The 124,347-nt window shown below is 26.2% G+C and overlaps 1 protein-coding gene across 1 annotated transcript; it reads left to right on the forward strand.

The window, feature by feature from the left end:
- Positions 1-24,535: 24,535 nt before the first annotated feature.
- On the forward strand, positions 24,536-118,373 carry LOC136973947 (orexin/Hypocretin receptor type 1-like). The gene is made up of 6 exons (XM_067268719.1): positions 24,536-24,761; positions 41,052-41,547; positions 90,611-91,007; positions 92,219-92,384; positions 93,060-93,172; positions 118,035-118,373. The coding sequence occupies exons 2-6, from the start codon at positions 41,110-41,112 to the stop codon at positions 118,196-118,198; spliced, it is 1,278 nt and encodes a 425-aa protein (XP_067124820.1). The 5' UTR covers positions 24,536-24,761; positions 41,052-41,109; the 3' UTR covers positions 118,199-118,373.
- The last annotated feature ends 5,974 nt before the right edge of the window (positions 118,374-124,347 follow it).

The following is a 124,347-nucleotide window of genomic DNA, read 5'->3' on the forward strand; positions in this document are numbered from 1 at the left end:
CGCGATGTACTGTAAACATCGCCAAATTGTAAACATGTACTGTACATGTATTCGTAAATTTAGATTACTTTTTTCCTGTACTGTATTAAAAAGTAAAATTTATTTGTCTGTAAGCTTAAAATAGATTCTTATTAACCATATATTATTAAAAATACATTTATAAATAAAATACAGAACTGGGAATGGTTATTTGTAGTTTAGCCTAGTGACAAGTGAATTCGGAGACAAGTAAATTCGACTTAAGTCGCCTCTCCTGGAACCAATTACCGATGTATGGTGAGGTAGGTATACCTGTACTCTACTTTTTAAATATTTTGATAAATGGTTTTTATATTTCCAAGAATTTATGTATTTTAAAAAATTCTTCCATTATCTTTATGTATATACCTTCAAGAGTCTTTAAAAGCTTATGTAGCTAGTTTAATAGCATTCTTTTGTAAAATGTTTACAAGAACTTCTGAACAGATTTTTCTCTATAAAATATACATATATATATAGAATGAGATGTTTCCAAACATTTTAGATTATATTCAATTTTAATGTAAAGTAACTAATACTATTTATTGTTAATATAGTTATTTAAATAAATGACAAACAACGGTGATTAATAACAGACAACCAGATGCAAATTTCGTAAGACCCGCATCATTTGTTAAATATTTGTTGAGAATTAAATAGTAAAATTAACATTTGTAATTATGAAGACCTCGTTTCAGAAACTTGTCCCTTTTACGGTAAATGCTGTTATTTCCAAATATTAATGAACTTATGAAATAAACACAAGATATTCCAACTAGTTGACCATTTATACAATAAAATTAATATGTGAAAATGTATATAATAATGATTATCACTACATTATGTGATTATAAACAATATACTTTCCAAATGAAATCATTTTAAAATGATATATATATACACGGGCTTCATTTGATTGTAGACGTATATTAATGTTATTACATCATTTTATAATCATTAACGTTGACATTATTTGATCTCATATCTTATCAATAACGTATTCAAATAACTGATATTTAAATCAGTAATAAAATCTCGAAGAAAATCTTTGTATAGATTTATCTTTTATTTTATAACTTAATAAATTTATTTATACTTTCAGTCGATCATCATAATGTTATACTTCATAATCAAATGTAATATGTGTAATTAATTCAAATTTTTCTTATAAATTTTATTTAATCTGAAGAATAACTTAATTAGAATTCTGAAGGAGCCAATTAAAATAACTAAATTCGTCTCACATCACCTCCAATAATTTAAACGTTATTATCATAACATTATGGCAAACAATTTAAATAATTAACTTTTTCTTTTGAGTCAGTTTATCTATTTTTAATATAATAGAAAGAAAGTATGACGATAGGTGAAAATATGCCTCCTCAAGATTTTTACATTTTTGGACTCAGGAGACATTGAGACGTCAAGAAATGCAAAAAACCCAGGGATTTTTCTATACGTGTGGATGTAAGTGTGTGTGTCGGAGGCACGATTTTGTTCATCCTCTTTGAAGCTTAATAACTCCTGTGGTTTTTGTCGAAAATTTTTGAAATTTTGCATTGAAGTTTGTGTATTAAGAGGGGTTGATGATATTAAATTTTAGTGGTTAATGGTCGACGGGGTGGGGAGATGAGATATGACACACAATCCTTCTTTGAGTAGGGTCAGAGTTAATGACGATTTTACTCGTTATTAACATTTACAATTTTTTTTTTTTTTAATATAAAACTCAAACTTATATCTACCCTCAAAATTAAGCTTTCTACTATTTTATAATAATTAAAAATATAAAAGTTTCTAAAACAAAATATCATAACAGATGAAAAGAGTAAAGAACTCTTTGCTAGATTTTTTATATAAATTATTTTGTAATGAATATTTATTAATTTTAACTAATATTGAATCACAAGCATTCTGTGATATTAGAAGCTACTAAAGTAATATTTTACATAAAGGTGGATGGATGGCCGTCCATAAATTAAAAAAATTATTAATATTGTAAAAAATTTTATTGTACAGTATTAAACTTATTACAATGACTTAAAGATGGTTTCGACATAATGGAATACGGCAATGCAACACATGGGCGATCTATCAAGAGGGGATGATTCCCGGGAGTACTTTTTGCGGCATAAGATATTGAAGAAAAACCGGTAAACTCCACGTGGCAGTCCATTGGTAAAATCAGAACCCACGACCACCAACTAGTTTATCTACTCGGCCACCGATGAGCCGACAGATGAGTATTTTGAAGTGAATCGATATATGAATAATAAAGGATGCAAGCGATTACATTTGCATCTATATTATTTAAATATATTTTACATTTAAAAACTGTTGTTAATATAAAGCAATATTTTAAAAAATATAAAAATATCACGAATATAAAAGAAAATCCTTGTTTTCGTTTTCCTCTTCTGTCGTTTCAATACACCAGTGACAGGCGAAGCCACCAATAAAAGAATCGTCTCCGTATATGGAAATTGTTTTCATCTGTCACTGGTGTGTTGAAACGACGGTAGAGGAAAACGATAACAAGGATTTTTGTATACTCGTGATATTTTTATATTTTCTAAAATGTAAATATCGTCGGCCAAGCTTTAATTTTTACGTAAAAATATAATTTAGTATAATTTTTTTTTTGTGTTTTGCGATCGTTTTACAAAACTAGAACTAATATTTCCTTATTTCTCCATTTTTTTAAAAATTTCTTTCCTTTATTTATTTTAATTTGTTTACTTCTCGATGATTCTTGTCATAGAACAGTGGACATGTGGAGCAGATTCTGTAGATCGCTGCTTAACTTTTTAAATAAAATGAAAGATTATCATAAACAGCAGTTTCTGGATCAAGAAACTCGTGTAGTACTCGTACGTTTAATGAAATAAATTATTTGTGTTCCTAAATTATTGCTAAAAAGTTTTGAGTTTCTGAAGATTTCTAGCAATAAAAAATTGAACATTTAAAAATATTACATTTTATATTAAAAAATAAAATGTTTTTCCTGTTAATATTTCCAGATAATTTTAACTAACTGATTACTCTTGATTAAGGTCACAGAGTGTAAGTTACACTGCGTCAAGGTATTAGTTATTTTCCTCTCTAAATTCAAATAAATAAATGAATAATTGTAAAAAGTTTAAAAATGGCAAAAAATAAATTGCAAAATCGACTTTGTCGTCCCTAATTCCAAGGATTTAATAAATTGTAAAAGTATTTCATTAAAATATAAACTTGTATTTTTACAGCTTACTAAATCCCCAGAAGAAATATAGAAAATTTTCACAGCTTTCGAAATCTTCGAGAAAAATGAAAGTTTGTGATAATCATTATGTATACGATAAATAATGCCTTGTATATTAAATTGTTTATTTATATTGTTAATTTATTTTAAAAACTTTATCCTTAAAACATTGACATGAACATTGTATAACTTGTGTAATAAAAAGTTTTTAAGAGAAGGATAGAATTAAACATACGTAAAATGTGTGTTTACTAACAAAGATAGTACATTTTTCTCCCGTTATCTAATGCCATTTTTATAGTTTTTTTTTGTTAATACAAATGAATGATACTAAATAGACCATATGAGCAATAAAAAATAAAATTTTACTCTTTTAAAACATAATAACATAAACAACACTAACGAAACACCAAAAAATTATTAAAATTTTTTTAATTGTGTGGTAGATACACAGAAATCTTTTTGTGGTGTGGTAGATTATTATTCAATTCATAAAAAACCATAATCGTAAAACTTTTAATTCATAAAAGATTTTATTAATTACGCAATTCATAAAACGAGCCTGATAATAGGTTGGCTACGTCGAATTTATCGGGTTTTCTTCGTGTTTCTAATGTCTAAACAGAGCCAGTTTTCCATAGAAAGTCCTCCCGGAAAGCACTATCCTTGACATTACGCCAAGTTTTTACATTGCTATAATCCATTAATCTAATCCAAATGATAAAAATGTTAATTTTTCAAAGATTATTCAACAAGTAATAAAAAGGAAACATGGAAAAAATGAGTAAACATTATTATACTATGTTTAATTATAAATTCAACAACTATGTACAGATTTAACGAATTAGTCGGAAAAAATAGCTGTTAATTATAGTTATTAACGTCATTAACAAATAATCCAAATTTTCTCTGAAAAGAACATTTGTTAAAAATTATTTTTCGATAAACAAAAGGTTTGTTGTTTGAACGGACACTTTTACCTTAATTTGACGTCATTTTTAAACTCCTGTTATAAAAATAAAATAGTGACGTCAAAATGACGCAAAAGTGTACAATTTCAAATTCAAAAATCTCAAAATTTTATTTAGTTATAAATATTTTTAAAAATAACTTTGTTAAATTTTAAAACTTTCATTTAATTGTTCGCATGTATTAATTTTTTTTTTTTTTTTAGTTTTTGAAACTTACTAAATATACATATTTTTTGTTAATTTTCGTACATTTAGAAAAGGATTTTTAATAAATTTCGTAATTCTTCCAAAAGAAAAAAAAAATAACTATACAAAATGACTTTAGTCAACATCCGAGTTAGCCATTTTTATGTTATAATTTTAGAAAATAAATTTTTTCCTCTAGGCTACAATTTTCCTGAGTTTTGCAAATAAAATTAGTTAACTTTAAAATATGAATCTTAATTCAAGGATAAAGAAAACTTTTTAAATAAATCTAATCTTACCTACTTCAAATTTAAATCCCGAAATCATTTACGAAAGTTAATATATACATATTAACTTTAATATTCATTAAAATCATTACGTGTTTAAAACAAAAATTAAAATTAAAAATAAAATTTAAAAGTTATATATAATTAAATTGTTTGGTACATTCTGAATCGATTTTAATTAAATTTCTTTTTATATGATTTATTTTTTCTTACGTCTAATGCAGAAAAATTCGAAAAGTTTTTCCCAATTTACGTTTTAATCATAAGATGTGCAAGAATTGCAGAATGATAATTTTTGTCTTTTGTTCCGAATTTCATCAAAATTTATTTAGCAATTTCGATGTCATGCATACAAATGAACACATATCGATCAACGTTAATAAGAGTAGATGCATCAGGAATTAATGTTTAAAAAAATTGAAAATAATTTATCCGGCAAAAAATTGATTTATTCTATATCTTTACAAATAATAATTGTTAATAATATCTATGTTAAAATCATGTTAATAGTTAAATTTATATCTGTCAATCAATTTTTGTCGTTATCAAAACATGTATTGTTGTACTTAAAACATTAATATTCATTATAAATTCATATCCAGAAGAATATTAATGAAGCAGAACTCGGTTTAATGTCTGATTTTGCGATATTGATTAAGATAAATTTACTTTTAGAAGTAAAACACGCAGCAAAAATTTTTAAAAAATTCAGAAAATGTGTCTTAATGTTAAATAAACGAAAAAAATAAATGATATTTATTTTTGTCGAAATTAAATATATATATTTAAGAAATTATATAACTGACTTTTTGACGTTTCAAAAGAAATTATATATATATATATATTATATATATATAATTTCTTTTGAAACGTCAAAAAGTCAGTTAATAAAGATAATTATATTGGAGTAATATTGATTTTGATAGGAAATTTGAACGAATTATTTTAAATTTGAACGATTAATTCTTAATTAAATTAAGTTAACTTTATAAATTTTCTCGGTTCTGCACTAAATATTATTTAAACTTCATTTGTCTTGTAAAATCCATTCTTCAAGATAATGAAGTTTATTTTAGAAAGCGCGAAGGCGTTAATAAAATGGATAACATTCATTAACCACTTCATTAAAGCATTTTATTAAAGTAGTACTTTATCATTCTTACTTTACTTGATAATTTATACTTATAAATTTACAATCTTAATTATAATTTCTTTTTTATTTATCTAATAATACGTAATATAAATTTCTTCAAAATTATTAATTACATTTCTATTAATATAGTAAATAATTTTTATGTTTCGACAAGATCGTATTAGTGAGATTAAAACTTTTCAGAAAAGTTATGAGCACGGATTAAACGTTAATGTATTTTTAATGAAACAATACTTAAATTTTGAAAGAATTTTTTATAAAATAAAAGAAAAATGTATATTAAATGAGTCCAAGATATTTAGCTGTATTTAAAACTAACAAATATTTTAAAGAAATTAATTCTAGTACGATTAAAAATTCGAATTTAAATCGGCAGTTAACATGATTTAATTAGTCTACGAATCACTTTTCCAAATAATTACAGTCGATTCCGTTTAATTGGGCCACCGGTTAATCGGAGCAGCCGCTTTATTGGGCCAAATCCCAAAGAACGGAAACCAAACAAATAAATTAATATAACAAATAATAATAAACAAATAAATTAATTTAATCGCTTAATTGGGACAATAGCAGAAAAGGAATATATTTTAGGGATCTTCCGAAAATATGTAGACACTACGTACACTAATGTCGTGTAGGCCTAACGAACGACAAAGCGGTTTTGTCTTTCGCTCGGGAGGTTCAGTTTTTCCGGAGAGGGACACCATAGCGGGACGTGTCACACTGGGATCCCTTCTGAGATGGACCAGAATGCGAGCTATCTGCATCCTTTTAAAAGCGAAAGGACAAGGATCCCCGGACAATTTTCAAGATCTCTCGACTGAGTTGGAAGATAGCTAGAGTTTTCTTGGAAGGTATTGTGTGCATAATTACGTCTAAATTCGAACAGCAGCCATCCGATCGTTGAGACCAGCATCCGGAGCTGGCGGATTCTCGTGCCGAAGTGATTCATCTCCAAGTAAAGGAAACTGTGTTCAAAGGAAGACCGTAAGGTGACTTTTGGACGAATCCTTTCCTTTCTCACTTTTTAGTTAGAACATGTCCTAACTAAAAAGTGAGAAAGGAAAAATCGTTCGATCAAGAACGAATCGAACGGTCAACCGTCGTGTACGTCACTACTAATACTGTATTTGGCAACACTAGCGTGATGCGAATCAGTTATCTATCGTTGTGAGCCTGGCTAATTTATAGTACAAATATTTTCTGTATTTTGGTTTAATAAAGCATTAAAATAGGTATCTAATTATTATTTTTACCTACTTATTTATTTACCTACGTATTACATATTTTATTTTAGAATTTATTTGTAGTTATTAGTAGAATTTATTAGTAGTTAATTGGGAGAGCCGCTTAATTGGACCAAAATGGATTAGTCTCAACGTATTCCAATTAAACAGAATTGACTGTATTTACAAATATTTCATTTCAATGATAAGATCATTTTATATTAAAATAAAAGTAAAAAGTTGAATAGATTATAACTTTTTATACGCGGTTTAAAATGGGAAGTGAGTAGTTTATCTCTTTATTGAACAAAATAAAGGAATAAATCACATTTTTCCAGTATGTTAATTCTTTGGTTAGGTCAGCCGAATACCTGCTGATGAGGGACCAACAGGGCCCTCATCAGCAGGTATTCGGCATGTATCAACAGGTCCGAAACACAAAGATATCGTGTATATGTTGACTTGTTTTTCTGACTTTGTTTACTTAATTTGCAAGTCCTATAATAATAGTTAAGTCCTATTTGACGATTTAAATTAAAATTATAGGTTTTTCTTATAATCGAATGATTGGCTTTTTCTTGCTTAATAACGTAGCAAATACCATAATTGTTCTTGTTATACTTGCTAAATTTGTGTAATGACTTAAAAAAAGTTTTAGCCAATTTCAAAACTACAGCAAATTTTTAAACTTTTACCTTTCATTTTAAACTTCTGAATACAAGCGTATATGAATATTCTATGCCAAAAATATTTTAAAAATCTTAACAAATTTTGATAGAAATGTAAATTTGAGTTATAACTCGTTATTTCTCCAAAAATTCTTATTCTTAACAACTCTACTTCTGATTACATTCCTATTCTTCTGCAAAATAAATAATGACATTTTTATTGAAAAACAAATTATGCAAAAAATTTATTGATAAACTATAAATTATTTTGGGATATTTAATAAGAATTTATAAAAAAAACATTTCGATTGATCAATATAGCTCTGCACCAATGAACAATATAGAATTACGCTAAATAAACTTTAATGAGATTATAAATTGGATTTATTGACAAGAAATTATTTTCAAATTTCTTCACATTGAACAACTAAATTCGTTTTATATTTTATAACAATTTTTAAAAATAAATCTATTAAAAATGTAAAATAATTTAGAAAATTTTATTTTTTAATTTAAAAAAAAACAAATCAATAAGTAATGGTTTTTAACAAGGAATTTTTAAGTATAAGTCAATTATGCTTTACATAAAAATTTTTGTTTATACATAGAAAAATTAGTTATTATTTTCAAAATTTATTTAATAGTTAAAGTGATTTTTGTTTTCAGTAATCAATATCGAGAAGAATATCTCTGTCTCTGCATCCTATCAATCAGAATGTTTTGCTATATTAAATTATGTATAATGAATTATATCAAGCTAAATAAATATTTATAGGTAAGTTAAATAATGTTTATCTGGTCCAGTTAGATTTATCTAAGGAATAAACTTAATATAAATATGTACTGTACATATATACAAATATATAATTGATAAATTTCAATAGAAATTCACGTTTTAAAAAAGTTTTATAAATATTTAGTGAGATTTTTATACAAATCATACTTGTTAAATCCAGTATATTTTCTGTGTTCAAATACAGTATAAAGTTATGAAAGAAACTATTCTATTATATACGAACATTACGTATGTAAATGATTTGTTTGTGTAATATGTAAGATTTTCTGTAAGTTAAAGCTGAAACAAATGTTTTATTGCTATTTACTTATGTCTATTTATTTCAAATAATTTATTTCCTCTCTAAAATATGAAGTTTAAAACTAATTTCTCATTAAAATCATCATCAGATATGATCAATTATTAAGTTTTTCCACAAGAATTTATTTCGTAAACAACTTTTTCCTAACGAGCATTGTCTTGATTTTCGATGAAATTTTGCCTTTAAGCCAGTTTTCGACTAAGAATGTTATTTTATTCGCTGCTCAATCTTAGTTTTGTTTTTAAAATAATATCAATTTTACAGCAAGGAAAATTCGAAACTTTATTAAATATTTTTAGTCTTGTGAGTGTATTCGTTAAATATCTTAAAAGTATTTTGATACTAAAGTAAGAAATTTTGGGTTAATCTTGTTGAATATTAATATTTTATTAATAGTAAATAATAATAATAATAATAAACATTTATTAGTCATAATAGGCCATAGCCTGTTATTACAGGGAGTTATAACATAGAATGTATGTTCATTGATCATAATCATGCTTATAACACATTTGGTTTTATCTGATATCTTATTACATACATTAATTGGATCGATTCAAATACTTTAATCCTTAGAGGATTGTTTACAAAAGGTTTTTGTATAATTATATAATTTGTAAATTATCACAGTATTTGCATCATGGAAAAAACGATACATTTGGTTTTCTTCTGTAATGAAATTTAATTGATTTAAATCCGCATTATCTCTTAGCTCATAACCTTTTTTACATTCACAGAAAACGTGGTACTTAGTGAATAATTCTTGACATCTTGGGCAGATACTTTTGGAAATTTCGTGGATTCTATTATTAACTATAAACATATTGCTATTTAATCTCAGTTGAATGAAAAACTTCTTGACTGTAAACGACATATTGGATAACATATAGTTATTATTGAAGGGGTAGTTTAGCAATATTTTATACAATTTAGGTTCTCTTCTCCTATATATTTCTTCAATATCTTGAGCTAGTGTGATTTCCAATGCATTTTGTATTAGTTGCTTCCTTATAAAATCGCTAATTTCTAAATTTTCTAATAATGGAGCTATAGAAACTCCGTTTTCATTAACTATATTCTTCATTTGACTAATCCAGGTACTATTTTGAGGTTTTTGACTCATTTTTTTATACAGCAAATATAATAATTTTGTTGGTAGGTTGCCATTGTCTCTAATCTTATATAGAAAATTAACAAATCTTTTGACAAAGAAAGGAGCTAATCTAAATCTATTGAGTTCAATTCTAAAAGCATAACCAGCAATATTGTAGTTCAGAGTAAAAATTTTTCGAATAAATTTATTTTGAATTGATTCAAGTTTCTTAATTAATAGTAAAATACTAATAATGTTATTAAAATATTAGACAAATGAAGAAATCATTAGTAAATTTTAAGACTAATTTCAGTTTTAAACTACACTGTTTTTTAATAATTTAAATTAGAAATTAGTAATTCAATCATAGTGTTTCAGATAAAGATATTATTTTCTAGAATAATTATCTGAAGTGATACATTAATCGTTATTCTAAATGCCCGATTAACATTCTCCGATTGGATTATAATATTCAAGTAATATGATAAGTAAAAGAAATAAAAACTATATTGAGAAGATAAAGAAAGATATGAAGATAAATAACACGAGAGGGTTGGATTGAGTTGAATTGATGTGATAAGGCAACGCAATTCCTGGGCGATCTTCCAAGGTGGGTGCCTCCCGGAAGGATTTTCTAAGGGAAGCTGGACGCTATTTAGGTATATTAGACCCCGAAAATCTCCACGTGGCCATCTTGAATTTGACTAGTTGGTCAGACGCGAAGCCATGACCAAGCAGTGTTCAGTGGTTTTATCCTCTAGGATTCAGGAACGACATTCTATACTATTTATAGATTAAATAAAGAGATTATTTAGAAAATGAATATACGCATCTTGTTAAATATAAAGTTATAAGAAAAAAATTGTTAATATAAAATATGGATTTTTTAAACTTGGAACGAATTAATTCGCCAACTAGGGAACTTTGGGGAGAATTTTCCTTCCAAAGATTAAAATTCTCTCAAAGCAAGCATTCAAAAAATTAAACGAACATATGTTTACAAGTACAAAAAGTCCCGCTAAGCTGAATGATGTTGAAGCTTTAAATATTGAATGCTATTGAATTATACAGGGGCTGATTTAGGATGGTGGGCAATGCAACCCCCTTCTAGATATTGTTCCCGAGTGAAGCTTCAGGTAGTAAAACAGTTAAAGCATATTGTTTCTTTTCTCCATCCTCATCTAAAAATTTCTGAATCCACTGTTGTGGGTATATATAGTATAACATGAATCTAAAGAAAATTAATCTGCCAAAAAAAAACACAATCCAATGCAAACATCATGGTCGTTTTACATATCTTTTTATTTGACTTTAACAAGCAAACATTAGAGTTTCTGTCCTCAATGTGTGCTGGCTGTAATTAAAACTTACAAATAGGTTTCTAAAATAAATTATTAGTGAAGTCATCTATAAATCCTTAAAATATCCATTTATGTAACTTTTATATAGAGCCTGCAGTAAAGTGTTTAGTTTCTTTAGAAACCAATGTTATATTGTTTACAAAACAATTAAGAATTTTCTCTTGTACAAGACCTCTACCCTTTTTCCATCCCACCTTCAATTTAAGCAGATCTCTTATATCTTGGTTTCTAGATAATTAACTGTTCAGAATATATTAAGTTGTTTTTCAAAATGCTGGAAAATGATTATTAAATCAATAAAATTGTTTGAAATAAAGATGTTCTCGTTTAAGATGATAATTTATTATTTTTAAAATATTCATTATTATCTTTTAAGAGTAACAATTTTTAGAATAATTATTAAAATAAAGAAATTAATATTTTAAAATCATTTTTCCTAATTAAATATTAATTTTATCAAAAATAGAAAACAATAAATCTCTCATATTTCATTTCTAAAATTAAATATTTTTATTATTAATCTTTGTTAAGACACGAATTTTCGATTGTTATGAATTCACGCGATTTTAAACGTCTGAAAAGCAAAATATAAATAATTACATAATTTATTTAATAGCGTAAGGCGTTATATAACTTGTTTAGCTCTTTACGTTATTATTATATAATATTCAAGTCTTCCAATTAAATATTAAGTAACTAAAATATTTAAATAGCTACTTTAAATAGCGTAAAGACATTTAAATTTCTAATTATCAAAGAATATAAATATAATCGTCGTTTGTTATAATGTGTACCAGTGAAAATATCTCAAGTAGTTTTTAAGTGTTGGAGTTGTGACAAAAGATACTTTGGTCATTTATCCATAAATCGGTTTTCCTGACTGCTTCTACAAAATACGCATTAAGTGCCATAAATTTCTAAAATACTGTATTTGAAAAATCGTCGCTATGGTTACCTCACGTATCTGGCAGCTAAAGTACAAGGAAAGTTTGCATAAAGCTTTATTTGAAAGACACTTATTTAAAGTTGTTATTAACAATATAAAATTTCAAATAACTTACACGGAAAAAATTTAAAGGTGTTTTTTTTCGCTTCCTACCTATTGCCAAATGCAAGATTTAAAGATAGTTTTCAGTTTAATCTATGTTGTGTAATTACGTTGAACTAAAGAGGAAAACAAAAAGAAAAACGAAGGTGTTTCAAGAAATAATCTATCTTTTTTGCAATGTTCAAGCGGTTGATAACAAGATCTTGATTAGAAGAGAAACAAAATAAAAAATTTATTTGTATCTAAGACTTTCTCTTTTACACATCTTTGGCTTGCCACCTGGCAGAGAAGAACAGAAAATATATCGCGAGATATAAATCTTTTAGGCGCATCTGAGGAAACATTTTATAAAAATAACAATATATAGCGAGGTAATACGTTCATTAATATAGGAAAAGCTTCCTAATTTAATTCTCCTTTATAAGTTAATATATTTAAAAAAAAACTTTTCATAAATGTAAACTATTTTTGGAAAAATCATTGATTCTATTTAAAATTTTTTTTCTATTTTTACATAATAATATCATAAAACCCGAATTAACTTTTACTTCTATTTAATTTTGGACTTAATCTAAACTAGTTATAATTGGTGCAAACCTTAAATTTTGTTAATAAATTAACAAGATCTGCGAGATCAAAATGCTCTGTAAAATCTGAACTTAAAATTTAATCTTAGACTTCTTATATAAATAATACAAAAACAATTCAAAAAATAAATTAAAAGCACTTTATATTTAGAATGTTTTATTTTTTTCCTATCACAGATTTAATGTGTTGAAAAAATCAACATTCTCTCTAATAACATTATTTATTTAGTAGTTTTTAAATATTTCTATATTATTCACTAAGCTAAAATCAATTATTATAGAAAATCTTATAATTATTTTTAAAAAAAGACATTTATTTATAACGAAAATTTTAATAATTATAAATAGTTTTTCGTCGTGAAATAAATTAATTTAAAATATATTAAGGGGTTAACAAATATAAAAGCATTAAATTTTGATTTTTCCCCCATTTATATAAATAAAGAAATGAAGAATGTTTGTGTTTAGGAATTATTTCTTAATTTAAAATTAAAAATATGGAAGATAAGAGAAAATTGATTATAATGTAAAATGCTAGTTTTGTACTTTTGTATATGTATACGTGTACATTTATATTGTTTTGACCAAATAGTTTAGAACTCATTTGGTTGTCACGCAATATTTTTTTTAACTTTGCCTGTGGCATTTTTAACGAAATTGGTTATCCTTGCATTAAAATACGCCAATGAGAAATGAAACAAGAAAAATAAACTCGAGAATCAAAAATGCTTCAATAATTTCAATTTATAATGGAATATAACTGATTTTATGGTTAAAATGTCAGATAAGTACAGAAATTTATGCCAGTTATAAAACTTTCAGACGTCTGTCTGTTACGCCTTGTAGAACAAAAAGTATTCATTATATAATAACGTGAGTTGGAAAAATTTTGTTTATGTATTAAAAATTTCGCTTACAATTATATTTATATTCAATAATAATATACATTTTTATAAGAAATAGAGAAAAAATTTTGTATTTATATAATATTACTACTCAGACACCTTATACCTCTGAGAAATTATTAATTTAATAATGCAAACGTTTTCCACCTGTTCCACAGGTCATCTTCAAGCAATTATTTTACTTCTGGAATGTTATCTCGTGCAGGTTCGAATATATATGCGCACGATATTTCAAATTTTAAAAAACCGTTGGAACATTCCATGTAAAATATAAAATATAAACAATAATAAAAACATTAATAAAATTGATTAAATAAACATATTGATCCGCTAAATAATAATTTAAGGGACGTAAGCTAACATAATATATATCTATATTTTATACGGGATGAGGATATGCTGTATGCTTGATTAAATGGGGTGTTTATATAATACTTATAAAACTATCAAATAATAGAGGAACTGTGTTTAGAACGAAACAAAATGCAATGAATATTAATTTAATTACAATTTTTACTTCAACGTAACTGAATAAAACAAAATTCTATTTATTTAGACTTTGTATTTTAAAAACTAATAAGAATATTTTCAAATAAAACTTGATAAATAGGGATCAAGAAATAGATAGATTTATTTGATTTGGATTTTTAAAGAAATAGTGAGAGAAGTAGAAATTTCGATAACGAACACGAACATTTAGAAAAAGATAGTTGCTATTTCTATCACTCATCTTTTTCTATTTATTAGCTCTTGATCTGTTCATATTACCACTTCTTACCATCATAATAGACTTCTCCATTTTACTCATGTCAAAGAACTATCCATTTCATTCATATCTTATCAAAACTTTGCTCATATCCACGATTTATCAAAGTAAATCTCTAGATCTTTAAGTTTATACCTAAATCTAATTAAAAATACTTAAATCTAATTTATTATTATGAATTATAACATTCATAATAATGAATTAGATTTATGAAGATGATGAATCTTAAAACGTTGTTCAGAGATTAATCAAGCTATATTTTTCACTACTTTCAATTAATTTATCCGAAACCAACTACATTTTAATGAATTGGTAAAGCTTAAATTGTGTGTAGTTTATACACTAAGATATATTTTGAAATTAATTAATAATTTTGTTAAAATATTAAATAATTGTTGAAATGTTATATTAAAGAACATTTCGTCTTTCCAACTTCCTTCAAAACTAAAGACATTTTACATAAATTAATAATAATGTGAAAAAGAAGTTAACAAGTTTAAGTTTTTATATTCTAGAATGAACTTTTTAGTTACTTTAACTTAAAAAAACGAACAAATTCTCTTCTGAAGTTACACGGATTTAAAAATAACAAAAAATAAAAAATAAATTTTTAATAAGCATTTTATAATTAACTTTCTCAAGATTAGCCATCAGATGCTCAAAACAGAATAAAAATTTTATATATTTCTATTGTTACTTTATATATTTAACAATCGCGTTAAGTAATAAACTGGAGTGGCTGGTGACTGAACAAGTATCATCTATGTAGTACCATTTTCTAAGCTAACAATTTATAAAGAAACACGGTAAATGCATTAAAAAATAATAACAACAACATATTTTTCACCTTGTATTCTATATTTAATAGCTTGGTTGATAATTAATTTATAAATAATTAAATTTCTTTTTAAAATTGATGTGTCTACTTCATTACTAACAGAAAAGAACGTGTTGTATTATTTAAAATAAAATTGACCAAAGAAAAACCTTTAAAAGTTTCTAAGAAGTGTCCGACTTTATTTAAAATGTATAAAATAAAAATCAGTAAAATTTTCTTTGTACTTAAACAGTTTCTTCTCACAGATTCACAATGATATATGGAACAATAATAATTTATATAATTACATAATTAAATTGAAAAAAAGTAAATTAGAAGCTTTTGTACAATTAAAACAATCATATTTCTCTTTTTATATTTTTGTATATATTTCTGCATGAAGTAATGATATTTTCTTCGGGTTAACGAAGTAATCAGGTTCTCTTCAGGTTCAGTTAAAGTTAATAACTTGTCAATATCGCATCTGTACTGTATATTTCTTTGGAAATGGTGTGATATCTCCACACCAATTACTTTATAATAAATTTAAAAACTATAATGAAAAACATTATCAGTCTAGAGTAAATTTTACAATTTACTGAAAGATGTAATGTATAAAACTCGATATTATTAAGACATTCTTTAACATATATTTAAAGATGTATTTCGAAAAATATTAAGATTTTATGGCGTTTAACAACACTCATTTTAACTTTCAAGAGTCTCTTAAGTCTAGAATACATAAATAATAACAGTACAATAAAGACTAGAAGATAATACTTATATGAAAGCTTACTGATGTTATTAGAATTATTTCTTCAGAGCATTACTCAAGAACTTTTTTTAAAGCGAATAAATTTTTAAAAATTAATTTAATTTATAATAAATTAATACTTTGAATTTGAATGTAATATATCATAAATTCGCATTCCTTTAAAAGATTTTATATATTTTAAATATATTTGTTTATAAAAGAGAGACTGCAATGTAATAATATTTTCATGTATATATTAGCTAATAATCTTTGTAAGAAAACTTATTGTATTCTAATCTGAAGAGGATCTTCAAGTACGAAAAATATGTTGGTGACTACAATAAAATCTTAAAATTTTGTAGAGTTTATTTCCTTCTTTGGAGTGGTTAATAAGAAAAAGTGACTTTTAATATATGCAATGTAAGAATTCATAATTTTTTCTCAAATTAGTTCAAGAAAACAAACATTTATATAGTCAAGAAATGAAAAGAAAATTTATATTCAGCTCGAACTTTTACTGTCCAAATTTATGCTACTATTGTAAAGTTTATTTATAAGCTATGTCTTTGTTGACTTTTGATAGGCACAGTTTAATTTATTTTTTTATAAATAATTATAAGTAATATACAATAAAGATATAGCCTTTAACATCTTGTTATTTTTAATATATTTATATTCAATATTTTTATATACAGTATTTATATTTAGATCTAATTGTCGTTCTATATACTATATCATCAGCATGCAAAACAGAAATATATTAGTAAGTGCAATGATAAAACTTATTAAGTAGTTATATTAAAGGATCTTGGATCGATGAACTTTGCTCTATTATTATAGTTTTTTTAGAATGACTGTTAACGATCGTATAAATTTTCTTGACACATAAAGATTTTGTCGTTTGAGTTAGATTTTACGAGAAAAACATTAAAACAGTTGATCACATCCCATCTCGTTTATATAAAATGACATAAAAATGGGGTATGTCGTTAAAAACTTGTGCTTTATCTTGTAAAAAAAGATAATTAAAGCACAGGATATTGTCAATTAATAAATTACTATTAATTGTAATATAATAACATTCGCTGAAGATATGCATAAATTAAAGAAAAACAATATACAATAAATGTTAGAGTAACAATGTAACTGTTATCAATTTTGCAGGATAAGTTTGATAAATTGTATTTGAAATTTCTAGGAATTCCTCTACATAATATGAGTTAATACTGCAATATATATCCCATAGCTTATGCATATTATGTAATGAGTCTTAACTACAGATTGTGTTTTATTTCTATATCTGACACCTGAAAAATAGAAATGTTCGTAATTACATTTTTGTATCATTCCAATACTACTGTTTCGCTATTCTTTCTGATTATTTGTAAACCGAATGCGATGTCGTCAGAATTTATTAGTTTTTTCCTCGTAAACTATGGCTTTAACGGCTAGACACCTTTACGCGTTTATCTTCATCCGCCTACAAGGATTTAGCTTGTGGACAGTTTATGGAGTCGTTACGGACCATCCTATATAAAAAATGAGTTTCTCCTGATTTGTTAAGTCTGTTCTTTATATTTGTAATATTCCAAAATAGAATTTTTTTTCTGACTCCATTCAATTTTCTATTTTTGTTGTATTGATTTTAATCAAAGCTAACTTTGTAGGAAGTCAATTTAGTATTAATAATTTCTATTTGTTGAAATAAAAACGAAAATTTCAGATATACTTTGCATAAAAGATTAGAAAAGTAAATTAATTTTAATATTTAATTTATTAAAATTTAAAGATATATTCTATTATATAATAAAATAAGCGTGTGATTTCCAAATATAAATCAAAATTGAAATATAATAAATAGCAAAATCAGTAAATATAAGCTTTTAAATTATGTATATAAATTTTTTAACATAAAACCTTTACTGTCAAAATTTTAAATATTGTTTTTTTTTTATTATTCGATAAATACGTCTATTTCTATTATTTAAATATAATTATCGTTATTAAATAAATATTCAATGTAAACTGTTTTTAGAAAAATATTTGCAGTTCTGTATAGAACTTTCAAACATTAAAAAGCAAATATTAAGATCTCGTGATAGCATATTTTTATTGTAAAAGCTTGACTCGCATACATTTACTGAGGCAAACAAGATTATTCAATAATCATTTTTTTTGAATTGGCCACATACTGTACATAAAAGTCTAAATATAGTTACTTGGCAATTACAGATATAATTCTTCAAGATAAGTTTTTATAAACTGTTTTATTAATATATACAAAACACATTTTAATTCTATATATTTTTTGTCATTCTATAAAACAATATCATGCAAATTAAAAGTATAAAATTCATATTCATTTCATATTCATTATATTCATATAAAACAACAAAAATATTTTTATTGGAAAAACTTGGCATATGCCTACCCTGGACAATTATTTTGTAACATTGAAAGATAAGGGTTGCGATGAAAAGTAGCGTACATACTTAAATCTGTAAATATATTTATTTAGCTTATACTAGTTGAGTAAAATATATTTATTTTCCAATAGTGTACGAGAGAGTTTATATGATACCTGATTTAACAAATGGTCGGATGTCTGAAGGTGGATCGTCTCAATCTTTCTGTCCAACCGCAAAGTGTTGATTAAGTGAAAGATGGATGGCAACTAAAAATCCGGTTAGCAGCCGGTGGGTGATGGATTGTCGAACTCTCCCACACAATTTGGGTTCATTCCGTTCTTAGTTCTACTTGCAATGTCGCGCTATCTCTGTTCTTTCTCTTCTTTTTACGAGGAACTCGCGTCTAGTGATGACATGTTGTAATAGCCCAAATTTGGGAAGAGGTTTCTTCCTCTTCCATCAGAGAATCAGCTCTTGATTCTTTATAGTAGTATGTGTCATGCCTCATCAATGTGTGCCATTAAAATGTCTTGAACGGAGGTATTCTTTCTTCTTGTGACGTACAGTACGTCCTGATATAGTTTTAGTTTGATTAATAAAATTAAAGGCAAAAACAAATCGTACAATAGACAAATGTTTCGGACCCTCACATAAATATTAATTGAAATTTAGCTAATAACGTATGAAAATATCAAGAAATAAAAATCCATATATTAATATGAAAAATAAAGAATTCAGAATAGGCCAAATATCAGGAAATTGAATTGAAGTTTCACGAAAATCAATAAATCCAAACAAAAATATTTGGTTATTTCATTTTTATGTCAATTTTATACTATTTAAATGTGCATAATTTGCTGCATTTAACTTCCATATTTTCCAATAAGAAACTGGTACATAGGTTTTTTTTAACCTTAGTAACACCTAAATTGAGGCCAATTTCGCATAGAAAGTCTTCCCGGGAGACATTTTCCTCGACAAATCGCGCTTGTGTTGCCGTAAACAAATAGAGTAAAACAAAACTAAACAAGAGAAATTATAGAATAACCAGTAAGTTAACTTTAAAACAACAAATAAAAAAAATTCATAATTATCAGCTAACGTGATTTCTGTTCAGAAACTAAGATTAAAATATTTTAAATTATTTTTATTTTAAATATTTAAAAATCATGAAGTTAATTATAATAATTCCGTGTTAAAAATTTTGTTATAAAATTACTAAGTAAATTCTTTTAAATATATATACTTTAATTTTTCGAACAAAATATTCATAAATATAAATCAAACTTTTTATTCATAATAAGCAATATTTTAAAATCTTATTTAAACTTGTTTAATATGTAAATATTCTTTAAATATACTTAACGTACTAAAATATAATTTTATTTTTATTATTAAAAGTAAATTCTTTTAAAATATTCAAAAGATAAGCTTAAGTATGATAATTTCTAACTGAACATAATAACAGTAATAAAAAACTCAAGAATTTTAATAGTATAAGACTAACAATATTACTAATATTGGCTAACTAAATTAACTTTGAAACATTTTATTCTATAGAGTAATTTGAAATAAAGATTCTTCGAAGTTATTTTCTACATACTTCATGCGAATCATTCGTGACTATTTTTTAGATAGACTGTAAATTTCGCAATACACTCTTCATCGTGATAGGCATTGGAATTGTGTTAGAAATGGGTAAAATCTGTATCCTATATCTTATAAACCACATGATGAATCTCAAAACTGTTTTTCCAGATGAGTCGGAAATTTCTCAATATGATTTGGCATCGTGCCACACATTAAAACTCCTATACTATGATATACGATGATAAACAAATTCTGATTTCTTTTTATTTTTCGTTAAGAAAAAGAATAGTATAAATATAAGAATAAACATATTCTTAAATATTTTATTTTTATCCTTTTTTATCGTATAAATTACGCGTTTTCTCCAATTTGATTGCAATGTGTAGATTGTAATACTTCTTTTCAACTTTGAACAACCTGAGTTAAAATATAGGACACATTTAGAAAAGAAGTAAACAAATATGTTCTTAAAGCGAAACTGAAGTCAATATAAGCTTTAGAACGGATTTTAAACGTGAGATTACTTTTAATAAGATACCTGTTGCAGGCTTCAACATCATCTGTAGCAAATAAATGTTCTAGTTTTCTAATAAATACAGAAAAGTTTTATATTTTTAATAAGGTGTAAAAGTTTTTTTTATTTAAATAAAAATATTGCTTTAAAATTATAGTTTAAATAATTTTTTTTATTAATTTTCAACATTTAATAGTTTTTTTTTAAAGTAACACTGTAGGATTTTTCTACATAATAATGATAAACAAATTTAAAATATAAAAATATAAAGTTTTAAAAAATAATTATAATTTCGGTAAAATAATTTTTGATACAAAAGTTTTTACAAACTACTTTTCTTATCAATATATATATTATTATTATTATTTTTATTAAAAATTAAAACCAAAGAATTTTTTAATTTTTATATAATGTAAATCAATATCAATAATGTTAACTATATTAAAAAATAAAATAATAATAAAAATTCTTGTAAATTAAATTATTCTCAATTCTACAACACTTCAGTTGACTTTGGTTTTCCTGTTGCTTTCATTTTCCTTCACAAAGTTTAACCTCTGGGGAAGAATAAAAAAAAAACAAGAAAAAAGAAAATAATATGATTAAGATGCTCAGAAGCGAATCATTGCAAATAAAAAAATATTTTAAAGAAATGTTATAAAAAAATCTAATTTTTGTCTTATTTTAAACATTTTATATATATACACACATTAAAAAATTTACAAATTAAAAAGCTGATTTATATCTAATTTTTATATGTTGAAAATTAAATATTTTCAACATAAAAAATTACGTAGTATTTAAACCAATTCTAATTATCAATTTAATTTATTTCAAAATAAGCTTATTATAAATTGTTTTAACGTGTTTAAATAAATCAAATTTTATTTAATATTTAGTTTTTCTCGTGTTTATAAATTAATTATATAAATTATGATTAAATAAGAATGATTTTAATATCTTTTTAAAATCATTTTTATTTAATCATAATTTATTCTAATATATTTAAAAACGCTTTTGAAACATTAAAACTCAAAGAAAAGACAAGAACGAGAAATTTTTAAATAAATGTAAGTATTAAAATTAAGCTTACTGGATTTTGTTTTCTAATAAAATTTACATTATAAATCAAAACTTAAGTACTTAATTCTGAAATTTTCTGTAAATAAAAAGAATTTTATAGTAAAACCTTTTATGTAGATTATGTGTTTATATAATTTTATTTTAAATAAATCTTAAAAAATTTTTATTTATAAATTTTACGTTTTACATTATAACATAAACTTTAAATAAATTTACAAATTTCTTTAATATCAAATTTATCAAATACAAAATTTATAAAAGTGAATTTTAATATTTTATTTAAAAATATGATTTATTATTAAGTAATATTATAAAATTATGATATTTTTAAATATGTTATCTACATTTGTTTTAAACATATTTAAAAAGAATAATATTAAAATTTTTCTATAAAATAAAAATATAAGATAGTAAAAACATTTAAAATTAAAAAGTCAGCATTTAAATACTTATTTAAACATATTTTAAATATTCTCGATTTTAGTTTAACAAATTTTATAATAAAAATGTAAATAAAGTTTTAGAAAATGTGGCCAAAAGTTTTCACTCTTTAATTTAGAAATTATCCAGCAAACCGCTTGAGTTTCTAAATGTGGTTTTAATTCGTAATTTAAAATTTCCACGAATATACAAATATAAATATTTGGAATAATAATATTTGAGAAGGAAGAAGATTCTTCTCAAACAAACAGTTTCTACAAATATCTGAATTAAAATAAATATTTCAATCAGATTAATTAAATAATTTAAAGCTTGTTGGTATAAAATTTTCAATCTTATTTATTAAAAGATTTAAAACTTTATAAATTTTTCTAATCTTATAGTTCTTGTAACATTAAAAATTAATAATAAATAATAAATAAATCATTTAAAAATAAGGAATTTAACTTAAAATTTTATTACTTTTATAGTAATAGTAATATTGTTTAAAGTTAAAGAAAAATAGAAAATAAGATAAAAAAAAATTTAGATTACATTTTACGAACAAATTTTATATAAGGTTGATTCCGTGTATTGAGCTCTAGAGACAAATTATATATAGCAGTGAAAAAGAAAATGTCACACAATAACTGTACAAAACACTGTCAATGTCAATAGATATATCTTTCATATCAGCCATAAGGTATCATTCAATTTGGCATTTTTCTTATTTTGTCGACGACAATGTAAACAAAAATCTCCATAATGTCTTTTTATAAAGGAACATATTCGAGTTTTATTATGTTATACTAAACATATGATTTTAAAGTAAAAGAGGCATTTAGAAAGATTTGCAAAAAATCCACTATAAATATATAATAATAATAATAAGCTATATATATCTTTTTATTTTTTTTTAATATTCTGAACGACATTCACTTGTAGCTCTGAGAATTTCCTTAAGAATCAACCAATCGATTGATTTTTCTATTATGCCTGTATATGACTACAAAAAACTATATGTGTATAAAATGGCATTGATAAAGAAACTGAATTAAATACGAAATGTAAAACATGTTTACATTTAAAACAAGATTGAATTTTTATTCGAAAACATATTGTTTAATTATATAATAGTAATAATAATGTATTGTGATTTATTTAACAAAGAAAATTTACATAAATATATTTTTAAAAGTTCTATTTGTTTAAGACATTCAAATTTACTTTTTATATATTTTAAATTAAAAATTTTATTAATATTATTACTTATATTTCCTTTGGAAATTCCCCTAAAGGAAGTTAAACAACGCAAAATAATAAAAGAAATATTAATAATTTATTTGTTTATCAACATTAGCTAATTGTAATAGATTTAAACAAATTTCTAAAAATCCACTCATTTAAAAAAGTTTATTGTAATATTCTTATTTCTAATAAATAATAAAATTTAAAATGAATTTCTATTAACAAATTGAAAACATTTAGATAAAACAATTAAAAAGCTTTAATTACTCGTGCCTTTAATTGTATTAATAACTATTTCAAAATGCTTAAATTAAAAAACAATTACATTACTTTATTTTATTTTAATTTTTATTTCTAAAAATATTTAAATTTTTTATAAATAAGAATGTTTTAAACGTTTAATTTTGTTTAATTCTTATTTACTCTTATTTATTTTAAATAAATGAATTAAATATCAGTCTTTATTAAATAAAGATATTAAAATTTAAACTTTGTATAATTATAAAACTTTATACAAATATATTTCAAACAATTTTACTTATATAAAATTTAATTCTGATATTTTTATTTATTTTAACTAAAAAAAAATTAAGTCATAAGAATTTTTATAAATTATATTACATACTTTTAATAAAACTTATCTTAAGTCTTAAAACAAGGATTGAACTTTAAAAATTTTTAGACAGAAAAAGTTTTTATTAAAAAATGTCTAAAAATAAATATTCAAAATTTACTTAATCATTATATTTATTTAATTATAAATTATTTATTAGAATTAGTTTAATTTTTTTTAATAATTTAGATTTATAAAATAATTTTTGAGGATTAGCAATAAAAAATTCAAAAAATTGTTTAAATAAATTAAAATAAAAAAATTATGTTTATTTAATTATAATTTATTTCTTATTATTTATTAGAACTAATAATTTTTCGAAAGAATATTTTAAAATTTAACTATTAAAAACATATTTTAAAAATTATTTTTGTACGTGTAAATTAACTTAAAAGATTCTTATTATAGATTAACAACGGTGGCGCTGTTGTTTACAATAGATAGCGCCACCAATGATTATCATTTGTGCGCAGGACAAACTAGAAATCGTATAGAGATACAACGGGATGCGTGTAACAAATCCACATGTGATGTCAACGTGAACAAGTCTCCAAAGTAATAAAAAAATAGAAATAAAATTAGAAAAGAAGAAAATATTAAATAACAAAACAGGAAAACAGGAAAAAGTTTAATTTATATATACATATATCTATTAATATATATATATACCTATTTGTGTGCGTATATATAATTTTTAATTAAAGGTAAGTATATTAAAATACTTATATTATAATTATAATTTAATTTTACTTAAAATAATATTTTTAGTACTGTATTTTGAGCAATATATATGTATATATTTTGTCTAAAAATTAATGTTATTAAAATAAAGTTTTAATAATTTTGTTTTAATTTCTAAATCCATTCCAAATCGAAGGTTAAATACTGTGCAAAAAAAAAGTTAATAAAATCTATATAAAATTTTTCCATGATATAATTTAATTAAAAATAACGGGGATATAACAAAAATATTATTTTTTTATTATTATTTTGCGATTTTTATAAAACTTTTCAACTATTTCATTTTTTATAATGCTGTTATTTGAAATAATAATTCTAGTATAGAAAATAAAAAAATAATAAATATATAGAAAAATCTTATTATTTTTCGTTAAAACTTTTTCTTTAATTTTATTTCCTCTTTGTTCTTCGTAATCCGATATGATGTACTATTGAGGTTATAGTACAATTATTTATGTTACATATACTGTCAAATAAACATATATTTTAGCATTAGTGATTCATAAATTAAAATTTTGTAAAGACAATATATTTTATATGAATTTTCATAATTTTTCGTAAAATATACGTTTTTTAAATTCACAATACTTTAAAAATAATAATATCCTTTATCCTATTATTAGTTTATCGAAACCAACAAGTTAATTTAAATGTTCTAAAATAGAAATCATTTATTAAGAATCTGGATATCAAATAATATAAGCATAAGGAAAGTGTTTTACTTAATTTTTTTATTCTTCCTACAGTTTACCAGTTTCTTATGTAATAAATGATTTTTAAATTAATGATTTTATATGATTCAATAACTTATAAAACAACTCAAAAGGTTCTCAACTATTAAAAAAATAAATTAAATGATATAATAGTTTGGAATAACAGTTCAGAACTTTATCTTTCAATCACCGTGATGTCATATAACAGCGATCCATTATCTTGCTATTATCTTCAATTTTCTTTAACCATTGTCTTACGGGTGAGATACAAATGTACAGTACCTCAGGCTTATTAAAAACATTAATCATTTTTTCGTCTTGCAGTTTTAATTTATGCTTAAAAAATCATTCAAGTATTAAGGATATAAGTATTAGCATTTTATATGTTTTATTATAAAATATCTCTAATTTATGTTTGTTTACAATTTATATGCGGATATTTATTAACCTTTTCAAACTTAATATCTTACAAATGAAAATAATTTCACAACTCATTACATTTCGCAATACTTTTAAATGCACAAATTCCATAAATAACCTATTAAATGTCTGGTGGACTCATGAATGTCTGTTAAATTCTTGTTCAGATAGGTTCTTTTTATATTTATTTAAAACTGGAATTTATGGACAATTTTTAAAAATAAAATAATTTTATTATAGCAGAATCTAAATATTTTTATAAACTGTGTATAATTTTATTGATAAAGGTTTAAGCAACTCTCCAAATTCCATAAATATGTATGTGAAAATCACTAAGTTCGTACAGCTTGTCACTCTTCTCTTAAAAAATTCATCTTATTTGATTGTTTTCGTTTAAATGATCGAATTAAAAATTTAAATATAATATTTATGTTTCTGTTTATTTCAAAAATTCCCAAGAAAGTATCCAGCTATATACTTTTTCAGTAGCCAGAGTTTATAAAACGTGGAAAATTGAAATATTTTATTTTCGAATTATACATAAAAGTATGTAAATTATTATATAAATAAATAATTAATTAAATTTTTACAGTATATAATTTAAATTTTTCATAACGAAACGTTTGTATAAATTAAATTTTCAATAAATTTTCGGATTTGTTAGCATGTTATATTAAAAACATCCGAAAAAATTGAAATTTATAGACATTAGTCTGGCATTACTCAGACATGTTATCATTAACTAAACCGAGTAATAAAAATGTCTTAAAGGAAATTAATTAAACTTACACATTATTTAATTTGACAAAGACTTAATTACTAATGTATAAATAATGTAAATAGTATTTAAAAAAAAATATTATCAGAATAATTTGTAAAACATTGACATAATATAGACAAGGGCATTGTTATATAGGGTTATCAATATATTCGACATTTGAAGGAATGTTTCATTTCACTCGGGAAATGATCAAATGATATAGCTATGAACCGTTGCAGATCAGTCAAACTTATGAGTATATAACTGTAAATAAATAACTTATAATATTTATTTAATCAGTTTTTAAACCTTTGAAGTGTATTATTAATTTATAAATTCATATTAAAGTTTAAACTAATAACTCATTAGCTTTTATAGGTTTGTAGCCATATTCTATTTAAAATTTCTAAACCCTTTGTTACTATTACTTTAAATACAGAATAAAGTGCGCAAATAGTCGGGAATTTTGGTTATTGAATCGGCTATTTTTGTCATACATCCCTCCAAAACTAACGACGCCGCTGAATATAGAGCACCTGTTTCAATTAAGAATTTTATCAGAAAGATTTAGAAATATTTAAAAACTTATATAATCAAATAAATTATTATTATTATTTTCTTAAAATTCTAAACTTTCTAAATTTAAATAACTTCTTTCAAGACACCATCTGGATAAACAACTTTGGAACATAAGTTTTCACATATTCACTAGTCTTTAAATAGCAATCTTTTATAGAGGAAATGTAATTTTCACTTTATTATGTAACTTTATCCGTGCTTATAAATCCGAGGTGAGTTTTGTATAATATTCTCATTATACTTGGAAGTATTCTAATATATATATATATATACTATTTATTTATTGATTTAAAAAATACTTGATTTTATTTTATTTTTAACTATAAATTTCTCTAGAGAATCAAGCTAATGAGTTGAAGAAAAAATAAAGTGCTAAATAGTTAATTACGAGTATTACTTAATGGAAAAATTGTGTTGTGTTGTAAAAACTGGTTAATTTTTTTCTAAGCTACTTAAATTATTATAATAATCATTTTTATTTTAAAATTATAAAATATAATAAACAATATTTTAATAATTTTTGTTAAATATTTTACTTGTTTATTTTTTTTTCATATCCTTGTTTTGGTTATAGTTCTATACTTTATATCAGAAGCAATATGCCCAGTGGAGTGCCTATAGAATGATAAAATCGAATTGTTTTTTTTTTGTTTTTTCTATTTTTATCTGCAGATAAAATATAGGAAAAAAATAGAAATTTATTTATTTATTTTTTATTCATATTCTTTGCAATTCAAAACAACAGTTTTTGCCAGCCACATTCGTTATATTTTAATATTATTTATTTTCTGTCACAATTTCATATTTTAAATTCCAGTTTCCGTTAGAAATATTTTTATTATTTTTTATTTTTTCTGGGTTTAACTTTTCATATAAGGACATGCGTTCTTTGTCTTGTGTCGGTAAGGATTTCAATGTGTTAATATCATGGTTTGAAGGCTACAAATGTTATGATTGTCGCTTTCTTGTATGTGGGTGTCAAGTTCTTTGTCATAAATATGTTGAATTCTAAAAAATACGCACTGAAATATCACACACGTTATAGAAACATTCGATAGTATAACTTAGCTTTTAATAATGTTTAAATTTATCCTTTCTTTAGGCAAGTCCTTATTTTATATTATTACCATTCTTTGCTTTCAAGTTAAATTTATCTTATTTAATTGTTTAAAAACACTATACTTATTATGATTTTTTTATATTTGAATATAATTATAAAAATAACAAATTAATTTAATATCATTTTTCCAATTTTTATTCAATAAAAGCCGACACATGATAGATTACATACACAAACCTCTGAACAACGGCCATTGACGGGAACATAAAAAATGGCCGTTGTTAGAAAGTGGCAACTGTTTGAAGGTTATTTTGTATGCATTTTTGTTAAAAGTTTCTGAAAAAAATGCCACTGATTATAGGTGGCCGCTATTGGCAATTCGCTTTTGGCACTCGGCACCACTTTTTTATTGTATTCTGGTTTTAAAAAAGTAAAATTAGAATTCATACTTTTATTGATTAGTGAAAACCAGGAATTTAAAAGAAGTCATTTACCATAAAAATATTCTACATAACACATGCAAAAACAGCTTAGTTCTAACAAAATAAGAATAATTTTAATTAAACTTCAACATTTTTATTCAAGAGTTGGATTAGGTAGACGTCACCTGTAGCCCACTGAAGGCAGTTTAGGAAATTCATTAGTTTATGGGGGATCACAACTTCACATTTACGAAGCAAAGCGACTTTTTAAGCCTTTTTTAAACAAAAGTTGCGTGTTATATGCCGTAAAATACATTAATAGTTGTGTTCATCTGATTTATAATTAATAAATTCATTTTAGTTCACAAAGGAAAATATTTGTATCTCAAATTTTGTGTCCTTTTATTAGAGAATTTAAGATTTCCTTTGTTTTTTCATGAATTTTTAAGAATAATTTGTAGTTCATGACTTTTCAACATTTTGAATTTTTTAATGTTATAAAATAAACTTCTTTGCTTGAAAACGTTAGAAAATTATAATTTCGATAATGATACTTGATGAATTTGTTTAATATCATTTATCTTTAGATAGAAAACGTATAGCAAATACAAATTATTTAAATAAAAAGGTTTCAAGCTTAAAAATTTATTTTAGTAACAAAGAAAATATTAAAAAGATATTTTAACATAACCAATACTATGTGAATACGAACATACACGCATTAATTTTTATTTTAATCGTTTTCTTAAAATTAACATAAATTTTCATTTCTTAATTTGTATTTTTTAATACAAAAAATTGTTTTTTACGTTACATATTTTTATTTTTTTATAGATTTTTTTACTTCTTTTTATTACATGATTTCGTTAATTAATTTTATATATTTTTAATTTTATTATTTTAAAAAGTATGTTTTTGAAACTTCATTACTTTAACCCATTTTTCACGTTCATAAATTTAAAATATTTCTAAAAATTTTAAATATACAAACATTTATCTGATATGATAAATATTCTTATTTATGAAATACCACTTTTTAAAATTCTTTACACATCTAATTTTTCATCTATTTATTATTATTATTTAATAAATAATATAAAATTTTCAAATAAGAATTTATAAGACTTTTTTCAGTAATAAAAATAAAACTTTAAAGTTTAAAATTTATACAATAAAAAAATGTATTGGGTTATAGTATAGTAAATAGCAATTTTAAAAATGTCTAGCTTGATAAATGGCTTCAAATATGTGCAAATAATTGTTAGGTATAAATCATCAGGGTTGAGATCAATACAATCTTCTGATGTGTCTATAGAACTTAACAGATGCTTGGTTTCATTTAATGGAAAGTCCATCGCACTAGCAAATGAATGTAATGGTTGTTGCGGTTGCACCTGCTTCATAGCAGCAAGAAGCGATTATTTATTCATTAAATAGCCCACAAATTGATTATTTAACTACTTTAAAATTTGTTCTTCTTTCTTACAATCTGTTTTAAAAATTACGTGTATTTAAATAAAAGATCGAACGCAAAAATTATGTATTTCCATCATATATATCGATCGATTTCTGTTCTTTTCTGTTTTCTTATAAAAATTAATCTCTAAATAAATAATTAATTTTTATTACTTTATCGATTTTAAATAATTTTGTTTGTGTCTTGTTTAAATTTGGAATGGATATAAATATTTTTAAAGTTTAATTTAAAAGTTTTTTTTATATATAAGATTGTCATTATATATTTTAAAATTTTCAATATATAAAAATTAAATTAATAATTATTTTATAATAGTTGTAATATATTTATAATTAGGAGAATTATTTGTAAAATTCATTCATATAAATGTATTTATGATGAAATATTTTTAGTTTAGTTTATTATTCTAAGAAATAAATAATTATTTTATTCTCAAAATCAATAAAAATGAAAATTAAGACAAATGCTCGTCTTGTAATATAACTTTAATGCTGTAATTGATGCCGGATTAAGATTTCCGTGAAAAATTATTTATTGTTAAAAAATTCATTTGCGCTTTGACAAAAATTGAACATGCACATATTTTTTTTATAAGAAAAATCCTTATAAATCGTTTTATATAATAACATATAATTATATACAAAAGCTCGAAAGATTAATTACTGAACCTATAATAAACATTTTTTACATTCTTTATAAGATCTCTATCATGTTTAATGAACGAAAAATCTGGGAAGCATAAATGCAAAATATCTGTGATTAAAAGTTTGCATTTTGTACATGAATATTACGATATTAGGCGTGATGTACAACATTCACTGAACTATAAGTAAAATATTCTTCTATAGAACAATTTCATGGAACTCTATAATAACTACTTCACGTGTATAATAATTAACTTGATAATGATAATGCCATTAGGTATAAATGATAAATATTTGTGCCTCACGAAATCCAAATTTAGACGCTCGTATATAAACTATAATACTCCAGTCACATATAAAATTGGCTCAAAACCAGTTCTGATATTGGGTTAATTTTATGTACAGAATGTTTGAAAGATATAACTAGAAATATGTGATTTATTCTTTTAATGAATTAATATAATAAATAATAAATTAAAGTATGGTAATATTTAGTTATTATAGCATTATTAAGTGTGATCTTAAGATCATTAAAATATTGTTACGCTACTATTGTATTACTTTTGTACTATTACTTTTGTACTATTGTACTACTAAATACTTTTGACAACATTACTCAAATAATAATAGTTTAAACTTATAATTCTATTGTATACGTAGAAGCCCAGGATTATTTTGACGAAATTTCATTATAATTCTATTATTTTGTTATGTATTTCCAAGATTTTAGTTACGTATTTATGGAATTATTTTGCTAGTAAGGATAAAACGATTTAGTTTACATGTAAAATTTCTTAATTTATAAATAATAGAAATACTTTTTCAAATGGATAAAGTGATTTTATTAAACTTCTAATCACGATTGTAATATAAAAATTTCAATTTTGTAAGTGTAACTATTTTGATTTAGGAATTCCTGTTTCTATAAACACAACTGATCCTGTTTTATGGTAAAAAGTAGGCTATTTCATTTGAAATATTTAAATTCTTCTGAACATAATAATGCTCAACAAACATTAAAATAGCACAAATGTAATTTAAATTTAACTTCTGTGCTGACTGTCGCTATTGATAAATAAAGAAGTAAATTTTTGTACTATCAAAAACCTTAACCAGTAGCAATAAAATTAAATTTCCTCTAATAAATAAAATACTCGTCATTAAAACAAGGACGTTTCGATTAAATTTATCATTATTATACTACATTTTAAATTGCATTAAGTTTTATTTAATATTCTGACATGCATTTCTGATTTTTTAAATATATTAATTATTATTATATTTTTAAGCGTGTTTTAGTATATTGACATATTAAAATATACTAAAAATACTTTTATAACATTCCTTTGTTTATTAATTTAACTTATTAAGTTATCGAATAAACTCCAATTTTCAGATACACAATTATGTATAAAAATATTTTTAATATTACCCTAACAATTTAAATTAAGGTAAATTTTCTTTGAAGTATATTTCTTATTAAATTTTTATATAATTATAATTTAAAAGTAAATTTAAAAAGTAATTATAATTAAAAGTATAATTTTAAGCTGTATTTTAAGTTAAAAACAGGTAAAAATGCAGATATAATGAATTATTTTCTGTAAATATAATAAATAAGACAAAAATAATTTTTATATATGATTCTTTACAGATCTTAACTGTGGCATTGACTGCACTCGATTATATAGCTAATATTTGAAGTAGTAATAATGCTGAGTGTTAAAATTATAGCAATATTATATTAAATAAATTATTTAAAATTATGTAAAAAGTTAATTAATAATTTAAAGATGATTTTTTAAATGACGAAATTGATATTTTGAGTTAAACTTTAAAATTTTCTTTTGTATATTTTATGAATAAATAAGTATAAATTATATTCGATTCATCTTTTGTTGAGCAATTTGCCCAATATAACGAAAAGTATAAATAAAGTAATAATACAGATTAATTCGCAATCTTAAATAATAAATTTAATTGCTGATAAATCACAAATAAAATTATATGTATTTATATACTTATAATTTTTACCTTTTTATAGATCCTACCTTTAAAAAATTTTAATAATTTTTAAAATATTCTCGTATTTTATCTATTTTGATTTTTATTTATCTTTCTCCCTTTTCTGTCGGAGAAAACATTAAATATAAATATAACTTATTCCGGATTTCTCTTCTGAAAATTCTCTAATGTAATAGGAGACGATGTTTTAAAATTTTAAATTGTTTACAAAATTATATTTCATCGCTAATATTTTTCTAATCATATTATTTTTTGAATTAATATGAATATTTGTAAGACTTTAAATTATTTAAGAGTAATATGCAAAAAGTCGATGAAATATATTAAATCTTTTTGTATATAATAAAAAATAACATAGTATATTACCATTTATAAATTGATTTAGAAGTAGAAAGATGCTGTAATTTTATTTATTTATAAAGAATAGAAGAAATTTTCTGTAAGTAATGAAACATTCAGAACCAATACACTAAACTTAAATATAATTTGACTATTTAATAGAAAATTTTAAATTAAAAATACATTTATATTAATAGTATATTAATCACTTTAATCCAAATTTACTTCAATAAATTTTGATTAAATAAACATACAATCAATACATATCAATCATGTAGTGATGATTATAAATATACGTATTTAATTATTTTGATTATAGTTATTTATTATGTTAACTATATACATAAAAATTTTCTTATATTTGTATACTTGACAGAAATAAATTCATTTTTTAATTATCAATAACAAATTTCAAATTACTCCGTATAATCCAAGCAAATCATTAAATTTGACTCCTTGATTAATGGTTTTTTTCAATTTGTGCGATTCAAATTATTTATTCTTTCTTATAAACTATTATTTTTTCGTATTGTATTTGTTCATTTCTTATTGAAAGTTTAAAAGCAACTTGCAGAAAGAATTAACATAGAAATAAAAAGTAGAAAACATTAACAACTATAAAGCAATTGATATATTACTTTTAAAGTACTATTACATAATATACAATAAATATTTTTAAAATATAGTAGACAAATATTTGTCAAAAAGTAAATTCGAATAAATAATAATAATAATAGAATATAACGATTTGTATTATCATTTTTTTCAACACTTTTTACTTTCTACAGGGGAAAAGTATGGCAATCGGCCAAAAAATGACCCCCCCAAGATTTTTACATTTCTGAACTTAAGGGACCTTGAAACGTCGATAAATGCAAAGAAAAAAAATTAGGGAGTTTTTCTGTGTGTGTGGATGTTTGTGTATGTAGAGGACACTATTTTGTTCATCCAGTTTGAAGCTTAATAAATCCTGTGCCATTTGTCGAAAATTTCTAAAAGTTTACAGGAAGTTTGTGTATTAGGGGCTTAATGTTATTAAATTTTGGTGATTAAAAGTCAAGAGGGAGAGAAGATAGAGGGAGTCGTGTCATATCTCGAGTGTGGTGGACTTAATGAAGATTTTACATGTTATTAGCATTTATAATTTTTTATAAAACTTATCTCTACCCTCAAAATTAAGCTTTTTGCCATTTTTTAAATATTAAGTATATAAAATGGTTTTAAAGAAAATATAATAACAAATGGCGTCACACGCAATCACAAATGTCGCCAGGAAAGTTACGCAACTCTTAGCTGGATTTTTTAAAATATGTACTTATAATAGCCTACTTTATGAAAAACATTATTTGATAAATAACTGTCATACATAGGCTTATTTAATTTTTAAAATTAAATATTGTAAATTAGATCACGTGCTTTCAAAAATTCGGAATTAAGAAAAAGCAAAATGTATAAATATATATATATTTTTTATTTATCCTTAATTTTCGGACAAAAATTGTCCTTTATCTCAAAACAATTGAAATTACTACTTTTAATAAGAGATATGAATTTATAGCTATTGCATATGTTGCACAATAATTGTAAAATCGGCCTTTTTGTAAAAAGATGCCCCAAGTTGATTTGATTGACCTGTAGTCATCCGCCGATGGTCAGTTCAAATGGCTTTTGAATTATCAAGAAAATGCTAAAAAGTTTGTTCATTTAAGGCTATTACGTTCTAAAAGAGCAGCAGAGGTAGCCTTAGAACTCCTTAAAATATTTCTTGAATTTGAAACTCCACACATCGTTCAAAGTGACAACGGTCGTGAATTTGTGTCAAATATCATTCAGGAATTAATACCGCTCTGGCCAAGATGCATGACTCATCCACAGACTCAAGGGAGTACAAAGAGAAACAATCAAGATATTGAAAACCTGTTACGTAGTTAGATGCAGGACAACAATTCAACAAAGTGGAACATTGACTGATACTTCGTACAATGGCAGAATTACTCTTTATATAGGATGATCGGGAGATCACCGTACCGAGTTCTTTTTGGTTGCAATCCCAAAATTGGATTCAATAGCACAGGACTTCCAAAGGCAGTTCTTGAAAAAATAGTCACTGAAGAAGAATTAGAGGATATTACCAATGCTTAAAATGATACTATTAAAACAGGACAAGGTTTGAGACCTACAAGCACGTCAGAAAATGTTTCACTAGCTAACATAAGTAGACCCTCAGAGAAGTGTTGGTGAAATGTTCTTGCAGCCAGCAGATAATGAAAATGAACTCAAATCACGCTAAAGTGGAAGTGCGATCTTCAAGTTGTCAAAATGAACTTAATATTTCCATCGTTTCGATATAGCGTTTAAAAAATAAACGTGCAACAGAAAAAAAATGATAGAGTAAGCCGCCAAAAAAAACTCCCTACTGTGAATGTTGGTCGCTCAATGACAGTAGCGGTTCCAAAAATTAATCGGGGACTTGACACTAAAAATGCTGAAGGAAGATAGTAGAGTGTAGAAATGAAGTGTACAACATCGAAACTGAAGAGGGGATAATTATAAATTGGTTTCCATAAAATGAAATTCAGCCCTCGAGTCTTCGTTTATAAGGACAATTCCACATAAAACCATTTCACTACGAGAAGCAGTAGCTGCTCAGTCACCATTTGGAGGGCAAGGCTTCAGAGATGACTTAGGTTAGGTTAATATGCCATCGAAAACACAGTATTACACAAAGAGATACGCTTGCTACAAAAATGAACTAAAGTGCAATTCAAAGAGTCATTCAAGTCTGATATGTGCCAATAAATAACGAGGATAAGTAAATAGCTTTTATTAAAATAATCGTTGATAAGTATACTCAATAACGGAATTGTTCTTTTCATTTTATAATCTAAAACAAATAGTATGTATATATATATATATATATATATACTATGTTACTTTTTTACTTTTAAAATGTCGTTTTATTATACTATAAGTGTTTTCTTCATCAAAAAACTTTTTAATGACTAGTTTTGTAAATGTTCTTGTTTTTTTCTGACAATAAATGTCTTTTTTGTTTTTAAAACAATTGCAAATTTCCTTGATTTGGTGGTAATTACCAGATACGACTATAACAAGGCTGGGAGTGAGTCTTTTTACGAAACGACTAGAATTAGTAAGCCATTTTGTAATCGATTGTAACTATTACACAAAGGCTGCAGGTTTCTAACCGTATTACAAAATGGCTGTGATTCGTCAGCCTAATTGTGATAAAAATATTTTTTCGACAAAAAGGCGGTTTTGAAAAAATAGTCCTTTCTACAAAACGAAGCAGGATAATTGTAAAATCAGCCTTTTATAATACTCATAATATATTATGCGTATAATAAATGCGTTTAATACTTCAATTATATTATATTTATATTAAATAAAATATTAAATCCATAAAAAATTTAAAGAAATGTTTTTTTCTATAATTCGTGACTAATTATTTTTTTAAAAATAACAATTAGACTTTGAGAATTTAATTTTTATGCAATTAAAAATTGTCGTTATTTTGAAAATATATTTTTTTTTTCAAGTATTATGCGAATACTTCAATTATTAAAATATAAAAGTTTATTAAATATTGTAAATATTATTAGTCTTTAAAACTAACAACAGGACATTTTTAAACGTAAATTATAATATCAATAGATTTTACTTATATTTAATTCTTTCAAGGTCTTGTATAAACATTAAAATGCACACGTACTTGTGAAAAATTGATATTTTTGCCAAGATATTAAGTCAATAGCATTTTATTATTATTTTCATTATTATCCTGAAAAGATTTCATATGCACTGAATAATATTCACAACAAAAGATTAAAAAATTATTTTATGTACTTTATTACTTGTTAGAAATTCAACTCCAGAACTCTCATTCCAGTAAATTGAATGCTAAAGTCCTTTATTCATGTATATTTGCAAGCTTTACGAATAAACATTTCTTACATTCCCAACTCTAACTTTAATTATTTTTTTGTTTTATTGCTATTAAACCACTTTATAAATGATAATTATACGGAAAAAGAGAAGAGGAAAATCATTTTATAAACTCCCTTTTGTATCATATATAGACATTTTTAAAAAATCTACTTTTCCTTCAAACTTTTATTTTAATGAATACCTTACAGGGACTTTAATTGTAAGTTATCTGTATATATTTTTCTCTATTTTAATGTAATAAAATGAGAATTATATTTGACAAATTTATAAAAATATGTTTCATTTTAGTTTCCTTAAATACCAAAGATTTGTCTTATTGCTTCAATAACTAACATCACCTATCCATTAGTTGGCAATGATCACTTTCATGCCTGGGAGTGTTACAAATACCGCACGAGATACCCATAGAAGTTTGACATGTTATTGTCAGTTGTCAGATTATATTACAGTCATCAACGACTGTGAAAATGTCACGCGAAAGTTGTTATATCGAATTTTCATAAAAGTACTGTCAATTGTTCACACTTTAATATTCAAATGCCATAATGGAAGTATTAAATAAGTTAGATTATCTGAAAGACTTTGGGCATAAAAGTTCGAAAATTTAATTCTTTATAAGTATTTTTAAATTAGTTTCTGTTACTTTTAAACTGTTTTTCTCTTAACTTATTTATTCAATCTTTGTTAAATGTGTATAGTAGTTCAGAATTGTTTAAAAATAAACATTTTTAATTATCCAGTAATAAGATAGTTTAAATATAAATTTTAATTTTTACATTTTTATTCCATGTTTAAACATTTCATATTTAAATTAATTTTTTCTCCAATAATTAATGTAATTTTAGTTATAAATATAAGGAAAGCAATAAATAATTCTATTAATATTAATTAGTTTTATTTTTTGATTACTTAACAGCCAAATAAATATGTCAATTCGTCATTTAAATGTTTATTTTGTAGGGATTTTAACATTTATCACGTAGTGTATAGCATTAAATTTTGTTATTTTTAATATTAATAAATTAAATAACAGCGTAATTTTGACGAAGTTGGTGATGATAATATACATTAGAATCAGAGAATTCAACTTTGTTTTGGAAGTTAAGTTATATACGAAGATTTATGTCATTCAATATGAGAATGTTCTTGTTTATAAGTTAATAAGAAACGAATGGATAGATCATCTGATCGAAATGAATTAGCACGGCTGTAAGTCTGGTTGTTAATTTACTGTATATATCTCATTTATAGTAGTAAAAATGTTTCATAAATATAGGTAACCAAAAATACACACTATTACAAAATAAAGATTAAGAATAATTAGGATTACCAACTTTCGTGTGTATTAAAAAAGAGGACATTACACAGATATTGTATAATAAAGGACATTTAAAACAGAGTAGTTTGACTAGCTGTGAATTATAGACAACAAATAGAGTTTTAAACTCAATGTTAAAACTATTACCAACTGTTGCACAACACCATCCTAATTAACTGATTAAATTTTGTCAGTCTGATTAATAGGTGACTTTTTCTGTTTATTGTCTCCCGAAACTATTAATTTAGAATAAGAAAATGAAATATTGGAATGTCGCGTCGTCGGCCGATAATACAATATTTTACAGATAATAAAGTAAAATAAAAACAAACGCAATTACCATTTTACTCTAAACAAAGACAGGAGGATAGTGCAGTTCAATGGAGGACGGTTGGCAGCAACACTAGGAATAATCTATTGTTTATTTGTAGATGTAATTCTGCAAAAATAGAGAAATATCCTAGGTTTATAAATTATATTTTATATATTGTAATTTTCATTTCTGTTTACTTTAATACTGAGTTAGAATAGTCGTTGCCAAGATATCTACAAGGTAAAATTTTATTCATTTATTGTGTAAAAGGTAATAAATTATTATTTCTAGGTATTACTTTCCCGGCTGTTGTATATAACAGAGAGAAAGTACGGCGATCGGTTAAATAATGACCGCCAATATTTGTACTCAGGAACCTTGAAACTTCGAGAAATACAAAAAAATGGTTTTTTTCTGTATGTGTGATGTTTGTGTGGGGGTCACGATTTTGTTCACCTACTTTAAAGCTGAATAACTCTCGTGCGTTTTCTCGACAATTTCTGAAATTTTGCAGGTAGTTTTGGGTATTAAGGAAAGTGATGCAAATGAATTTTGATGGTTATAGGTTAAGGGGCTGGGGGAGATAGAGGGCCATGTGTCATATCTCGAGTGGTCGGACTTAATGAAGGTTTTACTCGTTATTAGCATTTACATTTATTTATTTTTTTAAAATAAACTCTTATCAGAAGGCGCCATACACAACTTTAACTTTTTTGCTGGAAAGTTATACAACTGGTTGCTGGATTTTTATACATTTAATATCTGTTTTTCGTATTGATGTGAAGGGTTTATATTAATTTTTGTGCTACATATAAAGACAAAATTCAAACAAATTCATCTAAATAAACCTTATTCTGTGTTATTTCATAATGAAAATTGAAATAACGTAAACGTTTGAGTGAATTTTTTCAAAATTTTAGAATAATCATTGTTTGCACAACAAAACTTTCTCCAAAAATGTAACTAAAAGAATATTTTTGCATTTTACAGCTTTTTCAGAGAGATTAATAATGCTATTATTAAATCTATTTAATCTTATAAAAGAGGCTTATAGAAAAATTAAGATTTAAAATAAGCATTATAATTAATATTCTTTAGAGTTTCTAAGAATATAACAATGTAATTCAGAAAAATAAATTCTAAATATAAAGATTTCATGGAAAAAAGTGTTATGTCGAAACGTCATTGGCATAAATCTTTCTCCTTGGAGATCAACATGACATTATTCAAGCAAAATTCCAAATATGTTACTCTATTATAACTTTAGTAATTAACGGATTGTAGAATTAACATTTTAGCTAAATGAATCATTGCATAGTAAACTCTAATGTATATATATATAGTGATTGATACAGAAGTTGATGACATAAAGAATTTTACCAGTCAGACAAACTGACTGTTAAAAACGACCAGGTCAAAAATTTCATTCTTATCGTAATTTTTCTTATTAATAAATTATTTTATATAACAATAACAAATATTTAGAATATTTTTTCGTGTAAAATTTCTAATTTAGTTTTAATAAAATTTTTAAATAAAAAAAACAATTTGTCTTAATTATAATAATTATATTTAACGATTGGTTAATTATACTCAAAGAAAGCTTAAATATCTAGAAAAACTCTTAAATTTTTCAATACTTTTTTGAATAGTAAACTTTTTTTATTGTGATTTTAAATATTTTGATAATCTATTTATTTAAAAAGTACTAATTAAACAAATCAGTCAAACTTCTGAACAACAGCCACAGATAAGAACGTAAAAAATGGTCGTTGTTAGAAGGTGGCCGTCGTTTCGAGGATACTTCGCATGCATTTTTGTTTAAAAAGTTCCTGACAAAATGGCTGCTGTTTAGTGGTTCGACTGTACATATATGTACAACTTATATATTATATATAATAAGTTGTACATATATGTACAATAAATAAATAAATAAATATATATTTATTTATTTATTTATTTATTTATTACCATACATTAACCACATATATTACATACAACATTATTAAAATTACTTTTAGCATGCAATGTCATTACTACATTATCAGAATTATTTATTAATTTTTACCAAAATTACTTTTTTAATTCATATTTTATTCATAAATATAAAATAAAAAATTACTTACATTGATAACTAGATTTTTATTTTTTTAAATTAAAAATGTTTTTTTATTATATAAATTATTAAAATGTTTAAATAAACTTATTTATTCATAGGAAAGGTGTGTTTGTAATTTCCTGTATAAGAATATACAATCAAACAAAGGAGAAGAAAATGGAGGATTTTTCAATAGGAAATTTCTACGATACTAATTTGACGGGATTTGATAACTATATTAGTGACAATCTTACAATCGGATCAACACCAGATAATATCAGTAAAACAACCGAATTATGTACAAATGAATACTGTGTTTCTGATGAAGAATATATAAGTATGATTGAAGATTACATATTTCCAAATCCTTATGAATGGGTGCTGGTAGCCTTTCATATAACAGTGTTCTTCGTGGGATTGATAGGAAATGCTTTAGTCTGCATATCCGTTTACAGAAATCACAGCATGAGAACTGTTACCAACTACTTTATTGTCAATTTGGCAGTTGCTGATTTTTTGGTCATACTGGTTTGTTTACCACCGACCGTTCTTTGGGACGTGACAGAAACGTGGTTTTTCGGTAAAATTATGTGCAAGCTTGTTCTCTACTTACAGGTAACATCTTTAAACTTATTTCTATCTGTTTTAAAGCTTAAATTGTATTAAAACATTTTGCATAAATTACACTTGTAATACTAGATAATTTAATTTCAGATATTAAATTATCTAGCATTACAAATAATTATAGTTTTAAATTTAAAAATTTTATTATTCTTTATTATTTTAAGATTGTTTTAATCTTAAAATTTTTAGGAAAATGTTGAACTGAATTTTCTTTTAAAAATTTTTGCGCTATTAATAGTTCAAAAACAATACGTAAACAACTTCAAGAAGCAAATTTTAATATTCATTTTCTGCTTGTTTGTGAACCTTATCATTAGCGATGATGCATAATTCAAGTAAAAATTTGTCTAGGAATTACATTTAAATATTAATAGGGTTGATTTCTATCTTGCACTATCTTATTACCGTGTTTGTTCAGCAGATATCTTTCTAAAGGTTTAACTTCATTACATAAGAAGCATACATTTCGATGCTTCAAAAATTTTATCTTAAAACTGATCTTAACTCGATAATTTCAGAGTTTTGTTTTCTTTTCGAAATGTATTTGAAGTTCTTATAAAATGAATAAATTAATATAAAATAAGATTATTTAAGTTCCTTTTGAGTAAGTTTTTCTCTCCATTTTTTGAGAGTGTACTTAACCCTCTGCCAAATGAATTCTATAATTTTATATTATATAATTATATACTGTATATCATATATTTAAATTATTCTATATGTAGATTAAGTCAACGTTAACATAATTTAATAATATAATTTAATAACTGTCTTGTTAAAACACTTCTTCGATCAGAAGTGTTTTAATAAACTAAAGATACATGAAAGTTTTCACAAAGTTTCACGGATAAATTGCATTATTATTAATTTTAATTTTATTTTATTAAAATTTGTGTGTGTTAGAGAAGTTTATTCCTGAAAAAATAATGTTTTTTAAATGAAAGTTTAGTTTATCTGGCGTAAAATATATTGACGAACTATTTTTCAGAATAAGATGTGTTGAACCTTAAAGGAATTATTGTATAAAACTCGAGATCTGATAATATTTTTAAGGGCTCAAGTTCGTTTCTTTCTACTCTTATTGTTTGGAAATAATATTTTTTCTAACTTCTGTACACTGAAACAAAATACTCCTTTTAGTTTTTATCCCGGAAAAATTTATCTTTTTCGATTTTTTTCAATGAATTAACGTTTTTCCAGTTTTTCCCCCACAAGAAAAAAATTATTTCTTTTTTCAGTTTTTTGATATAAAAATCTATGACCCGGTTTTTCGTTTATGATGACTTCGATATAACCAATTTCATCATAGAGTTTGAACTCTCGAAAAAATACGTTTGATAAAACGGATAAACTATATATCAAGAATGGCAAGAAAATTGGGATAATGCCATTGGGAGATATACCCACAAATTTCTATCAAATATTAAGAAATGAGGATAAATGGTTCATTTTATTCCATGTTTTCAACTCACTCAATTAGTTATCGAATCACGGAAATTTAGGCGTATTTACATAGATTGGTATAGAAGAAAATCCTAATTGTAACTGTAAAATATATGAAACTTATTAAATATAACCACCGCAGGGATATACTAATTAATAAAATTCTAACTGTCGGATATAATTAACTCTGCTCATTAAATGTGCAGTATAGTATTTTTCTCCAACTGATTGTTACAAGACACTACACAAATTCCTAAAAGATGATCAAGGTATTATAAGGCATAAGTCAAATATTGCTAAAATCTCCGTGGAAGATAAATTAAAAACGCTTTATCATAGACTTGACAATAAAATAAAACAAATAGAATTATAGAAGATGAAGATGAAAAACACCTAATAAATGGTTCCACATTAATAGAACAAATAAGAGATAAGTACAATTTAATTACAAATTAAACAGTAAGAGTTATCTGCTATTGTACGTTATTATAATTTTCATGTTAATATTTTGTAAAGTTATTTATATTTGTGAACACTTGTATACGTAAAATGAGAGGTCAGAAGGTTACCGACACAAGATGCCTCATGGATCTCTTACTGTTCCTCCATTTTTTTCACTTTCTCCTTCTATTTTCTATTTCTATTCTTCCCCGATTTTTTTTCTTTTTGTTTTTTTAAGGCTATACTTGTCAATGCGGCTTTTATTATTGTTTGCGCTAATTGTATTAGTACAAACAATAATAGTTTGTAATTAACTAATTATAGTAGTTGTAGTAGTATTGTTATTAATACAACTACTATAATTACTACAACTACCCGACGAGTAGACAAGTTATTTCACTGTGATGTGAGATATTAAATCTCTACATTTAACTGTCTGTTATCACTACTATTTATTTTAATTAATTTATTATGAAATTTGTTATCTATATTTAAATAATTTATCAAATATTAATTTGTATTTTATGAAATTATACAAACATCAATGAATCAAGTTATAATTCCTTAAGATATATATATATATATATATATATATATAATATATATATATATATCTTATATATAAAATTCTCGTGTCACAATGTTAGTTACCTTACTCCTCCGGAACGGCTCTTACCGATTTTTACCAAATTTCATATGCATATTCAGTAGGTCTGAGAATCGGCTACTATCTATTTTTCATACCCCTACACCATTTCCCCCCTTTCAAAAATATATTTATATATGGATTAAGGCTTTTATGTCCAACAGATGGTGCTAACTTCCGACGACCTAAGTTTGCTTTTCTGTGAGGCATTATGCTTTTCTGTGAGAATGGACTGAAGCAGATCATTTTCTATCTATCTATATAAATAAAATATAACGTTCGTTTGTTCCTACCGATTCCTTTGAAATTTTGACACAACGTTGCATTCGAATACGCAAGTGTTTTTATATAATATACATGTCGAAATTCCCCCCAGTGGGGGGAGATGGACGGGATTAAGGCTTACCGTGAAGAACTCGGCTTCTATTATACTATTTTACATGCGGTTTTTTGCGTTTTTAATTGCGTTTTAATAGGTTACGTCAACAGAATATACACTAAAAAGGGATTTTTCGATATTCCCCAGCGGGAAAAGTGACGGGATTAAGGCTTACTGTGAAGAACTCGGCTTTTATTATACTATTTTAGATGCGTTTTTGATTGCGTTTTAATAGGGTATGTCAAGAGAATGTACACTAAGAAGGATTTTTTGAAATTTTCCCCACGGGGAAGTGTTATACATTTATAATAGATACATTTTGAGCCACAACAACGTGTGGCCGGGTCAGCTAGTATTATATATATATATATATATATAAATATATATAAATGAGAATCTTTGTTTGTTTGTTCGCTATACACTCCCAGGCCATTCGACCAATTGCTACGAAACTCGGCAGTTAGGTTCAAATACTTTTAATTCAGATAATGTCGTGCACTCCACTCTAAAATATCTATTGAATTTTATAAATCAATTAATTTCTTTCTACATTCGATTTACTAATTTACACGTAGCTCCATCTATTGATAAAAACTTTAACAAAATAATAAACTAAATATAATTCTTATAAAAAATAATATAGCTTTAAAAATATATATTATATTCACTTAATTACTGCGACAGTGCTATAACGCGAAATAGACACGCTATATCATTACTGCGACAGGTAGCATATAACACTTTTGCCTGCGTGGAATTGAAAGTGTTTAAGCTTATGAAAGCCTATGAAAAGTCTATAAGTATTTAATTTTTCACATCTAACAACTCGGGTTTTTTCATTTTTGAACATGAACGACACTTTCTTAATTCTAATAAGTGCCCTTCAGTAGTCGAGTGCATAAACCAACGAACATCGGTAGTTAGTTAGTCGTGGGTTTAAGCATTGCCAATGGGCTGGACAACGGATGGAGTATTCCGGGTTTTCTTCGCGTTAGTAACATCTAAAAGGGTCCAGCTTCCCGTAAAAGTCTTTCTGGGATGCATCCCCTCGGCAGATCGCTCACGTGTTGCGTTGCCGTAACCAAATAAGCCAAACTAATTCTAACGAGCGATCATTTATTGTGACATTGTCACAAAGCCGGGTTGCAATTTTTCGTCGCAATGTTCTCAATTCTTTTAGCGGTGTTTTGCCCCTGTACATGATGTTTTTCCTGTTAGCAATAGAGTCGTGCCGGTTATCTAACTAACTCCTTTCAGGAAAAATTTTGAATTCAAGTAACGTGACTTCTGGTCCAAACCGGAAGGATGTATATAATTAATCTGGATCTCCTATTCTAAGCTTCCGTATGTGGTCTCGACTTTTACGTATCTGACTCATTTCTTGAGATTAAAGAAAGACAAACAGGCGGCGATAGTCGGAAATTATAGGCTACAATTTTTTCAAATTGCAGAATCTAATGATTAATCTAATCATTTTCCTGTAAACGCAATATTTACGAAAACATAGTTCCCACGTAGTTTATACAATCTGTTGCAAAAAATAAACATTTTATTATTACATAAAATCAATTAATCACGCATTTTTACAAGATTTTTTTTTATTTAAACAAGTCTTATATGAAGTCTTACAGGCGTTAAGATTAGCAACTTCGATCACATGCGGGGCCATCGCAAGCTATCCAACACGGATCACTTTTCAAATATTAATAGTAGACCAGTATTAATTAGTTGACCTCCTCCCGGGAGAGAGGACGGCCAACTACTACTTTTGGTTGAATTACTTCAACCTCCTTCCACAACAGTCCCTTTTTTCTATCAAACCATCGGTATGGCGGCATTCGAACAAAAAAATTGCATAGTATGAGGTTACCGGGCAGCACAAAATATGTTTTAAGTAGTTTTCGAGGGTGCCGAGCTTAAATATTTGGTCTATTTTTAGCGAAATTTAATTCGTTGGCAGATTACCGTTTGATATTCGGCTGTGAATGGTACAGTTTCTTACAGTTAACATTAAGAAAAAATATGACATCTGAAAACATTTAAGATATATTTTCAATTGGTGTCTACTTGACCAATGAAACTGCCATTTCGTACCATCCGAGTATCGCGATAAACGTGTTAATGGTAGGCTGAAATAACCAAACTATGTGATTTTAATGTTTGTTATATTATACTATTTTATTTATATAACTACAAAGGTTATTTTACGTAAAGGTTTATCACACCAAACGACCAATCTAACACATTTAAAAAATTCTTTATTCCTCTACTGTACACAATTTATAAAATTTTTTAAATGTGTTAGATTGGTCACTTGGTTTGATAACCCCTTGCCTAAGATAACCTTTATAGTTATATGAATCAAATACTATAATATAATATAATAGAATGGTTAGAAGTATGAAATTAGCTAATAGATTATTTCGTACTTTTAATCTTAATCTTTTGTGTTGTTATTTTTTGCCCGGGCAACTCCGGGTTCATCTGCTAGTTATGTTTATATTCCAGATAGTAAAATTCAATTCGGAACTACATTTTGTATATTTTATATCATTAAAACGCAAACAAATTTTCCAAACTCAATAAATTAAATATAAAGTTTCATTAGAGATAAGTGAAAAAGTAAACTTTAACTTAAGGTTTCAAGGAAGTTATTTGAAATCACTGCTAAGTTTATCCTAAAGCAAGAATCATTTGTTATGATTTATCAATATTTTAATATAGTAGTAATATTTATTGATCGTATTTGATAAATGGCTTCATATATACGATGAACAGTTTACTGTAAATAAATAAATTTTCCATTTAGAAATTAATTGCCTTGAACATTTCGAGTTTACAATTTAATAACATGGAAGTACAGAATCTAACGATTAAATGTTTATCATAAATAGTTAATTCTTGTATCAGTTTATTAACGTAACTTTAGTGGTGTGTTTACTGTCAAAAATATGGAAATAATTTTAAAATAAAATAGCGATAAAACCCATATCAACAGGTTATTCCGTCTTATCTCTTGAAAAATGGTTCATAAGATTTATTTGCAATAAAACAAGTGTCATGTTTTCTGTCAAACTGGGTTATTGTAATTTTAAAGTATTTCAATTTGTTTCGGTTTTTTTTTATTTTTATATCTATTTTCCTCTGCTTTCGTCAATACACGACAGAAAGAATTGAAAGTGACTATTCGGTTATTTGTTATATGTGTAGCGTTATTATGTTTTGTACTGCTTTGACCCAAAAATAGAAATAAAAAGTAGCAGCTATTTTAAATACACTATCATCCTACGTCAAAATTCAATCCTGAAACTGCATCTGACACTGCTGTTTTTCTTGTGAAAGATGTTGTCAACAAATATATTTTTTTAGTAGAATACAGTAGTTATTTCCTTTTTCTGTCAATATTTTAATATTATTTATTTTAAAAAATTTTACAAGTTTGCGTAAAAGTGTTGATTATTCTGATCTAATTATTATGATAACTTTAATCGTTTTTAAATTATTAATATATTTAACTTATAATCTTCAACTAATATATTTCAACTTAAAATGTGTTAGATACGCTCAAAAAAATTTGATTTTATTTTTGCCGTTCGTTGTAAAAAAGTTGAGTACATAAAATTACTTTTTTTCCAGAAATCATGTTATATATATAGAAGTGAAAAGTTGAATCCATGAAGATAAAATCTTTATTCTAGATTTAAGTCATTTGATACTTTGAAGAGATGTTAAAGAAGTTAGCAGCAGTTATTATGCGAGAAATTTACTCCAGTATTAAATAACACTTTAATAATATTTAATTATTATGCTTAATTCTTAATTTTATAAAATAAATAGTATTATAAGACTAATAATACTGCATTCTCTCAGAAATATATATAAATAAAGAAATTGGAACTTTAATCCTCTAACAGTTTTATCAAAATTAGTACTGCAGTTGACATTTAATTTTCTCGTAGAAAATCTTGTCAACAAATTTATTTTCCTGTAAAACGTAATTGTTGTAGAAAAATTTCTATACGGTATTGTTTCTTTCATTTTTATATAAATTACTATCTACAGATTTATTTAATAATTATAATTTGATTAATATAAATGAAAATTTCTCTTCATAGGAAGAATACTTTACATAATTTCTGATAATGTACAATTTTTAAATTGTTTAAATACGTACAAAATATAATCTATTAGTCGTTCTAATTAAATTTTAAACGTAGCGCTTTCTGCACTTAGTTGCTATGCAATTATAGATTCTCATGTCTGGTTTGAAGCGATATCAGGGGAGTTACTGATAGCGATTATAGAAGAGATTTGTTTCAATATTAAATAATATTCAAATAACATTTAATTACTACAAAGTTTGTTTTGAAAACAGGAAAAGATAGTACGGGAAGTTTGTTTATATACATTTTTCTGATTTTTTTTTATAACTTTTCAGTAGTTTGATGGAATATGGCAACGCGATATATGAGAGATACGCCAATAGGAGATGTCTCTCGGGAACCTTTCTATCAAAAACTGGCTCCTATTTTGGTATTAGGCACGCGAAGAAAACTCAGAAAACTCCACGTAGTTGGTCTTGTGTTATCACCTGACTCACAACCAGTGTTTCAATGGTTTTATCCACACGAACATTGATTTCGTCTTCTTCTTTTCTTGGTGGATGGGCCAATCCACCAAAAGAATTTATATAGCGTATTTTATATACATTATGGATTTATATTACGTGAGGTCTACTATATGATAAATTTTATCCTTTTTTATAATAATTATACTTCGATACAGATTTTATTTATTTTATACATATTTAGTCTATAACATTTTATATTTTTCAAAATATAATTTATAAATTGTCTACTTGATTAATTTTTTTACGAGTCTTATTTTCATAATGTTAATAATTACATTTGTTGTTAATCAGAATATCTTAAAATATTTTTTTCAATTACAAATAATTAATTTTCATTCAAAAATATTTTAAGTGTATTACAAAGTACGAATTTTTATAGTAATTTCGCCTTTCTTTTATAATAAATAACAAAATAATTTATATGATATATATTTATAAAACCATTTAGAAAATTATAAACGTAAATATTATTAAATTAAGAATATTTTTAATTTTAATTAATTATTCATAAAAATATATTTACTATTTTCTATTTTTTAAAATAAATTATATATAAAGTTGAGCTATTTTTTAACATTGTAATAAGAAAATTGTTTTTAGTTATTGACTGTTGACTTGTCAATCATGCCCTACAGAAAAATATCTGATAAATTTATTGCTTTAATTTCTGAAATAATAATAGTAAAAATTTGGGGGGAAAATATTATTCTGAATTTTTATATTATTTTTCTTCGACTTGCCAATATTAAAAAAATACTCAATATTTGGAAATTGTTAAATAATATTATCAATGATTAATGAACTAATTTGTTGATTAAGAATTTTCTCAAAGGTTAATCTGATAAAATTTAGTTAATTTTTTAAAATAAAAGTTTCATTATTATTATTACATCATTTTTATAACGATCTTTTTAAATTTGCAAGGATTTAAGGATTTTGAAAACTGATTCTTTTACTTAAGAAAATTATTTTTATTGAAGTTTCGTAAATAGCTGCTGTAAGACTTACTAGCAATTAAAATGTACTATTTTTGGATTTCTGAAAATATTTCTTAGTAAATAAATTAAATAAACATATTTTTACGATAGATTATATAGTTTGAATAGGGTATAGACTTATTGAAGAATTCAAGATCCGATTTAAAAATTTGTTATAAGGCTTTGGAATAATGCTTTGTGATATAATAAATCCGAGTCAAAATCGATTTATTTCAGTCTGTTTGGAAGATATCGAAGAGTAAACATCAAGTTTATATCAATTTTCGAGAAGATTTATGTGTAAAATTATTATTTTACTTACATTACAAAGAGAAGACTTGCATCACTCTGTTATCTTAAAATCGATTTTATCACAGCTCTACGTAATTGAGTTAAAGGATCATTACTTAAAACATTTTTAATAATTGTTCCTGTGCTTTAATTTTTTTAAGCATTCGAGAAAAAAGTCATTTATATACATTTCAAATTCAAACTCATACGTAATATAGTTTCAAAATATATACATTTCAGCTTGAATAGTTTGGTATTTATCATAATGCTTAAATTGGATAAGTTAATTCTTTTAAATTTCTTAAATGAATTTTTATTTAAGAAATATTTAAATCAATATAAAATTTTATAATGACAAAAACTGAATAAATAAGATGTGTATAATTATATAAATTTGTTTTAAACAATAAAAAAGTATTTTTTAAATTTTTAAATGTTTAAGTCGCGTTGAAAAATAAACTAATATTTATTTTTAAATCTTGTTTTTTGTTTATTTTTGATAATTTTTATGATGATATTTTATAAATTTGCATAGTTATGAATTTATTTTTTGTAAGAAAAATAACTTAACAACAAAAATAAACGTGATATATCTAATTGAATTTTCTTCGTTCGAATTAAAACATCGTTCGAATCGATATAAATCATTTTAAGCAGTTTATATTAAATGATTTTTTATGAACCGAAAAATATAATAAAATTAGCTAGAAATATTTAAATATTTATAATATTAGTGTTTGTAAATTATGGGATGTACTTACAAGAATTTGTGCCTGGTTTTAATGCTCCCTTATCACTTTTGGTTTGTGTCGAGTATGATAGCAGCTGTTGTAACAATAAATATATATTAACTGCTTCAATTATTTCCGGGTTGACAGCGTCAAGTTTTGAATTCTGATTCCTCTTTACATTTTAAAATTGTTGATGGAGTAGGTAAGATGAATTCAGAAGTTGGATATCATTAAATATGCTTGTGAAATCGCTTTCAAGCGCCTCTGGGTTCTTAAATAGAGAACTTAAATCGATTTTTTTTTTTTGTATGTGTGTTAAAAGTTATTTCAGAAAATATATTGATAAAAATATATATAAAGTAATATAAATCGCGTGTTTTTATGCTATTGAATCAAACTGATATTTAATTAAAACTTCTATTCAACTAATTATGTAATAAATAATTTAAAATTTACTTAGATTTTGATTTTTTGATTGAGGAGATGATTGACAAGGAAACAAAACTAGATAAAAAAAATTTAACAAATACTTCAAAATTAATTTTGTTTTAAAGATTTTATATCAAAACTCTCCACTATTTATATGATATAACGAAATGAAACTGTTTAGCTTGTAGTTTTTTCTGTATAATATCACATTCTTATTAGAATAAAATTATCAAACACGTGTTTCAGTGTTACATTATAGAATATATTTAATTTTTCAGTTTTCACGAGAAACTTAATTTGCTAAAACTAATAAAAGTTTATAATTTGATAGTTCTTCGGTTCAGTTGTGCGTGTTTTAATTATCGTATTTTTGAATAGAAAATGTTTTTTTATTTCTCAATTTTTAAGCGGTAGAAAACTGATCTTATAGAATATTTTAATTTGTTCTCGCCATGCAAAACCAAGCACGAGCGAGAATAGAATCTCTCTCTCGCGTGCGCGGGACGTAAAATCGCACTTTCGCTGATATTTTTTTTTATCACGGTTTGAAATTCTCACTTTATACTGCGATTGCGCATTTATAGTTCCTTTCTTCGTGCGTGCACGATTCAAACGCGACTTCTTCAGTGTATATGGGCGAGAAGAAAATAATCAGTTTTCATAAAAGAGAAATTAATTAATTCAGTTATGGTTTATCCCGAAATATAATGGAATTGACTATTAAAAAAATCATCGAATTGATGATTCGTTTAGAGTTAGTAAACGCCATCGTCCATCAGTTTTTCTTTCTATATTCTCGAACGAAAAGTAAAAACTTAATGCTATTTCATAACTACTTAGCGAGAGCGAGAAACGAGTAAGCGAGAGATGCCATAATTTGACATCGTCACATTCGCTGGCTCGTTAACATTTCGCGCCGAAAAAGCCCCTCGCTCGCATTTGCACGGTCGTAGCTTAAGTTGTACAGTATCTGCCGCAAACATTACAAATAATTTAGTAAATTTGCGATAGTTTTCTGTTTGTATCTTTGGATTTAGAGTTTGATTGATAATTGACATCGCTCTAACTTCTTAACAACTGAAGATAAAAAAAATTTAAATTGAATTTTTTCTATCTTCAGTTGTTAAGAAGTTAGTGTGTTTATTAGTTAACAATTTTGCCACTGAATTGCAAAATGTGCTTAAATAATTATACAAAAGCAATTAAATTAGAGCACGATTTCTACGTATATATTACATACTTTTAAACAAGAACTGTTATGGATATAACTTAACAGTTGTTATTGCCATATATCGATACTGTTAATAGAATATCATAGCATTGAAATATATGTCATCGATTCTGCATAGATATCGTGAACTATATCATCCATTCTTTGAACTTCAATGTTATTCACATTTTAAACATAAAGATAGTTTAGATGGAACTATATTTAATCTATATTGAAATGTAAATTTAGTTGATTGTTATGTTTCTTTATTTACATTTGATATTTATTGTTTAAACGTAAGGAATACAGCAATTTTTGATTGTTAAGTATAATAAAAATAATATAAAAGACTGTTAAACTTAATTATATTGTTTAAAAATAATTTACTCGATTTAAAAATTGCTTATAGAAATATAATTTAAATGTAATTTAACCGTGCAGATAAAATATTTATAATGATATGCGTTATAATATGTTAAAATAAACAAAATTAAATGAGAAATTCTTACAGACGGTCTTCTATCGATTTCTTCTTCCTCCAAATTATCAATCAGTATTTATTTCATTAATTTTCAATGAGATTAATGTTTTCTATGATTGATTTATATTGAAAAAGCATTATTCTGTATGAAACAAAGTTGGAATTTTCAATTATTTGTGTGTTTCAAAATAAATATTTGAGGAATGTGATATAAACAGGGAAAAATTTTATATACTTTAAACTATTTAAACTCTTTGTAAGATACTAGATGTTTCGATTTTTGAATCTATCGTAAGAGAAAATAGCGGCAAATCATGTATCTTATAAATAATATATTCGATATTTATATATATATATTCTCTCTATAGTATTTGTATATTCTAACGCTTTTTGGTGAATGAATGAAGCTCATGTGTATGCGTTTAAGCAGTTCAGATAGGTATATTTGCGTAATAAATTTAAAAAGAGTAAAAGTTGCAGGAATTAAATAAAATATTGATTTATAAAGCTTTTTAAAAGTAATTTCTCTTGATAATAGTTATAATCAAGATGTAACAAGAACAAAGATGTTCGTAAAGTCAGATCATGTGTTACGATTTTCATCATGCGAATTCAAATCTAAACGTAAAAATTATTTATTCATAAGAATTAAACCATAGAAGTTTGTATTATTGCTCATATTCAGAATTTAAAATATTACAGAATATTTTTAATATGAAAATAACTATTTTTACAACTGAGTGATTGAGAAAAAATACTATTTATATTTATTAATTAAAGAACGAATTATGAAAAGACTTTTATGTTTCAGTGTTTCTTCTGAACTTATGTAATATTTTATTTCTTTTTATTATTATAATATTTTATTTAGTACAGTTTACTATACGATATTATGATACTCATTCATAACAGTTGATTTGTATAATTTATTTTAAATTAAATTCGTACTTTAACGTTTAATTCTAATGTCGAACTAATTATAAATTTTTAATGGCGATATATTTAGAGTTTATAAATTTGAGAAATTAAACAAATTGTAATAATAATGAAAATTTTTACGCAAAAAAAAAATTGGATAAAAATTCAATCAGAGATTTTAAATCTTTAATAAAATATACTCAAAATTATTTTGCATAAAAGGAAATTTTAACGTTCCTTTTTTTCCTTGTAAATTTAGTAAAATTTTATTTTTAACTCCATTATTCTTCAATATAAATTCAGAAAAATAATTAATTCTAAACAAAATTTTTAAAGCTAAGAAAATTTCAATAAATAAAATTAATTTCTAAAATAATTTTAAAGTTTACCCGTTGGAATTTATATATAATTTAACGTGATTATTTTTAAAGGTTATTTTTCAAACAATTTAATTTATTACATTTTTCTACGCGATAAACATATTGTTTATTTGCTTAGATCTAATGGACTAGAAATTTAATTTAATTTTAATTTATGAAAGTCGAGCATTCGTAAAATTTCAGTTTCATTGAATTTATTATTAGTTTTTAATAATAACTATTTTAATTAGTATATATTTAGCATAAATTTTGGAAATTTTGAACAAAACTAAAATAATGTGCTTTATCATATATTTTACAACACCATTTTAAGTATAATTTTAAATAACTTATGTAGAATTAGGCATAATTTACATAAACTTTATTGCGTTATTTTTAATAAGAAAGCTGTTTAATAATGCATGATGCGCTTATTTATTCCAAAATTCATTTTAAAAAATAATAAAAATATATTCATGTAAATAATTGAAGTATTATTTTCAAAATTTTTGTATATATATTCTTTAAATTTTTAATTATACAATGCATTGTTAAATAATAAAGTATCGTATATATTTTCTTTTAATTAAACGAAAATTTGGATGTTTTCGTCTCATTATAAATAAGTGTAGCCTATATTTTGAAATTATATTTTAATATTGAAAATCAATATAATTTTTATTCAATTATTTTTCGGATAAAAACACTTCAAACTTATTTTTAATATAAAAAATAATAATAATTTTTTAAATTTCTTATCTAAAAATATTTATTTTATAATTGAGTTTTCGAAGCTATCTCCCCTGTTTAAAATTGACGAATGGTAACGATGCTGGTAAAATAATATTTATATATTTTTAGTTATAATTTATTGCTACAGAAATGTATTTGTTTACAAAAATTTTAAATAAAATAAATTATTGTAAAATATATTTTATTCTCGTTTAAAAATATTGTTAAGTTGATAAAATTGTAAGCAGTTGCATTCGATACTTTTATGTTAAAGAAATTATGATTCTTGAAAAGAACAGAAGGTTATATTAATTTCAGTGTCAAACAAACAAACATAGACAGATATTTACGTTCAATTGTTTTAATAATTAGAAATAAGACATGTAGGCTTATACGTACATAATTTATACCTTTTTTTAAAGAAGATAATGAGATCACAAAGTTTAAGATGTTTTTCAATCTATAAATTTTATATTCATTATAAAATTTCAGGAAAGAGTTTATGAGTAAATCTACATAACAACTTTTTAAGTGGTTTGATGTACTTTTTTGTCAGTTTATTAAACGAGTAACGGTTATTATACTAGGCAATAAACTTATAATTGCTTTTCCTTACTTATTTTACTGATAATTAGTCGGCTGTTGCCATCATTTTAACAACATTTATATTGCTCAAGAAGTAGTATACTTCGTTGAATTCGCGAAAAGTTTATTATTATTTCTTTGTAACAGGTAATTCTTAATCCTTTGAGAAAATTCAGTGTCAAAATTTTAAAAGAAATGCCTATAATTTAAAGGGCTTTTACATGGTATATTTTAAATTAGTGACACTTTCGTAATTAATCTAAAAAATTAATTTAATTTTGAAAATAATATAAGTAACGTGATTTATCTGTGTATGTTTGTTTGTTTGACACTGTGTTTGTACTAGTGTGTCTCATTTCCCGGTTTTTTGCTTGTCTCGGGATAGAATTATTTTTAAAATATACAAAATATCTTGAAATCAAATGATATAATTATTTCTTATTTTTTAAAGTAATTTAATACGTTCTCAACCTGCAAAACCATATTAATAATGCTGTGTAAGATATATATTAAAAATTACCATTGAATTATGTAGAAATTTTCACAAATAGAAAAAATTTATTAAAGTTTGCTGGAAACTGCATACGACGACGACGACAACAACAAAAAAATGCTTTGAATTGAGTTGAAAATTTTAAAAAAAAAGTAAACTTAGATCAAACTTAAAAAGTAATTTACGTTTTTAAATAAAACATAATACGAAATATTGTTGTAAATTTTTATAATAAAATTTTAAAAAGCAAAGATGGTCAATACGCCGATCACTCGAACTGGTTCTTATATAACTACAGGTAATTAAAAGCCTACTACCAAAGAATGCCCTTACCGATTCAATTCATGTGGGTGGAATCGTCTTTAATGCATTTAAGAGAAGGCAGATGTGTTTTTCACCTGTAGCCTGAAAGATTTCTAGTTCGTTTTCGAGATTGTAGTACTTCTTTTGCTCTTTAGTATTCTTAATTTGTCTACCTCGGCTGCTTTAATAGAAACATCAAGCATATAGTCCAATAATTCGGCAGTTCGTTTGTCTTTAATAATCAGGTTTATGAAGAAAAGCTTCATACTTGCAGACTTCGTACTCGTTTGTATCCTTGCCCAATTTGTACAACCTGGCATAAAGCAATTATTGAAGCTATTGGGCATGGTTAAAAATTAAGACAGCGTGAGCCCAATTACTCCAGATATTACAGGTTCTGACAAGTAAAGAATTTTCAGAGTCCTGCCACAAATAAGCTGCATATTGATTATTGACCATTTGTGGCATGCCATAATGAGCAAAAATTTAAAAAACTAATAAGTAGGTTTAAAATTAATAAATACAAATGAATTCTGACAGTTTATGAGTTAATTATACTTTCTATTTGCAAAATTTCCTCAACCTTAACACAAACTAAGAAAAAAAGTGAATTTTTAAGAAATTTGCGGGATTTCCCGGGATGAGGAAAATTTTCCGGGTGATAAAAACAACCGGGATCCTGGAATCCCGTTTGAGAAACCCTAGTTTGTATTATATATTTACATTTGTGTTGTGTATTGCATATCCCAAAATCGCTTATATAGGAATAGATTTACATTATATATGTATGCATTGATATCCTTAGAGAAATTTCTTGAGAGATAATATATATTCGAAAGTTTTATGTTATTTATTTAAAATTATTCTTCAGAATCACCTCTGAATGAATTATTTCTTACACTTCAGTGAGTATTTTTCTGTTCATACCTTTGTTTCTATAGTTAATTTAATATTTTAATAATAGCTAAAAAATTACGGTAATTATAAAAAACATTCAATATTTTCATGCAGTGGTATATGTTTGTTTTCACAAAAATACCAACAATCGGAAATGGAAGTTATTAAAATCCGTCTAGCTCCCTGCTTCCGGATAAAGAATTAACTTTAATTTTGTAGAAAAATATTTTTTAACGAAAATAGAGTATTTACAAAGTAGAATATTTGTTTTAGAAAGAAAAATTTAAGTCTTAGTTTTAACGATATTGCATAACCAGAAATAAATCGGCTCAATTTATGTAACTTTAAGATGAATATGGATACATTTTTCTTCATATTTTGATAAGAACTTGGAAATCGTAACGAATGATGAAAGCAATATAAAATTATAGAGCTAAGCTTGTATACTACTTAAATAAAATATCTAAATTTTTCATTTTAATAGATAGAAGAATGAGATAAGATATCATCAAAAAGCATTGATCCGTACTCTCCTAGAAATTATGTTTATAACTGAGCTTAACGGACAGAAGCATTCGTCATGTATGTTTTTCTGTAATCTCGAAAAATCTGAATTTATTTCATCTTTTCATAGCTTACAAAAAGTTCATATAACCGATAATCTAAATATGTTCTGAACGAATACAACGCTTTCCCAAGAGAGAAATTTTATTCATATCTTCACAACCTTTCCAAACCTGGTTTATACAAGTATAAAATACACAACTGATATTAAAAAATATATATAAAAAGTACAAAATATAAAACTGTTATTTTTAAAATTCTTTAACTTGTCTTTATATTTCTTCTTATTACATTTTTTTATATATTGAATTTTTATTTTGACATAATTATTTATATTTTTAAAATGTTTAACTTGACATTTTTCGCTGATATGTATTTATTCTATTGCAATTATTATATTAATTTTATTTATTTACATCGATACATAAAACATATAATTTATAAATATATTGCTTTTATGTAATAAGATTTATGTGTATGTATTATTTCATATAAATTATATAATTTTATTTTTTATTATACAGTCGAACCTCCAATAACAGCTACCTCGAAACAATAGCCATTTTTTATGTTGTCGTCAGAGGTTTGACTGTAGTAAGCTAGTTTAAGTATTGCCTTACATTTAAAAAATATGAGATTAAAAATAAATAATAAATAAAGGAATTAGAAAAGTGTGATAAAGAGGAGCATTAGTTAATATTATCAAGTGTAATAACAAGTTTATATAAAATTAATTAACATCATTCTAATAAGGTTTTAAATATTAAATATAACCTGTATTGACATAATAGAATTGCTTTAATTTCTGCACTCCTTCGCATTCAGTAATTCGATAGAATCTCGTGTTATCTCTATGTAGTATTTTAGAAATATTGCATATAGCATGTTTACTTAAAATTTTCTGAATAATTATAAATGTATTTAGTTTTAGAATATTATTAAATTATTTTTAGAGTTGAAGTTTTATGAACGTATAGAAATCAATTGTCTTCTGGTAGTAATGCTTTAAATTATTCTTTTATAGAAATTTTTCTATTGTAAAAGCATAATAAATTAAAGTATAGGATAGATTTATAATAATATATTTTAATACTAATTTTTAAAAAAGTATATTTATTCAGTATTTTAATGATTTAGTAAAATGTATATGATATACAGTATAAGTCAAATTTTCATAAAATATATTCAGAATTCTTGAATGTATGTTAATATAAACGTTATAAACCCTATTTTGGTTTGTTATGATATCACGAAACATTTTATAGTGTGTAAAATATATGTATTTCTACTTTTTCTAAATATTTTCAATATTTTTACATTTAAATCCCTTATAAAAAGTTGAAACGACGGTCATTTTGAAACAAAATGAAATTTCCAGTCTTTGTACATTCATAACTACAAAAATTCGAACCGATAGAAAAATTTATAGTAAAATATTTTTAGCAACTTTTCTAACAGTTTATAAAATTTTGCAAATTTTATAAACTTTCTAACTTAAACATATAATTCTGTACATTCCCAAAAATAATTCTCATGTTTCTAAATTATTATTTCAGAGGTGTATTCAGGGGAAACTTATTGTGCTGCAGCAGCCCTCGATATCAAAGCAATCAATTCTGTTACTTTAAAATAAATAAACATAATAATGTATATCGCATGATTTCAATTAGTTAAGATTAGGTGACTAAAGTAATTGTAGGGAAATTAAATAACATTGACTTCAAATGACAAGGGCATCTTGGCACTCCGGAATTCCCCTTCAGCAGTACCAATATTCTCAGAATCTTGGATATGTCAATGCATTATTTAATATAAATTATGCATGAAAGCAGCTTAAAATTTGTCATTATTAAGAAATATAGTAAAATATTTGGAATATAATTTTTATTTAACAATTATAATAAAAATATAAACAAAGTTCTACATATTTATATACTCTTATTCATATTAAATGAGTTATATTTATTTTGAAAATCATTTTAATTTATAACCATTTAAATACTGTATGTATCGAAATATACTTAATGTTTTAAACATAAAAATATAAAAGCCAATATTTTCGTAATGAAATTGATTTTATAAATTGTTGATTATCTATGATATATATCAATATATATATATATATATATATATATATATATATATATATATATAAGTAATTCACATATTATTACTACATAGCATTGTATATAATTTATACACTCGTACATTATAAAACTAGTTATAAACGGCAGAAAGTTTACTTAAAGCATATTGACAGTTGAAATGTTTGCTAAAATATGCATATATATTACTAAACATTTGAATTTCCTGAACAAGGATATTCATTTTAAACTTTCTGAATGGTTACGTAGCTTTGGGCTAAAGATATATATAGACAGCAGACAGATGATTTTTTAAAAATATATTTCGTAATTCTCATTTAATTTAAAAATCCCAATTTTTTTAATAATTAAAAAATATATTTTAGCTACAGAATACATTTTACTAAAAGAATAAAGTTTTTATGTCAAAAATAATAATGTTTATATCCTAAAAACACAATTTACACTCAAAGTTATATTTCAATTATAATAGAATTACTTTTAAAATATATATATATAAATTTTCCTGATAATATAAATTTTAATAATAAAATATATATATAATTTTTATTATTAAAATTTAATTTTGAATACAAAGTTTTTTTTTATTTTGGAGGATATATTAAATTTATACGATGTATTTAATGGTTTTTTTTCTTTATAATCAAATTTGCAGAGAATTCGCTATTATAAATAAACTTTTTAAAAATTATAATTGTAAAATTATTTATTTTCATTATTTAAATAATTTTAATTTTAAATAAGTGCGTAATTTACACAAAGTTATTTTTAAAATTTGTAATACTTTTACAAAATAATTTTTTATTTTTTCAAACAATTTAACATATTTTAATATTTATATTTTATTAATTTAGTTATATGATTTATTTATTTGTTATATTTAAGAAATGATAAGAATAGATTTTATTTGTTTAAAAATACAGTATACAAAATTATTTTTTCACATGAAAAGGTAAATGTATTAAAAATTTTAAAATATATTTTTTTACTGTATAAGATAATTTATTTAAAAGTAAGCTATTTATTAAATACTTATTTATAATAAGAAAATATATTTAAAAATATAATAGAATTATAGAATTCATGAAACATTAAATTTAATTAATTATTTTCAAATTTTTATGTATGATGATGATAATATAAGAAAAAAATTATAAATAAAAAATTTATATATTTTCTTATAATACTGTACATGAAATGATTAAATACAGTAAATTATAGAATGTAACTAAAACGAAACAATGGCATTAATCGAAACATTTCATCGACTTTCGCACATTTGAAATTTAATATAACTCCAAAATTTTTAAATTTTTACACTTGAGAATTGAATGAATTTTTGCTTTAAGGTTTTGTTTGAAAATATTTGAAGTTTTAAAAGTCCCCGTCGAGATTTGGTAAAGAGAATAAACGAAGTTTCAATGTCAAACTTACTATATCTACTGTATTTAATATTGACAATAGCTTGTCATCCGGACAAAGGATCACGAGTAGCTGCAGGTTCTATCCTGAACATATCACGTTGCCATCTGTTCCAGATGCGAGGGTGGGTGGAATCGAAAACATCTTCCTTTAAGATATATATCGCTTATATCAGAAAATACACTATATTAACTCTACGATCACGATGTTGTGCAACGATCACGTGGAAATGCATCTGTCATATTCGTTTTACTGATAAAAGTCTTCATAAACGTCTTGTTTTTTTCTCTTTAACTGTTTTCTTATAATCTAATTTTACGACCCGTATTAAGAAAATCATATAATTTATTGTAGAAATAGCCAAGGTAGGAAACGAATAAATCATTATTAATTTTCTCTCTTTCGGTCAATTAACTTGATTTAATTTACTTCTACAACATTTAAAGCCTCATTCTTGTGAAACAATGTACAGTACATCTATTCAATCTTCTGACAACTGTTAGTTTACTATAACCTAGTCACACGAGAGTTTTCCTATTAAATTAAAAGCATATTTAAGTTTTACTTTAGTTTTATTTGCAAAGATAATTAATAGAATTAAGTATATTAAATTAACTGGGGCCAATAAATGTTTTATTTTTGTGTTTTGTAAAGGTTTAAATGTTGTTAAATGTTGTAACTTTCAAGTAAAAATATTTATTACAATATACAAACAAAAATAAGTAGCTTAATTATATATTCTCTTAGACAGATGTTTTATTAACTAGACTATACATGCAATAGTTTATATACATAATTTAAATTAATCATCTGAATAAGTTACGTAAAACTTTTATAAACATTTAAAAATTAGTTCTTACAGATTTACATACAAGCTTTATTTTTTTTAAAATATATTCTACTGGAAGTTTATGTATTAAATGATTATTTTCATATAAAATATAATGCTGGGCAATTAAAAAAATTACTGTATGTGAATTGTATTTGAAATATTTTTATAGACTAGATCTTTGACTGTAAATTTTTAATTTTATAAAATCAATCCGTTTCATTCTAAATACAATTTGAACATACTCAAGTATTTTTTCCTTGTGAATTTTTAAAAATATAATCTGTAGCCTATTTATATAAAAAAAAGTTTTATTAAACAAATAACATAAAAAGTTTAAACTGTAATTTTATTTCTAAATTAGTCGATCTTCCCTAAAAAAAAGATTGAAGTAGAGAATATATATGGATAAGAATGTCTACATATCAGATTTTATATTAGCTTGCATTCTTATACATTTAAATAAATATAAATATAAGCCTTATATTTATTTACATTAATACTTATTGCTAAATATAATACATTTTTGTTTGTTAAGCCTGTAATATTAACGTATCTACAGTACTGTACATACAAACTACTTTTTTCATAAATTTAAACAAATCTCATACAACAAAAGTAAACAAAAGTAATAAATGAATTAATTAATTACTTCGAACACTTTTTGTTGATTCAAGGAAATTTTTTTTTCATTTCACGAGTGGCCAAACACAGTTTTTAATTTTTTTTCTTTTAATTTGAATGTAGTTTTCTTATTTTGAATGCATGTATGGGTATCATACATATACAGGCTTACAATTTCCTGGTATTGGCCATTTATTACATTTCAGTTTACAGTAATTTTATAAATATTTATATATTTAGGCTATATCTTTAATTTTCTGTATTGAGTAACAGTTTACTCTCCATATATAAATATACTTATATATAAGTATATATAGCGATGTTATTTTTCTTATTTAAGTGTTGCTTGCATTTTTAAATTCGTGAAAAGTAAACTAACTTAGGCATAAAATCTTGTAATGTGTAAAAATAGCTCTTACTTGAATAGTAAAAAAAGTTATAAATATGCAAATAAGTTTTGTGGCACGTTTAGTCAAATAGATATTCATATTCGATACAAAACGAATATGTAAGCGAATTCACCAGCGGAAAACTAAGATGTTAATTTATTTTGACATCATGAAAAGAATGATATTAAATTTTAAACGAGAGATATATATTTCAAATAGGAAACTAAGCGTGAATCCTGCCTTTTGATGTAGTAATTGCGTTTACTATTATATAGAAAATTTAAGTTTTTAACGTTTTAGAGATCTAACAATTTATTAATGTACTTTTATAAAAGACGAAACATGAATTAAAGATTAGTTTCATTGAAAAGAAATGCTCTGGCACAGTACATTCTATCCGTTTCAATGGTTCACTTACGTTAAAGCTTAGATACAACAGCATCTGGAAGCATTAGAATGTGTCAAACTGTAAGAGTAATCTCAATGTAAATAAACTGTCAGGATTTATTTGTTTAGATAGAAAATTCGATATTAATCTGTTTCTTTGTTTTTTCATCGATTTTACGTCATTTAGACTCGAATAAGTAAATAGAACATTTAAATATTAGTTAAGTTATTTACACGCTTATAAAGTTTTAAACCTATGCTTTCATAATTAAAACTATAAATAATTAAACATCTGTGTTACTTTTTTCAAAACTGATCAAAGCTGTATGATCGTACACTTTGTGCACAGAGTGACACTACACGATCCATATGTCACCAGTTAATGCGAATACGTGTCACGCAGTGTTCGCATTAACGAGAACTCTTAATCCTTTAATCCGTCTACAGGTGTATTATTCCCTATTTTTATCAACGAAATTTCATTCGTCACACAATAGTGTCAATAACCTTAACTTAACGGCAGTTTCCAACCTCACGTTTCATGTTAGCATGTACAGTACATAAGAAAATCCTCATAGATAAAACAATGATAATCAATTATTCAACTTTTTGCACTTTTTAAGTATTTCAATAATTGAAGATTATTAAAACTAAACCAGTTTCTATCTTTATTGTATACTTTATTTAGGTTATATCAAATAGTAGACGATCGAGAGTGCATTTACTTGCTCACTTAACTCTGAATACGAGATGATTTTATAAATTTTACGTTTTAAAATTGGTTTTTGATTGTTTCACTTGTTTAAACATTTCAATTTCAGGTTAAATTGTAATATTATAATATTAAAGTATTCAATTTCGTCCAAGTTCTTCGTTTTCTTGCTATTAAGTTAAGTTACTACAAGAAATTTCATTTGATAAATTCAATGTAATTTTCTAAATTTTAAAATTTTTATGTTCTAAATAAGCTGGAATATGTGAAAAAGTTTCTAGAAATATAAATAAAAATTTGTTGTAGTAATTTATTAATTCTAATTAAAGTCCTTTTAATTATATTTTATCCTATTTTCAAACAAATTCTGACCTTATTATTTAGACAATTAATTAATTATATTTATATAATTTTATTTTACAAACTTTATTTAATTAATTAGATATTATAAAACTGATTGTAAGTTTCGAATTTTAAATTGTGTTAGCGGAATATTGATGTAGAACTTATCGACATGGACAAAAAATTATAGAGAGAAATTTATAAAGAAAAATTATATAGAGATAAAATTTGACCCTTGATTGTTGCTTTTCTTGTCTTTAGTGAAGATCTTAAGTACCGAGTCGATTGCTAACGTTTTCCTTTAATCAGGCATGTTAAATATTTATCATCGGATACTCATCATAGTGAAGTGTGTAACCAAACAGATGTTTCTTTGAGTTTATTTTTAGCTTATTTTCGGTTAATCCTATCAGCTATTTTTATTTATTCTCTATCTATACAAAAACATTTTCAACAAATATTAATTTTCATACATAGAATATACTACATAAGATATATTTGCATATATTTTTACAAACTTATTTTTTAAACAATTTTCAATTACTTTATTTTTTGTAATTGTACACACAGAGACATGTATATACACTTTGTATTTACATTATATTAAATGTTCATTTTTACTGAAATTGTATCAATATTTCTGGTTTTTATTTAGAAAATTTTATAATATACCGTCAAACTCTGAACATATAAAATCGCCATCGTTTGGAGGAATTTTGTATGCATTTCAAAAAGAAACGTGTCTGAAAAATGGCTATCACCTAATAGTTGGTCTTTATTGGCGGTATAACCGTAATTAAGTATGTAAAATTTAGCAAAAATTTCTAACAGACTTTGAATAGCATTAAACTCTCAACATAATTTAATAACCGTATTAATAAAACTTTTGTAAATTACTTCATTGTTTACATTAATTATAACTAAGAATTATTCAAATTTCAAAATTATAATTTTGTGTTCCTTTTATTGTAACCACATTTAGATATTTTTCACCTCAATTATATTCAATAAAAAATTTTAGACCAATTATTGAATTTTACCAACGTTCATAATTATAAATAACATTAAATATTATGATGTAAAAATTGCATTATTATATAAATAAAACTGTATAAAAATTTTTAAAATGAAAATTTTCATTTATGTTTTCTGAAATAAACACGCATACAAAAGATAATAAGTTTTGTTAATATATTTTCATGTTTTTAAGATATGAATTATTTGTTGTTTTATTTCGACAAAATTATTAGCTGTTTCCTTACCGAAAGAGACTCTTTAATCATAATTCTGAGACAAGATGTCTTAATTATTTTCCAGAAAGACCTTTTATGTTTATGAACGATTCTTAGACTCGTTGATATCGTGAATTAATTGAACAATTATTCAAACAAATTAGTTCTAGAAATTTAAATTATAAATTACTTTTATTCCGATGTTTATAATTCTAATTGAAAATTTTTAATAATTATGGCTACATTATTGAAAATTAGTTCAAATATTATATGGTTAATGCGTAAATTTGTTATAATTTATTACTTTTATATTATTTTCTACGATTTCTATTAAATATTATTACAAAAACTCTTCAATGTTATAATATTATTTTATGCAGTATTTTTTCAAAACATCATTAGGAGATATTATTTAAAATTTAAAAAAAATAATAAATTTATATTCTTCATAATTAAGTTTTTTTATTTTTAATTAAATGAATGACTTTCTATTATTATTACATGTGTAGTAGAATTTGTTTATTGTAAGTACGGATAGTGTTATCAGTCGCTTAATGTTATCAGAATTAGCAAAACGTGTCCCAAGATATGTAAATAAAAATAACATACATTTATAAAAATTGTCATATTGCAACAGAGTTCTGTTATAGTTATCATTATCTTCGTGTGATTAAAAGGTATTTTTAAGCTGTATTAACACATTGTTATCCTTAACTATTGTATGTTTTCAGACATATGTATCAGCTTCACCAGTGCTGTAAGCGTTAAAGCTAATTAAAATTATTACTTACTGCTTAATACAGAAGGGAAACAACATTATGAATTACCATTAATTAATACATCTTTAAATTATTCAATTTAATTACTTTTGTGTCCTTTTATTGCCAGTAAATAAAACGTCAATTTCTATTAACTGTAGTATTTATTATCGCTTAATGTTATTGATCAATTATTACTATCAGTAAAGACAAACACCGAAATCATTACAACTTTGCTATATTTATTTTAAGTGACATTAATATTTTTGACGGTTTTGCACATATGTATCACACAACAATAACAATTTAATTCAGTAAATAAATTAGCGTAATTTCTTTAAATGACATAGTAATATGATAAATCAATATAATAGAAATTTATCTAGAATTCTAGTTTATTGCTGTTACATTAAAAATCTTTTTAGGAAGCGTAAAGTATTTATTAAGTAATTTTAATAAAAAATGCTAAAAATGTTAATTTAACTTTAAATTCAAGAAAAACATGAAACTGTTAAGCATTAAAGTTTTCATAATTTAGTATTTTTCCACATGAAAACTTTTTAAAAATTGAAAACAAAAAGAAAAATTTCGCAATGAGTTGCGTAACTTTATCGGCAAGAGTTGAAAATTGTATGCAGCGCCATTTGTTATGAGATTTTATTTTTTTTTAAATTTACATTATTAATTATTATAAAATGGCAAAAAGCTTAATTTGGAGGGTAGGGATAAGTTTTATAAAAAAAAAAAAAAAAAAACTGTAAATGTTAATAACGAGTAAAATCTTTAAGTCCGACTCTACTCGAGATGCGACACACGATCCCCCTTTATCTCCCCCACCTCATCGACTTAATAGCATCAATTCCCCCAATACGCAAACCTCCCTGCAAAGTTTCAGAAATTTTCGATAAAAGGCATACTTCAAAAGTGGATGAACATACACAGTGTAACATCCATACGTATAGAAAAACTCCCTTTTTGCATTTCTTGATGTTTCAAGGTCCCCTGAGTGAAAAAATGTAAAAATCTTGGGGGGGGGTCACTTTCCGTCTGTTATATACTGTACTTTATAACAGCCGGGAAAAAAAAGATATTTATGATCTTACGAAAATCTCATTGAATCGAAATAATATTTTAATTAAAATTCTTAAAATTTTCGTATTATATGGTATATAAAATTAATTTTATGTTAAATGTAATGAACATAAAAGCAAAATTTAATGAGAATATTAATTACAATAATTTATAATATTTTAAAACATATTTTCATTTTTAAGTTATTATAAGTTAAATGGTAAAAGTTAATTATAACGTTGGCATTCGTAAAAAAAATGTATGGCTATCATAAAAAATGACCCCCAAGATTTTTACATTTTTGGGCTCAGGACACCGTGAAAAAAATTTCAGGGGTTTTTTTTTCTGTATTTATGGATATTAGTGTGCGTGTGGGAGGGCACGATTTTGTTCGCCCTTTTTGAAGCTTAATAACTCCTGTGCTTTTTGTCGAAAATTTCTAAAATTTTGAAGAAAGGTTTGCGTATTAGGGCGATTGATGCTGTTAAATTTTGGTGATTAAAGGTCGAAGGGTGGGGAGATAAGGGGAATCGTGTGTATCTCTAGTAGGGTCAGACTTAATGATGATTTTACTCGTTACTAGCACTTACAATTTTTTAAAATAAAACCCACCCCCTATCCTCAAAATTAAGCTTTTTGCCATTTTATAATAGTTAAAGATATAAAAAGTTTTTAAAATAAAATAACATAATAGATGACGCCACCAAATCTTGCCGGGAAAGTTAAGCAACTGGTTGCTGGATTTTTTTAATACTGCAGTTTCTATAAATAGGTTCGAAAATAATTAATTACAATTAAATGTGTAACTGATTAATAGAAGTTACGACACGTGCCCAAATTTTACTCATGAGTAAAACAAAAACACAACTCTCTGAACTTAAAGAATTATAAATAATTATCAAGAATGAAAAAAACTGAGAATAAAAATATTTTTATTAATTGTCATTAAAATTAAGATCAGAAAGAGATCTAAAATAAATAAATTATAATTTAGAAGCGATAAAGAATAAAGTAATTAATATCTTGATAATGTTCACTATTCTGTTTGAAGTGTTTATTTTATAATATAATATCGATTATAAAATAATATTAAGATCAAAACCTCCGAGGAGATGAAAAAGTTGATACAATGTTTATACACTGTTTTACATATATAATAATTTAATTAATTAAAAATAATAATCACAGTGTATTGTAGATTAATTTAAAATTCAAACTTCAATAATTGATTTCAAAGTTTTTGTTACTTTTTATTATCATGAATCGTGATGATGATATTTATTGCATTACGAAGAATAGGCTTAATTTAATATATGTAACTCGATAAATTTTTTTATATTTTTATTTTATAATCAAATAAACTAATTTATTTGTATAATTAATTAAACTAAATTATTTCTTTTGGCTTTTAAGAAAATGTAATCAAAGGTAATTGGATTTTAGATAAATTTATTTTACCTTCTTCTTCTTCACCTTTCTAATTGTATTTATTTATGTTAGGGTTTCTCAAACGGGATTCCGGGATCCTGGTCGTTTTTTTAACCCGGGAAATATCTCGGAAAATTTTTCTTATCCCGGGAAATTCCGCAAATTTTTTAAAAATTCACTTTTTTCTTATTTTATGTTAAGGTTGAGGAAATTTTGCAAATAGAAAGTATCATTAACTCATAAACTGTCAGAACACATTTGTATTTATTAATTTTCAACCTACTTATTAGTTTTTTTTTTTTTTTAGCTTTTGTTCGTTATGGCAGGTCACAAATGGTCAATAATCAATACGTAGCTTATTTGTGGCAGAACTCTCAAAATTCTTTACCAGTAATATCTGGAATAAGTGTGCTTATGCTGTTTTAATTTTTAACCATGCCCAGTAGCTTTAATAATTGCGTAACGCCAAGTTGTGCAAATTGGGCAAGGATACAAACGAGTACGAAGTCTGCAAGTATGAAGTTTTTCTTCATAACCTGATTATTAAAGACAAACGAACTGCCGAATTATTGGGCTATGATCTTTCTATTAATGCAGCCGAGGTAGACAAATCAAGAATACTAGAGAACAAAAGAAGTACTACAATCTCGAAAACGAACTAGAAATCTTTCATGCTACAGGTGAAAAACACATCTGCATTCTCTTCAATGCATTAAACACGATTCCAATCACATCAATTGAATCGGTAAAGGCATTCTCGGTAGCAAGACTTTTCATTACCAAAAATAAGAATCAGATCGAGTGATCGGAGTATCGACCATCTTTGCTTTTTAAAATCTTATAAAAATTTCCAATATTTTGTATTATATTTTATTTAAAAAAATCAAAAATTACCTTCTAAGTTCATTTTTTTTTTAATTTTCAACTCAATTCAAAGGCATTTTTGTGGTTGCTGTATGCAGTTTCCAGCAAACTTTAATAATTTTTTTCTATTTGTGAAAATTTCTACGTAATTCAAAGGTAATTTTTAATACATATCTTATACAGCATTATTAATATGAATTTGGAGGATGCAGAACGTATTAAATTACTTTAAAAACGAAAAATAATTAAATCATTTGATTTCATGACATTTTGTATATCTTAAAAATAATTAATTTTGTCCCGGGATTTTCCGGGATCCCGGGAAACAGTTCACTTTTATCCCGGGATTCCAGGACAAGCAAAAGACCGGGAAATGACAAACCCTAATTTATGTATTCCGAGACCGTGTTTTCTTTTATTTGTTTTTTCCTCACGACTAAGTGTATTAATGGAGACAAGGCATTCTTACATCATCTTTATTTCCGAATCTTCTATAGGCCTGTATTTATTTAACTTAATTATTCTTATTTATAAAATTTCTATATATTATGTTTCCTTTCATTATGTTTTATCAATCAATGTTTTTTATTATTAAATTTTATATGACTTAGTTAATATATAAATAATATGATGATATATGCATAAATTCTGTTAATACGTTAATATTATCAAAAATACATGTAACTAATAATTTGGCTTATATCTCAGGTCTAATAATCGATTTGGTTTATTTGTATACGGCAACGCGACTCGTGGGTGATCTGCCGAATAAAGCTGCCTCCCAGGAGGACTTTCTAAGAGAAACTGGACATTATTTAGGTATTAGAAACTTGAATAAAATCCGGAAAACTCGACATGGTCAGCCCGTTGTCGAGATGCGAACCCACGACCAATAACTACCAGTTCAGTGGTAATTGTTGGTCGTGGGTTCGTGTTCAATGGTTTTATCCACTCGGCTACTTAGTGGCCGAGTGGATAAAACCCCTGAACTGGTGAGCAGAATAGCATGAAACTTCACATACAAGCATCATTATTTATGCACGATACAATTAAAAAGCAAAATTTCATCTAAGTTATTGGATTGTGTCAATCCAAAAACTAAGCCTTCTATTAAATAATTTTACATACGAAATGATTAATGTGGCGTATGGTTGCCTCTGCACGCACATACATCCGTTACACAGCGAATGCTCAGGGTTCTCATACTGGCTGTTTATCAGTTCTGTCGGGAGCAAAGTCTAATCTTGAACAAGAGAATTTCATAGCTTTTGGAGTGATTTTGATGGAGCCTGATGAAACGCAACTCCTCTCTCTAGAGCATCCCACATATGTTTTACGAGATTTAGATCCTTATAGCTTGCTGGCCATTCCGTGTGACGAATATCTTCATTATCAAAATAGTCATTAGCGAGTGAAGTCTAATTGCGCGGGAATTATCACCCGTGAAAAGGAAATCGACACCTCGGGTGTCGATTTCCTTTTCACGGTCAGACTTTTCCGAGGTGTTACACCTCGGAAAAGTCTGACATGGGGTTCCAAAATGTCCTCTTTATACCTTTTCGAGTAATGATATTTCTTTCAAAAACGTGGAGCTTAGTGTAGCTATTAAGAATAATGCCACTTCAGACCATAATACCATCATTGAAAATTAATCTCTTTCCGCGTTATTCATGGGACTGTATCGGATTCCTCGCTCTGTACAGATTCTAATTCGACTGAATCATTCTAAGGACGGTACCTGGTCTTGTTAGCAAACAGAATATTGCCCCTTTCATTAAAGCCCACTGTCGATGTTTTTGACACCATCTTAAACCGAGATTTATGAACAAAGGTCAATAAACGCATAGTGGGTATCTGGAAAAAAGACATTCTCATGAAGCCGTTTGCAGATAGTTTGTCGTGAAACTCTAACTGTAAAAGCCGTGGCATCTCTGTCGGTAGACAGCTCTGCAGAGAGCATCTATCGACATTCTTCTGTTACAATAAACTGTTCAGTTTGGTATTGTTGAGGATTGCTAACTTTTAGATGTTTACGGTTGACGTCCAATATCTCCTGTTTTTGGAATCTGGTCCAAAACCTGAAGATCTATGGAACATTCAGTCATGGACACAACTGTTTGAGACTAGCTTGCTTCTACTCGTAGTATTCCAATAATTCTTTCTTTCATAAAGTTATCTGTGGCATTATCGCTATTATAATATAATACAAGAAAACAATAACAAACTGTCCTCAATTATTAAACCACAACAGACAGAAAGCTATACTTCCTGCATTTATGGAACTTTCATATTTTATATAAACTTGTGCACTTTAATCAAACGTTCGACTATATTCTGGATATTTTTATTGCTGAAACGTTCACAATTTTTCCGCTGTTCACTTTGTTTACTTTCTGCTCTATCTGTTTACTGGACGATTATGCTTAGTTTTTAGATATTAATGTATATTAATTGTGAGTGACTTTTTAAAAATTAGTTTATTTGATAAATAAAGCTAAGATTTTTATTAAATGCTGAAATAAAATATAGGAGAAATAAAAAATATGTCTATTACTTCTTATTTCAAAGATGTATATCATTTTTCAAGATATTTGTTTTGATAAATAACAAAATTATTCTAAATTCTTCATCTATCAATGACATTGACTAGTTGATGAGATTCAAACCGAAAAGATTCTGAATTTATTTTCTAAATTTACTTGATACATTATTTACAACATCGAAATTTTCTGAATGTTTACATTATTCTCCCACCATTAAAAATATAAAATTTTAATAAAATTTATAAAATATATTTTTATACGATAAAAGCTGGCTAAGAGTTTAATCTTTAACATAAGTATATAATCAAGAATTATTCTGTTTTTTAAAGTTACAAAACATTATTTCTTAGAAATTACTTTCAATTTTGATTTATAGATTTGATACATTTTCCAATTCTTATGAAAAATTTTGCCTAAAAATTATAAATCGCATCAGTTTTCGTGTGGTTTAAATTTTTCCTTAAGTCAAATGTGTTCATAAAATCGATATTTTTTCGACTTTTCGTATGGTAATTTCGACTTCTGATTTATGGCGTTGGTCACTATGCATTAAATTCGATAAGAAAAAAAAGAGAGAGGATTTTGATTAAATTCTTCAAAATTTTCTTCTCGAATATACGTATGTTGAAAGTAAGATTTTTATTTGCTTTTTCGTCGATATTACATAAGTTCAAATATTCTTTTATAGCAATGTGTCTGAAGTTGGCAAGTAATGCCGTTAATGATCTTTATATTACGAGCTTTGTTAAAACTTTAATAATTTTCAACTTCTTGTAGTTACCAGTAAACAAAGTAAAAAATATTTTATTCATAGCTAAGAATGTCGTGTCGTTCCGAATGTACAATTTTAGAACTTGAAGATTGCTGAAAATAAGATGCGTTCGTTTAATGATTTTTCTGTTACTTTCCTAGCTGTTATGTATATAACACAGAGAAATGTTGTAATCGTGTTAAATTTGACTCTCCGAGTTTCTGCAAATCTCGACGATTTTAGACCCCGAGAACACAAAAATATCAAGAAAGGGAACAAAATTTTCGGGATGTGTATGAGTTGTTGTCCATTTTGTTGAATATTTCAGGATGGGGCAAAGAAACGAAATTTGGTATGGTAACTTGTATATAAGGGACATTGACACTATTAAATTTTGAAGTAGAGTACTCGAGCGGATGAGTGATAGACGAAACCACACGTCCTTTCTCGAGTAGGGTTGGACTGAGTGAAAATTTTATTCGGTATTCGCATATACTTATTTTAAAAAACTCATCTCTACCCTCGAAATTAAGCCTTTTTTGCCCTTTTATAATAATAATATAAAAGTTATATTTAAAATACCATGTCGTAGCAGATGGCGTCAAATACAATTCTAACTTTGAACTAGTGTCATAATGTTTTTTTTTTTTTTTTTTTTTTTTTTTAACTTAAATACTGTTTAAATGGAGATTTTGACCGTAATTCAAAAAAATATTCCATTTAAGCTTTTTCTATTACTTAAATATTATATTTTAGTATAGTTAAAAATTATTGGGCTTTCTAATTATTCACTTGCCAGAAAAATCGAGCTCCTGTTCGATTGCCAGAAAAATCGAGCAAGAACCTTAATAACTGTTTTATATTACTTAAAATACTTTATTGCTTCTTTGCTATAAAATACATTACTTTATTGCTTCTTTGCTATATTAAACATGGAATATATGTTGATAGTTAAGAATCAAGAGAATTAATCTTCAAAGTTATTGGGCTGTAATTTTCATATTGCACACCTATACATTCCCGCTGTCGTCCGTCTGTTGTTTGTCTTTCGTTAATCTCCAGATCAGAATGAGGTAGATGGAAATCGAGATCAAATATGGAACACTCGGGGACCGGAGGCCAGGAGTAACTTTATACGAATTTCCGTTCTGGACAGGAAGTCACGTGATTTCCATTCAAAATTTTCTTGACATAAGAGTTAGATGACCCGCATGAATAAATTATCATCAGGAAAAATTTGACATTCAGGGTCAAGACACCACTAAAATCGAGACTAGACACGGAAAGCCTAGGGACCGGAGATCTCGATTAAATATATAAAAACTTCCGGTCTGACCGGAAGCTACGTAATCTTTTAAACTTAAAAGACAATTAAAATTGCAGCCCAGCATTGTGACGATGTCACAATAAATAATTGTTTATAAAGTATACTTTTAAACCTTGGTATACATACAACGAATTCATTTTTCATGTGAATGTACTTGTAAGACTTTTTAAACTTTAAAGCTAATAAACATGTGGGAATTAGAAATATGCGAATTATTTTAATAAGATTTTAACTACTCATGTAGGCGCTTTAGCATCAATTTTATTTATTTATTTTATCATGAACAGATTAGTAATATAACAGAAATTATTATATATCAGTTTAGATATGAACGTAGAGGAAAATGAAATTTGCAATTGTATATTCTTAATTTTAAAAATATTGAAAATATTAATGAAATGTGTTTATTATATTTATTATTATAAATTTTTGCGGAAAATATATAAAACACATTTATGCTTATTCTCACATTTAAATGATACGTATATGAATACTGCAAAAACTGTAAAATACTTATACGATATAGTATAATTTAATTTAGCTACTAATATAATTAAATATATTGATAATTTTTTCCCTTATTCAAAAAATAAAAATAATACTTTAAATGAGATATTTGTATTAATTTGTATTCGGTTTATACAGTACTTTTACATTTTAGTAAAAATAATTAATATTATTTTTCGTAAAAACTAATTATAACAAATACAAAATTTTTCTTGCATAGACACAATGCTATGCATTCAAAAAACAAAACTTGACTTTACAACATTTTATCTCTTGTAACAAAAATTACTGATCAAGACACAGCTCCTGTTCAGTTAGCACTGAAATTAAAGCACGAAATGACATCAAATACAATTTTGAATTTAATTCACATACTTCAAGAGTGAACATACCTGATAAAAAAAATCAATTAAAATTTTATTAAATTTAACAAATAAAATCTTAATGGGGAAAGGCGAGCCTGAAGACACATGACCAGCGCTCATCTATTCTAAATAGACCTATTAAAATATCTGTAAAACCAAGAAAATTCTTAAAATATCGCAATTACATATTATTGTTTTCATGTTTCACTTTTACTTTACGATTTTCATACATGTAACAAATTGTAAAATCAAGTGTTCTTTTGAATGTACACATTGTGTTTATGTAAGAATAAAATATATAGGGAACACGATTCCGGAAGTGGAATAACAAGATTACTTATTTCAAATGCAGTAGAATTTCTTTAATAGATTCCTATTCTACCTCTTCTCGCTTTAGAAAGAGAGATTTCGATTTGATCTAGTTCGATTGTAAAATGTAGAAAGGGCTAACACTCATTCGAAAGAAAGTTCCGTATTAAATACTAAAGTTAAAATTCATGTTAAAATTATAACCACAAGGAGTAATTTTTAAAATACTTGCTACTGAGTACAATTATACATTGATATATATATATATATATATATATAGATATATATAATATTTCGAAGTATTGAAAATAATATTAATTTTTAAGATGAAATGCATAATAAATTTTCAGTTTATCTTAAACCATTACAAATTTAAACTTTTGTAACAGAAAATTATATATACTCGTAGGTGTATTTAATTTATTTGTTTAAATTTTGAATGAAACTTTTCAATGATGAAATGAAAATTATTAATACAAAACTTTGAATTTTGATTAGGTTGCAATATAGGAGTTGTTATAATTTTCACTTAATAGGGCATAAAATGTAAAGTAATATAACATTTACCTGTGAAATTTAACAAGTTTATTACCTGGTGCATTATTTGTCTATTGTGCATTCTCATAAATGAGTTAATTAGAACATTTGGTCTGTTAAAGTTATGTCAGACATTATTCTGATTATCTAATTTGCATCTTTTATTTTTACTTTAATTATTCGTAATTACATCGAAAGTATTAAAAATAAAATAATTTTATTAGCGAGCTAAAACTTAAATATCCAGTATAATTATTGACGTAAAACAAACTTTAAAATTTTTAAGCATATTGGTTTTTTTTTAAACTTGAAACATTTATTATAGCCTATGTATATATAAGTTTATATGCATATTGAGTGATATTTTTCAAGTTTCTTGATCAGTTATGTAAAACAATTTATTTTGTTTTATATGTGGTAGGAGCATACACGACAGGTATTTCGATGGCCTCAATTTTGTCTACTACAAATAACTTGATCCGCATTGGAATCGTTTCACACGAATGAGTTTGATGCTCCGATACAAACTAGCAAAACAAATTAAAAAAATGAAAATACAAATTGTATGTGAAGCCAGATTATTCAACGAAATAGTATGATAGTTGAAGTACACAATGAAGTTGTCCAAAGTTTTGTGTAGAAAGAATTATTCCATTGAAAAATAACAATAACTATTAAACCATCATTTAATATGAACAATCTATCATTTTTTTCAGTTAAGTTTGCTTTATATTTTAGGAAAACTTTAATAATTTGCATAAAAATTTTGAAAAAGTAATTTTTTTCTTAAATTCCTATATTCATAACCATTCATCTTATTTTATTTATTTTATTAATTATTTTGATTTTTTCGATTTTGCTAACACTTTCGTAATTTTATTTTTATATTAGTCATAAAATTCTTTTGTTTATTTTTGCTTTTCCTTGTATGGGAACTCTGTGTATTTTTATTTTCCATTCGTATTGTAAATGAGCACATGAGCCTTCTGTGTTCATATCCTTTCTTATATAACCATGTCATCCTAGTGCTTTCTTATTGCTTTAATTTGTCTTTTCTCCTTTTTCCCCTACTTTTTTTCCTTACTTTCCTTCATTCTATCCTGAACCTCAAAGCGCCTTCCTCCGATATATATATTGATAATTGATACTGAATTGTAATATATACATATTACAAATGTAATTTTTTTATTTTTACTGAAACTTTCAAATTAGTCAACATTTTATTAGTCATTTTATATTAGATTTGTTTGCAATTTATTCATTTATTTAGTAGAATTATAATAAACCAATACTTCAAAATTAACAAATATTTTAAAAACGTATTACATCTATATGTAATTTTAAAAACTTTCAAAAGAAGGGTTATTTTAAAATAATGAATATAATAAAATGTACATTGATGTTTTCAACAATCTTTTTTTTTTTTTTTTTATTTACAAGTAGAAATACATCATTATATATATATCCTGCAATGAAAATTTTAAGACATTTTAAAATTAAAAACGATGAGGTAATACTTTTTAAAAATATTTGTTAATTTTGAAGTATTTGTTTATTATAATTTTACTAAATAAATGAATGAATAAATAAATAAATTGTAAAGAAATCTAATTTAAAATTACTAATAAAATATTGTCTAATTTAATTTAACTTGAAAGTTTCAGTAAAAATAAAAAAATTACATCTATATATATAATCGAGACGAGTTGATAATAATAATAATAATAATAATCAGCGCAGAGCCCAAACGGTTAGGAGTTGAAAGTTGAAATTTGGTACACAGTTAGGGTACATCACGAAAACGCACACTAAGAAGGGATTTTTCGAAATTCTTCTCCACGGGGGAGAGGGACAGGATTAAGCTTCTATATACATTATCGAGAAGTGCCAAACGGTTAGGAGTTGAAAGTTAAAATTTGGTACGCAGTTAGGGTATGTCACGAGAACGCACACTAAGAAGGGATTTTTCGAAATTCTTCCCCACGGGGAGAGGGACAGGATTAAGTCTTAACACTTCCATCAACAATGGAAGTGTTAAGTAACAATGGAAGTGTGAAGCAACAATGGAAGTATGAAGTAATAATGGAAGTGTCAACAATGGAAGTGTTAACAATGGAAGTGTTACGTAACAATGGAAATGTTAAGAGCCCAAACGGTTAAGATAGAAAGTTGAAATTTAGTACATAGTTATGGTACGTCACAAAAATGCACACTAAGAAGGGATTTTTCGAAATTCTTCCCCACGGGGAGAGGGACAGGATTAAGTCTTAACACTTCCATCAACAATGGAAGTGTTAAGTAACAATGGAAGTGTGAAGCAACAATGGAAGTATGAAGTAATAATGGAAGTGTCAACAATGGAAGTGTTAACAATGGAAGTGTTACGTAACAATGGAAATGTTAAGAGCCCAAACGGTTAAGATAGAAAGTTGAAATTTAGTACATAGTTATGGTACGTCACAAAAATGCACACTAAGAAGGGATTTTTCGAAATTTCTCCCCACGGGGAGAGGGACAGGATTAAGGCTTAACACTTCCATCAACAATGGAAGTGTTAAGTAACAATGGAAGTGTTAAGTAACAATGGAAAACAAGAGAAGGCGACGTTCAAGATTTACAGGCGCTGGAGGAAAAAAAAAAAAAAAGTAATATGTTAGAGCATATTCGATTTTCAAATTTAAACAGATTAATTCAGTTTTTCTCGACTTTTCTTCTTTAGAACATTCGATGAAAATCGAACGATATAATCAGAACACGTCGTGAAAATCGAACAATATTACAATATTCGATTTTCAAATTCGACCTTTTATTAAAAATATTTAGTTTGTTGATGAAATTACTCTTTTTCTTCTGTGACTATAACGTAATAATCTTAATCTTCGCTATCATTACTTTTGCCCGAGCAACGCCGGGCCTATCTGCTAGTTTGTAATATATTATTCATTAAATATTATGAAATAAGTTTTGTATTTTGTTCTCTTTTTAAATTAATTTAAATAAAATCGAATTTAAAAATAAACTAAATAAATGTTTTCTCGAATATTAAAATGATATTCCTAGTTAATAAAATTATTTTAATGATGATAATCCAATAAAATAATGTTAATTTAGAAGTTCTTTAATATGGTAAACCAAATTTTGAATTTAGTGACAAGTCATTCAATTAATGCAAATTATATTAAATTAATTTGTAATTAATCTGTTAACATTTCATCTTTAATTCATTTTAAACAGCTTATTTTATACAATTGATTTTTGCAGAAATATCATTGTACAGTAAATGATATGCCAATACAGATGTATGTATGTAATTTTTAAATTCCTACTATTAGTTCACACTCTCCTTATATATATAAAATTTGAACAATATATATATATATATTATATATATTGTTCAAATTTTCAATCGTTAATAAAATACTTTTTATTCATCCACTCAAATTCAAATACATTTTTTTAAACTTGTAGTGGATGACACTTGATGTTAATACAGTTTTTTCAAATATTAATTCATTAATTAAATTTAATTATTGGTTAATATTACCTGTGGTATGATGGCGACAGGGAATTTTTTCCCTAGATACTAGACGGCGACAGGAAAATTTTTTTCCCCTACGTTCGAGATGGCCGCGTTTCCGGTAATCTCGAATCAGATTATCGAGTGATAATCTGGAAGCAGATTAACAATGGATAATCTCGAAGTAGAATACCGAGTGATCTAAACGTTAGGGGGCGTACCTGTACTATCTGTCGCATTATGCAAATTAATATATTTCCCCGTCGCCATCTTCGATACCACTGGTAACATTAACCTAATTATTAATACTTTAAATAGAATTTTAGCAGTTTGTAATGAAAATTGAAATCAACAGGCAGTAGCTCAATCGGTAAAATGCAGGGATTTCAGTATTTTTCACGTGAAGGTGAAGAATGCGAGTTCAATTCTTGCGAAAATCGATAAATTTTTGAAAATTTTTGCTTTAAGTAGACGTTTTATCCAAATGATTTTCGAGAGTGAGTTATCAGTTGTGGCTTAGTAGTTAGAATAAAGGATTTTTCTCAAAAAATAAAATTGAAGTAATTTTATGCTTTGGGTTCAATTCCGATTTCTCTTTCTATTTCGCCACTTAATATTGTGATTCTGTTATACGTATATACATATTTATATTAATTGTAATTATTTAATAAAAAGTAACTAAAATAAAATTTTTCTTTGTTGACCTAAGTAGGAATTGACTTTAAAAAAAATTTTGGGTGTACTATAGATTACTATCTATGGAATTTCGGGACTTTGAGTATATATCTGAACTGAGGGGACCGAGACGAGTTCAACGATACCCTACTTTTGGACCGGAGACGAAAAATAAAAAAGTTATCATACTTTTTCACTTACCATACTTTTTTAATGCTCTCATGAAGACGGCACCATAGTTGCTAGTGCTGCCATCTTGCGGTAAAGTCTGCAAACCATGACGTCGGACTACGGTCATCTCCAGTAGGGTTAAACACGCGATACGAGAGCGGAGAGAGCGACGCGACTTCCGATCATCGCGCGATCGCCATTTCGGTTAATGTTACTTATGGCAGCGAACATGGCGGCCCTCTCGTATGGGCGCCACCACACGCCGCCATGTGCTAAACTAGTGATCGATTCACGGTAGTTCTTGAACAAAGTAAAAAAAGGGGGAAAACGTCTACTAAAGGCAATTTTAACGGCAAGCGACGGGACTCCCGATCGCGATAGCGAGGCCGACTTAGCGGAGAGCGACGCGACTCCCTATCATCGCGCGATCGCCGAAAAAAGTATGATAACTTTTTTATTTTTCGTCTCCGGTCCAAAAGTAGGGTATCGTTGAACTCGTCTCGGTCCCCTCAGTTCAGATATATACTCAAAATCCCGAAATTCCATAGATAGTAGTCTATAGTATCCCCAAATTTTTTTTATATTGTTATTACAGTCATATCGACGGCCGGATGGCCGTGCGTTAAGATGTCAGCTTACAGCACTGAAGAACCCAGGAATTGACTCACGATGGGTGGAACAGTAAAAAGAAAATGGTTAAACCTTCCAACAACGGCCCCTGACAGAGATACAAAAAAATGGCCGTTGTTAGGAGGTTATTTTGTATGCATTTTTATTCAATGTTGCTGAAAAATGGCCATTATTCGAAGTTCGACTGTATTTAAATACAGGTACTCCTCACTTTACGACCGAGTTCCGTTCCGACGACTACGTCGTTAAGCGAATTGGTCGATAGGCGAGGAACTTGGGCCGGGAATATAGGATCGTTGTAAAATTATACAAATTATGCAACAAACTTCAAATTTATTCATAAAAAAACTATTATAGTACGCTATTAGCCTATTGTGAGAACTGAATTTTATCAGATCCACTTTTTGTAATAATTCGTTTTAGGAATTTTCCCCTAATATAAACATCCTGTCGAAAACGGCCCTGGACGAGAAACTATGCGTCCCCGGCCAGCTAACAGTCAACAATCCTTTGTCTTTAAATTGTAACCTAGATCGTCTTGCAGCCTTGGTTTACACTTATCGTCCGAATTCGTCATGTATTTTGAATCCCGGGAACACCTATGACACAAATCGTCATCCGCTTACGATCACATGACCGATTTCCCAGGCAAAACTTATAAAAGCCACTCCTTCCACCCCCTCAGGGGAGTCGCTTATCATCTGCCGGACAAGCGCCGTCGCTCGTCGTCGCCGACTCGGACCTATTGTCCGAACGTCTCCGCGCTCAGTCGCGAATATATAAAACTGTGCTAATTGGATACTAATCTCCCCATCGAGGATATCAAGTGTTAACTCTCTAAGGAACTATAATGAGGTATGAACCGCAAATGTGAGCTCTCTCTCGAACCCTACGCAACTTAGGGAATTTAGTCAGCTTTTGTCTTTGTGTCCTTTGTTAAATTTAATAAATCTTGTTTTTATTGTTAAATGGTCTCCTCTTTGCCTCGAATATCGCTTCGCCTTATCGTCGACCCCATCCGTCTCACCTCCTATCCACTCGCGTAACGCGTGACGCTAAGAAACGAACAGCCATCCTTGACTAGTGAACCGGAAACGGGAGATACGACTTTCTCCTGACCTCTCCCCGTTTCACATATTGGTGACATTCGAGAGGGGTTTCGACTTATTCGGTACTCCCCCCGTCGTCACACTATTATAGTACTATAAGACTATTATAGTACGCTTAGTGCGCATGTCACCATTCGCCATTGACCGACACTCAAGCTGAGAAAGGGAATTCCCCGAATTGCAGGTCGAAACTCGATTGGTCGTAAGTGTGAGTGGTCGTTAAGCAGATAGGTCGTATAGTGAGGAGTACCTGTAAATAAAATTTACAAAATTATTCTAATAATCAAAATTTCTAACTGAATATTTTAATTTTATATTTAAAATATAAACATATTTTTTATTAAAATGTATTTTGAGAGATGTTAAAATTAAATGAGGGTTTTAGAATAGACCTAAATACATGTTACTGAATAAGGAATCATTAATAATGATTCATTATTAAATATTCAATATAAACAAAATAAGTGATTGATAATTAAAATATATTATTTTTCTGGCTGGATAATCCCGGAAATAAATAAGTATAAACAATCAACAAGTCATTTAAACTTACGAGAATTTTTTTAGGTATTGTTATGGAGTGTACAGTGGATTACTTGGTTTGATACCAAACAATGAAATTAGTAATCTTTTTTGTTGAAAGTCTTAAATTGCTTTCTTAAATGTGTATTTTCGAATAAATCTAATACAGAATGTTATCTAGGATTCCAGTATAGTGCACTTGAAAAGAGGAAAATTGAAGTCACTTTAATCACTTTTATCTTAATGTTTTGATCTCTGGTTTATAGTTAAGAAATGATTCACTTCTTACAAAATTTAAACTTGTAATAAACCAACTTTAATGTTACGAATAAATAGTATTCACTTTATATTGAGATAAAGTTTTGTCTGTGTTAATGGAGGGCATGGATTATGGCATATCAGAGTTAAGAATTTGCTAAATTGCAGCTAATTAAAATTGCTACTCTTGCAATTTAAATGTATCTGTTCCAGGATGGTTTACTACCAACATAAAATGTTAAGTGTTAAATTTTGGTGCATTGAATTTAGATGAACTTAAAGTTTTATCAGTTTATTTTAATCAGCCGTATAAAAACTATTTCGAAAATGTTTATTGAACTTTTTACTGGATCGTTAAGACGTTTCTTACGGGTTTAATTTTGTATAATGAGAATTCCTGCTATGTCAGTCTCACATATTTATCAGCATACATGTATCTATCAGCATCATTCATATAATATTTATTTGTGTATAGATATGGTTGCGACTTTTTTAACGTTTGGTGATAAATATTACTTATTGATTTAACGAAAGATAATTATTTCGGTACAAAATTTGCGTATTTTTCGAAATTTTAAATTAATTTTTATAATTATTCAATGCAGAAATGGAAGTAATTAACATCGTCATTTGAATCGTGTCACTAATATAAGCAATGCCGAGGCCACAACATCTGTTTAAACAGAACTAAAAATATTAAACAATTAAATTAACGTTATTTTAATGATTATTTGTAGAAAGGAAGAGAAATTAAATAATTTCTAATATGTAAAGAGAGCTAATATTGTTCAACAATTAGCAAAATGTGATGAATTATTTTGATACTGTCGCTGTTATAAATTCCTTATAGTAGTAACTATATACTTTGTTTTCCTGAAGTGCAAATTCAGACAAATTTTACTATAATTAATTCTACTATTTGCTTTAAATATGATTGAATTTTGAACCGTATCTTCAAATATTTACTACTCGAAGAAATAAATATTGATAGAATAAATTAAATACATGTAGAAATATGCATAAAGGATTCTTGTTAAACAAATACATTTATAGTAATTAGATCATAAGAATTTTATATCTTTATGAGATATGTTTCGATAGATGAACCAAAATTCAGTTTTACAGCATCTTGATTGCTCATCGATAAATTGAAAATGTGAGCAAACTAGGGGTGATTTCTCATCCCTACTTTGTCTCGTTTCTTTAGTTTCAGGTTTTTATTACATATTTAAAACATAATGGATATAAAAATATAAAAATCATATACCAAATCACTCATACACTTTCGTAGATATTTGGTTACTAGACCATATTTTACACATTTATCACATTAGTAAATTTATTTAACTACACATACACCACCGACAGTATTCTTTACTCCTATCTGTAGGCATTTCGACTTAATTCAGTCCTCCTCAGCTGGTCTTAATTGATAACCTAGAACAGTACACATGCGTTTTCTAGTCACATCTCTTACAATTTTCTTTATAATACTTATTAATGGTCCTAACTTTACATTCAAACTTGAAAAAGAGACTAATGAAAAATGTAAGTTACAATTAGCAAAGTATTTTGTATAAATTGTCAACCATTTTATTAAAGATGGTCTTTAAAAAATGTTAAATTTTGATCATGAAATAAGATACGACTTTAATGATTTAATTTTAGTTTTAAAATAATTTTTTTACTTTAAAATATAACAATTAATTTGTATATTGTCTTTTAACGTCATATATTTGAGACTTGATGATCTTAAAAGTGATATTAGGTAATTTTAAAAATTAATCATTCCATTATTTTATTTAATTTTAATTCAAATACCACTTTAGACAGAAATATAAGTATATATTAATATTTTTAGTAAATATGTATTCAATATAAAATTATTCAATAAAAGTATAACATAAAGCATAATTTGCACTCTAAATAAGTATATGCAGTTATGTTTATGCAAGAAAATGATGTTATGAAGTTATTAACTAAATTTCTGCAGATAAGTAGTGATTAGATTTTAACAAAATTTAATATAAAGTCAGAGTAATAATTTGAAAACTTAAAAGCAGATACTAATGAAATAAATAGAAAAACTTTACAAAACATATCAACTTCGTTACGAATTTAGTGCTTACCAATTTTCATTACATATCATTGTAGTTAGTGCCGTATTACCATCACGAACGCTTCATTTAACATGCAAAAACGGTAGAAAGATATAAATAATCTTGCTTAATTAATTATAACAATTATGAAACACTGCTTTACTTTTCTTAAAAGTAATTAATTTCTTCATTATAACGCATTCCATCGCTAAATTCGCTAGTTTATTAAATTAAAATGAATAATTTTTTCATTCTTGCTTATTAATTTAGTAATTTACTTGCCTAACGTATATAATATGTGATGTATTAAATCATATATCGTAAATAATATATACAAGTTACAATGTAAAGAAACCCTGAGTGAAAAACTAGTTTTATTCGAAAATATTTTGAACAAATATATTATTGATCATGTTTAAAATATGTTCTTATATTTGTCTTGTATTTTAATTCATAACTAAGATTAAAATCATAATGCAGGTAATAAATAGTATATGTCTTATATATCAGTGATAAATTAACTTTATAGAAAAATAAAAAACTACATTTATCTTTATCGCTTTCGAATTCAACTTATAAATTTGAACGATTATTCTGAAGGATATAATCGATACTCGTGACTGATTCTATATCCATTTCCGCTGTATTAACGAAAGCGGATATGACAGTTCGTGTTATGAATCTTATCCAACGTCACTTCCTTTCTCGGTCCAATGTTATTGAAAAACGAGACAGATTATTTTCTATTTCTAAAATTCAAATTGTTCAATTGTATCACTTAAGTAGTTATCATTTATCATTTGATATGGTACAACTTTAATTGTTTATATAAATATAATTTCTATCTATATATTTGTACGTTTAGATAAGTACTGTACAGTACATATTCTGCATGTAATAATACTGATAATGTAATATTTTTATACAAATCAGTTATTTCATATATCTACTCAAAAAAGCACTTACGATATTTTGAAATAAATGTTTCGGTTGAAATCTCAATATCATACGTGTAAACAATTCTAGAGAAATGGTGAGAAATAACAAATAGGGCAAAATGACGAATCATTTTGTAACTATTTTATATATACTGATGTTAAATAATGAAAAGTTATCGCCAAAAATATATATTTTGTTGCTTCTGCTATAAACATCAGGACAAATAAAATATCATTATTGTTGTAGTTTCTTATTCAAACATTCTTTATTTTTGACTTTTCTTTAAGCATTAAAATAATGTGATCTTGTACTTATATCGGATTTTTGTATGATACTTGTGGGTTTGACATCTCGGAACTATTGTTGTATGAAATAAAGAATATCTTAAAGCGTTGTAGATCAAACATAATATAAACTGAAATAAATTACTTTAAATTCAATTTCAGTTATGAATAACATTTTAAATTATATGTTATAGCATACACATAAGTAAATGTGATAACATGAATACATCATTAAGTAATGTACTGTACAGGGCGAGTCATAAGTCTCCATACAAATGGTGAAAGTGGTGACTAATGTTTATTTTTATTTATTTATTTTTTTTGTACAAATGGTATCATATGATGCAACAGAATAATGTCAATCCGTTCTTCCTTTGTTAGTGGCATTTCTTTTCAATTGGTTTACCTTTCTGAAAACGAAAAAGAAATTAGTCACCGATTTCATCATTTGTATGGAGACTTGATTCACCCTGTACTGTACCTTAAGCCATATCCCAAAGATAACGATAATAGAAAAATTTTAATTGTACTGTACAGTATAGTCTTTAATATTGTTTTGGTCATAAGCTGTTCGATTGGCATAAAATTTACTTATTCTACTCGTGTACATCTCATTATACCCTTAGAATTCTGATCAAAATAGGATAAAAAATGTACAGGAAAATGGACAGCATCTAGTTAATAGGTTTATGTAGTATAGATTTAATGTGGAGGCTAACTGAAGTATAAAGCCCAGCTCTGACGTATAACCAGGACCGTTTGCAGGTTTTATTAATTAGATTCTTAACACTATTTTCATAACTTCCCAAGATAACACAAAAATATTTAAAGTAATATAAGAGTTGTGAATACATAAAAATTATAGACATAAAAGAAAACAAAAAAAACTGAAATCGTATAATACAAATAAAAGAAATTAAATCCATTAAACTATGTCAGTATGTCTGATATATAAATTCTCATTCAATTTTAGTCTAAATGTATAGACTATTTACTTGTTTTATATTTGTGTCTAAACCATTCCACAGCATTGCCAATCAAAATAATGTAATTTTCTGGCCCAAAGATAATCTGTACGTAAAAACTCTATTCATTTGATCTCTGTGTGTAAAATTTTCAAGTCAATTTGATTAGAAAATACATCAAATTGGTATCGTAATAAAATGGTTTAGAAGGAAAATATAAGCAATAATTTAATACATAATAAATGAATATCGTTGGCATTATTACTAGTATAATAATCCTCTACATTCGAATCAAAAGTTAAGTTGACCCATCCTTAAAGCACTATGACTATTCTCTTGTCAACATGTTTTCAAGATAAAACGATTTGATAAAATATTAATCCTACTTTATTCTGACAATAAAATTTATTGTTATTGTTATTATGTAGCATTCTATAGTGACATTTTATAGAATTCACTACAATAATGTGGAAATAAGTTATTTGTAACATTTTTAGCGCTTTCTAGACTATAAAACACTATAAAAATTGCACATATATTTAAAAGTAGTTAAATTTTTTTTTAATTAAAATTATAGAGAAATTGAAATTTTAGTTCTTCATTACTTAAGATTGTGACGGATGTAGATTATTCTCAAAAGAATTTAAATGTATCATAAGGAAGCTCCAAATAAACTTAAGAAATTCCTAAATTTCTGTGATGATAGAGGAACATTTAACTAGTCAAGAAAATGAATATTCACAAATTTGTGTAGATATATCAAAATTATAGATCATAAAGTATTTTAAATTCTGTAAGAGTATGTTTCTAAGAGTTATTTTTCCAATTAGAATTTCGAACGAAATTAAAACAATACTGAATCTGAATTTAGATGTGAGAATATAAACGAATTTTTCATGAGTGATTTGTTGATCTGTTTCGGATATGTCAGTCCCCATTCCTCCCTGTCCCTATTATGGGCCTAGTCAAGTCTACGACGGGGATGGAAGAAAGGTTCTCTCAATGCCAAGACAGAAAGAGTTAAAAATGACAAAAAGAAAAAAAAATGGAAAAGTTTTGAAAATAGTTTTTTCTTTTATATTTTTAAATGTTTAAATACTTATCGAAAAGCTAATCTAAATTAAAATTATGAATTATAATGAATCAAATGTAATACAAATTAGAATCTATGTATGGACTATCATACGACTAATATTATTATAAATTTGGTATTTTATCTAGTTTATGCTTTTTCTAATTATTTGATTTATTTTTTTAATAATTATAATATTTTTCTTAAGTCGAAAGTTATTGTAAATATATGGTCGATGTAATGTCATGGAAATTTTAGTAAAGTCTGTGAAGTTGTTGTACCGATATGTATAATGAGCGATTATCCAAAAATTATTATACAGCATTTATATATTAAAATTTATATTTTAGCAAATTGAAGGAAAGAAACCCATGAATTTATCTTGTCCTTCTTGTTTGCTGATCTTTCCGCAAAATTTCTAAGTAAATGAGAGCTACAGAATTGAATTTTCTAAAAAATTGTATTGGAAATAAATTCCTCGTATGGTATGTCCACTATATATCTACTATAATTTATGAATACTTATACAAACGGATGTTTTTACTGCAGTATTGTTTACAAAATTATTATTTAAAATTAAATTCTTTACAGAAAAAATTATTACTTTTTGATTACTTAATAATACAGTAATATCTTCATTATTCTTTATAAACGCGAACAGTGAGTTTTGCAATTTACCAAAATTTAGTTCGCCTTGATTTAGCCTTAGCTTTTTTGACATCAATTTTAAGAAAATTCTTTTAAAATTTATATCCTTCAGTTCAGATAACTTGAATAAAAATTAAAACAAATAAAATCGTTCATTTAAATTTTAAAAATATAACTCCAGTTTTTTTTTATATTTAAAATTTATTTCAGATAGGCTTTTTTTTATAGCACCCTCCACTGCCAAACATGCATTACGTATTCTTTGAGAACTATAGTGCTTCCATTAAATATCATGGCACGGATGTATAAATAGCTAAATTTTATGAGATATTACGTTAAAAGGAAGCATTTCATACAAAAATAAAAAAACAAAATTTTAGGATGTGTTTCCATGTTATCGAGGATAAATTTTACTTCTATTAAATCAATGCTATTTCTCCTCAAATCCAAAATTCACGAAAAATTTCCGATTATGCAAAGATTGTACCGCTTCAGATAGTCAATACTTTGGAAAGTATTAGATTAATCTGTTCTGTATTCTCTTATAAATCAATAAAAGTAAATAAAAAGACATTTTCACGTTAATAAAAAAAATTTATTAAACAGCTTAAATTTAATCAAAAATATAACTTTTGACTAAAATTTTTACATAAGTATATAACAAATGTACATGTATAGGACTACAGATATTATTAATGCAAAAATATTTCAAGAAGAAAACACTCGTATATTATCTATTTGCTATTTTTATCAAGAAATATATTATATATTTGATGATATAATTTGTAATATATTTTTGTATGTAATATAACGTTATTGAATACAAATGCAGTTGAGCTTCCAATAACGGCCATCTCGAATAACAAACATGTTTTGTTTTCGTCAGTGACCATTGTTCAGAGTTTTGACTGTAATTGGATCATATATTAATAACTTTTCAATCATTAAAATATTGGAAATTTATTAAACTATTGAGAATATCATATATCGAATCCAATAAAAATTATTCATAATTTGTTATATATGATTTTTATTAAATAAAATATATAAAGCAAGAGTATTTCATTCATAAAATTATTATGATTATATTTGTTACAGAATATTTAGTTGTATTATTTTTTCACCATTTATAAAATTTAAATATATTTTTATTATAGACCGTATCTGTATCCGTATCTGTGTTAACGTTAACTTTTATTTCGGTTGATCGATGGTATGCCATCTGTTACCCTCTGCGATTCAAGAGCACCGCCTTCAGAGCCAAAACATCTATTCTCATTATCTGGCTGATGTCTCTACTTTTAGTCCTACCTGAAGCTATTGTCTTGGATACCCGTCGTCATCCAAACATCCAAGGAGATGTCGATTATTTGACTGATTGTGTCCCCACCTGGTCCGATGGAGATACAACTATATATCAACTATTTCTTATACTAATATTATATATTTCACCATTTATACTAATGTCTATCGCTTATTATCAAATTGCCAAAGTTCTTTGGAATAAAAATATACCGGGATCATCTGAAACGACGGTTAGACATTCACGTAAATGTAAGTATTTTTACATTATTTTTGATGTATATTAATTAAAATAACTTTTAAAATTATTTATATTACAAATCACTGATGAGTACCATCAGATTGATTCTCTATTCACCCATTCTGTTCTTTGTTTGTCCATTTCTCGTCGTAATGGATCTTGATGCCATGTTAATAGAAAATAATGCTCATCCCATAGATGTCACATTGCTTGGCCAATATCTTGAACATGATGATCCTAGTCGAACTAAATGGTCTGTTTATATCATCTGGCCAGCCAAAATACTTAACCTAAACTCCATATAGCATATTTGGGATGCTCCGGAGAGATGAATTGCCAATCTCAGTACATCTCGTTCAACCTCCAGCATCTAGATCATTTGCAGAGATGACAATCACTCAAACTTTCATTGGCAATGTTATATGTAGCATGTTCAGTCGTTGTTAAGTTTGTATTGATGCCCGAGGTGATGTATTGAAAATGTCTTACTATGGAACGTTTACGTGCCAGTTTGGGTATTAATTACGTAATATGCATATCTCGTTAAATATTTAATGATAATGTGTTTTTTTCTTCTTTGATACATTTTTCTGAAAATTATATAATACGTTTAATCAGTAAATTTCATTAAACTCCGTTAAAGAGAAAAGTTTTATTCGTGATTTTTGTATTTGTTACTTAGCTTTCAAGCACTAATGTAGTTTAATTAGTACAGATCTTAAACATATTTCTACTAAGTAAATATTTAGGAATAGTTAATTATATTGAAACTTTAATAGATAATCCACAAAGTTAAGTGATTCGCTATTCTATTAATTAATTAATTTTGTAATATTTTCCACTTAACTTAAAATATATGATTAAATATCGGGAAATTAAATTTATATTCTTTAAGTAATATATTACACTTATTTTCAATACAAATATATACCAAAAGTATTTAAAAATCAATCATTGTTTTGAAGGTTTGTCTGTAAATTAGTAAATCTGCTCAATTTAGATTGAAAATCGTAAACTTTGACGTCAATTTGACATTGTTCCCCTTTTACGATTCACAAACGTAATGTATTCATTTTTATTAAGTATCGTTACAGCTTTATTTTTCCTGTTTTATATATCAAATATATTAAAATTTTGTGTAAAAATATTAATATTATATTTAAAAATAAATTTTATTTTAAATATAATAACATATATAATAGAATATATTTTCGTTTTGCAGTAACAGTGAAGCATATAGATAAAAACGGTACAACTAAATTTCAACCTGTTAACCAGAATTGCGAAGGACAAATAAGATCGAGAAGAAAAGCAGCAAAAATGTTAATAGCAGTTGTTGTAATGTTTGGTTTGTGCTACTTACCTGTTCATCTTATAAACGCCCTCAGGTAACTTTAAATAAGATACAGTTAAAGTGAGATTATATTAATAAGAAAATTTATTTTTACTTAATTGAAAAAAAAAATTTATGAAAATATTTCTATATTATTAAAATAATTCATGAAATTTTTATTATATCTTAATGAAATTTTAGTTAGAAAAAATTATAATAAAGTTTGTTTTAGATAAAAGTATCTAAAATATTAAAATGACTTAAAATTGAATTCTATGATTTTCTTAAATTCCTCAAAATAGGCATTCTAAAATAAAAATAAAAACAGTTTAAAAAGCAAAACAAAAGAAGAGAAAACAAAGAATTCTTTGAGACAAACCGCACTGCATTTCTTAATGCGCTTAAGTTAAGCAGTGTATTTCTTATTCTAAATTACATTTATTAGGAAAAACAATAAATCATGTATAGAATAATTGCATATATTCAAAGCAATTTATAGATTTCCGAAAAACATTTCCTACTTTCTATAGTCTAGACTCTAGACTTTAAATATGCGACTTGCATTGAGTTATTTTTAGACAAAGCTTAACTTGTTTATATATAGAAACAGATTTCAAATATACAATTGTTTTCATCTGTTGATAAAATAAGAATTTATACTGATTTAAAATTAAAATTTTAATTAAATTCTTTATTGATATTAATTTTTAATTACTATTATTTTTTGCAGATATACCATTGGACTTCCTCAAAGTCATGCTACAACAGTGGCATCACTTATCTCCCATTGGCTTTGCTATGGTAACAGTGCTGTAAATCCTCTTATATATAATTTTATGAACGGTAAGTTTGCTTTACCAATAAATTTCAATTTAAAGTATTAAATAAAATATATTTTGAAACTTTAAGTAGAAAAAATTTAATTAAGTTTTAAATTTACCTTTCATTAAGTTTTATTACATGAAATATGAAAGAACATTAGCTTTTTCAAATATTTAAACTTAGCTGTTTCCTATAATTTTATTTATAATTCTATATTTACTCATACAAAGGATTATATATATACTTTTATATAAAAATTTATAAGTTTCTTTCTTGTGAAAATTTGATACTCTGAGAACTAAATCTATCTTTGGCAGAAAAGAAAGAAAAATTGTTATTATCAATTTTACATAAAGGTTGAACCAATATATTATATCCAGTTAGATTGCAAAATCAAAATTTTAAAACGTTTTTTTTATTATTTTTATACCAAAAAATAAATAATTTTAAATTATGGTTTGAAGTTATTGATTTAATTTCGAAAGTTTTCTTACTACGTTTAAATTGATAAAAATAGATTTTCAACAGAAATATATCTTATATGAATCATTAAAGCTTGTTTATGAATTTTTTCCATTAATTAATTAATTAATTATTTTTTTAATTTGCTTTTATTATAAAACACAAAACGAAACTTTTGAAAAACTTTATTAAAAAATAAATTATTATATTATTAATAATTAATCTATATTAAAGATTTCTCCGTTTACTGAGTGTAGATGCATAGATTTAGTATTAAAAAATTACTACCCTTCTTGAGTATTTTAATTAAATTCAATTTTTTTAAAATAGTCAGTTTTTTAAATACATGTTGAAAAATTTTTTAAATTCAACAAATATAATACAAAGAAAAATTAAATAAAAATTTAACAATAAATAAATAATATAAATTAATGTAACACTTAAAAATTTTTTTTATATCCATATACTTCTAAATTGATTTCTTTAAATAAGTTTTATTTCTTTTTGACGTAGTTAATTTTTCGTCGTAATGCATAATTTTTCCTCATTTTAAATATATATTTCCATAAAACTTTTAACGTAGAAGATAAATAAAAGCACTTAAAATTGAGATCTATTAGAAAGTATCGATATACTTGTATATGTGATCGAGGAGTGCTATTTTTTTTAAACGAAATGTATATTTTTAATCAGCAATTTTTAAATTGTTACTAATTATTTATTTCGTTTCCACTTTTGTTAAGAGCATGTCAGTTCCTCAACACAATTAGAATATTGTAAACTGAATTTTGATATTCACTCTATGCATATTTTATTTGATCAACATGTTAACTTACGTATTCTTTCATAACTTACATATTCTATAACTTGCATATTCTTTCAGAAAAATGCAAATTATTCTAATTTGCAGTGCTGATTATTAATTATAAATATTTATAATGTGTTTCCAGGGTGTCTAGACTCGAGTAATCGTATTGAGAATATCAAGTGATACCAACTCGTTTAGTGAATGTGCTTCACTGAACGAGTTCGTGACACATGACACTCCAAACATTCGTTTTACTACTCCCATAACTCGAGACTATGCATCCAGGTTGGAATCAAACATAAGTTATTTCAATTTATAAAAATGTTTTTCGTCAAAATAAGTCATTCTATTGTAATGTATGCCATTTTATTTCATTTCTTAATGTGTTTAAAAATGGAAAAACGGGAGTAGATAATCGGAAACTTATATCAAGAATCCAGATCCGACTTGAAACTAAACATTTTTCTTTACATTACTTCTCTCGTTAGATATACATTGATATAAATACAATGACCTATCGTTTAAATATGTTATTCAATTGTATATAAATACGAAACAGATATGAGGGGATATATGGAGCTGTATATATAAATTTGAAGTTACTATTAAAATTCCGAACGTTATATATTTGATAGAAGTAATATCAAACAAATACTGAAAGACATTTTTAAAAAAAAAACTTTTTATTGTTGTTAGTTTGAGAAATTACTTTTTCTGCTCGAATAACTATATTAAAGAAACATAGAGCTTTCAATCCGATAAATGTCCGTATGGCTCATTTAAACAATTCTTTGGTAGATAAATCTCCCTTTTTAGATGTGCCAACTGCTACTTTGTTCGAAGTAATAAGAAACGAATAAATTCAGGATTTTGTCATCGAATAATTTTTTTTCTTGTTGTAACTGCCTGTAAAGTTTAAATCGGATTTGTTAAAATGCTTTACCATCTAATGGGCGATTAGTAATTGTTAACCTCATAATATCATCTAACAATTACTTTTCGAGTCATTAATTTTGGAGAATATACAATTTAAGCTCTTTTTATTTTTTCGTTAATAATTAAATATAAACTAAAAAATTGAAGAACGCGTCATTTAATTATGAAAAAATAAATAATAACCATTGTTTGATTCAAGTTTTTAAAGCTTACAATTTCTATTTTATAATAATAACTAAATAAATATTTTTTTTACTTTTATTGGAGCGCATTGTCTTGATTTTATAAATTGTTAATAAGTTAATTCATCTTTTTAATATACTGTAATTAGCAAAATATTGTGACTATCAACAAATTTGAAAAGAAATCGAACAAAAATAATCTGATGAAACTTGCTATTTTCACAGAAGTAATAGTGAGAAAATAATAAGTTAAAGTGAATTGATATTTGTTAATTGAGTAATTTCCAATATTGAATATGGAAAAAATGTACAATTTTTCTCCCTTTAATTGTTATTTCAATATTTGTTCTTGCCTTCAAAGGTTTTTGAGATAGTTTTGTTGTATAGTTTTCTTTATATTCTAAATTACGTTGCTTTTTATATTTTGAAGTTTATCCTCTAAAATATTTATTTTTATTGTATAGTTTGAGTTTGCGTATTATAAATTAGTGAAAGAAATTATGAAGAAAAGGAAAGTTCACACGAAATTACTATTGGCATAAACCTAAACTTTGTTTGATCAAGCAATAAGCAAATTAAAACCTGGATAATATTAATGTCAATTAAGGAAATGCATTATCTAAGAATTCATGAAATTATCTTAAAAATATTTGCAGAAACTTTTCATCTCTATCGATATTGTTTTCAGCGAATAAACCGGAAGTCATTAGCAAGATTGAGACCGAAGTTTTAAACGCGAAAACATGAACGTCGGACGCTCAGCGCCACTTTCCTGTAAGCCTTGAAATTTGACAATGGTGTTTGGAAAGTCAGCGGAATCATGCTCGACATTCCAAACACCATTGTCCAAACTTCTATGCTTACAGGATAGCGGCGCTGAACGTCCGACGTACACGTTCTCGCGTTTAAAACTTCGGCCTCAACCTCGCTATTATGAATTCTAAATACAGTATTTAAATGAAGATATCATTCACTATTCTGTCCAGTGTTTATGCAGGTATAATTGTACTGTTGACATGACCATCTCGTTTTTTTTCCAATTCAGATATATCTTGTTCTCAATGAGAATAGTCAGCATGAATGAGCAGTATGCTCGATGTCTTGGCTTATATTATTCGCTGGCTGATATCTGAGAAATTCAGATTCGAATCAGAGTTGGATACTCAAGAATTTTTCATAGATAATCTCTCCCAGGTACGTAGGATTTCGTTCCTCATCACCCAGATTATACCGTCGTGGACTTACGCAAACTTGTAAGAACTAGATCGAATTTGAACTTTAATTTATTCTTAACGTAAGTTGCCTAAGCCTATACGTTTGAATCTGGCCGATAGTTTAATAATAATGTTATTTTCCGTTCTAAGTGCACCAAGAGAGCTTTCTTCTAGACTCCATTGTGAGTTCGTTCAGGCCCACAATAAGGCAATCAGGTGATGAGAGACGGAGCGCGACATATCTGAGAATGACCAACCATGAAGAAGAAGGTCTTTTCATAAGGAATTTTTATAACATTGTGAAAGCTATTCGACTAAATCAGGGATGGGGAACCTGCGACCTTTTGGGGCAAAAAGTGTGGCCTTCTGCGGCCTCTGATGTAAATGTTGATATATACTTTTTAAGACCTACTATTTACTTATTACTTGTATAAAAAGTTCCTACTGAAGTAAAATAACTTAAAATGTAATTATTTTCAATTTTTATTCACCTGTCTTTCTTTTATTACATAACTTTCAAATTACTTAGCGGCCTAAGCCTATGGATAAAATGACAAAAAAAAATTTCAATGCGGCCTCTATAAGGGACAATGAATTGTAATGTGGCCTTCATGAACAAAAAGGTTCCCCACCCCTGGACTAAATCGTAATAAATGATAGAATACTTTGAGGTGCAAATAGTACTAGAATATTACAATTTTTGATTCGGTGGAAATAGAGTAAGATATAAAGTGATTTTTTTTAATATTGTGTTTATGGAGAATTTTAACCTCACAAATATTCAATGACTTGTTGGCCTCCCATCTTATTACCATTTCGAATATATCGAAAATTTTTCCTGCATGAAATTTATTACTTTTTAAACTTTAGACAATTTGTCACCTTTCCCTACAAGCGATAATTCCATTTCTGGATTTGATTTTCTTTCATAATATCCATAGTACCATTCATCCTGTCGATGACTTTAAATCGTACCATACAGCTCTTTTGCATGATCTTACAATCCCACATCCCTCCAAAATACCCAACAATTTTATTTTAATTCCTAGCTAAAACAATTTTAAATGAAAAGAAACCTCAAAATATTGTCTTTGATTGGTCTTCTCTCATCGATCCCAAGTATACTATATAACAAAAGTACTCATATGTCACTAATTGTATTCATTTTTATCTAAAATATGAAAAGGTAGATACATTCTTTCAAAAATGGTTGATTCTCTATCTTCGAAAACTCAAAAATTCAATGCATCAATAATGGAGCAAATAGAAAAAGTCTATCCACGTCATATATATTTACAGATGTTTTTAGATACGCTGTTATACGAAATATTTCACTCCATAGTGAAAACAACTCTGTTTCAAATCCTAAAACATTCTGAAGTATTTTGCCTAATTTTTCTAAACTTGAATCCACCAAACAGTCCACTTTTTCACTCTAACAAGTTTACCAAATATCTCATGACATAAAAAGCAGATTTGAAGTTTTAAACTTCATCAAGAAACCTATTATAAATCCCTTAATTACTCTTTCTCTAGTACACTGACTGCTTTTCATTCACGTTTATCCTCGTAAAAAATGCCATAACCTAATTTAACATATTCAACTTTAGTTCCGATGCAATTCCTAGCATAATGAGAAAGAATTTACCCGCCGTTTTTCTCAATTTTTACTCCTTTATTTGACGAAACATTACTAATAGCTTCGTTCCTTGACAGTGGCAAAAACTTAAATCTAATAGCAATTCCAAAAGAAAAGAAGCAACAAAAATTGTCCGACCGCTCTCTTTTCCATTTTATTGAAACTTTTTGTGCTATTGACCTGTATTTTCTTATTATAACATTGGCATTAAACATAAATCTACTGTTTTTAATCTCAACCAAACCCAATATAAACTTTTTAGTTGATTCGAATCTAAAAAAATCTTATTACATCATAATATCACGCAAGCCTTCAATTCTGTTATTACCGCTACCTTATTAAATATCTTCACGACGCTTTCGACATTTCCCCAGTTTTACTTCAATGATTGAATAATTATTTATTAATCTGTACTTACATCGTACGCTTGGATGATTTCTCATTTGCTCCATTTTCTTCTCTAATTAGTATTCATCAGGACTCCCGTCCCAATACTCTCCTATTTAGCCCTTATCTCACCAATATTCTCCCATTGTTCTTCGAACGTCTCGTCTGTGCCGATGACATTAAAATAATTATTTCTAATTTCACCTCCTTCCAACACGATATCTCTTCCCTGGTTAACTTACTATTACTTTTATAATCTTAAGACCAGTTTATTGAAAACTTTTATTATATATTAAACAGTTCTTCCTATCCACCTCTATATATTACAGGCCATTAAATCTCCTATTTAAATTTTTTTAATGATTTAGGCATCATCATTGATTCAAAACTGTCTTTAACAGTCACATTAAGCATCTACTTAAAACTCTGTCGATCATGAGAGGAATGTTTTGGCGCAATTGCAAATCAATTTACTACTTGAAAGCTCTAGTTCTTTGTGTTCCAGCCAAACTCTAGTCTATTATCGATTACGGTCTCTCGCTACGGGCTGTGAATTGAGACTTTAATTTAGACAAAATTCAATCTGCTCTGAATAAATCTTATCTTTTACTCGATAAACTCTAACCATCCCCATACCGAGAATAGCAAAGTTGCTCGAAACGCGTCTTGGCCTTCCTCTTCTGATCGACACCATTCATTATTTTGATGTCATATTCTTTTATACAAATCTTAACTGTATTACTTTCCCGGCTCTCTTATATATAACAGAGGGAAAGTATGGCGGGAAATCTTTGAGGGTCATTTTTTGACCCTCAAGATTTCCTGAGTCCAAAAATTTTTACATTTTTGGACTCAGGGGCCTTGAAACGTCGAAAAATGCCAAGAAGTTCGGGTTCTTTTTCTATATGTATGGATGTTAATGTGTATGTGGCACAATTTGGTTCACTCTCTTTACAGCTTAATAACTCCTGTGTTTTTGTTGAAAATTTCTGAAATTTTGCAGGGAGGTTTGTTTATGAGGGAGATTGATGCTATTAAATTTTGGTGGTTAAAAGTCGAGGGGTGGGGTTATGTGTATCTCCAGTAGGATTGGACTTAATGACGATTTTACTCGTTATTAGCATTTATAATTTTTTATAAAACTCATCCCTATCCTCAAAATTAAGTGTTTGCCATTCTATAATAGTAAAAATATAAAAAGTTTTTAAAAATAAAATATGATAACAGATGGCGCCACTAAATGTTGCCGGGAAAGTTAAATAACTCGTTGCTGGTTTTTTCGTGTTCCATCTTTTAACTCATGGAATCACCGGTTTTATACACATTTCTTTTATTCGTCTAACTCGTAAAACCATTTTTATTTGTTTTCTCAAAACCATTAGTAATATAGAGCATCAATTACTTCAGGATTTTTAAAATTTCATATAGCACTGTAAAAAATGTTTCATACATCACGGTATTTTAGAGTAAGGTCCAGACTCTACTAGCGTAAAACCCCTCGCTGTAAAAGCCTTTAATCACGTGACCATGATATTTTACGCCTGAGCAGGTCGTAAAACCAGCGTAAAAGCGAGTTGAGCAGTGTTCAACTTTCGACGCAAATACGGTCTAAATTATATACTTCTCTAAATTGAAGGAATTTCCAAAGGAAATTCCTTCAATTTAGAGGAGTATATAATAAAAATGCTAAGCTTATAAATGCTGTATATTATTTTAATAATACGATAATAAAACTTAATATATAAAAGTAAAGATATTATTTTTACTACATTTGTAATTATAGTACAGAAAAACTCGTAAAATATAATCATTGCCTTTATATCGATATATCCCGTATACAACCGTATAGGCGTAACTTTGACAGCACCATCGCCGTGAAAACTTCGCTAGCCGGACCTCCACCGCAATCCAAGCGCAAACGCAAATAGGTCACGTGATTAAAAGTTTTACGGCGAGGGGTTTTACGCCCGTTTTTACGCTAGTGGAGTCTCGGCCTAATATATCTTTTATATATTATATTTATTGTTTTTGTATTACCTTTAATATGTTTATCTGTTGATCTTTTAAATTGTTGCTCTGGAGCAGTCATCAAATGTTCCTGTGAATACTGCTATAAAACTTAAATAAATAAATAAAATTCTTTATTTTCAAAAATATATTTGAACATCTTTCAACCTAAGTAATAAAATAAAAAGGTTTAGAATTCTTTTTATGTTTTGAGAATTTTTGAAAATGATTTGTGTGAAAAATAAGTCATTAAAGTTGAGGATAAAAGAAAGAAATTTCTATGTTTAATACGAGAATATTGCTTAAAGAGATATTTTTAATGTCTCTCTCTGCTGTCTGATAATGAAGATTCTCTTAGAATGAATTTTTGTAATTCATTCTAACTTTCTAATAAATTTTATTTCAAATGAAATCAATTAATGTTAATTCAATTTCCTTCCTATAACCTAAAAATGTTTTATTATTTTTAACATTAAATTCACTTTACCTCTTTGCAGGCGCATGTCTATCTCAAAAGCATCTGCTAATTGTCTTTATTTTATTAACCAATTTTTATTTTATTATCTAGGTTGGAAGAGGTTCAAATAAATTTTCGAAAATAAAAGATTCCCCTGTTAGATATAATGTTAATGAAAATCACTTTTTATTATTTTTTTAAATTCAACATTCTAGTACTACTATTTATGAACTTCAAAATGTTATATCGTTTGTCACTATTTAGTCTAAATAGCTTTCACAATCTTATGAAAAATCCTTATGAAAAGACATTCTCGTCCGAATTCCATCCCGAATTTTGCTATAGTGGCAGATGACGCCTTTATCGCCTCGGTCAATCAGATAGTTAAGCTTAGTTCACACAGACATTTGCTAGAGAACGCGAAATACGACAAACTATTCTTTTCACTTAGCGAATTCGGTTCTCACTGGCGTTTTGTGGGATGAAAACAGCTGTCTTATTCTGTTTTATTCCTACAGATGTAGAATTGATACTTAGAGTTGCTACTCAGAATGCCTCTCGATTATGATAACAGAAATAACTTATTGTACTTATGTCATTAATTCAATTATTTACATAGCCAATTTAATTATTAAACTATTTAGCATATATTAGTTATAAATTAGAATATTTTACAATAAAAACGTATTTTATTTGTATAGTTTCCTGAGTAATAGTTTACAGTATAATAGACAACTTGAAACTTGCATTTATGAATGGTCTTTATTATTTTATGGGCAAAATGTTATACGTGTATTAAGATATCAGTGAAGCGAAACCATTTGTTTTGTCCGTTAACGAGCTTTATATATGAAACCAGCATTTTTGCAGTGAGTTGTCAATCAGATAAATATAGCGTAGTCAGAAAGTAACTTGATCAACTCAATATGCTGCAGAAATTGCTATAATCGAGGGATCCAAGTAAAAATTATTACACGGGCACTACTTGGCCTATCAGGATAGTCAAAATTAAGAGAAGACTACGCGTCACGGTTATGGTTAATAATACCGTAACCGTAAGAAATGAAAATTTTTTATAGTTTTATAATAAGAAATGAGAGATATTTCACCTTTCAATAGACTTTGTTAAAGTTAACGAAAAAATCTCAGAATCCAAATCTCACATTAAAATGACTTTAAATTGGAATTAATTTTCTTAAAATTATTATTAATATTATTATTATATCATATTAAATATTAACTTGCTATTTTAAGTTTATAGAAAGGGATATTGTTCATGGTCCGAGCAGTGGCGTAGCGTGGGTGTCAGCCGCCCGGGGCGGAGGAAAATTTCGCCGCCCCCTTATTTAGGTATTTTTACAAGATATTATTATTTATTGTGAAATTTTGCCGTCCCCTATAAGTGCCGCCCGGGGCGGGCCGCCCCTGCCGCCCCCACTACGCTACGCCACTGGGTCCGAGAATAGAGTAATTGACTTTCCATTATTTCTAATGGGAAAAATTGCTTCGGACTTCGAACGATTCAGAGTTCGAACGGCCTCTTGGAATGAATTAAATTCGAAGTAGGCCTACGCGGCACCACTGTATTTAACTTTATTTATTTTATTTACTTATTAATTTTTATTTAAAAAATTCTTTTTGGATATTTTTACTTATCATAATTATTTTTCTTGAAGATATTTTTATATATCCTAGATATTTAATCTTTTAATCAGCTAGTAATTAATAAATAATTCATTAAAATTACTCTAAATTACCATTTTAATAATGTAAATATCTTATTTTTATTAATATATCAATATACTTATTATATATGTATATAAACAGACAATTAGACTAATTATAAATTGCTTACTGAATTTCCACATAAACAGATTATTAAATGAAGCTTATCAAAACAACATATCAAGTAATGATTTATCTAATTTCCTGTATAATATTACATTTTTATAACGATTCGAGAGAGCTTTAACTTACACGTAGCGTAATTGAAATCATTAGAATCACTATAAAAAAATTAGTATCAAAATAAGGAAGATATTAAATATTCAGTCAGCTATTTAAAAAAATAAAAATTATTTAATTTTCCAGACTAGTCAATAAAAATTAGCTTTTATAAAGTCTACGTTCATTATAACAAACACTTCGGATAGTTCTTAAATAATTATTTATGTAGGTATTAAAATATATTATAATTTCTAATGCAGAATAATTTTTTTTTGTTTTTACATTTTTAATCAATTATTTTAAAGTATAAACCAACTTTTAGTTTGTATGTTAAAAATAAGGTTATTAGACTTACGATAAATCACAATTTCTTATGTCGCGGCTCATGTATAAGGTTACTTTGTCTTTATAAACGATTTTTTATCATGAAAATTGGGTTCTACCGCCATTATTCTCTACTCATATAATAACGAAAAATGATATTTTACTTTAGAAATTTTCTAAGAAAGGAGGAGAAAAAGTAGCAAAATTTTATAAATATCATGAAAATTCACGCAATATTTTTATTAAGATAATTTTAATGATATTTATTCATTAATATATTTCAGAATTTTTCTGTATTAAAAAATGAAAACTGAATTTACTTCTTGCATTAAAAAATGTGATAATTCTCTGAAACATAAACTGCTATGAAATGTTTTTAATTCATCATAAAACTCATTTCATTAACACAAGAAAAAATATTATGAGTTTTTAAATAAATTTTAAATACTAGACATAAAATAATAATAATTTTTCAATATTAGTATGAAATATGTGTTGACAAGGAAGATTTTAAATTCGGTGTTATACGAAGTATAATTTTCATAATATCGACAATTTTTGCTTAATTTTCTATTTTTATAAATAAAATTTTACGAGAAAAATTTTAAAAATTTACTAATGATAAATTTTATAAAATAGCATATTAATATACTAATTTAGTATCCATCTTTGCGTGAAAACTGTATTAATTAAACTGTACTGTAATTCTGTACGCGAACTTTTAAAATATTTAGACATTATCCATCCTAAGACACATCTATATAATAAATATTATCATTTCTTTCTTGTAAACATATTTAGTTGAATAATATATAAACAGTATCAAATATATAAAAGCGAATGTACTTTGGTAGAAAATTCCAATATTCAGACTAAGAAAGAGAAATAAAACGAGTGTTTTGTACTGGGAGAGATCATGTTCTTCAGAAACATGTTACCTGCTTGTTAAAAAAGTGCTTGAGCTTGGATTATTGAAGCTATACTACTCCTTTTTTATGTCTGAAGTTTAGTTTTTTGACTAGAAATGTTCTCTCTCTCTCCTCTTTTTTTTAACAAAATAGAATCATTCAAGTATTACATATGTGTAATTTGAATTATTTCTCCTAATTGCAAAATTCTATGTAAAAATTACATAATCTGTTAATTACTAACGCGTTTATAAATGTCATCTTTATATAGAACTGGTAACTTATTTGTATTTGGAATTTATTGTTCGTCCAATACTCGGTTATCCAATATCAGAATTGGGTGCTTTAACGTATTTGCTGTTAATAATACATGTTAATTATATACTTAATGACATGTCAACGCATCACGCTAATAATTCAGCTTATATGATTATGAATTGTGAATCAAATAACGTATAAACATAGTTCTTAGCTGCAAGTCATATACATATAAAGATCTAAAAAAGTATTTATTTTATTCAAAATGTTTCTTTTTTTTTTTTTTTTGCAGAATGAGCATCATTCAAACAAGGAAAAATTACACTAATTAACAAGAAATATTCGTAATAATAAACGAATTAATAAACGCTTTTAGCTCACGACTTTAATTTAGATAGAGTTAGATAGCCTAGGATTTTAACAACTTGGAGGGCTTATCACACCAAGGACGACCGAAAATTCATTGTTAGTTTACTTCCCTGTTTGGTTTTTAATATATTTAACAATATTTTATTATTAATAGTGGAACCGTCTACCAAAATTCGGAAAATGTGGCAGAAAATAAGACATTTACTATTAAATTTAATATTTTAATTTTAATATTAATTTAATATATATAATAATGTGATATATCACATTATTATATAAAAAAAAAAATTATGTTCGATAGTTTTTAGTTCGTTAGTATATGGGTTATATTAAATATTGTAAATACAGTGCGCTGTATGTATCAAAAGTTCCTTTGTATTGGTTAACTACTGTATTAGTGTTATAATTACAGGTGTGCTAAGTTGGTAGGCCTACTATGTGTTTGTAAGCTGATGAGAAGTCCTTGTACCCGAAATGCATCCTTTACTAAATTTGAAGTGATTATTAAAGACTTTTTTTTTTTTTTTTTTTTTTTTTTTTTTGTAGAAGATCTGGTCTATTTTTCGGTGGGTCTTGGTGTGATAAACCCTCCAAATTGTTAAAATCCTATTTATTAGGCTATCTAACTATCTAAAATAAAACAAATATTCGATTTCCTACTCTAACTTCAACATCTTTAACACTGTCTGGAAGCTACCAAAACTTTAAAAATTATTTATTTTAATATAAAGACAGGTCTATAAAATCAATATATTTTAAATTTATTTTCCTTTTATTTAAACTAATATAAATTATTTTAAAAAATTATTTTCAGTATTATTTATTCGTTTTATCTAATACACTTTTCTTTATAAAATTAACTTATTACAAATTATTTATTTTATTATTACAGAGAGAAATTTTAAATATTTTATGTATAAAAAATGAAATAATGAATAAAAAGTTTTTAACTCATTTCGAATTTGATATTTCCGTATTTTCAATGAGAAAAATTAGCGATAATTACTTTTGTGTTTTTATTTTAAAAAAAATAAATACATAAATAAAGTAAAATAAAAGCAATTATCGCTAATTTTATTTTGTGATTTTATTTCAAATAAAAATATAATTTAAAAAAAAAAAAACATATTTTGTATAAAATATCATTTTACAGTAAAATGACTAAACTTCCAGAATTAATGATAGAGTATCGTTTTTCTGTGATTTGACTTGGTTTAGTCTATATAAATGAGCTTCAATAACGAGTGAAAATTTAAAAAAATGATGTTATCAATATTTATATCGATAACAACGAATTATACGTAGAGTAAACTATTCACTTTTTTCATGTTTTTTCCATTTTATTATTCATTATTTTACTCTTTTTCATTGGTTTTATACAAATTTATTATAGTTTTCTTTTTTATTACGAATCCATTTATCAAGCTTAGATAACATTTAATTGCTGTTATTATCTTTTTTTTTAAATAAATCAGATAAATGTAAATTTATAGAATTTAAGATTTAGGTCTATATTAAAAATATACATATATATTTTTTTAAACTGAAAATAGTGTCATTGTATTCATGATAAATTTATTTCAGAAAACTTTTTAATAATAATTAGTTTTAAACGCTATTCTAGTTAGAAAAATTATAATAGATAACTTTCTTAGCTGCAAGTCATATACATATTAGCAATTTATAGTTAAATTGTGTTCGGATTTCACAGTTAACGTTTGAAAAAATATTCAAATTATTTTTAATTTATGTCAATGCAGTCTCCAATAGTGGCCACATCTAAACCGTAACCGTTTTTTCAGGAATGCTTTTTTAAAATGCATAAAAAATAACCTCCAAACAACAATCATCTCCGAACCACAGCCACTTTTTATTTTCCCTCGGTGGCTATTGTTTAGAGGTTTGACTGTATAAGTTCTGAAAATTAAGCTAAAAATTATATAAGCTTAAAATTATTTTATTTTAAAAATATAATTCAGTTTAAATGTAAGAAATCACTATTCTTAGTAATCTAATCAATTATAGTAAGGAAATGCGTAATTTAAACCAATACCGTTATATTTCAAATGTAATTTTATACCAATCGAAAAGAATTTTTTAAAGACTTTTTTAGTTAATTTTTATTCATTTTACATTTTAAATAGTTTTTTAAATATTTATTTTAATTAATTACTTGTAGTTTGCATTTATATCTTTATTAGAAGCACATGATACTGTAGTGTAGAGGTTACACATTAATGCATATTCCGTTTCATAAAAGAAAATAGCATGAAAATTATAGATTATGACGACTAATATAAACCTAAAAGAATAATAAAATGCTATTCATAAATATTTGTTTTGAATTGTATTAATATATCTACTTTATTTATTCATAAATCCTGTTTATCATTTCATATGATATGAAATTGTGCTTTCAAAATATGAAATATTCATATTTCCAAATAAATAAAAACTGTGAATATTTCATGTGTAGAAAGTTTAAACTCTTCAGAATTTCATGAAAATATTGGAAATGGAATAACCTAAATATTTACTACTGAAAAATACAAGTTTAAAGTGTCCAAGACATGTTTAGCTTATAAAATTCATTTAAAAAATGTTTTAAAACAAAATGTTTAATAGCATTTTATCAAAGATAATTTATTTAATAATTATTATAAGCTAGGCAATTATTAAAAATACAAAAACTAGGCAAATAATTATTAACAAGACATTTATCAAGTGATAAGATCAATAAAAGATATTGTTGATTACTTTCCTTCATTCTAAATAATCCAAAATTATAGATTAACAGTAAAAAATTCATACTTATTTCTAAAGGCCTATTAATAATTATTATTATTATAAAATTAGCAACAGTTTACATATGAATTTACTTAAATTTAAAAAAAATGAAAATAATCAATTATAGAGAAAATGCAAAAAATAAAGCTAAGCGAACGCGATAATTGATCGTGTTATAAACTTTTTTAATTAAAAAGACTCTTTAATTTGCTTTCCATAAACTGCATACGACAAAAAAAAGCTAATAAAATTTTTATGGCTTAAATAGTTTGATTAATGTCTTAAATTACGTTTATGTTGATGGTTCTTTACATGAAAGCCATTTTGTAATTAATACTTTCTTTTGTTGCTACTTATCAAAAACTATTATCCTAATATACACATGGGCTATGTAAATTTTTGTGATATATTTTGAATTTTTATTAAGTTATTTTTTTCGTAAGTATTATGTGTTTGAAATTATTGGAAATAATTAATTTTAATTTTTTTGTTGTTATTTTGAATGACATTTGAAGAGATATTTCTAGATTTTGTCGAGAATTTTATATACAACTTTTCAATGCCAACTAGTAACGTAAGGTAATAAAATAACAATTATCTTTATTGAACGATTTCCTTTTGTCAAGAAAAGTAATTAAGGGATAAACCTAACCGAACAGTTTTCGAAAACTTCCGCAATGTATTTATTTTGTCAATTGTGAGTATCATGGGCTGAGTTACGGGAGACATGGGGAGCATTTCCCAAACATTGGCAGGAAAAAAGTAAATTTTGAGACGAAATGCATACATTTTTATATATTTACAGGATGATTAGAACTGAGCGCACAATAATTATACGACGTGATTCCTTGACAAAAACCAAAAACAAAACCTATTTATCGATTAGTCGCGCTGTTTCGGAGATATTCGCGCCGAAAGTTTTATGACGTCACTTCCGGTATAAAAAGACAAATCAGAAATAACTCTTATAAAATGAATTTACGAGATATTTATTAACCTGTAGTATCATTGATTACATGATAATAAGTATTCAAAATAACAATTCTGCCTAGTGAGGAACAAGCAGCTGCCTGTTGAAGAATATTCTTTTGAAAGCGTTGCAGCAATGCCACCTATCTAGGTGGCGTTGGTTGCAGTATGTCAGGTGTTATTGTTGTGAAGGTCGGGTTCAAGGCATTTACTACGTCTTCCTAGGAGTCTAGTGGTATCGGCGTTTTTCGCTATTGTTTGCAATTTTTTTAAACTTTTATGATTATTGCTCCAAAAATCTAACAGCAAATCTAGCAGTGGAGATAAATGCAAGAAGTGTCGTTCTATTACCATGGAAACTAAACTCGACATAGGGGCGCGTTATCCTTTGGGCAATTGCCTGGAGCCCTCACTAACAGGGGTTACAAATCAATCTTTCATAAGAAAATATTTACCCAAAAAAATTACCCCGAAGAAAAATATCTGAAGTCAACACTGAACATGGGGCCCATAATCCATGAAGCTATATGAAGCTATAACGCTATACTGACTTAATGTTATAAAACTAAGTGCGTCAGCTGGAAAAAAACTGCGTTTGAAACACCTGCTTAGTACAAAGCCGTAGCCAGAGGGTAAACGAGCTTAATGTATTCTATTAACTACATTGAAGGATAAAACACTAACAATATGTGATTATTCTGTGTACAAATGTACTTTCTAGGTTAGTTTTCGACTTACGACAAAACTTTGGGAGCTTAACCTGTTCGTAAGTAGGGAAACATCTGTATTATAACACATTGCCATTAGCTTAAGGTACTTTTATATTTTGTGTCTGTAAATGCTAACTCTGTTAATTTAAGTCTTAAAGTGCCTTAAGCAGTTTATTCTGAATCGAGTATTAGTGCTAATAGGGCGGAAACAATAAAGGAAAAAAAAAACAGTCAGTGAATCAAGCTTAATACTAAATATATTTTACAAATGATTTTAAAATAATGTCAAGTAACAATACTTAGTAGATACATAAATTCTTAATTTTTTCTGCAATTTTATTTAAAAATTTTGAATAGGAAGTTTTAACTTCCTCTTCAAATGCTCAACTCCTCCGAAAAATTAACATCATCATCGTACATGTTTTGATTAAAACGCTACAGCATCTTTACAGTTGAAGAAAATGTCGTGCATCTTTGAAGTTGGTGTAATCACGTTATTCAGGAGTGAAAACATGGCACATTCAACGGTTGGGTCGCAGTGGTATTTATCTAGTCTACAAGGCAGAACAGGTAAAGTGGCAATGCTGTTTACAACTGGGAAAAAATGAAAAAAATTTAAGTAAATCGTTCATTATACATGTATTCATGGAAGACCTCAGAAGAGGCACACGGAGCACTTACCGTCCCCTAAAATCCAATAAAATATTCCACAAATTATAATCGTAAAAGTGATTGAGTCCTATGGTTGAAATCTTACACTCTCAACCATAGAACGCTTTTTCTGTCTTTTTGTATTGATGAAATATTGTATTCTATAATCTACTCGTGGAAAACCCCCCAAAAATTAAATAAGTAAATAAAAATTTATTCATGTAATTATTTGTCTCCACGCTTTGCTCCCCCGGAAAATTTTCTGTGGACGTCCATTCGTGCATTTATATTTTGGAATGCAATATATTTAAAAAAAATTAAATTTAAAAACAAATTCACCAGATAATTTCCTAAACGTTTCAAGCTTCTAACTTTGCCCCCGGATAGTTTTATTTCCCGTATGTCAAATTTCCTGACTTGGTAACACTATGTTACTACTAATGTTTTTCATCAACTGAGGCAAGTGCTGGTAAATGTAGATTTTTAGATGCCCCCAGAAGACGAATCTTTGACGACGATTTCACAAAAATTCGTCAATAGGGAATAGCTAGTCCAGTGCTTACGTCGCATAATTTTGCGATAAGTAGCGCTCGGTTAGCGCCATCTAGGGACACTTACAGAAAGTATCTAATCAAATAAATTACTCAATGCTGACCAAACTATAAGTAATATATAAAAATGCAAGCATTGTTATTGATTAAAATTAAAACATAAAAAACATGTATAAAATATAACCAACAGTTTAAATCTATGGTTTACTGACTGTCGACTGTATACCTGTATTTATAAACAGTGAAAACAGAAATTCGTCTTATGAGATAGTCGTGTTTAGTAATATCTAATTATATTGGATATATAATGCTCTTTAGAATTTATGTCACTTGAATTAAACTATCATTTGAACCTTTCAAATTACTTTATTAACTGTGATTATTTTGATAAAATCTTGATTGGAACACAGAAGTTTTCATGCTATAGCTTGAAGATTGATGATGAAATTAAGGCATCTGTTTTTATCTGTTATTCAATGAACAATTATAATCAATAATATATAAAAGTAAAAGTATATTTGGCAATTTTTGTATGTTTTAAATATATTCTATAATTTTCAGTCTGTTAAAATTCTTTTGTATCTTAAAAAATAAGTGAATATACATTGTATTACGGATAATTATATAATATTAATAGTAGGATATGGATCGTTGCGTCGTAATAAAATAGTTATCGCCATAAAATAAAACAAACAATAAATGAATGGTGTTTGACAACTAGTGTATAGTCGCCATCAAATCAGTTGACTCTGATATTCAATAAAACTATGTAGTAGTTTTTGGAAGCCATACTTAACAAGAGGTGCCCATTTGTGTAAGGATATGCATTTCGGGCTTTTTTTTTGGCCCTTTTTCAGTCCAATTTCCAATTTCTTTACCATGCCATTTTACTGAATATACAAAAAAAGGAAGTAAGTAAAAACTAGAAAATTGATATTATTGTATATTTTCTTTGTAACATTAAAGTAATAGCTAAAAAGTTCTTTATTTCTTTGTTAAAGCAATTTAACTAGCAATTGTGTTAATAGTTTGTTTTAAACTAAATTAATTTTTTTTGGGCTAAATGTGTGAAATCTTAATTTCCTCTTGATCATTTATCCTATAAACAGTTATTCTCTATCCTACCGCGTATATACGCAATAGGATAGAGAAATTCGCATTAATCAAATATAGTATCTACAGTATATTAAGTAAATATAGCTGGTAAAGTCACGTTAATTAAAATTTCTGCTGTGTATAATATTTTCTGTTTAATATAATATAATATATAATATATTGCTGCGCAATTAATTTCTCGCGTTTATCAAATCTCGCGTTAAGCAAGGGATACCTGTATTTTTTCTTCTTCTCTTGAAATTAAGGGTTATACGGCATTACATAATATACGTAAGCGAAAATTCTTTTATGCCCTATTACAATCGATACGTGTTTAAATAATTAAATGTACTTACACAATTGTTAAAGTGTTTTTGGTCTAAGTTACATTAGTAAGTCACATCTATTGAACAAAATGTTAAAATTAGTCAGAAACTTTCGAATTCCGTATTTGGCTATATTTTATGGGACTGTCCATTAATTAGGTGTACAGTTTCCGAGCTACTTCTGACCCCCTTCCTTCCGGTTTTGTACAATGATGTGTTTTTGGCAAACCCCTTTTCTTTTAATTAGCTGTGTGTAGCCTAATAATTTGTGGATCCGTGATATCGAGGAAATGACTTAAAGTTCTACAAATATTATATAACTGATAGTTTATTCAAACGACTAATGTAAGAAGAAATTCGTATGTCACTAATACCGTAGAAAAAGTTCATGTAGACATAGTTGATCCCTTCCTCACCATCGCGTACAATGATGTATTTTTCACGATCTTTTCCCTCGTTCAATTCATAATATATACAATACATGTACTGTACATGTAAAGCAGAATGCATATATCTGCTTTATATACATATAAAGCAGAATTCTCAACAGAATGTCTGCGTTATATACATTCTGTTGAGAAAAAACCGACGTAAAACTGATGTGTAGTAGTTATGAAATTCTGCACGTGGAATGGTAGTGAAAAATTAAAAATTCATCACATACAAATCACAAATGTTATAAGTCAGAAAATGGCAAACAGTCTGGCAATTAATAAAAACTGATCAATGTCTTCACAACTTAGCCTACTTATATGCAATATTTGTGATGAATCTGTTTTTTAATGATGTATCTTTGTGCTGTAATACTGTAATGATTTCTTTTATTTTTCACTACTATTCCACATGCAAAATTATTACTATTGATTTACTATTACTATTCTTTTTATGCGTCGGTTTTTCTTGCACCAGTGTGCATATCTGCTTTATTCAATTTCCTTTAGTCACTCATAATAGCGTAATTTACATTTTGCAATTTTCCTGTTAAATCGTTGTAATAAAATCTCGAATTTAATTATTTATTCTTTCGTTTTAAGTTAAGCAACATTAACAAAACTATTTTAACAGATAGCCTACGTATTTTTATTTTTTAATAAGCTCTGTATATGTTTTATATATTCTCAATGTAGATAAGTTAGACTATATATTATATCTTTTGCAAACTTAAAAAAAAAATAATGTTTTTATTATTTCCGGTTATATGTTAAAAGTATATAACTGAGATGATAAAATTAAGGAATCCTAACAGCATGCCTTACATTTAATTTCGACATTATTCCTCCAAGTTACAAAATATTTTCCAAAACATAAAACTAAAAGTACTTTGAAATAACGTTTAAAAATTAATGTAAATACTTATTTTAGGATATACCACTCAGTGTTTACAAATGTTGACCATATTGACATATATTTATTTAGCATATTATTTTAAAATGTGCTTTAGTGATTGCATTAAAATTTTTAATAAGACTTTTAATGCAAACGCTCATTTTTAACTTTGTTTAAACCGACAAATTAAAAATTTTATTAATTTTTACCGATAATGTAACATTTCTAAAGATATTTATAGGTCAAAGATCTACTTTGGCTATTACTTTCCCGCTTCTGTTATATATAACTGAGGGAAAGTATGGCGATCGTAAAAATTGACCCCAAGATTTTTACATTTTTGGACTCAGAAGACCTTGAAATGTCGAGAAATGCAAAAAACTTAGGGGTTTTTTTTCCTGTGTGTATAGACGTTAGTGTATGTGGGGGCACGATTTTGTTCACCCTCTTTTGTAGCTTAATAACTTCTGTGCTTTTTGTCGATAATTTCTGAAATTTTGCAGGGGGATTTATGCTATTAAATTTTGGTGATTAAAGGTCGACGGGGTGGAGCGATAAAGGAGGGTCGTGACATATCGAGTAGGGTCAGACTTAATGACAATTTTACTTTATTAGCAATTACAATTTTTTATAAAACCCATCCCTCTCCTCAAAATTAAGCTTTCTGCTATTTTATAATAACTAAAAATATATAAAAGATTTTTAAAATAAAATATAACAGATGGAGCATATACACAGTTTTAAATGTTGCCGGGAAAGTTAATTAAGCTACTCGTTACTAGATTTTTTCGATTAATTTGTTCATTACAATTTTTAATAATGTTGAAAAATCTTTATAATGTATTTTTAAACATTATTTTACATATAAAGTTTCCAAATAAAAATAATCCCGAAGAATATTGAAAATTCATTTTTTTCAGATGGATAAACGAGGGTTACTTCGTAAGTCATAGCAACCAATTTTTTTCGGGCAAATCCATTGCAATAAAGAATTTCGAAATATACACATACAATATACTTTGCCGAATAACATTAGTCAGATCAGTTATATTTGAAGACATTTAAGAGAAGCAAAATAACGCAACTTCGAACGTACTGTACTGTTGCATAATTCTGTATTTTTTTTTTCATCTTATAATTAGTAATGTCGAAAAAAGAGTTTTACACACATATTAAATCTAAAAACCTTAAGTATTCTCTAAAATTGACTGCGGTGATGATTTAATGTGCGTGTAAAATTATTTCTTCAACATTCATATTCAAGGTGAAGGAATAAAGAAATATGCAGTGGTCAGTTTGTAGTATATTTCATTTCTTGCTTCCCTTATCTAAAGCCTGACATATCCAATCTGACTAATGTTATTCAGTAAATTATATTGTGTCCTTTAACATGTATATTTTGAAATTCTTCACTATAATACATTTGCCCGAAAAAACTGGTTTCATAACTTAGTAGTAGTCATATATATTCTAATGTATCAATAGATCAAACTTTCAAAAAGAAGTCTCTCTCTAAGTTCGATCAAAAAGATATAATATCTATAATGACATATAAACTTACTTCTAGTGGATACTAGTCTATAGATTGACGGAGACTAAATTTACTTGACCTATATACAGTATATAGAAGTGATATGAAACTGATGATGTAAGTAATCCATTTACTAAGAATTCTGGCATTTATTAAAGGATATTAAATTAGGTATTTTTATTCTTGCAAAAATTTCTTTTCGTAAGAAATTTTTCAAGTCACCATAATACATATGACTTTTTAAAACAGTAACTAAAAAAACATGATACGATAATATTTGAAAACGAGCTTTGCTAATGTGTTTCAGATAAAGTTCAATATTTATTGATAGGTTGATAAGTATGTAAACCTGTCGGCGTGTCTATTCGTTTGTGATTGATTATAAACTATGGATTTCACTAATTTACAAGCAGTTTCTATAGATCAATATTTCTCAATAAACATAACCTATTAGAAATATGTAACGCTACACAAAGCTTCTGGTTAGAACTATTTATCAAGTTTTATCTTTTCCTTCGTATCATTTTTGAAATAAATGTTTTAAGAATTAGAAGAATGTTTAATATATTTATTTGGAATTTATTCCTTTATTCTTGAATCGTCATTTATCCTCATGCTTATTATTGTAAATTTATAAGTATAATTGATGCGTACTATTATAGCAGAATCAAATCTTATTATTTCAACTAAAATATAAATTACAAAAGAATTTTGTATGTACAGTTATTTACAAGGAAAACACATTTATTTATTATTCAGAATAAAAATACTGAAAATTAAAGTAATCGTGTCCATATTTCTTCAAAATACGTAAATAAATTAAACACAGTCAAACCTGTTTTTATGCGCTCTTTTTATGTGCGATTTTTATTTGTGCGATTTTTTTAATGCGAATTTTTAATTTATGCGGTTTTTTTTGTGCGATTTTTTATTTGTGCGGTATAGTTGGCGACTAGTCTCGTGCGATTCGTCATGTCTCACGTTGACTTATTATAGCTAAATAAACTTATTATAGCATAAATGCACTTATTATAGTAATATTATTGCATGAATATGCGAAAAATGAAATAATTTACTTTTTAAGTCAACAAAACACCACCTGGACAAAAATATGTAAAACAGACGATAGACCAGACGATGCAGTCAAGTGCTGACATCTGCTTGTCAATAAATTCTATTTCGTACGGCTTTGAGTTATTTTCTATGTGAGACTTTTTTTATGCGGTCCCTGTTGACCGCATAAAAAATATTTTTTTAATTGTGTTGCGAAAACTATTTTTTACAGCCATTCGTGAAGTTTCGTGCAATTTTTTTTAATGCGTCTTTTTTAATGCGGTCCCTATCCCCCGCATAAAAACAGGTTTGACTGTATTTCAAAATAAATCATATGTAATGATTTGTAAACGAAACACTCATTTTTGTTAAATAAAATTGATGCTTAACCAAATTTATTAAGCAAATTATTCAAAATTTTATTGTCGGATAATTACCGGTACAATACTCGAAAATTAAAAAATATATTTATTTATTTATTTTCAGTTCTATTTCATAAAAATTACAGTTCTCCGGTTAGAAAAATCACCACCACATATTAAATATTTGAAAATGTACTTCTAAATTTAAAAAATTATTCCTATCGATTGAGAATATTTGATAATTTGGAAAAAATAAATATTAGATTCTTTGCATATTCAACACAACTTAATTAATGTTTAATATTTATTTTAACAATAATGCCTTATAAATATATTCCAATTTTCGAAGTGTTTAGTTTAAAAACGTCTCTTGTCCAAAATTTTCAAAATTGAGATATCGATTCCTTTGCATTCATAGATGATTTATCGTTTTATTTCTTCTTTGTTTCAAAATATCGTATAAATTGTGAAAAAGTCTCTTTTAAATATCTAGTAACAAGATGGCTGCCATCACAGAGAAACCTTATCGATGCAAAATTTACTCGTCTTACATGTTTTTCCACTATTTTTTTGTTTGTTTTTTTAGTGTTTTTTTCTCCTGCAAAACTTTGTTTTCAAAAAACATCCTTTGTCCTCCGTCTTTAGTTTCAAATCGTTCCTTGAAATTTATAAATTACATTTGAGGAATATTTACTAAAGTTGTTAATATTCTGTAATAAATTTAATAAAGCAGAACTAATTTCTTTAATTATTCTGAAGTGTTGCATAAGATAATGAAAATGATTCTGAAAATAAACTCTTATCGGTCTCAAGAATGAGAATAGGAAATATTTCAGCGTTCTCCAGTTACGACACAATAGAACTATTTTTGATTTGCCGAAAAAATTTAGAAAATGGACAAGAGCCGTTTCGAAAGTAATCACTTCATTTGCAAATTTTATTGTTGAAACGTTTTGTCGGGATTAGAATCGTCTGGACGTACGATTCCCGCCTTTTTCTCTATTTTCAAACGAGCAACGGTCGACGTTGGAGAAACGACCGTTAGTTTCGAAAGCAGGATCGCTGATTGGCCGCCCATCATCGAAACATCGCAGGACCTTCGACAAAGCTACGAAGCGCTGATTGGTCAATCAATTCTATCTTCAATCCATATAAAAGGGTCGCGTTTTGGTTTCGCGGGAAAGGAGGTTGGTCAAACGAACTTAGTTAAGAAGGTTGTTTTAGTTTCGCTGTTTCATTGTCGGACGTTCCAAGGAGTTTGCGACTGGCTGAATCTCAGGGATTGCTTCGCAAGGTTTTTCCGACGGACCTGTAAGGATTTTGGTGGACTAATCGAACTTTAATTGATCTGTGTGTGGAAGCTTACATTGTAAATGTTTTAACGTTGTAATTTGTCTTTTTTGTGAAACATCGTTGTTTTGTAAACTTTAATTGACGTTATAAAGTTCTTGAAGTTTTACGGTAAATTTGACTCGTTTATTTCTCATATCCAGGAAACGTTTACGATATTTCATATCCTCAAAATCACGTAAAGTTATGAAAAATTATCGTAATATAATTTTATTTATTTATAGTATATACAATTAAGATATATTTCTATATTTTCTCCTTTTTTTATTAATAGGAAAATTCCGGAAAGAATTCAAAAATGTTTTCACATGCAAGTGTCTCAGATCGACTTATCCAAGAACTAGGACAGTAAACAACACAACTTACCCATATCGTTTCGCCAGTTCGTTTACACACTGTGAAAATATAAATATGAATTCAATCACAAGAAATTCTTAAAATTTATAAATTACATTTGAGGAATATTTACTAAAGTTGTTAATATTTTGTAATAAATTTAATAAAGCAGACCTAAATCTAGAGGATTAAAAGGTTACATTAAGTGCATTTATTTTAAACTTAAAAGTAACCATTTTATTAAAAGTTTTAAAATTAATCCAGTTCTCATATTTTATTAAAAATAGACATAAAAAATTTATACACTAAAATTATCTTATTATTAAAAATTTAAATAAATAAATAATACTCTTATTTTACTTGATTTTGATGAATTTGAAGTGCAACCTTATCCATAGAATTGGGTCTGTCTATTAATATTTTCAACTAAAAAAAAAAAAGAAAATATATATATATATATAGGTCTATATATATCTAACATTAAGAATAAAAAATAACTTATTTGACCTTAATATAATTTGTTATAAAGTAATTCGTATAAAAACGTTATTTTAAGAAATAAAACTTCCACAGTTTGAATAATGACAATCAAATGATGGGTTAATGTTACCCTAGGATCCAAAATGGCGGCGGGGGAAATTTTTCCCTACGTTGGAGACTGCGACGGGGAAAAAAATTTTCCCTCGATTCAAGATGGCTGCGTTTCCGGCCGCCATCTTGAATTTCTCTGCACACTCCGCGGATATTAACCGAAATAAACAATAAAAAAAAAAGAATTTTTTTACTCACTTTTCGATGGTGGTTGCCTGCTTCTTCCTATCTTTTTTTCCTTTCCGAACGTATTTTTAAATATACGCCCTTTCTCGTACTTTCTTTTACATATTACGGTCTCGTCGATTTCCACCGTTTTATTCGGCACTCCTTTTTTAAACGATGTCAAATTACTCAAAGCTATAAGCAATACCAACCGTATGTGATTGGACCAATCGACTCCCGTTTTTCTGGATTTGCCCGCCGCAATCGCCGAGGTCGTCGCCGTACATTCCAGACATAGTTAGTGCCATATAAACGACAGAATGCAACTCCAAGAAATGTGGCCAAATTTACTTTTAAATGTTCCATCAAAGGCAGAGGTCTTCGTTCCGCACTTACTACATCGCAAGAAACAGCTTTCTCTATTACTCCGATAGTATAATTTGCATAAAGAATCGCAATGAATGCAAACGGACTCGGTCGGCTGTATGCCTAATTTTACAGCAAATTTCAATGCGTTATCGATACTGGGAGGCAAACCTGGTTCCAAAAAGTCGTCTTCAATTAACATGGAGAAATCACGGGTGGTGCATTTCGACCAAAATTCGTCGTTGCAACTCAAATCTGCAAAACTACTCATTATCGAACAATTGCAAATAAACTATACGTTTACCGATAATAAATTGTGCGAGAATGAAATATCGTAACGAAATAAAACAGCAATTATTCCAATACGCAATTCGTCGCAACACTACAGCAAACGATTCCAACTGGAAACTAGTCGATTTGCATAAAATTGCCCGGAAAGGAACAGAATCACGTCGTAGATCATGCATTTGCATATTCGTTCGTAACACCCCTACGTATTTCCCGCCGATTTTACTCTCGCACGACGCTACGAAAAAGCTCCCTCTACCGTCGCAAATACACACTACCGTCCGTTTCGAGGTTACAGGAAACTCGGCCACGTCGAACGCAGGGTCGAAACCGAACGGGGAAAAATTCTCAACGGCGTCGACGTCACGACTCTAGGGAAAATTTTTTTCCCCGTAGTAGTCTCCGAAGTAGGGAAAAAATCCCACCGCCGCCATTTTGGATCCTAAGGTAACATTAACCAAATGATGTAAGATCTTTCAGAATTATCAACAAAAAAAAAAAAAAAAAAAAAAAAGGCGTACTTAGATCTTGCCTCATGAGGTAATATCAATTAATTTTCACTTATAACTAAATAGCATAAGATTAATTTAATGAAATGAAATTAAATGAATAATTATCTATAAAGTTTACTATAAAGTTATAAACAGTTTATTTTGTAATATTTTTGTACACTTTAATAATAATTGTTTTTTGTTGTTTAAATAAAACTACGAAATATTGTCGTTTCGAATTATGGAGAAACGAAAGTTAAAATTACGTTTTTTTAAATTAAATTATGAATTGAATAATGTATAAGATCTTTATGTGTAAAAGTAATAACCTTAGGAAATGATATTGAAAAAAAAATTAAGTTAAAATATATACATGTATAACGTATATATGTTAATGTAAGTGGTCTTTTGTTATATAAATAAGATACAAAACATTAAATATTACCAATAATTGATCTAAAAAACAAGCTGGATACACGTCTATTTCTGATTGTTTCTATATCCTCCATCTATTTTTAAAGTGATTGTATTTATAATTAAATCTTCAGAATCTTTTACAAATAATACATATAACAAAAGCTGATTATATTTTCATAAAACAATTTAAACTTTAAATAATGTTTTATCTACTAGCTCATGAGATTGTTAATGGCGTAAGGGAGGAAGCACACATGCGGCAGAGAAAAGATGATGTCACTTTTTTAGCCGGAGAAGTCGATTTTGTGCCGCTTTTCTCACAATGCGAAATATTGCTGAATTATATCTTTTGCGGCGGTCGCTACCATGACACATTTCTATCAGCGAATAACGGTTCGTTTCGTAGTCACATGAGAACATAGAATCGCGTGTTGTTATAATGGTAAAAGGTCAAATCTTCGATAATGTCTTAGGTCAGTGATTCTGAACCACTGTGCCGCGGCACACTAGTGTGCCGCTACTGCAAATACCCAGGGCGGTAGGTAGAATTAATTAAACCACCTGTCTGACGTCGCTTAGTGACAAGTGGTTTAATTAATTCTACCTACCGCCCTGGTAAATTGTAACCGGTGTTACCGGTAACTGCCGATAGTTACCAAGGCGTTTAAAAAACGTGACCTAAATAACCAACTGCGTTTAAAAATCACTGTTATGATGTCACCGTTTGTCCCGCGGTACTTACCGAAGTGACCGTGTGTGCCGCCAAATTCTTAAATTATTAAAATTGTACCGTGACGTAAAAAAGGTTGAGAATCATTGTCTTAGGTAAATAAGGCGAGCTAAAAAAAACGAAGTTTGTAAACACGAGGATAACGGCAGTGTCAGTGTCGTTTGCTTTCTTGAATACTGTACGCCTGCCCTGAAATCTAAGCAGATTGCCTCTTGTGTAATCGTGCTACCACGCCGCATGTGTGCATACATCCTATATCAGTGTTTCTCAACCTTTTTCTTATCTGAACCGGTAAAATTGTGGATAATTTTAAGTAAACCAATAATTATACGCGATTATGAATTATGCTTATTTATTAAAATTATACATGCTTATCTAGAATTAATGTGACAAAGTACGTACAGTACAGTACATTAACTCTAGATTACTATTTAAATGTCACTCGCAATCAACGGCGCCAGCGACAGTACGATGAAATAATTTTCTATGAACCGGTGAGTTTTTTTCGAGGACCAGCGGTTCAGAAACACTGGCATAAACAATTTTATGACTTTCATTTTGGCATTGGCTTTTCGATGTCGAGATGAAGTCAAGAACAGGATTGTGAAATTGAAACTGTTGGTATGATATAAAATTCTTTAAATTTAATAGTTTTTTGCAGTTTCTTATCTCCCAAAATAGATTCTGCTCTCAACCATGTAATTAAATTCGTTAACTGTATTCTCACCAGTATTACGCATATCACTATTTTTTAGAAAACAACTTATATACATTTTAAGAAAATACCATATCTTTCGTTATGTATTTTTTCGAATAGTTACATGTACTGTTTGGTTATTCCCTCTGCATATTATTTCCTTACATTATTATATTTACACTTAATCTTAAATAATGTTAAAATTTCAAAACATTCAAATAAAATGTATATTTTAAATGACAGTAGTAACATTCAATGAAAATATAATTTTAGAAATATTACAATAATCAAGTGTTTACTTTTAAGCTCTAACTAAAGCAATACTGCATTTGAAAAAAAAAAAAAAAAACTTGTTAGACCAGGTTTCCACTTGCAGAAAGTTACAGCAGAGACGAAAAAAAAAAAAATGTTTCTGATCCGTAGTAAGAAACGTCTCAGAAAGTCGCTTTCCAATGAAAAGTGAAACATCATTTGTAAAAACAAGTGAAACATCATTTGTAAAAACAATAACATGAAACCTTTGTTCTACAATTGATATAATTCCATCGAATAATTCTGGTATTACATTCTCATAAAACTAAAAATTAAACAATTTGACACTGTTATTCATATTTTATCATAAATATTGTTAATAATTATAATTATTTTCGATATACTTACTCAAAGTAGAATATCCTGTCAAGAAAACACAACTCATTAATTTGAGTTTCACTGTGTCCTAATATAGTAAAATCCCTATTTTGCGACCATCAATGGTTCCGAGCAAAAGTGGTTTTTATGAGGATGGTCTCTTACAAGGGCTTCTCTGTATTTACCCAGATAGAAAGAACAGTTTAATCGGAAGTTTATTTTCATAGTTTTATTATCAATATTACTATTTTCTTAATTTTCCAATATAACTCACAAAGAGTAATTGAGCGCTGTATTGGGATAACTAGCAAAAACTCTCTTGTCAACAGTGGCATGCATTTTGGGATAATTATATACCATCTGACGTCAATCGTTTGAACAAACTAGATATTTCCGTTTTCTGCAAATGAGACACGTGGAGCATTTGGAAAAAGAATAGACATGTAAAAGGAATATTTCTCCATTTTCTGTTTCTATTTTCGGTTGTAACTTTTCCGCAAATGGGAATCTAGCTTAAGGTTTTTCAGATAATTTTACAGTATTGCTTTACTGCAGAGCATAACTGTTATTTATATCATAACTTCCTTTCTCTTTCTTCTTTATTGAAAATAGTTTAAAATGTATTAATGTTTGTGGTATACTTTATATTTTACATTTTAAAAACGGAGAAATATACGATTTCTTATGAACAAATCAAATCGTAACTTTTAAAAAAAAAAACTATTTTTATAAAAGGTTCTTTACAATAACAAAAATAGAATTTAAATACAGTCAAACCTGTCTTTATGCGCTCTTTTTATGTGCGATTTTTATTTGTGCGAGTTTTTTAATGCGAATTTTTAATTTGTGCGGTATAGTTGGCGACTAGTCTCGTGCGATTCGTCATGTCTTACGTTGACTTATTATAGCTAAATAAACTTATTATAGCATAAATGCACTTATTATAGTAATATTATTGCATGAATATGCGAAAAATGAAATAATTTACTTTTTAAGTCAACAAAACACCACCTGGACAAAAATATGTAAAACAGACGATAGACCAGACGATGCAGTCAAGTGCTGACATCTGCTGTCAATAAATTCTATTTCGTACGGTTTTGAGTTATTTTCTACGTGAGACTTTTTTTATGCGTTCCCTATTCACCGCATTAAAAAAAATATTTTTTTAATTGTGTTGCGAAAACTATTATTTACAGCCATTCGTGAAGTTTCGTGAGATTTCTTTTATGCGTTTTTTTTAATGCGGTCCCTATCCCCCGCATAAAAACAGGTTTGACTGTATAAAATAACGTAATGAAATAAACTTACTCATAAATATTTATTTCTTATTAGTGTATTTGAAAGATTTTACATGAAAAAAATTTAATTATTATTTCAAATGTAATTTTTAATTGATTACTATAGAGTTAAAGTTGATTTAAAACTTGGAATAATTTTATCAACTTTGAATTTACGCGAAAAATATTCATAAATAAACAGAATAAAGCAAGAAAAAATATATGTACAAATCAGTATAAACAGTACTACTAATACTAATAATAATGAATAAAAGATATCACACTTAATTTTTCCATTTAGTCTTCTGTTGACAGAGTAAATTTTATATAGCGCAGATTATAATTAACTATTTGTTTTTTTTTATTTAAAACTTTTCAAGTAAATTTTTCCAAGGAATTTTCACGGAAATTTTTAGAGAATTTTATTTATTATTTAACTCTCAGCAAATCAATGTCCTTTCTAATTAGTGGAAATTTAAAAAAAGAATTTCAGTTTTCATCAGAAAAAATATTTAAATTCGATTTCATAAGTTTTATACGAGTATAATGAACATTTCAAATTTCATGTATTCTAATATTAAGAAATTATATATTAT

Source organism: Centruroides vittatus, unplaced genomic scaffold, assembly GCF_030686945.1.
Source record: "Centruroides vittatus isolate TY-2023 unplaced genomic scaffold, ASM3068694v2 contig_3324, whole genome shotgun sequence".
Classification (NCBI taxonomy): Eukaryota; Metazoa; Arthropoda; class Arachnida; order Scorpiones; family Buthidae; genus Centruroides; species Centruroides vittatus.

What these genes read in the sequence shown, in the direction of transcription:
- LOC136973947 (XM_067268719.1), top strand. Translation starts at nt 41,110, where the DNA reads ATGGAGGATTTTTCAATAGGAAATTTCTACGATACTAATTTGACGGGA. An exon ending in AGCTTGTTCTCTACTTACAG is followed by an intron (nt 41,548 to 90,610) that starts GTAACATCTTTA and finishes TTTTTATTATAG; the next exon opens with ACCGTATCTGTATCCGTATC. An exon ending in GGTTAGACATTCACGTAAAT is followed by an intron (nt 91,008 to 92,218) that starts GTAAGTATTTTT and finishes TTCGTTTTGCAG; the next exon opens with TAACAGTGAAGCATATAGAT.